General features: G+C 42.5%; 12 protein-coding genes across 17 annotated transcripts; 9 read left to right on the forward strand and 3 right to left on the reverse strand.

Annotated features, from left to right (window-relative positions):
• Positions 1-4384: 4384 nt before the first annotated feature.
• Positions 4385-5690, reverse strand: LOC308111626 (uncharacterized protein; the record flags this gene model as incomplete). The annotated part of the gene is made up of 2 exons (XM_080466588.1): positions 4385-4649; positions 5554-5690. The coding sequence occupies 2 exons, from the start codon at positions 5688-5690 to the stop codon at positions 4385-4387; spliced, it is 402 nt and encodes a 133-aa protein (XP_080322714.1).
• A 1463-nt stretch (positions 5691-7153) lies between these two features.
• On the forward strand, positions 7154-12332 carry hnf1a (HNF1 homeobox a). 2 transcript variants are annotated; one of them, XM_080468320.1, is made up of 11 exons: positions 7161-7361; positions 7440-7675; positions 8700-8899; positions 9007-9187; positions 9657-9859; positions 10109-10239; positions 10334-10475; positions 10556-10744; positions 10821-10936; positions 11276-11360; positions 11745-12332. In XM_080468320.1, the coding sequence occupies exons 2-11, from the start codon at positions 7500-7502 to the stop codon at positions 11873-11875; spliced, it is 1554 nt and encodes a 517-aa protein (XP_080324446.1). In that variant the 5' UTR covers positions 7161-7361; positions 7440-7499; the 3' UTR covers positions 11876-12332. The 2 variants fall into 2 exon arrangements, with proteins under 2 accessions (XP_080324445.1, XP_080324446.1); XM_080468319.1 differs by having other exon boundaries at positions 7154-7675; positions 11745-12331.
• On the reverse strand, positions 12084-14143 carry cUnh12orf43 (chromosome Un C12orf43 homolog). Its single transcript, XM_080468321.1, has 6 exons — positions 14002-14143; positions 13864-13894; positions 13038-13136; positions 12885-12961; positions 12726-12813; positions 12084-12652 (listed from the first exon to the last, which is right to left on the reverse strand). Exons 1-6 carry the CDS (start codon positions 14129-14131, stop codon positions 12325-12327), a joined length of 753 nt encoding a protein of 250 aa, XP_080324447.1. The 5' UTR covers positions 14132-14143; the 3' UTR covers positions 12084-12324.
• Positions 14144-15773: 1630 nt separating this feature from the next.
• Positions 15774-24559, reverse strand: unc119b (unc-119 lipid binding chaperone B). Its single transcript, XM_080467677.1, has 5 exons — positions 24240-24559; positions 22056-22169; positions 18255-18363; positions 18008-18180; positions 15774-17912 (listed from the first exon to the last, which is right to left on the reverse strand). The coding sequence occupies exons 1-5, from the start codon at positions 24469-24471 to the stop codon at positions 17800-17802; spliced, it is 741 nt and encodes a 246-aa protein (XP_080323803.1). The 5' UTR covers positions 24472-24559; the 3' UTR covers positions 15774-17799.
• Positions 24560-24869: 310 nt separating this feature from the next.
• On the forward strand, positions 24870-27681 carry pop5 (POP5 homolog, ribonuclease P/MRP subunit). Its single transcript, XM_080468264.1, has 5 exons — positions 24870-25003; positions 25079-25221; positions 25980-26129; positions 26234-26317; positions 26468-27681. Exons 1-5 carry the CDS (start codon positions 24984-24986, stop codon positions 26572-26574), a joined length of 504 nt encoding a protein of 167 aa, XP_080324390.1. The 5' UTR covers positions 24870-24983; the 3' UTR covers positions 26575-27681.
• A 619-nt stretch (positions 27682-28300) lies between these two features.
• On the forward strand, positions 28301-36590 carry rnf10 (ring finger protein 10). Its single transcript, XM_080467530.1, has 17 exons — positions 28301-28886; positions 30130-30314; positions 30418-30623; positions 30711-30801; positions 30899-31083; positions 31217-31353; positions 31534-31688; positions 31971-32096; positions 32202-32499; positions 32649-32782; positions 32952-33069; positions 33174-33275; positions 33379-33513; positions 33592-33677; positions 33768-33825; positions 34623-34787; positions 34870-36590. Exons 1-17 carry the CDS (start codon positions 28721-28723, stop codon positions 34941-34943), a joined length of 2421 nt encoding a protein of 806 aa, XP_080323656.1. The 5' UTR covers positions 28301-28720; the 3' UTR covers positions 34944-36590.
• A 779-nt stretch (positions 36591-37369) lies between these two features.
• On the forward strand, positions 37370-70655 carry LOC308112101 (uncharacterized protein). 4 transcript variants are annotated; one of them, XM_080467329.1, is made up of 13 exons: positions 37370-37599; positions 39862-39955; positions 42111-43444; positions 43554-43638; positions 44775-47759; positions 51446-51571; positions 65089-65201; positions 66223-66388; positions 66546-66702; positions 67543-67676; positions 67790-67935; positions 68822-68920; positions 69020-70655. In XM_080467329.1, exons 3-12 carry the CDS (start codon positions 42126-42128, stop codon positions 68895-68897), a joined length of 5307 nt encoding a protein of 1768 aa, XP_080323455.1. In that variant the 5' UTR covers positions 37370-37599; positions 39862-39955; positions 42111-42125; the 3' UTR covers positions 68898-68920; positions 69020-70655. The 4 variants fall into 4 exon arrangements, with proteins under 4 accessions (XP_080323455.1, XP_080323458.1, XP_080323457.1 ...); XM_080467332.1 differs by having other exon boundaries at positions 67546-67676; XM_080467331.1 differs by having other exon boundaries at positions 68822-68925; positions 69020-69245.
• A 969-nt stretch (positions 70656-71624) lies between these two features.
• Positions 71625-73024, forward strand: LOC308111780 (beta-crystallin B3-like; the record flags this gene model as incomplete). The annotated part of the gene is made up of 5 exons (XM_080466804.1): positions 71625-71759; positions 71906-72024; positions 72160-72292; positions 72524-72666; positions 72751-73024. 5 exons carry the CDS (start codon positions 71625-71627, stop codon positions 73022-73024), a joined length of 804 nt encoding a protein of 267 aa, XP_080322930.1.
• Positions 73025-77435: 4411 nt separating this feature from the next.
• On the forward strand, positions 77436-79500 carry crybb2 (crystallin, beta B2). The gene is made up of 5 exons (XM_080466803.1): positions 77436-77513; positions 77701-77819; positions 77996-78128; positions 78232-78374; positions 79157-79500. The coding sequence occupies exons 1-5, from the start codon at positions 77451-77453 to the stop codon at positions 79323-79325; spliced, it is 627 nt and encodes a 208-aa protein (XP_080322929.1). The 5' UTR covers positions 77436-77450; the 3' UTR covers positions 79326-79500.
• A 144-nt stretch (positions 79501-79644) lies between these two features.
• Positions 79645-82676, forward strand: ctu1 (cytosolic thiouridylase subunit 1 homolog (S. pombe)). Of its 2 annotated transcripts, none has more exons than XM_080466637.1 (3): positions 79645-79820; positions 80689-81192; positions 81597-82676. In XM_080466637.1, the coding sequence occupies exons 2-3, from the start codon at positions 80697-80699 to the stop codon at positions 82130-82132; spliced, it is 1032 nt and encodes a 343-aa protein (XP_080322763.1). In that variant the 5' UTR covers positions 79645-79820; positions 80689-80696; the 3' UTR covers positions 82133-82676. The 2 variants fall into 2 exon arrangements, with proteins under 2 accessions (XP_080322763.1, XP_080322764.1); XM_080466638.1 differs by lacking the exon at positions 79645-79820 and adding an exon at positions 80167-80489.
• An 830-nt stretch (positions 82677-83506) lies between these two features.
• On the forward strand, positions 83507-104103 carry pxnb (paxillin b). Its single transcript, XM_080468103.1, has 11 exons — positions 83507-83662; positions 95166-95374; positions 95575-95660; positions 95779-95918; positions 96424-96607; positions 97151-97262; positions 100374-100535; positions 100641-100814; positions 100888-100969; positions 101110-101258; positions 102021-104103. Exons 1-11 carry the CDS (start codon positions 83650-83652, stop codon positions 102285-102287), a joined length of 1578 nt encoding a protein of 525 aa, XP_080324229.1. The 5' UTR covers positions 83507-83649; the 3' UTR covers positions 102288-104103.
• A 763-nt stretch (positions 104104-104866) lies between these two features.
• rnf181 (ring finger protein 181) lies at positions 104867-107849 on the forward strand. The gene is made up of 6 exons (XM_080467941.1): positions 104867-105072; positions 105485-105612; positions 105925-106061; positions 106470-106585; positions 106669-106743; positions 107039-107849. Exons 2-6 carry the CDS (start codon positions 105527-105529, stop codon positions 107096-107098), a joined length of 474 nt encoding a protein of 157 aa, XP_080324067.1. The 5' UTR covers positions 104867-105072; positions 105485-105526; the 3' UTR covers positions 107099-107849.
• Positions 107850-140544: the final 32695 nt, after the last annotated feature.

Here is a 140544-nt window from a genome sequence, read left to right on the forward strand (position 1 = left end):
CTCGACATTCGTATAGACTGATGAAATAAATCGGATGCTATCAGGGGAGAGTCTCAACTATTAAACTACCAATATGGAGTATGAAGCTATGTTTTTGAACCAACGACACTCCTGTGAAGGTGTTGAAAAGCTGTTTAATACAACCCCTTTAAAGCTTTACAACAGGGCCTTCCACTTGCGTACGAGACCGTGTTTAAACGACAACGTTTTTAGTGAAAATGCATAATTTTTGCAGAAAATGCAAACTCCACGCAGAAAGGCCCTGCATGGTGGCTGCCTGAAGCGATTTCAATCATTACAGAGCTCCACTGTCTCAAGAACATTGATCGTCCCACGAACACCGTGGATTGTATCATAGATGGGAGATGACAGACGACAGACACAGCTTCACTGCCCAGCAGCAGGTCGATGTCACTGTCGACTCGTTAGCACTGTAAGTGTCGTGGTTGAATGCTGTAAGGCGAGCGCGCTGACCACTGCGCCGCGATGCTGCTCCGAGAGAAAGGCCGAGGCAGGGAGCCTGGTCCAGGGCTGTTGGCGCAGTTGGTAAATTCAAATTTTTTTGGAGCAACAGAATATCAGCAAGTCAGTACAGGATCCTTTACAGGCTGCGACGTACTCCTCAATCCTTCAGTCCTTTTCATTCTGGGGCCTCTCCTCTTTGTACAAAGTCCAGGAAGGAGGTGAGTTCTTATGTACATTAAAAATAGTTGTTTTTCCTGAAGCTGTCTGGTGAGGGGTTTTTATTTTTGTTGGAGATTTTCAAGGTTCTGTCATGAGAGTCTTACGTTCAAGACTAGAAGTGCATGAGAAGCTGTGTGATAAGTCGTGGGCATTTCTTCCTGAATCATCTCTCAAGTCACGTAGCAGACCTCAAACGCAGAGGGTGCTTTGATATAAAGTGGAATCCCTGCAATCGTGCAAGTTTTTTATTTTTTTTTCTGCCTAAACAATGCATGTTGCCATGAAACAGATATATTCTGAGATCCTTTCATTCCCTCTTCTACCTCTTATATATCCAAGGACTTTGGTCATTTTGTTATGTCTTCATGTCTGTTATAAAAGTTCATGTTATAAATGTTGTTTAAAAACATGCACAATAACATATATGTAATTACAACTTGGACAAGGACTAGGGATGAAATAAAATAAAATGAAATAAAATAAAATAAAATGAGATGAGATGAGATGAGATGAGATGAGATGAGATGAGATGAGATGAGATGAGATGAGATAAGATAAAATAACAAAATAAAATAAAATAAAATAAAATAAAATAAAATAAAACAAAACAAAACAAAATAAAATAAAATAAAATAAAATAAAATAAAATAAAATAAAATAAAATAAAATAAAATAAAATAAAATAAAATAACATAATCATGTGGTACAATGGACAAATCAAAGTCCAGACCTTCATCCAATTGAAATTATCTGCTATTATCTGATTGCGCTTGAGCTATTTTGCAAAGAAGAGTGTGCAACAATATCTGATGTGCAGAGACTTACCCCAAAACGCTTGCATCTGTGATGGCAGGTAAAGGTGGCGCTACAAAGTATTGACTCAGAGGGGCATGAATACTTTTGCACCCCAGACTTTTCAGTTTTTTATTTGGAAAAGAAAACTTTGTAAACCATGTATAATTTTCCTTCTATTACACAGTTATGTTACATGGTGGGCTGGTCTGTCACGTCAAATTCCAATAAAATACATTTACATTTGTGGTTGTAATGTGACGAAATGAGGAAACGTTCAAGAGGCATGAATACTTTTGCAAGCCACTGTACTGACTTGTGCATTTTTTTTCAATTGCTATATTGAGTCATAACTTTTTTCACTAATACAAACATACTAAGGTTGTGTATTACTTAACATTGACCCGGTTCATGAACTTTTCTATGACGTGTCTCTGTGTTCCATTCACTACTGAAAACATTCTTATGGTAAATATTGTATTGCTATTTATATCATGCAACTACAATGTAACTACAATAACTACATAATGCCAAGTACCTGCCTCTGCAACTTTATCATGGTGTAACTTCTCTACATTTGTAATTCATTTAGTTTATTTTTAAACCACGGCTTCCTTTTTTTCACAAACACTTGCTAAGTGATGCTGCCGCCGCCATGTTTCACAGAGTGGATGGTATGTTCAGAGTGAAGGGCAGTGCTTGTTTTCTACCACGTCTAGTGTTTTGCATTCAGTTTAGGTTCAGTCAGTTCAGGTGGACAGTCGTGTCTTGTTAAGTTTATGTGCCATACTCTTTATCTATATCTAAATAGATATCCAGTTCATAAATGTTGTCTCATGAACATCTATATGAATTTGAAAACCCTTGTTAACTTCAGATAACATGCCTAATAAGAGTCGCTGTGTGTCTGCATGCTCATTTGCAGTGCAGGCAAAAATGTGTTTATCTTAATACATCTTCCATATCGCCAAGTAGCTTATGAAAAGGGGTCTAGTGGGAGGATTGTGTACTGTGCGCTCATTCACTGCTGCGGTTTAAGTATTTATTTAGTACCAAAGCCAGCTCTGGCTAATCTTCTCAACACTGACTCAACATGTGACCTGGTAACTAACGTTAAGGCCAATCAAAGCCTGAGCCATTCAAACAAAGGCAATTATAGCTCTGACTTGCAGAGAGTGCAAAATGGATGCTGTCCTACCTGAGGCTCAGAGTTTAGAGCGAAGTTTGGAGTTAGCTTTTTTTTGGAGGGGGGGGGGTTATTACACTGGAAGTTTCTGTGAACAAGTGAATCACACAAGCCCGTGTTGTCCTCGCCATGCTCCCATAAGTTACAGGAACACTACCAGCCACAGATTTTGGTTTGTGATTGTCTCCTCATTGGGGGCTGCAGCCGGCGTCTTGCCTGCACACGGGCCTACTCTGTGCCCTGCAGATGAGCAGATGAAGCTCTGGGAGTGGGACAGGGGCTATTTGGACAGGAATTAAGGGGTGTGTTAAATTTCTGCATGCATGATCAATGGGGTTGAATGATGAGGCTGGGATGGGGGGTTGAGCGGGAGCACACAAGGCTGAGCAGAGAGGGCGAGAGAGGGAGAGAGAGAACACAGACAGACGCAGCGAGCAATGGTTCACTAATTAGAGATGGACGGCGTGGATTGTATCTCATTACCAATCAACATAGCTTTGAGTTCTCTGGAGAGGGAAAATGCGAGCTCTAATGTGTGCTGCATGTGTTCCTTTTTGATAAACCCAGCTTGTGTGGTGGAGCATTAGTCACAGCGGTATCTGAGCTGTTGGAAATCCACACACACTGCCCTCTGTCCGTTTTGGTGAGGAGTTTCTCCTGAATAGTACAATGGGACTTAATTACAGGTCAGTGGCATGTCTCAGGGAGATAGAGGGAGCTCTGTTACCCTTCCAAATACAGTATAATGCCATCTTCCCAAGGGTGGGGTGGGGTAACAAGTGCTCGGCACAAAAAGGTGCTGATAGCCTGAACCTGAGAATGGTATAAGGTGATCCAGGCAAAGAAAGTGAGCGTTTTACACTGGAGCAAAGATAAAAGACTACATTAACTCTCAAAGGTTTTCCCCCCATTTAGCTTGCCTTCTTCCCGTTCCAGTTTTACTTCCAACTTATCATTATTGCCAAGAATGTCAAGATGAAAGAAAAAAAACACATTTTCACATAAAAGTTAAACTTTTATGTGAAAATGTGTTACCTCTGATTTATACTCCAATAGATTACTAAAGTTGGCAAGTGGCTTAAACTTTTCCAGAACTACACTCACCGGCCACTTTATTAGGTACACCTTGCTAGTACCGGGTTGGACCCCCTTTTGCCTTCGGAACTGCCTTAATCCTTCGTGGCATAGATTCAACAAGGTACTGGAAACATTCCTCACAGAGTTTGGTCCATATTGACATGATAAAGTCACGCAACTGCTGCAGATTTGTCGGCTGCACTACCATGATGCTAATCTCCCGTTCCACCACATCCCAAAGGTTCTCTATTGGATTGAGATCTGGTGACTGTGGAGGCCATTTGAGTACAGTGAACTCATTGTCATGTTGAAGAAACCAGTCTGAGGTGATTGACGCTTTATGACATGGCACGTTATCCTGCTGGAAGTAGCCATCAGAAGACTGGTACACTGTGGTCATAAAGGGATGGACATGGTCAGCAGCAATACTCAGGTAGGCTGTGGCGTTGACACGATGCTCAATTGGTACTAAGGGGCCCAAAGTGTGCCAAGAAAATCTCCCCCACACCATGACACCACCACCAGCCTGAACCGTTGATACAAGGCAGGATGGATCCATGCTTTCATGTTGTTGACGCCAAATTCTGACCCGACCATCCGAATGTCGCAGCAGAAATCGAGACTCATCAGACCAGGCAACGTTTTTCAATCTTCTATTGTCCGATTTTGGTGAGCCTGTGGGGATTGTGGCCTCAGCTTCTTGTTCTTAGCTGACAGGAGTGGCACCCGGTGTGGTCTTCTGCTGCTGCAGCCCCTCCGCCTCAAGGTTGGACGTGTTGTACGTTCAGAGATGCTCTTCTGCATACCTCGGTTGTAACTAGTGGTTATTTGAGTTACTGTTGCTGTTCTATCAGCTTGAACCAGTCTGGCCATTCTCCTCTGACCTCTGGCATCAACAAGGCATTTGCTGCTTAGAGAAATGACATACATGAACATATAGATGAAGCAGATTGGAATGAAGCTTGTTTGCAAGCTCAAAAAGAAACAATTAATACACGACGAAAGTTACTTCAATACAAGTGGCTGACAAGGACATATATAACACCTGAAATACTTCATCACATATCCAGCAATAATCCAGACACATGCACCAAATGTCGTGATCACAAAGGGACACTAATACATTGTATGTGGGAGTGTAAAGATATATTACAATTTTGGAAGGATGTGCTTAAATGCTTATCAGAAATTTTTGAAGTGAAGATCCCCCTTTCTGCCAAACTTTGTATATTGGGCATATACCCAGAAAACTTTTCAAGAACAAGGAAGCAAAAGAAACTACTGGATTTTGGGCTGCTACACGCCAGGAGAGCTATAGCATTAAACTGGAAGAGGATGGAGGCTCCTTCAACACAACAATGGATCAAAGAACTCTCAGAATGCATTGGACTAGAAAGACTAACTTATATTGCAAAAGGAAAACAAAGAGACTTTGAGAGGTTATGGGAACCTTACATGACCATCATAACTAATTAGTTTGTTTTTTTTTTGATTTTTGTTGTTGTTGTTTTTGTTGATGTTTCTTGTTCTTCCTCATTAATATTTCTGTATCCAAACCATTATGTTGTACTGTACAACGGTCTATTTAAAATTGTTTATATATTTTCGTGTGCAAACTTCACCAAGTGTGTGTGTGTGGATGTATGAATGTGCGTCTCGTGTTGTTTTGTTCATGTCCTCTGGTACAGGTTGATGTAACCAGATTGTTGATTGCATTGTATTATTAAAAATCAATAAACATATTTAAAAAAAACAAAACAAGGCGTTTGCGCCCACAGAACTGCCGCTCACTGGATATTTTCTCCATTTCGGACCATTCTCTGTAAACCCTAGAGATGGTTGTGCATGAAATTCCCAGTAGATCAGCAGTTTCTGAAATACTCAGACCAGCCTGTCTGGCACCAACAACCAAGCCACGTTCAAAGTCACTTAAATCACCTTTCTTCCCCATTCTGATGCTCGGTTTGAACTGCGGCAGATCGTCTTGACCACGTCTACATGCCTAAATCCATTGAGTTGCTGCCATGTGATTGGCTGATTAGAAATTTGCGTTAACAAGCAGTTGGACAGGTGTACCTAATAAAGTGGCCACTGAGTGTATATAATAAGTATTATTAGAGATATTTGTAATGATGTATTTGAAGTATTTTATTTGTTATATGAAAAAAACATGGTTTTGTCACATAAGTGTCACATAAAGAAAATCTAATAAATTGTAGCTTAGAAAAACGTATATAGTCCAAAAACATGCATTTCAAGTGAGTCGAGGATAACCTGAAGTTCTGAAGGTGAGTGTGTGTAACATTCTGCCTCTCCCTGTGTTTGCTCTGTTCAGGAGGTATTTGCCTTTTATGCCAACATTTTTGACATAAAAACATATTTTGTTTAGTTAAATCTTCAAGTTTAAAAGCCTGTTTCTACTCTTCACCAAATATTGCTCCAAATTAAATCAGATAAGTTTATTCTATTCCCAAAAGGCACAACACAAGAAGATTTAAATTATATTTGTGGAAAGATATGTTTTCATTTTGTCTCACAACTGCTTGAAATTGGACCTTGCTTACAGATTTATAAACAAATGAACACAGCAATTTGGCTTTATGGGAAATTATCAGAAATACTTGGAGACAAATGAGACACATAAAAAAATCCCATCATTAACAAGCATTAATAATTTAATCAAAGGGGTTTTGCAAATAATACATTTGTATGCATATTTGATTTAGGCTTTAATGTGACCTGAACATCTGACTTTTATGCATTTTAATGTTTACATCTGACCTCTGTGTAAGTTTTTCATTTATCGCTGTAAGTATTTAAACATATTCCAACTTATATTCTCTCACAAGTACTAATACACAGGAAAGAAACTCTACACGAAGTAACGGGACACGTGCTGGACATAAGAAAAACTAAGGGCTCATTGCAGCCTTGCACAGACTGCTTCTCAGATGTGTATTAACGTCATGACAGCGTCCTCTAGTGGTTTACAAGAGATATGAAGCCATGTCTCCTCTCTGTGATCTCCTGTCCTCCAGAAAATTCTGTTTATGTATGACAAGCAAGTCTGAACATTTTTTTTTAACCTATGCACATCAACGTTATAGTCTGTGTTCGGAGAAAATAAATATTTTTCTTCTGTGACCCATAGTTCTGCATCTTTATAAAATACCTGCAGGCATAAGTCTCACTTCTACTCCACTTCTGTATCTCATGCCCTGTATTTCTTTGTCTTCTCTGTTCTTGGCTTGCATAACTCAGCTGAAAATGTAACATCTCCCTACTTGCAGGTTTTAAACTGCACTTTGGTCCTAGCTGAGGACCGAGGGAGTGGGGACAAAGTGCACAGGGCGCATGTAAGGAGGAGGAGGAGGAGGGGGGTGAAAAGGGAGGAAGGTTAGAAAAAAGAAAATTGACCTTTGAAAGCAAAACAGCAGGTGGAGAGCTAAAGCCTGGCAGCTCGGACCACTGGGAGGAAACTGAAGACAGGAAAATGAAAGTATACTTTCTCTGAGGCCGATGAGGACTATGTAACAATGAGGCCTGACGCTGGCTGCCTGCCTGTCATTTGAAGTGAGGTCGTGCACATGAGAGCAGTGTTTGTTTTCAAGGCAGCGGTGAGGTAAGGCTTGGACTAATGGAGGGAGAGGAGAGACACGGGGCGCCCAAAGTGAGATCCAGCCATCTGACCGCCCTTCAGGAGCAGCTGATCTGGGCCCTTCTGGAGTCGGGACTGTCCCGGGATGTCCTGGTCCAAGCCATGGGGGAACTGGAGCGAAACCAGGCAGGGGGTGGCACGGAAAAGGGGGAGAGGGGGGATGGAGAGAGCTCCGAGGAGGGAGAAATGGACTTCCATCCACCCATATTACGAGAGCTGGAGAAGCTTTCCCCAGAGGACGCGTCCAAACTGAGGGTTGAAGTAGACAGGTTACTGCAGTGAGTACATCCACACACTCCTCTGAAGAGTCCGAGCCGATTCCAAATAATCTTCTTCTTTTTTTAAATAACTGCAGCAGCTTGTCTGTCCTATTCACTTGATCAAGTAAACAACAATCTTACCACTGTCTGTAATTGTCTTTCGTCTCGTTTGACACGTCTGTATAAAACCAAGCACCACGGAGCTGACCAACAGTTTACCTGCCAACAACATTACTCCTCTTTTCACCTTAAGGCTCGTTTCCCCGCTCGTTACCAAATCCTGCCTCCTTCACATGCTTCTCTGTCTCTCTCTCTGCAATCTGGCTCCTGAGGCGAATATAAAGAGGGTTCCTCCTTTGCTAGTTACTAATTACCCACCCCCATCATTATTCCCAGGCCATTTCTTAATAAATAAGCTACATGTATAGGTGAAGATTAATAGGAGGGCTGGTCATGTGAGGTTTTGTTTGCACAACTCCCAACAGATACTTCCTCAAATTTGAGCTTTGGGTTTGTGATCCACGTTTTGGAAGCGACTTATTGACATTCAATTCTTTAAAATAAATAAATAAATCTATGAGATTAACAAACAGGTCAAAAGTTTGTTGAATTATCTTACTGAAGTATTTGTGAGGTGAATGTTGGAGTTTTCAAAGGACTGTTTTTTTTTTATTTTTTCCATTTAGTTTTTTTCTGTAGTTTTGTGTATTGTCACAGCTTTTGAACAGGAGTTAGAAAGCGTTAAATTAGGCTTCATAAACCTTTCACACGGTTTTTTTTTTTTCTTTTTTCCCCTCCAGTGATCCGAAAGGGCTGGACTTTGCCCCTTGTGTGCTCTCCCTTATCTCTCTCTGTCAATAAGCCTCTCTTTACTTGCCCCAACTAATGTCTACCGTTGTGACTGTCTGTTGAGCCGTTCTCTAGAAACTTGTAACAGTTATATAAAACTGTGGGAAAGACATTAGAGATATGCTTCAGTCCAGTAAACAAGAATGTGAGCAGGGAAAGTGCACGGAGTTAAGTTCGTGTTTGATCCAAACAGGGAGGACCCGTGGCATGTTGCAAAAATGGTGAAAAGCTACATGCAGCAGCATAACCTACCTCAGAGGGAGGTGGTGGAGTCCACAGGGCTCAACCAGTCGCATCTCTCTCAGCACCTCAACAAGGGCACGCCCATGAAAAACCAAAAGAGAGCCGCCCTGTACACCTGGTACGTCAAGAAGCAGTGCGAGATCAGCCAGCGTGAGTAAAATCAGCTCAAATTTCTCATCAGACGTCACTTCTGCCTGACACTGAACGACAGAAATAAATAAGAGAAAAAAAAAAAGCACATTACCTTTTTCTTCCAGAATTCACAAATGCAAAACATGGCCTGGCGACTGCAGAAGACCAAGGAGAGGACACGAGGAAAGGACGGAGGAACAGGTTCAAATGGGGTCCGGCCTCCCTGCAGATCCTCTTCCACGCCTACGACCGACAGAAGAATCCCAGCAAGGAGGAAAGAGAGGGGCTGGTAGAGGAGTGCAACAGGTGAGGCTTCATGCTCAGGCTCAAGTGAGCAGTGGTTCGTAGCCCCCCTCACAGGGAGAGACACATGGTTGGGCTTGGGGGTATTTCTCTGGGGAGTTCGCATGTTCTTCCTATGTGTACTCAAGAGTTTTCTAGAATACTCCTGTTTCTAATTTTGGATTGTCAGTTTTGATCCACAACTAGTTTAAACTCCACAAGTACACGGTGTCGGATATCACATTCTACTCACTAACAACAAATCCTCACGACTAAAGTACCAACATTCTTCAACAGTCCACGGTCCATAGTGACAATTGAGCGATAGAGTATATATAATTCTGTTCTGAGAACTGAGAAACTGCTCCATCATAAATGCAAAGGTGCACACAGTTTCTGTAAAATCCTCTGGTAAAATAAGATGAATCATCTGCGTGTACAACACACATGTACAACATGCATAAGCGTGTCTCTTTGTTGTTGTTTGTTTCAGGGCAGAGTGTATCCAGAGGGGAGTGTCTCCCTCCCAGCTCGCAGGCCTGGGGTCCAACCTGGTGACTGAGGTGCGGGTATACAACTGGTTCGCCAACCGCCGTAAAGAGGAGGCGTTCCGTCACAAGCTGGCCCTTGACACACCTTTCAGCAACCCATCGGTCTCCACCTCTAACCCCACCCTCACAACCAGTCCTGAGCACGGTAAGGATCTAACCAAGTCCAGACAGGCTTAGAAGGAGACACTGAGGTAACCACTGCAGCGCTGAGTCAAATTTAGTCCCATCGCTTTGAGGTGAGACATACACTGATCGACCATATCATTATGACCAGCTGGTCCCGGCACTGGTGCTCGTATTCCCCATCTAGTTCATGTTGTCACTTACATTAATCTAATTATTCTCATGGTCTGCCATGCTACTGCTCAGAAACTTCATTTGTGTTCCTTTCCAGGAGGGAAATACAGCCAGCACATTGTGTGTGATGCAGTGAGAGGCAGCGCAGGGGAGCGAGTGGGGCGTCTTGTGGTCAGTCCCATCCAGCTGGAGCCCAGCCACACGCTGCTCGAGAGCCACACCAAACAGGTGAGTGTGTGTGCCAACTGTCCCTTTTTATTGTACCGAGTCGACTCCCAGCATGCATCGCTGCCATCACAAACATGCGGTCCTCTGGCCTCAGGTGTCCAGTGGTGGTCCGCTACCCCCCGTGAGCACCCTGACCTCCCTACACAGCCTGTCGGCCTCCCCTGCTTCCTCGCAGAGCCTCATTATGACGTCAGTACCCGGAGTGATGAGTCTGGGGGAGTCCCCTCTCTTCATTGGTGAATATCACCCACTCGCCAACACATTCCAAATTAATAGAGGAATTATAACAACAGTGATTGTGCTCGTTGTTTTTCAGGTTTGGCCTCCACGCAGCCTCAGACCGTCCCTGTCATCAACAACATGGGGGGTGGCTTCACAACCCTCCAGCCGATCTCGTTCCAGCAGCAGCTCCACGGCGCTCCGCAGCAGCACATACCGTCACAGATTCAGAGTCACATGGCTGCCAGTCCCTTCATGGCCACCATGGCACAGCTGCCGTGTCACAGTAAGGCTGCGGTCACATTGTATGTGTCTGACATGTTGGATTGAGTAGACATTCATTCATACATCCTTCGTTCCAGTGTACAACAAATCAGATTCTCCGCAGTACCACTCGTCCAGTTTGCTGTCTCAGGCCATGGTCATCGCTGAGAGCAGCAGCTTGGGGACTCTGACGAGCCTGGCTGCCGTCAGACAGGTAATCTTCTGACGGGTTCATTGGTCTGTTGGAACAATAGTTCAAAACTTTTTTTTTCTTCTTTTTCTTTGAGTGCTTCCAAGATTATCTTGAAGAAAGACTGTGGACCCCCTCTTCCCTTTGACCTGTGATTTGACAAAAGGCACAACAAAGCCAAACACTAGCAGACGTACTATCTTTAGAATAGAATCAATGTAGTTTCCAAGGCCTCCTGCAGATTCTGGAAAGCGTCTGATCATGGTTCAATGTCCTAATCTAATTATGACCTCAAAACACCGCAGGTTTGGGAACTAGTGCGTCACATATCAATAAGTTTACACTAATTTTTCTTTTGTGTAGATTCTGAGTGCAGATCCTGAGGACCAGACAGACCAGCCTTTACAGGAGGAGTCCCTACACCTGCAGCCCCAAACACCAGTCCCAGGTACGACGCTGGAATGCAGGTTTACCATGCGATACCCTGATCTGGAGGTTATTCTATTCGGCAGACCTCCAATATGTGTTGCCAAGTTTACACACTTGTTGTTTGAACCATTTTAATGAAAATATTATCCAGTAAGTATATAACGCAGTAAGATAGTACTCTGGTTTCATCCCACCGTTCTAAAAATGTCTTTAAGGCTAAGTGATGACTTTAGATTGTGGCATTCACACAAAGTGGTATAAGAGATGGATGAATAGTAGTCAGACATTTTAAAATTAGTTTCTCAGCATCCACAGTGCAAAGATACACCTGCTGCTGCAGGATAGAAGACACCTCCACAGCTTTCATTCAGACTGATCAGTTCAATGTTTCCCCCTCCAACAGCTTCTTCTGAAAGCCTGGAGTTGTATCCCACCTCTCAGTCAACAGAAAGCCACCAGTCTCACCTCCTCTCACCTTCGCCTACAGACATCAGCTCTTACATGCCAACACAGTTGGTCTCTACGGCTCAGTAGGGTGATATAGGATCGCCTTGCCTTGGGGATGTGTGATCAGGTTGGAACGCGGCCTCCGCCGTCACCTTCCGGGAAACCCTGGAGTTACGAGGCCACAGGGATGAGTCAGCGTTGAGGTTTTCAAAGACAAACTAAATACAAGTATGTTTGAGAAGACCGACCTGGGAGAAGATTCACTCGTGACACACCAGAGAATCAACTGAAAAATCAACACCAAAATGTATTTTTATTCAAATGTTTTGTAATAATTGTTAAAGTCTGTCAGCAGTGTCTTACCTGCATTCTTTGTGTCTCACTTTTTTTTCCCCCCACATATTTTTACTTTTACCAAAGTAAAGACCATTTCAAGTTTAGTGACCAGGACAAGTGTAAAAGTGTCTTTAATGAGCCATGTCACTACATTCTCTCAGTATCAAAGAAAAACGTCACATAATGTTGCTTATAAAAGTTCAATCCAAAGTTTCTTGCTCTGTGTTTTTTTCTCGTTTCTTCTTCCGCTTCACTTTGACTCGGTCCCGTTCGGAGCTCCCGTTGCTTTGAGTCGTCTGAGCTTCGGCCACAGAGTTCACCTGACCGCTCTCCACCCGATCCCGTTTCTTCTTTTTCGTCACAGTGTGGTTCTCGTTTTCCTCCACTGCCGCCGCCTTCTTCTTCAATCTTTCTGAGCTGAGTGTCTCGGGAGGTGTGAGCGTAGAATGCGGCGCTGATGAGGGTAAAAGATCTCGGATGGACACTGCCGCCTCCTTCAGCCTCGCTTCCATTTCGTCGTCACTCTCACTGCAACGAGTCGTGTTACATGCATTTTCTTTTTTGTTTCAAATAGCCTGAATAATGAATGAAACCTGAAAACCTTGAGCTTGGGGCAGGTCGTCGTCTCGCTGGGGCCGGAGCCTCTTCAACGGTCTGTCCCGGGACGGAGGTGGAAAACAGACGAAACCCTAAAAAGAAGAAATGTTCATCAAGCTTCACCCATTGAAGCAGAATATACTGAAAGAAACTGAAGATATACCTTCATCGTCACCATCATCATCACATTTCTTTGCTTCTACACGGGATGCGGTTTTAGGCTGCAGCTCTGAAATACAACTGCCAATACAAAAATATCTATTAAAATCATGCTGAGTTAAGGAACGTCATATTTTCTTCCCATACTACAACTTACGTGTCAAGAAAATGTCCCAACTTTTTCGCCACGTGTGTTTGAAATCCTTTAGTGACCTGAAGCTCGTTGCCATCGTGATCATGGTCAGCAACGACGACACTGTAGTGTAGGAGAACATTATTATAGAAAAAGCAGGGTTGTTTTTTTTTTTTAAAGACTTCTTGGCTTTGGTATGCTACCGCTGGTTTGACGCCCCTACTAAAACTCATACTGTGAATATCTTCAGGACTGCAGGCTGCACAACGACAACACATTCTGAGCTGAAAGTTTATTACACTCCACTACATTGAACTTATAAATTATTCACATCGTTTCCTCAGACCAATCCACCAAAACCGGGTCAATTTTCAAATAAAGTCTGTTTGGCAGAGAATAGATTTGGTGATTCTTTTTAATGGATGCAACCTACAACACCCACTCAACTCTGCTGCTCATCCCACTCATGCATGTTCCTTACAAACAAGCCACTTTTCAAAAGTGAAATAAACAAAGACATACGACCTTTATTTTTGTAGTACATATCAACCCTAGATGTAGGCTAAACTAGGCGGTGCAGCAGTCCAGAGTTATTTTGTGTCGTTAAATTCAGCAATGAATGGGATTAGTTAAATGCAGAGAAGGGGACTAATACAATATGCTAATTTTCTTTAATCTGCATGAATAAAACTTCAGACTCCGTTGACATTTTGCTCAATTGACTAGTTGATATTTTCACTGACTTACTGTAAGTGTTGACATCAAACTAACCTTCCATGCTCTTGCAGGATCTACAAACTCTTCTACACAACTGCACTTCGAATGGTGGACATTTCGATTGTAAACTCACCGTTTTGACTCTTTGACGTCACTCTGGACATCTGAAACACAGTCAGTCAAACAGTCATCAAACTGAACTTTCAGGAGATGAGACGCTGTCAGTTTTCCCCTCCTGCCTCACAAGTTCAGACGTGTTACAAGCGGTCACCTTTCTTTACTTTAGCCTCCCAAACTGCCTCCTGACATCTTTTCAGCACCTCGTCGTCACTGCTGGAGTCCGAGGAAGCAGCAGGAGCAGCAGCAGCGGCGGCCATCCTCTTACCGGAGGCCGCCATCATGAAGCACGTGCCTGTAGTGTTTTCCAGCTCAGCATTCTGGGTAATGTAGTCTTTTAACTCTCTGACCAAAAACAAACCTTTTCTGAGCTTTTAGATTTGTTAGTCACTTCACATAATATCAATAAATCACCTGTTTAACTCAAATAAACACAAATACATCTACTTGAAAATGAAAAAAATAACAACATTTAGCTATCAAGGAAATACGTTTCCATCAAAAAAGGAATATCTTGAAGACATATAAATGGTGAAAAAAAACACCTAAAATATGTTTAAGAATTTGATAAAGTCTATTTGGCTGCTTTCTTTTACAAATTTCTTCACAATATTTTACAGAGCTGTTTGAACGTCGGCTGTCCTTCTTGGCACAACCAGGATTCGAACCTAGGTCTCCAACACTCGAGGTCAAGTATTGACCAATTTGTTATGTAGAAAATGATAATTTTTGTTTTGGAATTTTGGAATTGACATGTATCATGTAGGGTAAAAAAACCCGACTAAATAATAATTAGGTGCATTATGAAGTGATGACCCGTGCATGGTGTACTCTGTCTTTTGACTAGTATTAACTGGGATGAAATCTACAGTATAATTAAATTGATAAATGGAGGAAGCAGCAGACACTACATGCTGCTTTTTAAGATTTTAAGCAGATTTTAAGTGGAGCAACACGAGCAGATAACACAGCTCCCCAGACCATCAGTGACCTTGGAAACTTCCCACTGGACCTCAGCTGTGTCGCTCCACTCTTCCTCCAGACGTCGGCACCTTCATTTCCCAATGAAATGGAAAATGTACTCTCATCTAAAAGGAGGACTTTGGACCACTGAGCAACAACCTGGTCCTTTCTCTCCTGAGCCCAGGTAACAGGCCTGTGTTGCCATCTCTGGTTCAGTGGTGGCTTCACACCAGGAATGCCACAGATGTAGCCCATGTCCTGGATTTCTCTGTGTGCCGGCTCGTGAAGCATTAACTCCAGTTGCAATCCACTCCTTTTCAATCCCCCCAAAATTCTTAATAAAAATACTTTTTTCCAACTGCATTTTTCCTCCCACGTAACTTTTTATCAATAAGTTTGGAAACAGATTTCTAAACAACCAGCTTCCCTTATTTATTGGTGGACTTCTGGTCAACAGTGAGTCGTCTTCCTTGTGATTGAATTTTTTTTTTTTTTATATCCCGATTGAGAGACCATTTAAAGACCAGGGGACGATCCTCCATACAGCTTTGCCGGTGTTTTGAGTGCATTAGCTGATTAGATGAGGCTCCAACATTGGACATTTCACAGTATTGTAATTTCCTGAGATTCTGGATTTGCGGTTTTCATTAACTGTAAGAAATGATCAAGATTTCAAGAATAAATTACTAAAATACATCACGCTGTATAGAATGAATTTATATAACAAGTTTCCCTTTTTTTTTTTAATTGAATCACTGAAGTAAATCTACTTTTCAAACAAAGGAGTCAAATTCATTGAGATTCATTTACACTAAATCGGCTATAACCACTCCAACCATTGCATTGTGAATTAAAAAGAGTTTCGCTGTCATTACCCTCACTGATTCTGTTATCATCCAATCTGTGATGCAAGGAAGAAAAAAATATGCTTGATAACCCACAAAAAAATGAGGACATGATTTTCAGTTTATCTTTTGTACTCAGTTTTATTTACAACAAATCTAATGAAAGTGTCAATTCTACAATCTGCTGATAGAAAAAGTAGAGTCCATACGGCCGGTTACAGAATGAATCAGTGAATGTTTTCATCAGGCACACGGTCTTTTTGTACAGTTGTACTAAATGTACCAACTTCAAGGCATTCACACAAAATACCAATGACTTACGACGCACGGCAAAACAAGACGCGGTCCTCCCAACTACAACGCCACAAGTGCAGCAAGTGAGCAGGACAAGAGAGACGTCCACAGAGCCCATTTAACAAATAAAATCAAGTTCTACACGGCCGATTGCCAGTTGAAATCCCAACCTGTCAGGTGATTAATAAGCTACATGATGCATTGACTGACCTCTTTTCTCATTGTAAACTGGGTTTGAGTAACTATTGTTCCTGAAGATCACAGAGATATGTAGAAGGTGTTTGGTCTTTCCTTCCGCAGTTTGTCTCATAAGGTGGAAGAAACAAAAGCCTTTTCTTTTCTTACATTAAATCAACCCCTTGATTGAAGGCACACGTGTCGATGTCACAGTGTACAGCACGAGGAAGCTCAGATAGTTCGGTGAGAAGTGACCGTTCCCCGTTTAAACATGAACGGCCTTGGAACAATGCTTAGCGTTCAGGATGTTTTCAGGATCAGTTCCTGTCTCACAGTAAAACTCGGATTTTTGTTTTTCTCTGTACAATATGAAAATCTAATTTATGAAGCAAATAATAATACGTCAACTGACATTATTTACACTGGAAAAGGCATTGCACGCAGGAACAGGTTGATCTTTTTTTCCTCAATGACTTGAAACAGGAGTGTAAAAACCACAAAAACTGCATTCAACCTGCAGGGTGTACCTTAGCTAAGGTGGACTTGTTCCGGGGCTGCGGTACATTTTAAAATAACCAAAACAAAACAAACAATGCACGTACATTTTTGGTATCCAAGTGACATCGCTGTGTGCCGTCGTGTTTTGTGCTACTCTCAACGTTAAACTGAGAACCTGAGTGCAAAGCAGCAGAGGCCAGACCGTAAGCAATTTAACTGGTGTGCCAGACTTTCAGCTGTACTCAGCTCCTACAGAACGGAACTCACAGTGTTCTAGTGACAAAGAAACCAAGAAATCAGACCTCGAGGAATTAAAAAAAAGAAAAAAGAAAAAAGAAGAAGACCAAACACGGCAGGAGAGTGCAGAAGGCAAGTTCCCCGTCTGTTCGTGTCAGAGTTTGAGAGAGAAACAGATGTCAGAGCCAACTACTGAAAGGTTTTTGTGGTAAAACTGTAACAGAGCTAGATGAACATGACAGTCATGAACAGAGTACATGCCGTTCTTAAGAGATAATCCACTGACAGACAGATTGGTGAACTCACTAATATACCACGGAAGAGGGATCTCAAGCTTTAAATATCTGACAAACAACTGTTATCAAGGGAAGAATGGGACACCAAACAATATTAACTTGTGCTACATAATCATCTATCACTAACAATACTGTAAGACACCTAGGTAATGCTTTCCTTTCCAGACTGGAAAGTTGTCAGCTGTCAGGGAGCTCAAATATACAACAAACTGATGACGTCTATGGACTCAAGGAAACTGAAAATACAACAGACACGATCTAGAGGCATCAAACTGAGACGCCTGTGTCCCTATCCAGCAGAGACGGCAAGAAACCTAAGGCAAAAGTGTTGGAGCAGAAACATGACACAAATACAACCAACTGAAATAAACAGAGACACGTTACACGAAAATCCCACAGAGTCCCAGAACCTGAGCTCTATGAGGTACAATATTGATGGATCCAGGTTATCATGAGAAGGCAGATGTGGTCTATTGTTTTTTTTTTTTGTTTTTTTAAAGTAAGGTCATGTTCATATTAACATTAAAAAAAAAAAAAAGAGAGGAGAAAATACTTGGATCCCCTAAAAATAAGATTTAGGAGGGGTCTAATCCAGGAAACTTCACCCCTGGGAGGTATTGCACACACTTTTCCCTTCAGATACTACAGGCCTCCGTTGTAGGCATAGTCTGCCTTGTTGTGCATGATGAGTTTGTTGTCCACAAAGTAGAAACTGTCTGATCTGGTCTCGTAAGGGTGGTCCACCATTTTGCGAACTAGAAGAGGAGAAGGATGAACAAAAAAAAAGAACATTAATGTGGATAGCAACGCGAATCAGAGGCCTAGGAATGTGGAACGGACTGAGACTCACTGAGGTCGTCTGGAAGCTGTGGAAACTCGTAGATGTGTTCGCATGTGTTGCGGCTGTTGGGAATGCAAAAGCCGAAGTCGAAGTCAAAGTTCTTGAGAAGCCGCCCTTGGAAGTAATGTCTCTCGATCATGCGGAAGCTGTTGATGGGCCGGTCTCCGACTGTGAACTCCACGCTGCAGGAAACAGATCTCAGATGAGTGAAGCCCGACGGACAACTAAGGACAAGTTAGAGAACTCCTTCACTCACGTTGCACCAACAGTGCGCAGTTTTAGAAAAGCGGGTGTGAACTGGTATCGAACAAAACGCCCTGCGCTGGAGTCTGCGTCTCCGCCTTCCTCTTCGTTTTCCATGGGAGCTGAAACAGACGGTGTAAGAGACTGATGAGTAGCACAAATGAATGGAGCAGCCAGTAACCATGTTTATATTGATGATGCCATCGATTACTTTTTCTTATGAAGCGTCAATTAACTCGTATGTTTTCAAAACATCCCTGACCAGTGTTTTCTAAGAACGTGATGCAGCCGAGATGAATTAGACAATTTAAGTGAATGTATTAGAGAAAGCCGTCATTCTATAATACGTTTTGGTAAACTTTACCAGGGTAATAGACTTAAAGAGTATTTGGTGTTTAACTGAAGTCGTGCAGCTAAAGCCACTGACACACACACACACACACACACACACACACACACACACACACACACACACACACACACACACACACACACACACACACACACACACACACACACACACACACACACACACACACACACACACACACACACACACACACACACACACACACACACACACACACACACACACACACACACACACTAATGGAATTTGTACTACAGAGAAACTGCAAAGAAAGTCAAAGTATCAGTGAGTGGAGTTTCCTTCATCATCAAAAGGTGTTGAGAAACTGAAACTCTGACAGGAAGAGGTCTGGAAGACTCAAAGCCACAACACAATCAGACATTTCAGAGAATTAACAGCTCGTGTGACAGGCAGGACAACAGCTTCTTGGCTGAATAGTGGTCGAAGTCAACAAGAGGCAGTTTCAACTGTGAAGAGAGGGAGCTGCAGGTTTGATGGGACGAGAGACAAAGAGGCTCCCATTGGACGACTGAAGACTGGATAAAGAGGTTATGAGTCTTGTACAGGGAGAGAAGCCATATTGAACCAGCTACCAATGCATTCTGCAGCACCATGTAATACACTCTGATATGAGCCTCGCTGGTCAGGGCTTCATCCTACAGCAACATAACGACCCATATGTAGAACATGATTTCATTTTTTAAACTGTAGTTGCTATTAAAAACTCATTAGAATGTGTAACAATTGAAATCTGTAAGGAAATGGGCCAATAAGTTATATATATATATATACACACACACTCACTGGCCACTTTATTAGGTACACCTGTCCAACTGCTCGTTAACGCAAATTTCTAATCAGCCAATCACATGGCAGCAACTCAATGGATTTAGGCATGTAGACATGGTCAAGACGATCTGCTGCAGTTCAAACCGAGCATCAGAATGGGGAAGAAAGGTGATTTAAGTGACTTTGAACGTGGCTTGGTTGTTGGTGCCAGGCGGGCTGGTCTGAGTTTTTCAGAAACTGCTGATCTACTGGGAATTTCACACACAACCATCTCTAGGGTTTACAGAGAATGGTCCGAAAAAGAGAAAATATCCAGTGAGCGGCAGTTCTGTGGGCGCAAACGCCTTGTTGATGCCAGAGGTCAGAGGAGAATGGCCAGACTGGTTGGAGCTGATAGAAAGGCAACAGTAATTTAAATAACCACTCGTTACAACCGAGGTGTGCAGAAGAGCATCTCTGAACGCACAACACGTTGAACCTTGAGGCGGAGGGGCTCCAGCAGCAGAAGACCACACCGGGTGCCACTCCTGTCAGCTAAGAACAGGAAGCTGAGGCCACAATTTGCACAGTAGCCGGTGAGAGTAGAGCACCAAGCATTTAAGGACTGGGTGGAAGAAACGTTTTCAAAAGACAATGAAAAGGTTTTCTTCATCGGTGGCCCTGACAACATGGATATGTTGAATCCAAATGAGCACAAAGCCAATTTATCAATACTATGTTCAGTATGGGCTTCTATCTGAAGATTACCAGACCCAGCAGCATAACATCTTCACCAATGACACTGAAAACAAAACAGTGATGGACTATTGATCAACGACATCAGCGATCACTTAACCAGTGTTTACAGTCTACGACAGTAACTACAGAAAACAAATCACCTGGAAGCAAAACAGACTGACAGCCGAGTGAGGACAGAGGAAACTATTAAAGCATTAAAAACCAACTTGATGGCACTAAGCTGGGAAACGGTTTACAAAGATATAGACAATGCATATATTACTTTACTAGTAATATTCACAGCATTATATGATTAAAAAACTGTCCAATTAAAGAATATAGCAGAAAACAAAAACCTAAGGATCGACCATAGATGACAAAAGGATTAGGGAATGTGTGTAAAAAGAAGAGTGTAGAGAATTCATCAAACAAAGAACTAAGGAAGCAAAAGATAAATATAAAAAATACAAGAATAAGTTACAATTATTAGGGTATGTAGAAAGGAATATTATAGTAAAATATCAAATAATAAAAAAATATGAAAGGAATATTTGACATAATAAATAGTTTGATCATTAATTATTCTAGACAATAAAGTTATCCTCAATACTTTATGGATAATTAAAGAAAAAAGAACAAGATGGAAGAAGTTAACAGTTTTAACAACTTCTTTGTAAATATTTGACCTAAACTAAAAGCGGAAATCCCTGAAAAGAGGAATGATCATGTTATAGAAGGAATCCAGCTCAATGATCCTCAAAATTATCTGACTTCCACCGTAGAAAGAAAGAAAAAAGTGGCCACTCTGAGGAGTCAAAAGTTTAGAATGCATTTTGGTTTATAGATTGATTTCTTTTTTTTTTAAACGCAAATTGTTGCTTTGTTCTGTACCTTCATTTCAGAGAGCAATGAGACATTAAACTGAATAATTGTCAATACAAATAAATACCTGGAAAAATGGGTGTGTTGTAAAACTTTTTCCTTGTAATGTATCATCAAGAACTCTAAAGGTTTAGAAGCAAATATTCACATTAAGAAAAAAAAGAAAATGAAATCAAAGATTTGTTGCAAATAACTCAAAACATTTGTCTGGCAGTAGGACGCCTTGACTTATTTGTTTTCTGTTACACTGCAAAGCCTCGTGACATTTGACTCTGTATCTGTACAGTAAAAACACTGAGAAGAAAGAGGTCAAGTTGTCGATCTGGTTGGCAGTTGTGACGAATGTGTGTCAGAGAGCCAGTTGGAGCTTGAAGTGGTGAAGAAGAGACGCACACTGAAAGTACATATGCATCACAATGGGAGGGGGAGGGGCATGAAACGTTCAAGGAAACATGTATTGGCAGAAATGATCATCATGGAAGAAGAATGCCCTGGAGTGCAGGATGAATCATCAGACACTTGACACTATTATACAGATGGTGGGAAAGTAGGTCGGAAGTCTCAACGTTTATTTCTTTTCCCTTACAGATATTTGGCGCAGATCAGAGACTAAAAGAAAAAAAAAAATCATTCAAAGAGACTATTACCAAAAAAGTTATTTCCATATTAATAAATATAGGAGTAACACTTACATCATTTAAAAATATGAATATATATGTTACAGGACGGGGTTCTACTGAAAAGAACAGCAATAAGAGACAAGGCAAGCACTGAGGCTTCATGCCGTTGATATAAATATTTATGAAGATAAAAGTAACCCAGATGGACCGCATGACAATAGAGTGAGAGCGACATAGAGCTTCCCCCTGGGAAAAGGCTGTCATTCTCCTGCTGAGCAACACTGTAGTTTATTGACTGCACAATCCCTAAAGGCTGTAACATCACTGGGTCTGTACGCACGACTCTTTAAGAAGGTCTTCTCGTTCTGCATCTGATTTGAATCAGTTCAGCATTTTAGACATACCAAGCTTGGAAAAAGCTTCCTTTCACACTTACCGCTGCTGGGAGGCTTGGCAATCTCGAACAGCACCGTCCCCGTCTCCAGATCTCGGATTTTAAAACGTGTGAAGTCAATGTTGTAAATGTTGTCCTCGGGTCTACAAAGATAGTCTACCAAAAAAAAAATAAAAAATAAAATTAGTTTGTAAAGCTTGTAAAGTGGTTTGGGTTATATAGTCTATGTAGCTTCTGCACTGCATCTAATGTGAATCCCATTGACAGGTCAGCATTATGGATCCCTCAGTTAGGCCCTCAAGTCACATCAACTCATCCTGGGTCAGGAGGATATGCAGCATAAAACATGGACCAAATCGAACATGGGGACTGAATGAACTACTGTGGTGACTCCAGAATGGACCAGGCGAAACATACAGTCTCTTTGTAAAGTTGTAAGTTAATGCTTAGTTTCCTTTTGTAATTACACACATTTAAATTTATTATTTTGACCAATTAAAGTTTGAATTCCCCTCAGGATCAGTAAAATATCTACATCCATTTATCTGATCCTATAGATGAGCCCTCTCAAAGTTGGATGTCATTTGCAAACTGAGACGCATCTCTCTGGTCCGTGACATTCTCCAGTCACAAAATACTTTTAATCACAGAGGTATAGAGAACTGAGACTGTAGTTGATGACTAACTAGGGCTTCAGCATTTGCTTACTGGTTCCTGTGCCTTTCTGCAGTGGTGAGTAACGCTATAGCACAGGCTCCCAGCTTTTCAACAAAGTGTCGTGAGAGAGAAGGGAAGTAATGCCATTGTTGTCAAGGTCGGGGAAAAGCCCAAAACAATGGGAGCTGCGACTGCGGTAGACTGGTTCTCCAATGACAAACCACGGGACCTGACACCGGGGGTTGAAGCAGAAGGATTACTTGTGAGGTGGAGGGTGATGAGAAGTCTCGGAGACGACGTGGTGAGGGAGCAGATCGTTTTAATTTAAAGAGCTAATTAAATGACTGTGTGTCATTTAATGGCGCCACCCTGTGATAAAACCACAAAGAAATACAGCAAAACAGCGACTATTAAAATAACGGCAAACCTAAGGTGCAGTAACCGAACTGATGCTTTATCTTCTCATTTTCAGCAAAAGCTCCGCTATTTTTCCATGTATTGGTTTAATATGACAAGATGCACTGCCTCGAATAGAAAAGCAGGAGTTTGGGGTGTGCAGAGTCAACCTCGCTCCAACTATTACCTCAGCTGCTGGGTGGAGGACAAAACAAGGCCACAAAGTTTAGTCCCAACACCAACATTTATCAACAAGAAAGAAACATGTCAGTGAATGTATCACTGAACACATAAACAACAACACCGTTAAATAATGTGCTTGAAGTAAATGCAACCCAGTCTTTTTAAGTTTATAGTCTTTGTTTATTGGCTATTTCTCTAGGTGGATACTGCGTGTTTGCAAAGTTGGACGAGATAAGCCTCAGTCCCAACTGCTTTGTTTGTTGGAGGCTGTTGGGGCAGCTGTTGCTCAGAAGGTGGAGTGGCTGTCTTTCAAGCAGAAGGTTGCAGGTTTGATTCCCCATCTCTCTTTGTCCACATGTTGAAGTGTCTTTCAGCAAGACACCGAATACCCAAACTGCTCCAAATGGATGGATTGTGTGCCTTACATCCCTCTGGGATTAACACAGTATTTCTATTCTTTCTTTTTTTTTAAAAAAACGGGTAGAATAAATTATCTTGCTTGTTAAATTTAAACATTTTGTGGGGCTTTGTCAACACAAGTATGCTACTGATATACATTTGAATGTCACCAATGTGATTTAAGACAATTATTCTCTATTTAAAACAAACACAAGGAACAAGAACACAGCTCAGTTTTAGGGATTTCAGCTTAACCCTTTAAGGAAAACAGACCACTCGAGTTTTGAATAACAAAGTGGGTTTTGCTGTGTAAATAAAAGCATTAATGGAGCTTCTAGTTAAAAAACCACCAACCTGTGTGCTCAAGTCCCACTTACGCCCCTGAATATATTCTAACTGAGAATATTACACCCGTGACATTATTTATTTGACTAATATGAAATACTGGAGTGTAGATTTCCAGTGAGGTCGGCTGGTCTGAAAAGCCCCTCACATCACATTAGCCACAATTAGCACATAGTTAATGCTCGTTCAGGTCTGCGACCTTACAGTTTACTAGAGAAATTAATACGCGCTCGCATCGCATCGTACCTTCCGTGACAGCTCGGAGCCCCAGGACGTGGTCAGGGGAGATATCTGGTCCCAGAGCCCGGAGCTCATCCTCTGTGACCACAGGCCACTTCTCCGTCTGGCTGCGCCTCGACTTCAGCTTCTTCAGCATTCCTCCGGCACTCTTTCGCTCCCTGTGGCTCGTCTCGAAGCCGGCTTCCGCCTCCGTTTGGACCTTGGTAACACCCGTCTGTTTGTTTCGGGGGTTGTTCATAACGAACACCGGGGAAACAATGAGAAAGAGTTGCTGCGATGTTTGGTGCTTTTTTTTTTTTTTAATTTGGCAGCGACTTGATAAACTGGAGGGTTTTTCTTTTTTTCTTTTTTTTTCAAGATGGCGTGAAACGTATACGCGAGACGGAAAAGCGATGCAATGATTGGCTGAGAGCAAAGAGGGTTGTCATAGTTACCGAAGGGGTGTGTATGGTTTGCTGTCTGGGTCCTCCCGTTTCTTAGTCAACGGAGTTCATTGTGTTCCCTGCTATGCAAATGAGCGAGGTCTATTTCACAAATTTGCCATACATATATATAATCCGGTATTTGTTTCATATGTGAAGTACAAATTCCTTGCAGTCACTTTTATTCGACGTTTCGTAAATATTCCGGTTATGTTCGCGCTTTCCCGAAAGTCGCGGCGCTGTTGTCGTCCAGCGCGCGGCGCTGAGTGCGACCGTGTGTTCGTTTTGTTGACGGAAGTCCTCGCGGAAGAAGAAGAGCGTGGTAACGATGGTGCGGGTGAAATCGAGGTACGGGCAACGTGGATATCGTTTTTCCAACTTTTCCTCGTGGTTGGTTACTCACGCTCCTCATTCTGTCGGCAGGTATTTGCTGTGCGAGGTGAACGTGTCGGACAGGAGCCACCTGCTGCAGCTGGATGATCGATCCGTGGCCGCAGCGGTGAAGGACGCGGTGGCTCGCACACACGGAGACTACGGAGCAGCGCTGTGCAGCGTCCGCTTCTGTGGTGACTTTTACTGGGGGGATGAAATCATTTAACTCAGGAGAAGAGTCGAGATAGAGATAGCTCACCGCACGTGGAAAAAAAACAACCATTTAAAGTAATATTCAGTAGATATTCACAAATGTCTTAAGTATAATGTATAATAATAATAAGCCTATACCATTACTGCTGCATCTGAGTGGAATTTGTTCTATCGTTTCTCACTTTCTATCCTCTAACCCAGCAGAGTCTCCTCCTTTGAGTCTGGTTCTGTAAAGGTTTCTTCCTGTTAAAAGGGAGTTTTTCCTTTCCACCACCACCTTTACTTAAGAATGTGGAATTGTTGGGTTTTTATCTGTAAAAGTGCCTTGAAAAGGCTCTTGTATTTGATGATTGAAATTAAATATTAATACGTACAATGCTGAACAGTGAAGAATGGAAAGGACTGGATTGACAGAAAAAAACACTATTTACAAAGAGGAGTTTTAGCGTCTCATTGCCACAGGAAGGAAGAATTTCCTGTGAGCACTGTAGTGCACTTTAAAGGTAATCCATTACTAATGATGCTCCTGCTGTTGGCCAGCATAATATATATCCTCTACTTATAATACTTGAAATTTCCTCCAAACCCATTCTTACAGTCAAAATCAACTGACAGACCTGTAGCATTGTGATATTCAGGATTCTACAACACTTTTCGGAGGTCATAAAGTTAAAAACAAATTGCCCTCTTTCTGATGTTTTGACTTACTGCTTTGCGTTCTTTTTTTTTTCTTCTTCAGTGAAATACCTGAATGCTCATACTGGAATAGTATTTCTACGTTTCCCCAAGAGATGTTACAAACTTCTCTGGTCTGCATTGCCATTCATAACCAGTATTGACACTCGTGGTCAGAAAATCCCATGTTTCCTGAATTGTTTGCATGTGGGAGGTAAGAAAACATCAACTGGCAGTTTATAATGTTTACAATGACATATATTTTCGAAAATTGCAATTAGCAGATTGGGCCTCATTGAAAGCATTTGTTTGTTTCAGGAACAATTAGAACATGTCAGAAGTTTCTTATCAGATACAATACCCAGCAACTCCATCGGATGCTTCCCAAATGTAAAAATGAAGGTAAGATTTTATTCAATTTATTTTAAGTAATATCGTATTGCTTAAGTAGTTTTTTTGTTGTTTATAATATTTGCATATCAAGATATTTTTGACAGTGTTGAATGTGACTCTTATTGTGTTTCACTTAATTTTTAATTTTGTCAATTGCAGAAGAAAAACAACAGGTACGGAGATCAATTCTGAGCTGCTCCCAAGCATGGGGAAACAAAGAAGAGCCTGAGGATGAACTTCAAAGTGGGGAAGATGAGGAAGAGTGACCTCACAACATGGGAGCCCTTATCTTCAAGCTCTGATTGGATTGTGTTTATTCCCTGTATGGGACTGATACAGGAGAAATACAGTGCAGCTCTTGGTGCAAAGAGGTGTGGTGGTCAGTGTGGATAGTCTACCTTATTTTAGTTATCATTACCATAGTGGTCCCATGACTATGCAGTTACATTGCACAGTCAGATAACAAGGCAGTGTCCTGATTCTCATGAGTGATTTTTTTGTTTGTTGAATGTTTTAATATATATTTTTGTATTTATACTATGAAATATTCTTCTCTTTTTATTTGGTATACAAATTAAAGCTTTGTTGTAAAATTGTAAGTGTTTTATTAAATGAGTACATATCTACATTAATTTGCAGGCGATCTAAAGTCAGTACGAGAGAGCAAGATCCATTAACTTATGTTTTTATGATTTTCGAGGTACAAAATAATGATCGTAAAGAACAGAGTTTGGGGTGGGGTCACGTGGTTTCTCGGGACTCCCTGTCACACCCGTGATTCTTACCCATGGACATTGTTAACCTGCAAAACCAGGTGAATTCATTTTGGCTACTTTTACTGGAATTTAAAAAAAATTAATTACTTTTTTTTGGTCGTTATGTAATCTTGTCGAGTACTAACTGTTGTATTCACAGTTTATTTGCCTTTTAGTAGCAGTTGAACTTAGTCCTGCATGATAAATACATTTCTATACAAGTAATTTCCCTTTAATTTATACGCAATGGGCTCTGCAGATATTCTGTACAACTAAATCAGTAATGGGATTAAATGTATTCAAAAGTGACTAATCTGGAGGAGACTGCCTGCTCCAGACGCCTGAGAAGGACCACTGCCATCCCCAAAAATCCCTCCCACCCAACTCATCACTTGCTTGCCTTCTCTGTAACGTTACAGGTCTGTGAAGTCCCACACATCCAGATTATAAATTTTTATCCTTGGGCCATCAGATCATATAACAGTTGAGCTGGAAATTCTTAGTGTTTTAATATTTCCATCACATGCACTCCTGTTTCAATGTTACCTTATAATTTGTCTAATGTGTACAATTTGTCTACTTATTACCCTTCAGCAACAAAAGTTGGCCAAGAAGCGTATGTTCTCGTCTGCGTGCATTTATTTATTGGTTTGTATGTATGTATGTATGTATTTTACTAGCTTTTGCAAAAACTGCTGACCTGAATTGCATGACATTTTCAGGGAAGATTTGTCATCATCCAAGGACCAATCCATTTTGGGACGTTTACAGTTAACTGTTTCTGAATAAATCCCCAAAACTGAGAAAACCTTTTTCCCCATACAAAGCGGAGGAGAGAGGAGATCTCATGGAGATCAGCGCCAGTTGCCATGGAGACGCTCCCTGCCAAGTGTTTCACACAGTGATGGAGCTACCTGACCGACCTAGATCACATCAATATAAACTAACATGCTTGTGATTCTAACTCGGTTTCGCAAACAAATATTGACGCACAAAGGGAGCAGCTTGTGGAATTAAAGTAATTCTATTGTAATACTTTGGGCAGTTTTTGTGAAGAATATTTGAGTATTCTTAACAACGGAACTTCTACTTGTAATTGAGTACAGTTTCAACAGTGTAGTAGGAACTGTACTTTATCTCCACCTCCATGCAACTGTAATCTGCAGGCTGCAGCCTGCTCCGTTTCCCTGGTAACACTACATTTCCCATGATCCTCAGCGGCAACTCCGTACAAAACAAACGGGCCAGCGGTACAAGAAACATCCGGGTCTGTCAGGTTCCTGTCTGGCGACCCGTCGCCATTAGAGCAAGATCGTCGTAACCGCTCGGAAAAATTGGCAAAAATACTACGATTGACTTGTTTTCCAGCTTTTGGAAAACATTAAACGCCTTTTTAAGGGCATATAGTTTTCCTTAACAAGAAAAAAAGAGCCAAAACTCGGGGGGTCTTGGCCCCGCGTGGCGAGCTTTCGTCCTCTCTCCCACTAGCCTCCATAACTTGAGACGCCGAAATCGTGTCTCTTTTTTTTCTTCGTTTTGTTTTGTGGTCAAGATGTCGCCGTGATGGGGTCTCCGCGTTTGACAGAAATGAATCTGGGCCTTCGCCGCCTGACCCGCACTCATTGCAGCCCACTTTCCCCCGTTGTTTTTGCCTTTGATGCGAGAGAGCTCGGCGGCTCTCTGCCCGGATCTCGGCCTCGACACCGCTCACTGCACGGAGAAAACAAACATGGAGAAAAACCCCAACAGCAGCGCCAGCACCAAGGTTCCTCCCCGTTCCAGCTCCACAGGCCCGGCACCGGGCGAGTCTAAACCCAAAACAGGTGAACGTAACGACACGCCTGCCTCATTCCGGGTGGTTTAACGTGGGTGTTGTGCTGTCGCAGCTGCGGTCGGCCTGCCGGGGCCTCGCGGGGCTGCAGGGGACTGTTATCTGCTCAGGCTGACGTCGCTGTCAAAACATTTGACCCCCGAACGGTCCCTGAACTGCAGCTTATATTGGAACGCTGCAGCGTGTTGGTGCTGCGATCTGCCTGGTAGTTCTACACCTCAGCTGGTGCAAAATAGCACATTGACTATTAAATGACGACACAAAAATACACTTGGAAGGGTGATTGTTTTCAGTTGTTTGTAGCTTAGAATAGTATTTACATTTGTTAAGCCAAAAAGAATAACCCTAACCCTATTATCTTTAGCTGATGCTCTTTTCTGGGATTGATTTATAAGCTAAAAATAATTAAGAATTGGGCTGGAAATCCACAAAATGTTATGTGTGATAAATGTACGATCTTTGGAACTTTCAGTTTGATTTTATGGAAAAATAAATATATATATTTTAAACTTTGCATGGATGAATGGTTTACTTACCTATAAATTGGAAAACAGTATTTTGTCATGTTAAAATTCTAAAAAAGGCATCATGTATCAAATTTGCAAGTTCTTGCTGGAAAAACCTCAGTTAAACAGATCAATCACATTTCAAATCAAAAAATAAAGAATTATGATTCTATATTCCATAAATCACCATTATTGTGAATTTTAAAGATAACTTGCCAAATGATTTAAAACGGTAAATAAAAAGGCCAAGTTACATCAATTAGATCCAGTTTCATCCAAATTCAAAACACAAGTAAATACTGTGTTTCAGAAATGGTTTCAAGGGAATAGAGATGAGGATTGTTTAATCATTTGAGAGATGCACGGTCCTGATAGCAAAGACCTAGTCATTCTCAGTTTCTAGTCCTGGTCTGGGAAATACTTGCAGTTGACCTGCTTCCATGATCAGAGTTTGTATTTTGTCTCATGTTCATGTGCCTTTAAATGAATTACTTTCTTGAGTTGACTTGTGATTGGGCAGCAGTGTTTTGATTAGTGAATGAATGAATACTGCAATGCTTGTTCTTACCAATATTAATGACGATAGATTTAGTCATACTTTAATACACACACAAAACCAGGTTGTTTGGATGGCCTTCGTTTGTTGTTTTTTTTTTATGCGTAAGAAATGAATAAATCACATTATTTCTGTATTCTGCCGACTAATCTATGTGGTTATTGTAATTGCAGATAGTAAAAACAATGGGGGCTCCAAACGCTACAGCCGGAAGCGTGAGCCCGCCTTTCCTAAAGCCGATAGTTTCCCAGGCCCTCGCCGCACCAATTCACAGAAAAGCAAGAATTTTGACAAGAGACCCCCCCAGAGAAGTGGAGGACGACAGTATGGGGTTGCAGGCGGAGGACGACGCGAGGAGGTCGGTATTCTTGGTGGAGGAAATCCTGTTTAGTGCCTTTTCTTCTGTGGAGCGCTGTGGGAGTGTTCTGTCTCAATGTCTTCATTTCGTCGTCACGCTTCAGGTAGCAGAGACGCGCCGGGCCGAGTTTAGCCCGGCTCAATTTGCTGGACCGAAAAAAATTAGCCTGAACCACCTGCTGAATTTCACTTTCGAACCTCGCGGAGGTAATGGTGGCGTCGGCGATGGCGGCCACGCCTGTTGGGGCCGCCGGAACAAATGGGGCCACAAGCATAAGCCCTTCAACAAGGAGCTTTTTCTGCAGGCCAAGTACGCAACTTTTGCCACTCTAAATATATATTTCTAAAATAAATTAGATGAACATATAAAGAAATTTTGTCTTTCCTGTGTTTCCAGTTGTCAGTTCGTGGTGACTGACGACCAGGACTACAAGGCTCACTTCACTGATCCAGACACTCTGGTCAACTGGGACTCGGTGCAGCAAGTGGTAAGGATGTGCCATACTTTGATAGGAATACCTTGCGCAAACACATACTTTTGTATCTCGAACAGTCAAGTGCATATTATTTGCTGCATGGCTACAGCGCATCTACAGCCATGAGGTGCCATCTTGTCCCATCTGCCTGGAGCCTCCCCTGGCAGCACGAATCACTCGGTGCGGACATATCTTCTGCTGGCCATGCATGCTGCACTACCTGTCTCTTGGTGATAAGAGCTGGTCCAAGTGCCCCATCTGCACTGAGGCCGTGCATCCCGCTGACGTGAAGAGGTAAATTAGAAAGGAATGAAATACCGGGCGGAGTGAGAGGAGTTGCGGTGTCAAAATGAAGTCCTGAAAGCTCTGTATGCTTGAAACGAAATCACTTGCGTTGATTGTGGTCTGGTCACCCCTGTTGTTGTAGTGTGGTTGCTATGGAAACCAGGCAGTATGTGGTTGGTGATGAGATCACCATGCGCCTGATGCGGAGGGAAAAAGGAGCTCTGGTGGCCATGCCGAGCTCTCAGTGGGTGAAGGTGGAGGAGCCTGTTCGCTTTGGAGGTGAGACACAAAAACATGATATGATTTACTGCATCAAACCTTATTTATAATAATTAAAAAAATAAAATAAAAAATTCTTTGCATGCTCATATAGACCAATATAAACTATAACACTCCACAGAGGAGTTAAACTGCCTTACTCCACCATAAAACCACATTTTCTCTTCACCCGTTTTGCAGACGCTTGCTTGAGTCCGTACTCCAAGCTGCTGCTGATCTCACCAGCGCAGGTCCTGAGTCAGGTGGCAGAGGAGAAGGCGGCGCTTCAAGCCCAGCTTAGCTACGGAGACGATGCCGAAGGCTGCTTCATTCAGAGCGCGCTTTGCCATTTGCAGGTAAAACTATGTGCCTCTGAACATTTAGGCTTACGCGACTATAGTACAGAGGTATCAAACACATTGTAGTTCAGGGGCCACATGCTGAAAAAATAACAAGCTGTAAGGCTCAACTATAGACATTGTCCTTAGATTTAGTCTGAAGAAGAGTGAGTGCATTCTGAAAAAGTCTGCGTCTTTTTACAAAACTGAACAAGTCAACATTTTAAAAGAAAACTACAAAGTATGGCACCAAGCTGCAGACTGAAGATGAAACTGTTTCTAAACGTGTTTGTTGTTTAGGAGCAAGAAGAATTGTTGCTGAAGCAGCAGAAGAGCAATGCAGACTTCCTCGACCTGTCCTTTCTTACTTTGAAAGAACCTTCTTCTCCTGTGGAGGAAGTGGTGACTAACATCAGCAGTGCCAAGGTGAGCCTACAAATTAATATAATTAATATTGTAACTTGGATTAAATTTATAGTTTCAACTTTTTTCCATTATTCCTTCTTTGCCACCGTCTTCTCTCTTCCTTAGCCCGTGCTGCAGTACGCCTCTGCTTTTGATGATGAGGTGGAGGAGCCCACTGAGGAGGTGGAGGAGCCCACTGAGGAGGTGGAGGAGCCCACCGAGCAGGTGGAGGAGCCGACCGAGGAGGCAGCTGCTGATCTGCCAGGGTTTCCTGAAGCTATTCTGGAGAGTGTGCTGGAGGAGCCTCCCGAGGCGGTGATGGACGCAGCTCCAGAGCTCAACGAGGAGAGCCAGGCAAGGCAGGCCGAGTCCGGCCGCCCCTCAGCCAGTGTGGTGCACGGGCCCTACTACTATTTCTACCAAGGTGAGCCACTCTCTGACCTATCGGGGAAAACCAGTTCGCTTTAAAAAGGTGCTTCTCAAAGGATGCCTGGTTTTCTTCACTGTGGTTGGTTGGCATTTCTTTCAATTCCTCGTATGCTTTACCTTTTTCTTTTTCTTCCTTTCCTCCAGCGGATGACTGCCAGCAGATGTTCCTTCATCCCATCAACGTGCGCTGCCTGTTGCGTGAATACGGCAGCCTGGAGGCCAGTCCCGATTCCATCACGGCCACGGTGGTGGAGATCGTGGGACACACCGTCACTGAGGTCGGTCAATAAGGAAGCACAACATGCCGACGTCACATGTTGAATACCGTTTTGTAGGGTTAACCCAAATCAGTGGGTTTTTATCCGGACAAAACCAACCACATTCCAATATTTCTATCCAGCCGAGGCTCTTCAGTCGGTATCAACGTGCTTCTTCTTGTCCCTGCAGGAGATCCGTCGCCGACATCGCTATCTGGCCCATTTGCCGCTCACATGCGAGTTCAGCATCTGTGAGTTGGTGCTTCAGCCGCCCATCCTGTCCAAAGAAACTCTGGACACATTCGCAGGTCAGAACGCTCACAACTCTCTTTCTAAGATAAACATTTCAAGTTTCTGAGCTTTTTTTCCCCCCAAGAGATGTTTCAGGGGAATTGTTCCTGATGTCTTTCAGATGACTTGGAGAAAAGAAAGCGCCTGAGGCAGAAGAAGGCCAGAGACGAGAAACGCAGGGAGAAGCGAATTGAAATAGAGGAGAACAGGAAGCAGGGGAAATGTAAGTGCAGCCAATGTAATAACATTGCGTAAATAATGAATCTTCCAGAAAACATTGAGTTCTAACTTTCATCTCTTTCCCACACTATGTTTGGCTCCTTCAGATCCTGAGGTCCACATCGGACTGGAGAACCTTCAGCATTTCCCAGCGTTTGGCTCTCCACCTCACAACAGCAGTCCCCCGATCCAGCCTGACTTTACTTTCGCCCCTCCTTCACCCCTCAGCAGCAGCCCCTCTGGTACGAGCAGCTCTTGTGTGTAACTTCCACTGCTCAGGCCTGAGGAATGATCAATCCTTTCTTCTTCTGTGGTCTCAGACGGGGCAGGTTTCCCATGTCTGAATGTGCCCTCACCGGTCGTGGGCAGCGTTGAGGATGATTCCCACTGCATGTCTTTTGCACAGGTATGCAGGATAAGAGTACTCTGAGGATAATGCATCTCATCACATCACTTCTTTTTGTTTTAATCAGAACATGTGTTTTAACCTTGGTAGATGCTGAAAGGTGGGATGGCCCGAGTTGACGCTGGTCCCAGGATCACTCCAAAGAAAGGTCGGCACCATGGCTCTTCTGTGCTTCTACACTCATCTGGTTACTTTGAGTGGGAAGTTTTTGAAACGCATCGCTCCGTCTTCTAAACAGGGGGAAAAAACGTAAAATGCTGCGGTCCTGATCAAAACATTTGAATATGAACTGAAACAAACAGAAATTTTAAAAAGGATGGTAAACGGGGCTCTAAGCACCAGGGCTGCCACGAGTTCCCACAAGATACTTCAAAATATTAAACGTTGAGTTTGCAAAACAAAACTCTGGACTCAAAGCAAGGCAAATGTATTTCTAGAGCACCATTCAAACATGGGGCAATTCAGTGCTTTACTAAGAAATACAGAAAAACTTTACAAAGAAAGATATTAATGAAATAAATACATTAAAACAAATAAAGAAGTCTACTCAGACTTTTGTCCACAGGAATGTTCAGTGAAATGATGCCAGGCAGCTGATGTCCGTCAGAGGAAACGTTCCAAGTAAAAGTAGTTTGTTTTCTTATGATTATTACGTAGTTTTAACTTGTGATCACTAAATTTAAAGAGTTGATCAAGTCTCAGAGGAAGACGTGGCAGAAGCGCCAGTCGTGTCTGAACTCCAGCATGTTCCAGTAATTTACAATAAAGACGACGTTTAAATTTAGTTTGGGGATTTATTCGTTGCCTTGATTGTTCATGTGATTGAGCAGCATCACTGAAGCTTAGTCTGTCCTTCGGCATTCCCCGTGCGACCAGTTTGTGTTGCGGCTCAGGAGTGTCGCAGCTCGGAGCCCCCTTGAACTCACCGCTCTCGTCCCCGTCCAGATAAGCTGCTCGCTCCCCCGACGGCCGACAGCGACGGCGAGAGCGACGGCTCAGACCGAGTCCCTGTGCCCAGCTTTCAGAACTCCTTCAGCCAGGCCTTCGAGAAGGCTCTTCTGCAGCTGGACAACGGCGTGGCTGCTCCTCCGCAACCGGTGGTGGAAGCAGGTCTGCAAAGTGAAGACGAGCACGGTTCGTTGGGTTTGTGGGACGGGATGGCTCACGCAACCTCTCACTTTTTCTCTTTCAGACGAAAAAGGAGGGAAGAAGAAGAAGAAAAAGCAGAAGCTTCTGTTCAGCACATCCATGGTTCACACAAAGTAGACAACACTGAAGTCTATGTCACCATATTGTTTTTGGGATCTTCCCCACAGCTTTTGTTTCGTCTCCTCCACGCAGATCGTTCTTGAAGCTCTAAGCGATAGGAATAGTTTTGCGTATGTAGCTTAAGTTCATGCTGCTTTTCCACCTTGTCCCGCTGGCCTGAGCCACCGTCTGGGCGTCTTCCCACCAATTTGATTTACCATCTTTTGTTCATCAACTAGGTCAAAGCTTTGCATCGTCCTCCTGTCACTATGCACGACTGAAAGGATAACAAGTAGTTCAGCTGCCAAGCAAAGTTAGAAATGGAACAAGCTGCTGCCTCCATTATTTCTCTATGCTTCAGAGTGTTCGCTGAATTGGATCCAAAGCTTTTAATTGAACACCCACGAGTAATTTGGACAAGATTCCCTAATGGTGCTTTACACTCGATAAGCAGTCAGCCAGCTGCAGGTACTTCGCACCTTTTGAATCTTTCCAGGATACTCGGCAGCAGCACGTTATCGATCTGGAACTTTACCTTAAATAAGGAAACAAAGCACCTTTTCAGTGTTTATTAGATGTGGTAATTTTGGATTCATACCCAGTAGATAGAGTTTTTGGGGACTGCAAAAAGCTAGTGTTTCAATGCCAACTTTGATGCATTATATTCTGGTATAATAGAAGTGAAAACTCAGTATTGTAAAAAAAATAATAAATGAGAGAGACAGATTAGTTCTGTGGGTTCAGCAGGACTGAGGTATATATTTTTTTCTGGTTAAACTATAAATATGCACCTTTTTAATCAGTTTCCCCCCGTTTCATCTTCTGTTGTAGGATGTTTACTGACATTAACCCCACTAGTCCGCCCCCCCCCCCAAACCCCACTCACTGCATTATTTCAGTGTTGAAAATGTGTGAAGTTAAGCGGAGTGCTGACATTTAACCAATGCTTCTGAAGAGTTTTGAGATTTGCTTTGAGAGTTTCTTCATTCATCTTTATTTTGAGCAAGTTTATAGACTAGTACGCATAACTAGTCTGTTGTAATGAATAAACAACCATGCACAATCATGACGTGGCTCCTTTTAGTATGTTTTATTGTCTCTGGGCAAATCCAACATTTAACCTGAAACTGATAGCTGCAGTGTGTACTTCTAACCACAAGTGGGCAGTGTTACCGTATTAAGTCTTAATTAACTTTCCTTATTAATTTTGATTAAATTATGTGGAAAAAACTTGAATTGTATAAATTTTTTAGGTCCGCAACCAACAAGGCAGAGAGACAGGTGTCAAATTACATGCCTTGTTAAGTTCAAAGGTGCTAAAAGAGGGGTTTTCTGTGAGGTTCCCCCAAAAGAAACAAGTTAAAATGGTTTTAAACAGCAATGACTGGCTAATTACATTATAAATAATAAAAAAGCCACAATCAAATACCAAATTTCGTTTTAAATTTCTAAGTTTACAAATTGAAATACATAGATATGACAATTACACTTATTAAATAGCACTTATGAGCTTTGTTAAAGGGGAATGTTTGATCTTTTGAAATATCCTAATTTAAATATGTATTTGCAACTCCCATGACATATAGGGGAACATTATTCAAAATCAAGTAACAAAAGGATGGACATACTGTCGTTTATCTGTAATAAAACTGTTGATTTCTTTTAAAACGCTTGTTGATTCATTGTCTTTGCGCCATTAAAACAAAAGCAGCAGGCTTAACGGCCAGTGATGTGGAGGTGGAGATGGACTACAGGTCTCAAGAGAGGAGGATCTGGTTCAAACTGAGGTTCATCCTGGATAATCTTTCTCATCTCCTCTGTGATGTCCTGTCAACAGCAGGCGCACATTCAACAGCACACTCAGACCACCAAAGTGCACAAGATCCTTCCTGTGGATCTCAGACTTCACAGCTCCTCTTTGTTTGCTTTGTTTTTGTTAACTCTATTCTCAGTCATTGTTAAGCCTTGTACATATTGCTGTAAAAGAATTTCCCTCTGGGAATAATAATGTATTTACTATTTTATACTGGCCTATCATATCCTATCCTATCCTATTCTAAACACAAAGACAAACATGCCATTAAAGAAATAGAATATAAAGACAAATGTTACTTCATCCCATTATTAAAGTGAAACAGTCAAACATTCATATACTTTCGATTTATTACACATAAACTCAATTATATAAAACTGTTGCTTTTAATTGTGGGTAAATACAATATTTAACAAGTGTAGAAGATTTCGCTTTTTGGGGCATTTATTGTGAATCAAATGTAAAAAGTTAGACGTATTAGTTTATATATTGTGAGAATAGCTGCCCAATTAGTACATTCTAATTCTGGTCTTTTTTTTTTTTTTTTTCTCTTGTAAATTGCGGGCAGTCTTACCACTTCCTGTGCCCACCGCTCCGCGCTTTATTTTGAAAGCGCCGCTGCTGGCTGTGCGGACACTTCCGGTGAGGCGGCTGGTTGAGCGCTGTCTAGTCGAGCTTGTCAACAACACCGCAACCTGAGACGAGTTAACCAGCTAACTTAGCTCCTCCGCGAGCCTCCAAATAAACCCCCAGTCACAGCCAGTGGAAGAGCCGCTTCGGTCGGCCGGACACACCGCGTCTGCGGCGCCTCTCGACACGAAGGGAAGGAGGAAAAAACAAACAAAGTGACTTTCCACTCCGGTAAGTTGTCTCCAGTTGAGAAGAGCCGCAGGTTCAGTTCGTGTTTCCATTTTGTGACTCCAGCCTCTTGAGTCGGGAGCTTGGCGGTTGCTAGCCGGCCAGCCGTTGATGCCCACCAGCCGTCGCTCGTGTTTTGCAGCCTGTGGGAATCAATGGGCCGTTTCAGGCTGTGTGTTGGGCTCGGTCTCCACGGTTCCACTGTGTTTAATAAAAGGCAGGGGAACTCTTCCATCTCCCTGTGCTGCTGGAGCTGAGCGGACAGGAAGCACAGACGTCACACTTGTTGCAATCTCAGATCTGGAAATGTAAATTAACTTTGGATTTGTTGGTAAATGTGTGGCACTTTGTGTTTAATTCACACTGACAATCCCATATAAACCTGCCGGATAAGTCTTGTTAACACAGTTCGATATAAGCTTCACGTAAGTCTGCGTATGCTTTTATTGGATAAAAAAAAAACTAGAGTTTGCACTTTTAGTTGTTACTCACTTTCAAAGCATATTTACGCTCTTTTAAATGACTTGATAACCTAAAATCGGTACCCTCAACCTGCCGGATTGTGGCCTCGCTAATACTGATTAATATCACAGACAAGCAGCTAAACTCTATAAAGGCTTACTGGATGACAGCTGTAACATGTTGTGTCTACATATGTTTGTGAACCCTTTAGCTTTTATTATTTCAATTTACGACATAGCTCTAATAGTATCCTAAACTATAAATTGACAAGAACATGATAAGTATCAACGATCAAACGCCACAAAGGATCTATTGGATGCCAGCAGGTAGCTCAGGTTGTGATTGTAGATGTGCCACTGTTAAACTACATCGCTTCACGTTGCAGCTTTATTTACTTCTGTTTGTAGATTGATTACATTATACATAGAATAGTAGATATCATGGCACTCTGAGGTGGATTGGATGACAGCAAGCAACTAAAGTGTAGTAAGACGTTATTCCATTACAATAGATTGATATTTCTTTGTATTTATATTTATTTTGGGCGTTTTGATGGCAAGATAATTCCAAAAATAGCTCAAACCTACCCTTTTTAATCGTAGTATATTCATAGACAGGGTCCACTCTGCAATTAATCTTTTTTGATGCCAATTGTGTGTTGTGTGTCATGCGAATAGCAATTAAAACTTTGGTGATCTCATTTGAGAAGGTTTACACTTCTTCTTTTGACTGGCGGAAGATCAGATAACATGAAGTTGTCCATTGTATAATAAAACTGGCTGAGCCAGGTTACTGACTCAATATTGCTCTGCTAGTAACAGTTTGTTACAAAACATAACAAACGTGCTGCCGGCTCACCCTTGGCCCTACGCTTCCCGCATGCACTTCCTGGTGGGCAGAAGTATGTCTCCTTCATTTCATGCGTCCTTTTAAAAACGTGTGCCAGACGTATTGGACGTGCAACGCGTGCGTCTACCAGGAGGTACGCATCACTGACTCCTTCACTGTAGTTTGGGGTTGTAGTAATGAGTTATGCGCAAGATGCTGGCTTGTATGTCTGAGGCTATATAAGGCAGACACTTTTCCTAATCCCCCGCTGTGCTGCTCGACCCACCATCACCGCGAATGTTTAGCATTCCATCTTGGCAAAAGTGTTTCCTGTCAACGTCTACAGTTCAGGTTTATAGACTTTTCAGTCTCTCTCGGGCAAAGCACAAACACTCGCTTCACTATTTTGCCTATTTATTTATGTTTTTTCTTCAAATCTTCACTGTGAATTGAACCCATTGAATCAGATGCTGTGGAGTTGGGATTGATGTATTTTAGAGGCACTGTAAAAGGGGTTTACATGTCAAGACGTGTCACTAAATGGGGTAAATAAAACAACAACCTGTCAACCCACAGGGCTTGTAGTGTTTATTCATCCAGCTTGAATTTACATACATACTGCAGGGTGAGTCGTGTGTGGACGACAGCAGGTCAGTATCGATCGAGAGCGCAATGCAAATTTATGAGCAGGGACATGTGATAGAGTTAATGGCTTTTCCTCTGTTTTCTGTCGCATTTCATGCCTGAACTCTTGCCACCGGCTCAACCGGGTGGGTGTGACTGTGTTTACCAAAGTCTGTGTCTGTCTCAACATGATTATCCGTTTGCTGCCGTGCGGAGGCGTGACACACACACACACACTTGGACGGCCCTGTTGTGGCTCTGCTGAGATTTCTCTGCCGTGGCCTCAAGCACGCTGCAGTTGACAAGTGCAGAGCTTTTGTGCGTTGTTGACACACGGTGTGTTCCTCTCAGGTGCTTTCACCTCCTTCCTCCTGTGTGATATGACATCGCGGCTTGGCAACGACAGAAGCACAAGCTCCACCGCAGACGGTTGACATCTGGTCAGGTAAGACACGCCACCGCTTCTTGCAGCCGTTCGATTCCGCGTCAAGAATTTTTTTCTGGCTAAGTAACTCGGTACAGCAACATGTGGGAAGCATTATCATCTGTGAGAAGGGAGTGCCTTAAAGAGAGAAACACAGGAGTGCCGGAGCTGCTTTGTAGATTATTTACCACAACAGAAACAGCAGACAAGAGCAATTGTTGTCATTACTGTGTTTTTAAGAATCAAGCAAGTTGATCCCCAGCTGACTCATAATTGTCAGTGTCCATCCTCCGGAGTGACGAGACATTTAAAAATAGACGTAGGAGTGTTCACTGGAGGTGAGGCTGGACCTTTTAGTGGCAGAGTTTCTCGTGGAATCCCCCATTCACTGTCTTGCACTGTGTTACCGCATGAGAAAGAAAACAATGACATTGTGTAGTTGTATGGCCTCCTCCTTGTCTCACTCTACATCTTGAAAGAATGCAGTCGTGTTCACAAACACACAGCAGTTCAATCTCATCATGCGCCTTTTACAAAGTCATTTGATAGGTATATTCGATTACTCTTCCTCAATAAAATGTGAGTCAAGTCAGTAATGATACTGATGTTGACAAAGTAAAGTAGTACATTATCTCAACACATCTTTTCAGTGAACATTTACTTGAAGAGTTGTAAAAATGTAGATCATTTGCACACCTGGTGCTTGAACGGCAGTCCTGCGCCACGTCAGACATTTTCTTATGTCATTGCACAACAAGCCGAGGTGTTATTAATAACAAGTGGCTTCTGCTCTGCCTCAACTGTAGTTTTACCAGTTCTTGGTTGCATGATCTTACAGTGTGCTCCACTTCTTTTCCTGCACTGAGTGACTGATGAGGGTTCTCCAATATGGGGGCAGACAGAACAAATGATATAAAAAGATGCGCTAATCATGTGAAATGTTGATTCAGCTACAAGAATATATATGCTTTTGTTTTTTTTTACACGCTGAAAACACGACTTCAAAAAGCAGTCGGTAATCAATTATCAACCAATTGTACTATCTTCTGTTAAGATGTCAAGTGTAAATATTTGAATGGGAATAATAAAAGCGGTGATTCATCAAGTGATCCAATTACCAGAGATCACTTTTTTTATTTTTTTTAAATACTAAAGCGTACATGTATGTTGCCATGTCATCCCACTTCAATTCTCAAATATATTGTTGGTTAAAACAACAATATAGATTTTTATGAGGAATCTCTTCCATAAATATAGTCTCTTAAAGCTTCCTGAAGTGAATCTTTATCACAATGCATGTATTATGTATAATGTTGTTAACAGGTCAAATACTAGATTGTGCGAACTTATTCCATGATACAACATGCAACATGATACCAACATGATACCAGGAATAAACTGCTTCTAAAAGGGAAATGGAGAAAACTAAAATGAACCAGTGTTAGTATATGTCACAGAGGTCCAAACTTATGGAATGAGCTGGAAAGCAACTTAAAACAGTCAGCCACATTATCCATATTTAAAAGAAAACTTAAGAATCAATGACTGGAGAGTTTACATGCGGCTTAGTACTCTCAGGGTTACAAGGTTTTCTCTCTACATGGGTCAATTCAAAGTATATGATATTACTGTTACATGCACGTACATGTAGTTATTTATTGTCTTTTCTTTTTGAGTTTAGGACCGTGTGTGTGTGTGTGTGTGTGTGTGTGTGTGTGTGTGTGTGTGTGTGTGTGTGTGTGTGTGTGTGTGTGTGTGTGTGTGTGTGTGTGTGTGTGTGTGTGTGTGTGTGTGTGTGTGTGTGTGTGTGTGTGTGTGTGTGTGTGTGTGTGTGTGTGTGTGTGTGTGTGTGTGTGTGTGTGTGTGTGTGTGTGTGTGTGTGTGTGTGTGTGTGTGTGTGTGTGTGTGTGTGTGTGTACAAATTAGTCCTCATTCATCACAACTTACTAATGATGTCGGAGGGACCGAGTTGTGGTTGAGCCATTCTTGGTTAAATGTACAGCACAAGATGCACTGGGTGGTGGTGTGTTGGACCCCTACATGATAAACTCCAAGTTTTTTTGGGTGTCAATTTTTTCATAATTTTGCAAAATTCATGCACAAATCAAAATCATTGTTGTATATGTGAAATTGTGGAAAATAAATAAATGAAATCTGTCTTTGTATTTGAAAATAGGTGCTGGTGAACAGGATGGCCGCTCAGGTGGAAGTTCAGCCCGGGGAGGTTGGGAGGGCCGTGGCAGGAGGACGACTTCACCTTAACCCCCTGACTGACTCCAGCAATTCGAACCTCATTGAGATTCCAGCGATAAATCAGGCTCAAATCATCGCATCGGAACCGAACAAGCCTGTCCCAGCCCCGAAACCACGGCTTTCTGCCAAACCTTTTGCTGTGGAGAGAAATGCAACTATTAAACCCATACTTGCCCCTAAGCCCCACACCAAACCCCGTCCAGAGTCCACCCGCCTTCCTGGACACAAGCCGGAGCCGCCAAGCAATCCCAATCCACTGCAGCCAGTCGCTTCTGGAAAACCCATACCGGTTTCATCCAATCCTAATCGTCCTGCTTCTACATCCTTTAAAACATCCAATAGGTTCAGCACTGGACAAACAACTAAGCCAATAGCTCAGCCGTTTAAGCCAGCCCCTCCTTTTGACCCTGGGGTCACCAATAAGCCCAGTCCCCCTGTCCTGGCAGAGATTCAGAAACCTTCTATGTCCAGCTATGCCAAAAATCTGCAAGCTGCAGAATGGTCTGGAACCACTCAGAGGGAAGAAGAGAAGGGCCAGGGTGCACAGAGTAAAGGTGGGACCTCCATCGCCAGAGCTAAATCCTTGGGGTTTCTTCTTGATGTTGGGCTGGAGGTAGAAAAAAAAGCTCAACCTGAAGCGCCTGTGCAGCTGCGAGCCCACTCCAGAGGTTCCAGGGCCAGGCCAGTGTCAGCCATTTTTCCTGACAGTCCCTCTAAGACTGAAACACCAGCTCCGGCTCCTCGCTGGGCAGGGAGGCGACCCCTTTCAGCTGATCTCACGTCTAAGTTTGAGTCCGTCGGTCTTTCATTGCACCGTAAAAGTCTGAAGGCGGACGCTCAGGAGAACACTACAGAGGAGAAGTCACCGCCGCTGAAGAGAGAGCAAGATAACATCACACCACAAAGGAGCAATGCTGCAGGTAATCCTCTGCTCACAGACCAAAGCATCCACAAAGCAGAGGAAATGACTGTGAAGGAGACAGAAGATGATGATGATGATGATGATGACGATGATAATAAGCGTGGGGTGAGCATCAAGTCACGCATCGGTCTTCTCCTTGATACGTCGTCCACTCCTGGACCAACCGGTCAGGGGTCAGATGTTCCCTCACCTGGACAGCCGTCTCCTGAGGCAGAGTCTACATTGGGTGTTAAAAAGCTCATCAAGCAGCTGACGGAGGATACGACACCAACTCAGAGCCCTGTTGTGAAGCAAACCCTGAAACCCCGCCCGTTGCCCCCTGACCTAACGAAACGGTAAGATTCTCTCTTGATGTCCCTTCGGCTTGCTTTTGTCGTTTTTGTCTTTGTCCATGAGTTCTATTGTCATGCATGGCTTTTGTCTTGTGTGGCGTCTGTTTGTCAGGTTTTCATCCGAGAGGTCACCAGACCTCGCTTCCCTCAGTGAGGCTGCAGATCGCCATGAGATCATCAAAGATCCTCAGAGGAGGGTAAGAGCATGGCGGAGCTTTGTACGCGCTGCTTTCCCGTGAGCTCAGCATAGGTTTAACAGGCAAATGAGGGTAACAATGTGAAACTATGCTGCAGCCTTGGGCTTGGAATGCTTTTACCTGTGAAGAGAGCTGTGTTCAAGTTTATTTATTTCTATCTCATGCCAACATAAAATTTAGAGTGCTTGGCAGAAATCAAAAAGACAAAATAGAATGTACATATGATGTAACATTAACATAAACTTAACAGTTACTAGTATGAGCTCAGTCGGGTTTAAGCTTGGCCAGTTACTCAAAATAATGTGTACACAAAAAATAATGAACACGCTTGAAAGACAGCTTTCATTACCTGTAGCGCAAAGTCTGCCTGTGTTCAGAGAAAAAGTCCCCGGAGAAAATGGGACGTTGCAGCAAAAAGGACTGCTGCCGTAGACAAACAAAGCTGTGAAACCCAAGACGGCCAGAACATTAATAATCCCCAGAGGCTGCCAGTTATGAAACACACAGAGATCACTGGGAAAAAGGTCAATGCATAGAGGCTTTGATTACCACCTCTGTACCACACCCACTGTCACGAGGCCGCCTGAGAGCAAGAGGGATATCGTTGACGTGCTTTATATGAAGTCTTTACTATTGGTACACATAAAGTCAGTGAACCTAACAAACAGTGTACAAACATTCTATGCCTGTAAAAAAACTATTGGATCATTCATGCTGAATACTTCACATTTTAAAGTTTACAAGGCCTACAAATGTCAAGCATCTAGCATGAGTGGTTCGGGAGTAAAAATTGCAATTATTGAACATTGATTTTCATTCTCTGTATCTTATAAGTCATTCTTAAAGCATTCGTATATGAGAAATAATGATACCAGCTTACAGCTTCGAACACAAGTTTCTTTTGGGGCATATTTACGTGACTTACTGCAATGATATTTCAATGGCCTAGAGTTTAGAGTTGTATTTCAGAGCTAATATTTCTCAAATGTAATTCCTCATGAATGAAAGATGGAGAGAAAATATTATTACAAAGACACAGTTGTAAAAGTTGTTCATTTTTAAAGAATTTCCCTCTGAGATTGATAAAGTATTTTTTATTCCAGTCATATCCTAAATATGTGTCTTTATTTTCTCAGGCTGAGGAGTCGGTCTTCACTCCGATTGACCAGAAGACATTTCTGGATTCAAAAGATTCACAAGAGCAGCTGAGAAAGGCCTCCACTACTGAAGGACCCGGGGCCGGTCCTGGCGCTGCAGTACAGACCGTTCGGGCGTCCCTGTTCGAAAATGTTGTGGAGAGGCACACTGTGTTCATGATGGACGATGTGGATTCTCACAGCAGCCCGTCATCTAAAAGAAGAGATTTGGAGGATGATGGAAGTCTGTTCATTGCCACTTACAAAGAACCCGTCTCCCCGTCAAGTCCTCGGCAGGTGCGACATGCCTTCGACACAGTACAGGCAATCGAGAAGAACAGGGCGGTGAGTGAGATCGTCCCGTCGGCTCAGTGGGAGGATAAAGCCCTGACACTCCGCTCCAAACGCTCAGACGGGAGCAGATCGGTGGCAGAGGGGACTCATCCTGCACAAGGACAATCTGCTTTATTAATGACCGCGGAACCACAGCCACGATATCTAAGAGTGGGAGCTTTATCCAAGTGGGACAATTTAAACCAGGACCAAAATACAGGTTTGGAGAAGGGGATGCTAGAGGAATCTCAAAGGGAAGGGCAAGAGAGACTACTGGAGCAGGACAGTGTAGCTGCAGCCCCAAAACGTTTAAAAATGCTGCCGACCGAAGAACAGTCCAAACCCAGGGCAACTTACTTTGCTTTGACCGGACAAGTACAGGAGCCGTTTTTTCTTGGGGAAGCGGGAACAAGCATTGGAGACATCGATGATCATTCAACAAGGTCCGCTCTCGGTGGCTTGCAAGGGAAGAATCTGCCGATGAGGAGGACTCCATCTTTAGAGGAGGCATACGGGAAAACCTATCACGCTCAAGAAAAAGTGGAGGAGTTGATGACGAAGAGCCATTTGTCATCCAGAGACCTTATAGAGCTTGAGAAGCAAAGACTGAAAGAGAAAAAGGAGAGAGAGGCAGCTGAGAAAATTAGACAAATAGCATTAGAACAAGAAATGCTACGGATAAGGGAGTTGGAGAAGGGGAAACAAAGGGAGGTGGATCTTCGATCAGTGTTAGATGACCAGAGGAAAGGGGAAATGTTGGAGGCCCAAAAGAAAAGAGGACTACAAAAGGAGACTGAAAGACACATGGCTAAATTGAAAGAGCTTGAAAAGGAAAAACAACGATCGATAGAAATGGAGAAACAAGCACAACGAGAATTTGCCCAATGGAAAGAGTTAGACATGCAAAGAGAAGCCGAAAGGCAAAGGCAGAAAGTGTATGAAAAGCAGAAGCGGGAATCGGAGGAGAAACAACGTGGCCTGGAAATGCAAAAACAAATTGAACTTGAAAAACAGAGACTACGAGAAGCAGAGGAGAAGAAAATAAAAGAACTTGAAAGAGAGAGGCAGCGGCAACTGGAGAGGGAAAAACGACGCGAAGCAGAGAGGATGCAGGAAAGGGAGAGACAGCGTGAAAGGGAGAGGCAAAAACAAAGGGAGGAAGAGAGGCAGAGGGAGTTGGACAAGGAGAGACGGCTACTCGAGATCCAAAAGGAGAAACAGAAAATGGAGGAAATGGAGAGACTCAAGGAGCAGGAGATACAACAGCTCTTAGAATTTGAGAAGCAGAAGCAGAAGGAAAAGGAGCGTCAGCAGGTCATTGAGCTTGAGAAACAAAGAATGAGGGAGAAAAAGGAGAGAGAACACGCGGAGAAAATGAAACAGATGGCGTTGGAACAGGAAATGTTAAGAATAAGAGAGCTTGATAAAGAGAGGGAACGACAAAAGGAGATGGAGCGGGAGCATCAGAAAGAGATTGAGAGGGAGAAGCAGAGGCTGGAGCAGGAGAGACAACAACTTGTGGAGTTGCAAAAACAGAAACAGAGAGAAAAAGAGAGGCAGCAGCTCATGGAGCTTGAGAAACAGAGACTGAGGGAGAAAAGAGAGCAAGAGGAGGGAGAGAAAATTAAACAAATGGCTTTAGAGCAGGAAATGGTAAGAATAAGAGAATTTGACAAGGAGCGGGAACGACAGAAAGAGATGGAGCGGGAAAAGCAGAGAGTGCTGGAGCAACAGAGGCAAAGAGATTTAGAAAGAGAGAGGCAGAGACGACTCGACATGGAGAGGCAGGAGATTGAAAACCAGAGGCTGAGACAACGAGAACAGGAGAAAGAGAAAAGGAGGATAGAGGATTTGGAGAAAATCAAAGAGATCGAGAGGCAACAGCTTTTGGAGTTTGACAAACGAAGAATGAGGGAGAAGATGGAGAAGGACAATGCCGAGAAAATGAGACAGATAGCCAAACAACAGGAAGCAGAGAGGCAGCGATTGAAGGAGAAGCAGAGGAAAGAAGAACAGGAAAGATGGAGACCGGAATCGGCACCGATGAGGCCTAAAGTTCTCGATCTGGACTCTGTGCTCAGAAACGAGCCGTCGGTGAAGGCGACCGCCCAACGCAGTGACCCGGCGAATCGCTGGAAGGAGCCTTACAAACCTGCCATCCTCGACATCGACTCCTTCACTTCTCAAGCTCAGCACTCGCCTGCTAAAGACTTATTTCCTATGTCTGGGATTCAGGGACTGGAGTCTGACTTTGGAGCCAGGTTACAGTATACACCTGAGAGAGACGCGAGCTGGAAGGTGCCACCACAGACCTCTGGAAGTTTCTCAAGCCCCGTATGGACAACGGGGCCTCAGGACCCATGGGACCTGCGGCCCGTTGAGATGTCCGTGGATAACCCCGTGGTTGATCAGAGGAAACATGCCAACAAACAGGGCATCAGGCAGGACGAGCAGTCAAGGAATCCACAGAGGAGCTGGCTGGATGAACCATTTAACTTGGCCCCGTTTTCTGGGACAGAGGCCAGAACCGCTAACACTCCATTTGGACTTACCAATAGCTCTGCCACAGAGCTGAACTGGTTGCCCAGAGAGCTGCAGCCTCAGGAGAGCAGGGGAGCTGTCCACAACCAGAGGAGTTCACAGGGATCCCAGGTGAGTGAGTCCAATCAGGGGAATAACGTATAGAAATGAGCGGTTCCATCTGAAAAGTCTATTCTTTATACATGAACATTCAGTCCAACATTCTATTTAACACAAACAATGGCCAGTTGTCCAACTTTTTCCCAGATTCTTTGGAAGTGTTCTCTATTTTGAACATCTGTGGGAAAAAAAAGTTTTGCAACAGACAAAACCACGTCATTACAGTGATCTCTGGTCCACACTTAAGTGGCTGTCCTAAATGTCTTCCAACAGTCAGCTGCAGGTCATGGCAGTGCTTCTCAATCAAGTTTCCCTACTCCAAATCATTTGAGCCAAACAAATGAGCCTTTGGTCGAGCTCTGCCAAGGCCAGATAACGCTGCCTCATGTGCAAGAAGCGAGCCAACATCCTGCAGAGCAGTGGACACTCAAGGATCAAGTAATGCTAGGTTATGGTGGAGGGCTTTTATCAAATGAAACGTTTCAGCCAAGCAATCGTTTACGACTAAAATCATACAGTATGTACTGATACAACCGCCTTAAAGGAGACATATCATGCTTTTAAATCCTTCCTTTTTACATATAAATCATACAGTTGTGGTCTATACAACGCGAAACTGCAATGCTTGGGTCTGAATTCCTCATTATTATAGCTCCACAGGCCCCTTTTCAACCCCTTTTCTGATGCGCTTCTGAGAGCAACTCGTTTTGGGGCGGTCTCTTCAAATGCAAATGAGACACTTCATACCCCGCCTCCTCTCCAGGTTGCAGAGGTCACACTCGGTTCAACGTCACCCTGTTCGGCCATCTTTGTAGTTTGATAGAACAGATACAATTATCTAGCGGCGCAGAAACTTTATATTCACACATTATTTACAAAATGTCAACAACGGAAGATTTGTCCATCCAGCCATACATGTTGGAGCCAGAGTCGGACCCGGCGGAGCGAGATGAAAATGACGATGATGCACCTACAGAACAACGTCTTCATATGGATGTAACGCAATGGTGTGTTACTATATTTACACTAACTTCTCCATCCATGCCCACTACTACAATACTGCCTGTATTACAACGACTATTTAACACAGAAGTTACATTATAATCTAAAACGAGCACACAGCGCTAACATATGAAGACGGTGCAACTGCTAATGCTAACAAAACAATGACAGGGACGTCTTATCATCACACTTTTTAGCGTTATATACAGCTTACCGAAGTGCTCTGTTCGTCGTCTCCATAGATAGAAGGAACTGACCGCTCAATCAGACCAAGTCTTTCGGCAAATCCTTCTTTATACTGGCGGAGGTTGCTGAAGCAGTCGTCCTTAAAGTGATTCGCGCACACAAAAATGACCTTACCCACAGATGTGGGTACATTTCTGTGAAAAATAAAACTCAACCAGGCACTTCGAAAAGGTTCTGATGCTGGGAGACGGTGTAACGAAGCTTGTGGGTTACTACATCCAACAACCGAACATTTCCACTTATCCTCTCGTAACTTCGGTTGGACTACAAAATCGCAGCGAGAAACAAAAATGGCGGATTGCTCGAAATGTCGATGTCCTAATTTGGCAGTTCCGCTGAGAATACTGTGACGTCATTGTTCAAAAAACGTAATAGAGAATAGAAAAATCGAAACCGATCGCAAAATATGACCAAAACAGAATATAAAGATATCAACGGAGCACCTGAAGAGACTACTTTGAACTTTTCTGTACTTCTAAACACTCTAAATATACAACAAAATGCATTTAAGGGCTAAAAAAGTGGATTTAGCATGATATGTCCCCTTTAATTTAAGTTATCATACTTTTAAAATGGTTTGTAATAAAATATAGGGTTTCTACGCACATATGGAAATATGTTCTTGGATTCCAAAATGGAAGTTTCCCTTATGGTCTGTAGTCTCCCTCCTCAATAAAAATTTAAATATTCTCATGAACTGCTTGTAGGTTGTAAACATCAAGGCTTATGTTAGAGAAATGAATTTAATTTAGCCACATAATTATTTTGTTCTGGCTTTTTATTGAAATTAGTTAAAAGGAGTGTATCCACTGGGCAGTAATACAGTATCCTGCGGTATCTAAAAATGGCAACGACATCAGTTTCATTACCTTCATTAGAAAATATATAAAATCTCCTACATATAAGCTTTAATGCATAATTAGTGTTTGTCCAGCACTTGAGTATGTTTGGTTGACTTTTCAATTTAATATAATTAAAACTATTAGTAGGCTAATATATTTACTTAACTGTTTGGGGAGATGACAAGTATTTGGTTGTGACGTTGTCACGTGACCGGTCGGAAGCGAAAAGGAACCGAGCCGGTTCGTCTCAAAAAAGAAGCCAGATGCTCAATACTACCTGTCTGGATGGAAATACGTTTCCAAAACGGCCATTCCAGATTTATTTGATAAAGTTAGAAAAGAGGTTCACATATCAGTTGTGAGAGAATCACTGACAGCTGCACTTGGTCATCGGTTCACATGAAACCATACATCTCGGTGGCCGTCCACACCATAACACCTGAAGGGACACTTTAATCTAAATCACTACAGACCACTTATTTCCCTGAGAGTCTTGCTGCTGTGCTCAGAGACTCGATTCAGGACTGAAGATTAAACTTTTACAAATACAGTTCAGGACCAAACTGGCAGAAAACTGAGCTTCAGCATACCAGAATCTGATGATGATGATGTCATCATCAAGGTTGTGAAAAAGCCCAATAACATTCATTGCAATCAGGTGTGCTGCAACTGGGAGCGAGCTAAACCCTGCAGGACACCGGCCCTCCAGGACCCAGCTTGGACACCCCTGCTCAAACATGGCACTATAACAGGGTGGAGCCTCATGCTTCCATGACTGCTGGATTTGGCGACGTAGGGAATGTCTGGCTCAATTTAGTTTGCATTAATGCAGCATTGCTCTAACACGCAGTTTAAGACCCTTCTCCATAAGGTTTTTACTGAGCATCGCATATATGTGACTATTTTTGTGTGTTGTGGATAGCTGCTCTTCTCTAAAGGCATCTGACTAAATGTCTAAGCAGCAATGAGTCTCTCTTTGGAGCCATGGTCTACTGGTCCCTGTTCTACTGCTGTAACTTTCTCACATCATTCGGGCCGCACCAGCTTATAGTTTAGACCTGCTTTCACACGGACGTAGCCGTAACGCAGTTGGACAAAAAACTAAAATAAATGTGGCCATTGTTAAAGCACCCGTATAGCCACTAATTAATCTAACTCGCATGTTTTTGTACTGTAACAGGAAGAAAACCTGTGTATGTGCACCCAAGCCCAACACAGAGAGGGACCCCCAGTCTATACTTGAACAGGGGATATTTTATGAGCTACACCTTTACCACTGTGTAGTTCTTATATCATACATTAAGTGGTGACATGTACTACTTCAAACTCCTGATATGTTGTCCAGCATCTATTGTGAACAAAATTGTATTCCTTATTTATACATTATTCGCACAATGTTCCAACTTTTTTGGATTTGGGTTGAAGCCCTTTAGCCAGATTGGACTCAAGAGAAATAAAACCGCATAATGACGTGTTCAAAAGTCAGAACATCTTTATGTATTGTCGCGCTGAATCTGTGAAAATATTGCACTAATTCAATGTACCCGTCCTTTAAAACCAGCTTGGTACATATAGATTAAATCAGGTTTGTTCTTGTTTTTTTTTAAGGAGTTGAACAGGATGCGTTCTCGTAGTGTGTCACGGCGATCGGCTCCTGCTGCCAGCTCTCTAGAGGGAAACCTTTCCAGGGTGAGGAGTCGCAGCGCCCACCGAGAGCAGGACCGCCACAGCTGGGTGAGACAGGCTCAGCAGCAGCACAACTGAGTGTGTGTGTGTGTGTGTGTGGCTGTAAGTCAATAAGATTTAATACCAGCGCTCAGGTCGCTGCGTAAGTTAAAAGACTGGCTACGAGCCCTTTGTCACAAATCACTGTTTCCATTTCGACTGTTTTTCACAAAGCTCTGCTCGAGTCTGCGAGCCAGTGTGTGCAGTCGACTGTGAGCGACGCTGCGTGTTTGTGTCTCATGCTTTGAGGACGGACTGCGGTGGAATGCAGTTTGTTGACTGAAGTTACACGCTGCTGGACTCAACGAAGTGCTGGTGACTAATGTTGAAGGCACGGTGCTCCTCTGACCCACCTCCACCCACCCAACGCCACAATGGAGGGAAGTGGTGGCCAGGCACCTTCTCAAGCCTGTAATTCAGGATCGGAGTTGACAGATGGTTAATAAGTACAAGTTCTCACAGCTCGTACATCAGAATCATGTCAGCAAGGTTCAGGGAAACCTGGGAAGTGAAGTGACCGATTGTAATCATGGTTGTGATATTTGTGACTTTATGCTGTTTGGCTACTTTTGAAAACTTTTAGCATCTTGTTTTCTCCTATAATGTAGAAAATGATTTTACATGTTCTCTGTGGTGTATTTTTGCAGCTGTGCACTTTTCGTACTCAAGCCTATCTTGTGAGTCATGCTTGGTTATCAGCTTTGTAGGGCTGGGTTGGATTTTGCTCTTTGTGTCTTGGACTGTAATTGTAGGCTCAGGTTGAAGGTCTGCGTCGTGAACCCACAAGTCCAGTGTTTCTGTGATTCAGAGCTCGGATTAGGGGACCATGAGCCCTAGGTCACTACCACCATCTAGTGGCTGCGCTTTAGTTTGTGAGTGTCACTCTTCCTGGTGTCTGACTGCTTCTTTGTTGTCATTTACAGTTGTGTTTGGAGAAGAAACCTGCTGATCGTGCACGGTTTCAAACGGTGGAACAAATAAATAACAGGGAGAAATCCACTTTTCTGAAGGCAAAAAAAAGTCAATGAGTGAGAGATTCTGTTCTGTTTTCCAAGAAGCATGATAGTGAGGATGGTGTATAACGTATTGAGTTTTAGGCTGTACGCTGTATAAATGTACAACACATCTGTCAAACCTGTTTGTGATTGGGTACTATAATGCGAAGCTCAATTACACTTATTATTTATGATTACACTTGTGTTTTCTGAGGAAATTTTATGGAAATCACAAATGATCGACAACCTATGGTTATGAGAAGTATACATGTTATAATACATGACATCCAACGGGCGACCCAGTAGAGATTCATTTTGGATTGTCACAGGAAAGCGGTGAGAAAACCCCACGTGCAGGAAGTAGAGTCCATACAGAAAGCTGCAGACTTGAGCCCATGACGTTCTTCCTCTGAGACATGCAATATCGCTGCTTTTGGAGTTTTGAAGATAAAGAAATCCAACTAAAGAAGATAGAAAAACATTTGCCGCAGTTTGTGTGATATGCAGTAAGCATGTAAACCAGGGGTCTCAAAGTCGCGGCCCGCGGGTCATTTGCAGCCCGCGAGACGATATTTTGTGGCCCGCACATTGCTATGAAAGCATAACGTTATTGCGGCCCGCGACTGTAGTGGACCTCCAACACACGGCGTGAGTGTAAATACTCAGTTTGACTTCATGTCATCTCTTGCCATTAAGTGCACGAAATTATAAAGTTTGCTGGCTGTAATCACAAGACATGCCTTATTATTTGTAAGCAAAGACAATTAAATGGCCGGCCGCTTTGCAATAACAGCAGGGTTTTGTGTGGGGTGTCGTCCTGCCATGGTGCTCCTGATGATCGACGAGTGTCAAAATAAAAGCTTCTGCTATTCTTGTATCACATGTGAGAATCTCTACATGCGTGTTATTCTCTGTATTGATTAACAATTTAAGGACCAATAGAGAGTGGTGTGATTTACTGCATTACGTAGTTGTACCATTTCCCATTATGTTATGATCACAAAAGTCCATTTCCACAAATAGTTGGACTTATTGATTGGATTTATTGAATTGTGGCGCTCCACAGCTCGAGGGACCATAGAGTTGCGGGTTGAAGACCCCTGTTCTTCATGTCCTGAGGGTCTCAACTGCTTCCTCTCTCAAGCCAAATGTGGGTCAGATATGTGAGAATAAGCGCTGCCTCGTCTCTGGCAGCAAGGAGGAGGCAAGAGAAACCATGTTCTGAAGAGCTGCTCATGATCTCGATTCAATGTTCCATTCATGCTCAGGACACTTCATATTCAGAAGAAATCATTAAAAACTGTGAATAATGAAGTTTGAGGATTTTTTGTACAACTTTTCATGTGGAATCCCTGATGCGGCCCAGCCTCACCCAGACTCTGCCTCCAGTGGCCCCCGGGTCAGTTGAGTTTGAGACCCCCGATGTAAACAATATATTATTTTTATTTTTTATGGCATCGTCCCATACGTTTTTTCCTCATGTCCTTGAGGTTGACTGATTAATCTAAGGTTTCTTTGGTTGAATGGGTGGAAAACATGTAAAAACAAAATGTACACCACAGTCCTGTGAAAACCTCTAAAATCAAGGATTTTCTGCTGCAATATCACAGAAATGGCTGCAATATCTTGACTTTGAGTATATTAGTTTTTTATGTTTTATTTCAGATTTTATACTTTTTATTTATTAATTGCAAAGTATTATAAAAAAAATCCCCAATAAATGGGAAAGTTATTAATAATCATCTTCATTTTATTTTGGAAATCATGTGATTTATGTATCTGGCTAAGACTTTAGCTCTGGCAGTTTCATAAATTACAAGTATTTAAAGCTCAACTATTTTGAATGATATCAGCCGAGGGAATAGTTGTCACTGCAGCAGATTTGAATTAATAGCCATGTGGTGATCTCACCACTGCTGAGTGTGATGGTCTCAGTCGGCTATACGAGGCAGAGCAGAGATGGGCACCGGGATGAGAGCTGTGTGGTACATGTGGTCATGTTGTCTTACCTCCTTCCGCCTCTGGGTAAGTGACAGCATAACCCTCATTATACGTCTTTGCCTCTCGGATGTACGTTTCTTCTTATATAATGCTGTATGTACAGCCTGTAATTATCCTACACTGTGGACTCTCTGCACTTTTGTCTCGACCCCGTTTGCTCCGCTCGGTGTGGCTCGCTGCTGGTTGGGTTTCTGGCTCGGGACTGCGCACAGATTGATGAGGTCAGAGGAGGGAGGTGATGAAGAGCTGACTCACTTCCCAGGCGATGATGCTTGGTGTTGGGAGGAGAAATATTACGGAAAGACGGCAGCCGTGACATATTTCTTCCAGGCATTTATAGCTCTAAAATGTCTTTCTCATTCTGTTGTTCTATTGAGATCAGGGACGAGTACCACACAAAAAGCATCATAAGCTTCTTCACAGAAAGTTTGAGCACAAATGTCTCTGGAAAGAAAATATATTTTTTCTTGTACAAGATTAATTTTCAAAAAACCATTGCAATTATAGCCTGGTTGCCTTTTAGTGACCATAATATATATATATATAATATAATATCCATCATGTGAACGTGAGTGCTGAGCAGATGTGCCAGTTATCATGTCATTTTTATACTGTATTCATCTTTGTCAACATTATAATGTAATCCTTGGGAAAACATGTAATTTTGTCCCAATTCCCAGAAATAACCAATTTGGTTTACTAATCTTAACAACTATAAAACCAGACGTACTATTATATTGGCTGGTTGGTCAGTTTATACCGGCATTTTTAATAGCAGGGGTTGAATATTTTGTGTGATGTACATTAAGATATTCCATTTATATTAAGTCGGAATCATAATACTGTCACATTAGGATCCCTCACAACAGTGGATTGGTATCACGTTTTAATTCGGTAATTGTTGTGAAACATAACGTCACTATGACATAAACAAAAACACATTATACTGCGATGTCAAAAGAAATGTTTTATATCGATAATTTTTTTATGTTTTTGTCACATTTATGATTGTACGTGTACGGCAGCAGTGAAATGTTAAACTGAACTGCTGCAGCAGTTATGCAGGTCGAATAAAAACGGAGTATTATCCTATAAACTGATACACAAGGAGTGGCAGTTGAAAATAAACTCAGTGAAACTAAATTAAAGGAATCTTCACTTAACCTTTATGCATGACAAAGTTGAAAATCATCAAATGTAATAATACAACTTTTATAGAATATTTTTTACGTGTATTGTACAAGTAAAACGTTCAGGTATACAGGGGACTGCAGTAATAGTAATGACACCATGGCTGATAAAGGAGCTGAAACGTTGATGAACCTTCATTGTCAAACTTTGTATTCTGTTCAAGAAAGCTCAGATTATGACTGTTTATTTAGTCCTTATTTAACCAGGAGAACCACATTGAGATTAATAATCTCTTTTACAAGTGTGTCCTGGAGAGCTGGGGGGGGCCGAGGGTCTTGCTCAGGGACCCTCGGTGCATGTTTTTTGGACTGTGTGGGAAACCGGAGCACCCGGAGGAAACTTTTGTTCAAAAAGAACCTCATATAGTATTAAATAGAAGAACGTGTCACAACATAATATGAAAGTGTTCTCGTCATAATATAAGACTGAAAGGGTTGTAAATGTCAAATATTCAAAATATATAATTGTTCAGCCAGCTCTTATAGTTTTATTTCTTTGTCCTATCAATAAAACTTGACAAAAAGAATGTCTGAACATATTGACATCGAGTTAAAATCTATTTTCCCTTAATCATCTTTCATTTTATGTTTATATTGCTCATGTCTGGGACGATCTCCTGCAGCGAGAGGAGCTGGAAAAACCACATACTGTTGTAGGATGTGATGGATAATTTACTTTACATTGAGGTTGTCACCTCAAACTGCAAGACGGTCAGATTTTTTAAATTATTTGTGGAGAAAAGACAACTGCTCATATAATTTTTTGTCATTGTCGTATAAATACAGTACATTACATTTGGAAATTATAAGGCGCCTGAGAGTTACAGGCTGCACATCCCTCTTCTTAAAAAAGCACTTTTCGAGGCGGCCATTCTGAGAGTGAGGACAAAAGAGTGTGGTCAGTCTTGAATACTGCTGGAAACTGAGACCTCAGGTGTTAATCAGATTACCTGCAGGGGGCATGTTCGGACAGAGATCGCTCCATTATGAGTCCCTTTGTCCCACTTTAGCTCAGCTTAACTTTGAGGTGTGTCTCCACAGTCACCTGTGATAGCTTTTTTTTTTTTTTTTCTAACTTCTCCTGGTGGAAACCTGTTTTTTGAACCAACCCCATGTGTCAGGAAGTGTTTGAGTCTCCACTGTTTGCATGAGTCTTAGGCAGAGTGAGATTTAAACAAACATTCACCTGCCTGTTGTGATTCGATGTCCTGACACACTAAAATCTGACTTCATTGGCAGAGCCACACCTGTCTTCTCACAGATCTGTCTCATGCATGTCAAATCCACCTATTTATAGTTTTCTCCTAAACATGATCATGCACTCAGGCTTATTTCTGTCTGACGAGATCACACTCTAATCATCCTCACTTTCTCCTCAGCGTTCTTTTTCTATTTGTAAAGTGCCAATAGTTCTTGCTTTACATTTGTGTCCATTGTTTTGCTATTCTGGCCGTGTCACTTTACCATTTTTCCTGCAACTGAATGAGGCCGGAGCGACAGAGCACCGCAGAACATATATCACCCTCCCCTCTCGCTCTCTTTCTCTCTCTCTCTCTCGCTCTCTCTCTCTCCACCCGCTCTGAATCAGGGACCTCCTCTCTCTCTCTCTCTCTCTCTCTCTCTCTCTCTCTCTCTCTCTCTCTCTCTCTCTCTCTCTCTCTCTGTGAGTACACTCCACACTCCCTCTCTCCACCCAGTTTCTCCTTGACGGTGAGTCCTGGAGCGCTGACTACGGACAGCAGCAGTGCTGACGCATTTTCTCCTACCTGCCTGTACCTGCAGGAAGAAGGCAAGAAGAGGGAATTTTCCTCTTCTCCTTTGGACCTGACTTCTCTATCACACCACCCTCTCCTGTTTCCGGTTTTTGGCACTGTGCTGGCTTGCCCTCTAGTTTTTCTCTTGGAATACAAACGACTAAAGCAGCTTTCTTTTTGCCACCAGCTGTCCTGCACGATTTTTGTTATTCTTTTTTTTTTTTTTTTTTTTTACCAAAAGATATCACAGCGCTGCCTGCTGTGGGAATATGAGCCCCAAGTGGTTGAACATGATTTGTCAACTTTCGATCTGAGCCTTGTTTTTTGGGAGAAATGGATCTACGTCAGCCGTGAATCGTAGCTTCTGCTGTAATTGAGTTTCCAACCAGGACAGAGCGGCTCGAACCTGGAGGATCGGTGGTAGTATCACAGCATTGCTTAGTAATAACGTGTGTAATGAATTTAGTCAAGAAAAGGTTTTACTGAGTATCTAGATTCATTAGTACTGTTAATTATTTATTCCAATAACTTGATTAGTACTTAACTGCAGATAAGCATGTCTAACAAACTTGTTGTGAGACAGCACAGCAGAATTTCAATGTCTTAGACTGTGTCATATTATAATAGGCACTGGCCTTATATAACCTTTACATGCCCAGCCGGATGGTGTGCCAGGCGTATCATAGCTAGCATATCTGGTGGGCATCAAAATAGACGTTAGAAAGCTCCACAATTTACTTTATGCCGACAGCCCGGAGCCTTGACAGTGATGAGTTGAAACAAGAGTCCTGACGGCTCCAGTGGGACTGACTGCAGAAAGGCCATTCAGAAGGGAAACCAGGGAGAGTCTTGTTCCTGTGTAACAGCCCCCGAGTGACCGGCTGACTGATCAGCCTGGCGTTATCTGTGCTGCAGTGCTGTGAGCAGCAGATCCCACCGGCATCACCACATCAAACGAGCTGAGCTGTGTTGTTGTTCTCGCTGTCACCTTCCTCACTGCTGCAGTATTGACCCTGCAAAATACGTCAGTGAGCTCCTCGGACACTTTCCCTGGACTGCATCCTCCTTGGCACAACTGGACTCTAATGACTCCCTGCTGCTGTCACAACAGAAGTCGCGGCTCAGCTCACAGGCTCCATTCAGACGCAGCAAGTCCTGCCAGTAGCGAGTGGTGATGGAGTATCTGGGAGACAAGCTGTCAGTGGCTCACTCCCAGGTGTCGGGATGGGTGGGAAACGTGCGGCGCTCCTTCCATGGCGCGCTCGGCCTCTTATCAACGGGCAGGGGTGACGGCGGCACCGGGGACTTCAAGAGGACCAACTCTCTGCGCTCGCTCGCGTCCCGCAGTCGGGAGTCCATTCGCAGGTTCTCGTTGCGCAGCCAGCAGCGTCTGTCCTTACGTAGGCGCACGGCCCCCAACACCCCCATTGCTGTAAGTACAGCGTTGAGGCGCTCCTGTACCAATCTAATTTGTATATATTTAATTCAGAAATCCATCTATTTTGGCAGTAATGATGCTCAGTTATACATTTTACATGTGTGGACGTTAAATAAAGCCCAAGTGGAATTCAAGCTATTGTGCAGCAATGTCCAAGTCACTGTGTTAACAGCTGCTCCTGCATCAACTATTTGGTCGCCGGCCAAACATGTCAAGAACTCATCCATCTGCTGCGTTACACATTCTCCTGCACTTTCTCATCTATCTGTTTTTGTGCTTTCATCACATTGCAAACTTAGATTATGTTCTTAGAACAACGTTAACCTCGTCACTGTTTGGAAGTCACACTGGCTCTTAAGCGCTTTCTTCTGTCTTTTTTTTTTTTTTTTTTTATATATAATGCAATTAAACATGATTGACAGAAGCAGGAAAGGTGAAATTAGTGTTAGCGATTGTGTTTGTATGCTTAAACTCTTACTCGCCTCACAATCATCGCCCGTGATTCTGCCCTGCTTTGTTTGAAGAACAGATTTAGAAATCTTTGCAGTGACGTTTCTTCAAGCTAACGCCTGTTTGCTTAACTCTGAGCTCACCTCATGAGTCACACCCCCGAATGATAACTTGTGTTTTGGCGACATCCGTGTGGCCGTCTTCTAGTTTCAGGCCTCAGAAGCTCTGGTTGTGGTCGCTGAGAGCAGCGCACCCTCCCACGACTAAGTGCATGAACGACAGTGAGAGGGCAGTAATGACTGAACCTGATTGACACTAAGTGGATGGAGAGGAAGCAGTGTCAGGGGAAACTAGGAGTCTTGGTTATTCTGCATGTAAAGCTGGTGTGCATTTGGTGGTGCTCTTCTTTTAGCCGTGTTCGACTCATCAAAGCATAGTTTGAGAATAATGAGGCATGTATGATGGAGATAAAAGGTGGTAAATGGTGCCTACAGTTAGAACTGAAGGAATTTTCCCCAGTTTGATCTTGGCATGCTGCAAAACAAAATATGGCCAACAAAATGTTGGATTGTCTCTATTATTGATCCTTGGTGTTAATCCTGGTTGGGCTGCAAAAGCTGGAAAGATTCTTTAATAGTTTGTAGTATAAAGACAAAAATATCCAAAGACCAGTAGCATTTGTTTGACATGATATGATTTAGCAGATTAGATTTCACAGCATACAATCTGCCAAGACAAATCCTATTGTTAATATTATTTTCCCTGTGTGAACCAGGGAATTGTATTTTCATACTAACTTAACTATTTAATAGATCTTTTCAATTTTTGGAGGATAAATTTAATAGAAAGTAATACAGCCAATGTGCATCCTTTCTTCCACTTCTCGCTTTATTCCTGCAGCAGACGGCAAAAGTTTATATTTCAAATGGTAAATGGGACTCACCTTTAAAGGGTTCCATACACACATTCACCCAATAATTCCTGACAAATATGGTGCTTGAACTTCATTGGGATAAATCCTTTGACATATGAATGGGTTGAGATGGGCGATTGAACTACCAACCTTGTTATTGTAGGATAAACTGCTCTAACAACTGAGCCACAGCAGTTCCAAACCATTGGGGAATCTCCCCTTCTTATAGCAGCTCTTTCATTTTTGTATCTTTCTCTGTATTTCTATGATAGTAGTTGAATATGTACTCCATCGTTCCACTGTAGCCATACTTGTGTAAAAGATGGACTTTGACATTTGATTCAGTCATAAAAACAAATGAATTTGCAAAATGTTAGGTATAAATCTGTGGGCTGTCCAAGTTCTCTCACATGTATTTTACTCCATGTCAAATGTGTAAATATGAAGTGAAAACTCTTTACATGAACCAGTTTATTTATTAGTTAAGCTTGTTTTAAAAGCCATAATTGTTTTTGTCCTCCTTCCAGGGATTTAAAACTGTTCTGAGGTAAATTAGGTTTGCAGCCAGATATTCAGTTCAACATTATGTCTATTATCATTTTGCAACACAACAAGATGCAGGTGGAATAGAATTGGTTACATATTGGCTTTTCTAAAGCAACACAAGAATAAAAACAGACAAACATTCAGCCTTCCAAGTCTTATTAGAGCTTCAGCTTTAATATACTTGGACAATCGCTAAGATTAGCAGCCTGCAGCAGCACTTCCACCATGTTAGAGACACAACGTCGGTCACTGTTGACATGTTAACTCTCAATAACAGGCGTGAAAAACCAGAAAAACAAACCTCAGAATGAAAGTAATCCTTTAAGTCAGGTTCAACGCATTCTGAGCAGAAATCCTAAGCCAAGTCAGGTTTTCACATTCTTGCCCTCTGTTCTTAGCAGACGCTTTGTACTGCACTGGGCCGTCGCCTAATTGCAGCATTTATGTAATGAAGTAATAACGGGCGCTGTTCGGCCCACTTCGCAGGGCTCGTCTTAATCCAAGCCTTCTGACATGTGGCTGGAATACCCCTTTGTTGACATGAGATGAGTGCTTGTGGGAGCAGTTGTTGTGGATATCTAAAGGATGTGGATATTGATTACCGCGGTGGGCATGAGTGCACAGTTTCCCACTCCACCCAAGCTAAATGAAGGAGATGAGACGAGTAGAGAATTTAAGTGGTGACGCACTGGGAATCTGATTCTGTGACTCAGTGAATTTTAATGGTTGTCAACAAACACATGGTAACCAAGCGTCAGACTCTGTCGATTCCTGATAGAATACATCGGATTCGTACTTCTTGAACTCAGATATTTTTTGTTTTGAGGATGTTTATGGTTTGCACTTTCACATTTATACACAGCCTGCATTCTGATAGTGATCTAGAGATGAACACGTTTCTCAACTGTGGTTTAAACTTTAACCTCAGATGAAAACATCACATGCAATATTCTTATTATACTTTCAGTAACTGCTCACTTTGTTTGCTGTGAGACCATCTGTTAGATCTTTTTACAGCAGTTCCCTTCCCTCACTTTCCCTCGCACTGTCGAGGACCGAGCGGCCACAATCAGCGTTATCTAGCAGAAGTTTCCAAGGTTTCCTCCAGCGCCTTCCTCCACAGATTGTCAGTCAGGCGTAGTTTAGTGATCTGCGCGTTCTCCTCCTTCAACCTTCCATTCATCCGCTCTTTGTTCCGCTGTTTCCCTCTGACACGCCCTTCCTCTCGGGGTGGGGGGGGGGGGGGGGGGGGGGGGGGGCTATTGGTAATGTTATTAAAGGAAAAACCTTCTACTTGACAGCTATAAATCTTTGCTTCTGGACCTGTTGGGTCGGCACGCTTCCTTCATCAACTATGTTTTCCTGCTTTCCCCTCATGCCTGCAGTTACACCTGTGAGAGAGAAATCAGGAAGGGATTTGCTTTAAACATTTTTTGTTCTGCACATTCTTTTGGGGGGTATATTTTCTTGTCAGTCTGTCAGCAAAGTGCGACAGAAAAGTACATAACAGCACTGCAGCACTAGGTTTAATATGACAGCTGGTAAAATCCCATATTTCACTCCACCGCAGTATAAATAAGGCTTTAACGCTGCCTCCGAGCAGAGTGCTTTCAGTATGTCTATCTATTCAGTAGTGGGGCCACTCCGACATGTTCAAGCAAAGATCTTCCTCTGTGCTGCTGAGCCGAGGGTGTGTTTCGGTTGAATAACACACTTACTCCACACACACGGACAGGAATTTTTATCACCAGAATTTTACGAGGTCTAACTCGAAGCGTCTGCCAGCAATGATTACAGTATACGCTAACATGCAGGAGAGCGGTGGATTACATAACGTCAACAACTATATACAAGCTGAACTTTAATGCCACATGTATACAGTCACTATATATGTTTACAAGAGTGCGTTTTTATTTTGTTCAAAATCTTCACAATTAACTCACAGTGACACGGCAGAATAAGGGAAAACGGTCAGGACATTGTCCTGCATAGACATTTAGTGCTTTTGGTGACAAGAAAGCAGCAAACTCCACGTCTTGGCTTTTATTACACCATTTGAAGGAAGGAAATAAATGTATGCTTATTTTAGATTTTGTCTTATGTATAATGCCATTAATGGACTGACAAATATGCAAGTTGGGTCTTTATTTCTTTTTCTTTTTATATGTATCTGTTCTGCACAAGGTTGTACTCTGTATGACATTGTCTTGAAACACCAGCTCTAGTTCCTTCTGAAATCTCTTTCCCATTAGAAGCATCAGAAAATGGTGTTATTGTTTGAGCTTGGGCAGCAGCAAGTAATCACTGAAGCTGCGGTATGAAAACGGATATAACTGACTAGTTTGACCAGTCCAACAATCCTTTTTTTTTTTTTTTCTTTCTTTCTTTTTTGCAGCCTAAACGTCTGTGCGTCAAATTAGAATTAAAAAAAAAAAAAAAAAAACAGCTTCTCATCATATTGATGATGTTGCATTAACGTGAACTAATCTCTGGGTTTTGACTGATCCACTGCTTGGTCCCTGCAGTAGAATATCCCTACTCGACACCATGTGGCATTTCAAAGCTGGGCTTCTGGTTTTTTCCATGGTATAAGTATAAAACGTAAATCGTCTTTAAACAGCGCGTGCAGTCATCACTGGCTCGCTCAGAGCTCAGTCGTCTGTATATTTGAAGCTAAGTGGCGTGACCCTGTCGCGTCCACTTGAGAAGTATGAGCGCTGTAAATCCTTGAGAAGAGGATGAGTTCAAGTTGAAGTGCTCTTTTTCAGAAGCAGAGAGTCATTGAATGCCATTCTCACTGCTCTGTTTTCTCTGTTCCTGCCAGGAAAGGCTCCACTGATGAATGACATCCTGTGGAGCTGCTCTTTTGTTTGTTTTTTTACCACTTACTTTTATTTTTTTTTAACGCGCTCTTAATCAAAACTTCTCACAACTGTTCTCTGAATCTGGTGTTATTGTCTTGTCTTGCACTTGCTTTGCCGTGCTACTGTACCTCTGCTCTCACGCACACAAAGAGAACAGGGAGCGCATTCATGGAGCACTCCGGGTGAACGGTCCGACCGGCAGTCGGCGCTCCCATAAACATCACGACCGAGCTGCTCTCACAGTCGAGGAACCTGGGCAATTAGAGCGCCAGGTGTATCACATTTCTCTGTCCACCCCTCGGGCAACATCTGACGACAGAAAGATTTTCTTTTGTTTTGGGTTTTTTTTTTTCTTCTTCGTCTATATAGGCCAGGTTTATCAGTTCATGTGCCGGCGTGCGGTTTTGAGACAGTATGTCCTCTGTACCAGCCTCATTAAAAGAGCCACGGTTCAGTAGGCAGCGAATGCACGCTCAATCGTTCCACCACCCATCTCCATCTTTGTCCCCACTCTGGTCCTGTGTCCATTAACTCATCCTTCCACCTTTTTATGATCCATCTCCCCGCCGCTGGTCGCTCAGGCTTGACGTCCTGCAGCTCTCTCGGCAGTGTCGCAGGTTCTGCTGCAGCGCTGGCGACATCGATTAACCAGCTGAGGTGTTTTATGATCATTATAACGTCGCGTTTCAAGATTACGTTGCTGTTGAACTTTGCTTAGCAAGAAGAAATGTGAGCAGAGCTGGCAACTTGTTCACAAAGATGTTACACGAAACTCATTCAGCCTTTTTCCTCCACATGTCGGTAGTTTTACGTCCTCAGGATCTTTTGAATCAAACTATCCTTACTAAACTGTCCTTCTAATGGGAAGCTGTGGACAACAACATGTGAGCGAACAGCCCAATAATTCACCCAATCATTGGCTGCAGTGACCTCTGAAGGGGGCAGCTGAAAGATGAAGACATGTTTTTAAGTTTTCTTACTCTGGCCACACAGAGACACACACGTTAAGTGATTTGTTGACCAGTGTGAATGTGTGTGATTGTCCAGGGTGGACACTAACCTTTTGTCCCGTGTTGGCTGGGATCCTGACCTGGACAAAGTGTGTATAAAAGATGGATATATGGACAGATTTAAGTCACTTTACTTATTATTGCGCAAGAGAACAAATTGATAAATTATATTCTGAAGGAAAATACAGAAATGTACGGAAAAGCTTTAGTGTGCATTCAAATCATAAAGTTAAAGGTATCCATTATAAAGACATGGTTAGGATTTAAAATCTTGATGGATCTTGTATTTCATAGCTCAGATCCAGTTTTCTTCTCATTGATTAAGCTGCTCTCCTTCTTCTTCTCTCTCTCCGTCTTTCTTCCAGGTGCCACAGACACAAGGAGGTGAGGAGGAGGAGGGGAAAGACTCTGGAACACCAGTCCGTGACACCGACAGTCAGTATGGGACCTGGGAGACTGGCCTGCGCACCGACGACAGGTAAACCATCATTGTACTAAATTACATTCCCAGTATTCACTAAGGGCCACAGGGAAAATGCCCGAAGTCCCAGAATAGCTATTAATATTTCTGCCAATTTTTCTGTGTTTAATTTCTAATCAGTGAACTGAAACTGAAATTAAGTGTTGATTAAACGGCATCATAGCATTTTTTTTTTTTATGTTTGAAGGCAGTAAGAGTTACCAAGTTTTGTTTGAATTAATGTTTTGTTTAATTTAGTGTATTTTTGATGCAGAAGTTTGTTGATAAATGGCCTGAAAAAGTCAAACAAATGTATTTATAAAGTGTATTTCTTACAACGGGACTGTTCAAAGTGCTTTATTGGGTAATACAAATGAAGTGATGGTAAAATATTAACAACTGTTATTTGTATATGTGCCATGTAATGCAAATATTTAATTTTAAATATAAAAAAAATCTTTAAAGATCTGAATCAAAGTAATTTAATCAAAAATTGGGAAGGTTATCCAGTTTAAACAAACAAAGTTTTAGTGGAGCCAGAAATAAAAGCAATCAAATTATAAGTTTGAATAAATCAGTATACGCTGAATGTCCTGAAAATGGTTTATAAAATAACGACAGCTGTAGTTTTGCATTCAGGTCTGTTTAATGTTGATCGTTGTGAAAGACAGGAAACCCCAGTGATGTCGCTGCATGCTGTACTCAGACTGATCCAGTACTGACCTCATGTGTTCAGAACAGAATATCACAAATCTCATGATGATAAAAAAAAATGGAGTTACTCAATTCGGATGTATTAAAGGAAGTTAAGTCTCGGTTTTCTCCACGTACGTACGGTAATTATCGTTCTCATCCTGGTCATGGTGACGATGGAAGTTTGAATTGTTGTGGTGCGTCATCTAAATCACAGGTCCTCACAGTCTGGACAGGAACCACCGACAAAAGAAAGACGGTGACTCATTATGTTCAGTTAGAAATGTTGCCAACACTCGTTCACCGAACACTTTTTCTTCTTCTTCTCCTCCTTCCTCCTCCTCAGCCTCACGCCGGCCACTCCCAGCTCGGAGAGCAATCTCAGCCCTTCTCCCAAGAAGCCCGCCACGCCGCTCACGCCGGGCGCCGCCGCCTCGCAGTCTGAAGCCGACGCCCCCGACGGCATTCCCCACTCGTCCTCGTCTGAGAGTCAGCCTCTGGCGTTCCCCGATGTGAGTGAGCGGCGGCTCTAACGTTGCATTGACTCAAACTGACCGATGTTTCGACGTCCATCAACATGTGACACCGTGACTGTGCGATGCAGCTGCACGACCTCTCAACTGCTGAGTTGCGCTTCAAGAAGTGGTTTGTTTTGTTTTTGTGTGTCAGACTCCGACCGCTCTGTTGGACACCAGCGTTCTTCGCTGCAGAGCTCAGCTGGGAAAGAAGCGAGCCCCGCGGACCCGACCGACCAGGGCCGCCCGTCAGACTGCGGCGCTCGCCGAGGAGGAGACCACCGAGGACTGGCTCTACAGAGACTCCACAGGTTTGTGTATTCCATGGGACACCGGTTCATCAAACCACTGGAGGACTGGTGACACCAGAGAGGATAGCAAACTATGAAATAGAAATGTGTTGTTGGTGTTTGTCCTGCTGAGCTCTGAGGGAGAAAATCACACAGGTCACATCCAGTTATGTTAAAGCATGTAGAATAGAGCTTTAACCAGAGCGGCACCTATTTCACCTGAGGCTGTCTGCAATGGAATAAAAGAATATATTATTCTTTTGGATTGTAGTATTGAGCTTTACTAACATTACCAACATACCTTTTTCCAGAGCATTACATACAATGACAGTAGAACAGTGGTAGTCTGTGGACGATGATTGTTTTTGTCAAGAAACCTTTGTAGTCTTGAAATGGCACCTTTAGCCCGTTCACCTGAATACACCCTGAAGATTTCCTTCAGTACTCGTTCTTCTCGTTCTATTGGATGTTCTTTATTGCATTTATCGTAATTATCCATAATTTGTCTAACATATATCCTTTCATCCATTCACCAGGGTTGTGAAATGTCCTTCTCTACTCTATTGTCTGTAATACTGCTGGAATGTTGCATAAAGTTCTTTCTGATCTAACTTCATTTAGCCCTCGAGGTTCCCTGTCCCGGTTGTTCTAGTTATGAACTCTTGATAAACTGCAGAGGATGACATTTGAGACCCCTCTCTTACGTCATCAGGCTTATTTGTGTAGTCTTCCTCCCTTCTGTGGGAATGCAAATCATAATGCTGCGCAGGCCTTTTTTTTACACTCAGTGGACCGTCCCTACGTCAGCTTTAGGTAAATCACTGAAGAAGCACTTGTTAAAGCGTCTTCTCTCCGCCTCAGAAGCAAAGCCCGAGAGGAAAGAGGACGACTCGGATTCAGAGGAGCCGGCCAGAGGAGCTGAAGCCAGCCCCGCTGTCGCCTCGCAGCCTCAGAGGGTCGCCCTGTTCCCCGGGATGGACCCTTCAGCTTTGAAAGTGAGCCACCCGGGTCGCATCCGCCACACCACCATCTCCTGGAGGCTCATGTGCAGCAGAGATTACTTCTTTTCCTGGCGTCGTGTTCTTATCTTCCTTCTCTGTGTCGTCAGGCTCAGCTGAAGAAGAGAGGCGACTCTGACAATCAAGTTGATGGAGCTGCTGCAGCCGCTCCCTCCCAGCTGTCTCGCTCCCCAAAGTCCCCATTCCTGCCCCGTGCAGCGCGTGTGCTGCCCCCTGCTGGTGGAAAAGAAAACGGGTAAGCAACATGTTTTTATCTCCTCTCAAGGTTCTTTCACAATCTGCTTCACTATAACTAGTGCTCATTGAAGTGTTTGACAATCTCGATCCAATTTAGTTTGAACGTATTTTAGGAATTATTTTCTACTATTAAGACTCTAATTAATCAGATCTCTGTGCAGAAATCAGTTTGAAAGTGTAAAACTGACAAATTGTGCACACGTCACTATTTTAACTAATAAATGATGTACTTTTTATTGGATTTTCATAAAAGCTGGCAATGTCTGTTTTTGATGCATAATAACTTTATTTATATAGGACATTCATATCATGTTTGCAATAATTTATTTGATCACCTTTTATTTTAAAAACCCATCACTGTATTTATTACTGGAAAGATCTATGAAGGCTTTTCTTTAAATCGGAGGCAGCTCGTGATTGGACTTACGACATAATGAAAACAAAAAACTGCATGTACTTGATAGATTTGATTATTATTTTTGGCCAAATTTTATATTCACAATGCAAATGCACAGACAGCAAACCTTGGTTTATAGTGTTTAAAAAGAGAGCAGCACATCCTTAATACTTATGGCTGCTTTCTATTCATACACACTGGAATATTAGTTTTCTTCAATAAAAAAAACTGTAAAAAAAAACCAAGTGTTTTAGAATATCATAAATACATAACCTTTGAAAAAAACAAACAATAAAAACATGGAAGTAGAATATAAAGCAGGTCTAAATATCAGGTATAATGTAGTTATTATCAGCTAAACAGGGTCTGAAAACGTGTGGACTCCCCGTACTCGTTGCATTGGATGCACGTGTGAAAGCAGACATATTTACTCAGATTACAAGATACGGTCACTTTCTTCCTGACGGCGCGTTTCTTCCCGTTGCAGTGAGGAGGACTCGCCCCAGTGGCTCAAAGAGCTGAAGTCAAAGAAGCGCTTGAGTCAGTATGAAAGTGAGAGCTAAAAAAAAAAAAAAAAAAAAATGAGGTGAGGTGAGACAATTTTGTTGAAGTTTTAGAGCATTTAAAATCTTTTTTTTTTTTTTTGTCCAGTGTCTGACTCCTGTTGTGCTCCTCTCCCCTGAAGGTTGCCTTAACAGATGAATCTGTGAAACAGAAGCCTTAACGTTTGACCCAGAGAGGTTGAGAGGAGAGGATGGACCTACAGCTGCTGATGAATTTATTATTACTTTTTCTTTTCTTTCCTTTTTGTTCTCTTCCCATCTGGGTCGATAAATGTGCATGGTGCCTTTTTATATAAAGAGTTTCTGTCTTATGGAGAATAAATGAATAAATAAATCAAGCACGGAGACAACAAAATGAAAAAAAAAAAAATGAAAATCCCCCATCGGGCTGCTCCGCTTCCTCCACATCATGCTTGAAACCTGCACAAGCTCCTGCAGCAGGAGGGACTTCACATGAACACTTTAAGAGGGACCAGGAGGACAGCGGAGGTCGTTTCCTGTCGGGGCTGCGTTTCAGGAAACGGTTGACTTGTGGGGACCGCCGCCGGAGGACAATCCGGCAGACTCTCCACGGGACTTGTTTGTATGTAGTTTTCCCTCACTCCACTAATATGTGTACAAATTGGCCGCATTACGTGTTATCTGTGGAGGCTGCCGCCGCCGCCGCCGCCGCTGCCGGGAGGCTTGCAAACATTGCCATAGGATAACATTTCAGACACTAATGACTTTTGAACGTAGAGAACAAATCGCCACTGACGGGATTGTCGGTGAATCATGTTAGTAAACTGTAATCAGGAGACGTTATATTTGTATTATTGTTGATTTAACAATGACAGAGCTAGTTTGGAAGAGAGAAAAAGAAAAGACGCATCACTACAATAGAGACTGATCTCTGAGACGCTCCACAACCTTCACGATGTCACAGTTACTGCGTACTGTACCTCTTTATGTTTGTTCTTTGTGGAAGAGGGACGGGGGAGGGGGGGGCTCTCCGGACAAGTGACTTTTGCATCCGTCAATCACGCACACTCCTGATCAGCACAAATACACTCAAGTCTTTTTTATGAAAAACACTAATCAACCTGTCTTCCCTCCTGTAATGGACTGTGGCGGCGAGTATCCAGTGTACCTTCACACAAACACACTCCACAACCTTTTTTTTCCAGCGACTGTGCAATTCTCCCTCTTCTTGGTGTCCTTTTCTTCGTGCTGCACAATCGTCACCTGTCCCATCAAGCTTCGTTCCTGCTGCCGGGCTTCCTGTGTCACGTTTTCTCTTTCTTTCCTCCGGCCTCCCTCATGAATTCACTAAACGGTTAAAATGACTCCGCCTTTCGCGTTGGTCCAAATAAATGTGAATATTTGCACCTGCTTCCCGCCTCCACTGCGTCTTCCGCCACGTCCACCCACCGCGTCTGCGCTTCTACAAAGCACTTTGTCACTTGTTGCACTACAGCACTGACCTCTGCCCCCTCTCCGAGGCCGCGTCTCGCTCCCCGTGTTGTCGGCCTGCTCATGCAATGCAAAGTGAATGTGTCGGATCCAGGATTAGGAGTGATTGTCTCTGCTTTCTTTTGTACATTGACCTTTTACTTTTGTCAGAAAATTTGAGGGTTTATTTTTTATGTCTGACTTTGTTCTTTTTTTTTTTCTTTTTTTTTTTTTAATTTGAAAGTAAAGATGTATATTGCACTGTGTTGTCCTGGCCAGTGTCCTAAAGTGAATAAATTCTTAATAAAAAAAAATCGACTTGACTTCAAATGTTGGCTCTTGTGTTTCTTTTAAACTGCCGTTGTCGTTTATCAAATCACTAACTGCAAGTATTGTTGAGCTCATCATGGTGTTTAGAATGATATAATTGATGAAACGATAATTTGTCGTTTTATATTCATGGGAAGCTGAAGTGTCAAAGTAGAGGGTCATCTGCATGCTGGACCCTTTTGATGGGTAAGGGACTGTATTTGGCAATTTATTAACCGAAAGTTAAAGAAAATACTAGAATATATTGAAAAATGTTATCCTGGTTATGGAGACGTGTTTTAGTTTCTTTGTAGCATAGTGTATGTATACACACTGTGTGTGTGTGTGTGTGTGTGTGTGTGTGTGTGTGTGTGTGTGTGTGTGTGTGTGTGTGTGTGTGTGTGTGTGTGTGTGTGTGTGTGTGTGTTTGTGCTGAGCGGGGCTGTTTGCTGAATCCTCTTGGCTCCCTCTCCCCGTGCCCGCACACAGTGCTCGCTGGCAGCCGGGCGGACGGGCAGCGCAGCGTGTGCCAACACAGCTGCCTATTGAGAGGCAGCGTTATGGACACAATGTGAGCGACAGACTTGCTGTATCAACAGCTCCTCCTTTTCTGCTGTTGTGGCCAGAAATAAACCATAAATACCCCCCCTGTCCCTGCCCTCTAATGGCTCAACCCCACCAAACACCAAGTGGCATCGAAAAAGAGGGACACTACCACTTCCTAGCAGGCAAACCCAGGTAACAGAGACGCACCAGGAACCACAGCAGTGGAGTTTGGTTCATTTCACAGGAGTTGGCTTGAAAGCGATGCTTCAGTCCTTAGGTTTGGACTAGTTTTGTTTCCACTGCATACAGCAGGATGTAAGGGAAACTGGTTGCTACGTCAGGTCCAAATGAATAATATCTTATTCGTCAAGGTTGAGTTCTAAACGGCAGTTGTGACACTGAGCTTCTCCCCACCCTGTGCTTTATCTCTGTGCATGATGGATGGTGCTTTGTCTGTGTGTGTGCTGCTGCCAAACAGTGGAGGAGCAGTGGATCAGGAGGATGTCGGAGCAGCAGAGCGCCCCGGAGCAGCTGGCTGCTGGGAAGAGCCAGGGTGGAGCTGGAGCCACGTATAAGGTGCTGCAACAGGTCCTCTGTGTGGGGCGCTACGTCCCTGTCTCACCGGGGGGACAGGCTGCTCTGAAAGTTCTCCAATCCAAGTGGGAGCTGAAATGAAGTCCTGCTTGCTCATGAAGCGCTGATCTCTTATTTCTGCCGTCCAGGTGGTGCTGTTTGAGTTCGAAAACTTCCAGGGCTGCAAGGCAGAGTTTTCTGCCGAGTGTAAAGATGTGACAGAGAAGAGTCTGGAGAAGGTCGGCTCTGTGATCGTGGAGTCAGGACCGTGAGTAATCCGTCTGTCAGGGGCTGGTCATCTGGTCTTCCACTCCAGCAGAGTGTAGATGCTGCGGGCCGGACACCATGTGGGCCCCGGTGGGTTAACAAAAACCTTCTCGTCCCTCCTGTGTTCCCCTCTCAGCTGGGTGGGTTACGATCGTCACGGCTTCACGGGGGAGCAGTTCATTCTGGAGAAAGGCGAGTATCCTCGCTGGGACACCTGGACCAACAGTCAGAACAGCTACTCTCTCCTCTCCCTACGGCCACTCAAAGTGGTGGGTGACCGTCACAATACAGCAGGGTTCATTTGTTCACCTGTCCAGCTTTTGCTTTACATCCACGACCTGCGTTCAGAGCATGAAGAGGCATCCGTGTGTGTGTGTGTGTGTGTGTGTGTGTGTGTGTGTGTGTGTGTGTGTGTGTGTGTGTGTGTGTGTGTGTGTGTGTGTGTGTGTGTGTGTGTGTGTGTGTGTGTGTGTGTGTGTGTGTGTGTTTCTCCCCAACAGGACAGTGCTGATCACAAGCTACAACTCTATGAGAACCCCGGGTTCGCTGGCAGGAAGATGGAGATTGTTGACGACGACGTGCCCAGTTTGTGGGGTCATGGTTTTCAGGATCGTGTAGCAAGCGTCAAGGCCCTCAACGGAACGTAAGACCCTCCTCTTCCTCCCCGTTCGGCCCCGCCGCCGGACTCACACTTATCACGGCATGTCGTTTTTTAATCTTCCTCCAGATGGGTCGGCTACATGTACCCAGGCTACAGGGGTCGCCAGTTCATCTTCGAGCAGGGAGACTTCAAGCACTGGAACGACTGGGAGGCGCCTCTGCCCCTCATCCAGTCTGTCCGACGCGTGCGAGACATGCAGTGGCACAAGAGGGGCTGTTTCACTGCTCCCGATCCGGCTCCAGCTCCAGGCCCCGGCCCCGGCCCCGGCCCCGGGCCCGGTCCGGAACCCGACCCCACCCCGGCACCTCCTGCCCCTCCTGCCTCAGCTGGAGCCAGCTGAGCAGGACTCCCACCTGCCTCTCCCACCCAGCCTTCCCCACCCAGCCCCACCCACAGCCTCCTCCACGCTGCAGACAGTGCCTGCCCTCTGCCTGACATCCAACTATGGCGACTTGTGCCCAGTGAGGAGTGCCATGCATGTTTCAGAGGCAAATAAAAGTTGTTTGACCCGGAGTGTGTTGGTGATGTTATCCTTGTAGGTCAAGGTGGAGGCGGATCCATCTGAGGTATTAAAGACGAGAAAGAAACACGATCAGAGGCGTGAAACTGGCATCCGTTTGGACATTAGACATTTTTCCCTTTGAGATCAAATATAGATGAGATGAATTATTATCAAGTCATGTGTGTGACTTTGAATGCTTGTGTTTCAAACAGCTTTAAAAGCTCATCCAGCATTGGGATCACATGATTTATTCAGCAATATGTGAATGTGCATCTGCTTAACAGCAGTGGAAGTGGTGTCATGCTGTATGTCTGCTAGCTATTAAAAGAGAAAGCACTGCATTCCCTCCTCCTTAGTCATCATTGTGCATCTGATTATTATTGATCCTCGTGATGAGTGGACGTCTGGTAATGTTTAGAAATGAATGAGCTGTATCAGCCGTGTTCAAAATTAGAAGAATATATATCTTGACAGCTATAAATACTCTGATTATTAGATTACAGTGTTGGCATTGATTTGATGGCACAGCAGCTTCCATCTGAAGTCATGATCATGCCAAGCACGCAAAAATAACATGCAGATGGTTATTTAATAAATGTTAATGATTAATTAGTCAAAATTAAATCTTCACTTCATATTGTTGTTAAAAAGGGACATTTCCTCTCTAATGTTTAGGATCATGTAAAGCCTGATTCAGTGAAATATAGACAACCGAGTGGCAGAGCAGTGCAAGTGAACAGCTGCTGAGATGAACTGGTGCACAGCTGTATCACAGCGTGTGCCATGTTCTATCCATTCTCAGATGTTCTGAGCATTCTGGGTAACCACACCACTGTCAGCCACTTCTCTTGCATGCAACTCCATGATTTCACCACAATGTGAATATAAAAGGAGCTCTATGTCCATATTTTAATTGTATAACAGGACATATTTACCATAATCTAGACATAAAATCTGTCAATTTGGCCAAAGTGTTTTGAGTTGTCAGTCGACCGGTTGCTTTGGTGTAAAGCGCTCAGTCGGATGTATTCCCCCTAATGAGCATCATAATGTGAAGGTAAATGATCACCAAACCTTTTTGTTAGATGAAGTAGGATTGAAGCATTTGGTTATCCATCATACAGCCTTGCAGACACATTCACTGGAAAAATAAAAGAAAGGTGCTGAAAATAGTCATTTAGTAGGACATATTTAAGCTGTGCTTCAGTTGAGCAGCTAACAAATTGGGTTTTTTTAAACAAAGGAAATTAAGGGTAAATGAGTGTGATATAAAATGTGTTTATTTGTAATGCTTTGTGTTTTAATTTAATTTAATTTGATTTAATTTAATTTAATTTAATTTAATTTAATTTAATTTAATTTAATTTAATTTAATTTAATTTAATTTTGCTTTATTTTGTTTTATTTTATTTTATTTTTAAACACAAATCAAACCATGTTTCTAGTGTTTTAACAAAATCAACAAATCATTGCCATACAGGCAAATCTGTCGGCAATTATAATAATATTTATGAAAGAAGCCAAACCAACTTAAAATCCTGACTGAATTCAGATTACTGATCCTTTCTGATTTACATCAAATCCACCATAACATCATGACAAAATTCCTGCTCATCATGGCTCGGCTGTTGGATCAGACCACACATCGCTCTTCTCTCCTCCCATGACCCTGTGAGAACTTCCCTGGTTTTCCTTCCATGGAATCTTCTGATGAGGAGTTTACTTTCAGCCTAACATGTCACACCCACCATTACAATTTAATGTGAATTCTATATTTATTCACATTTATTCTGCGGTTGTTGTTGTTTTTTATCTGATTTTATTTTCATTGTGGGTTTTCTTTTGGTGCTGTAATTTTGTTTAGTTCATTTAAAACTTGAGAAAACAAACAGTTACATCCCTTAGTTCCTCTTAACACACTGATCCTTGGTGCTCTGATCTTTGCTGGCCTTCACTGACAGGTCAGTCTGCAGACTCCGTTCAGGCTCCCGGCTCCTTCATGATTGATGACACGCTGAATTATTGATATTCATGGGGATTTCTTAAACTATTGAGACCAGTTATGGCGTCGACATTATGCAACACTTGTGCATAATTATGCATCTATGCTGTGTGTGCATGCACCGAGGAGAAAGTGGTGACGGTTCATTGTGCTTTTTAAAGAAACCTCTGTGATGTTTGAATGAATAATCGACGAAGGGTCTGTTCAATAATTGAAGAGGTTCCAAGTTTAATGCCAAGAAAGTTCAGAAATGGCATTGATCGATGGCCTGCAGCTCACTGTTGCTCACATCTCCTAAATAGAAGTAGAAAATGGCTTTTTAACTTTATGATAATCATTTTTAATTGAACCTACAAGAGAATGGATGGATTTACACTAAAATGCATGATTACAAGAAATTATTTTCTATTTATGCGCCAATAAGGGTCATGAGCTGTAAATCATTACATCTACTTATGAAAGAGTTATGAATAGTTACAGTCAAATTGTCTGGTGATATTACAAATATAAACATTTCATATTTCATGGAGACATAACGAAAAGACTCAACTGAACCCCTTTGTAATGGAGAACACTATTTGTACAAGGTGCATCAAAAACCTTATATAAGTAACCTGCCATTGTAGAAATACATCATAACTCAGTATGTACATAAGCAGCACGTGGCCTGTTGCACCTCAAACCTAAAATTCTAATTCTATACTATATTTTTCCCCACAATGCATTTTCCACTTTTTTATATTCAAACAAAATGCAGATTATATCTTCCCGTCACATTTATTAAAAAGATATATTAGAAGAGCTGCTGTACTTGGTCACTTTATGTGCACCTAATGACAAGAACAATGAAAATGTTAAAACAACAAACAAAATGCTCTCACACGGTCATGAGACCATAAAACCACAAGTTAGAGTTAGAATAACAGCTGATTTTTCTTTTCCACCTCAGCCCACAACTCTCTATTAACTAGTTCAGAACAGGACTAATGGTCCCTGTTAGAAGATGTAATATGCATTAATGTGTTTTCATTGTTCGAGTAGATAAAGATAAAGTGTTTTAAAGTAAAGCAGTTGAGTCCAGTAGTCCCCATAGGGATCATAACGTACATATTCTATAGTTAATATGATGATATAATGACACATCTAAACCAAAGTTACCCCAGAAATTAGATAGTTTAAAGAGTCGCAGGCCAGAAATCTATTTCTGAGGTGATGTGATTTGTATTTAGGAAATCTGCACATTTCTGTCAGATGAATGTAGCCCGCTGCAGAATTACCAGTAACACGTTAAAAACAATTGAAGTGAAGCAGGTTCAGTAACAGAGTCTGTATGCGTTCCCCTCGGCTGTAAAACTTCACATCAAACTAAACAATCTGGACTTTTCTCAACCGCCAAGAGATGCAATGGCACATTGCTTTAACCTCTGAAATGATAAACTATAATAAAACTATACAAAGCTGTTTTTTTTATCTCGGCAAACTGCTACGGAAACTGTGTTTCCATAGTGGACAATAAAAACGATTTTCTAGAAAATAAAAATCAATGTGCACTTGTGGGAAATGTCCAGCGGTATTTCAGCTGTTATTCAAATTGTTTTCAGTCTCACTGTAAAAGCCATCTCCTACTGTCCTTCCCTCTCGCTCTCCCTTTCATTGTAGGTGTGGGACTCTTGGCACTGTTTGTGCTGAATCATGTGGATATCACACAATGACTGGCTGGACAAAACTGACAACTAATGAAATAACTTTGTGGGGGTGTGATTGGGGGGGGGTACCCTGGTCGCCCCTCATGATGGCCTATGGCAGGCCGATCCGACGGCCCAGTTGGACACTGTGGGTACTGTTGGCAGAGTTTCCACCCCTGGGCGTCCCATATATATTGAGCTCATCGTGCCATCACCAACACACTGGCACAGGCAGGTACTGGTAAGAGGGTCATGTCTGTTAGGCTCAATCTTTTTTTTTATTTTTTTTTAAAGTAACTTTATTTAATAGTGTGTGTCTTCTTTTTCTCTGTTTTTTTTTTAACATTTATATATATATATATATATATATATTTTTTTTTTTTTGATTTGTGAAACTAATAGTAAACAAACATTATTACATTTGAAGCTGCTTGTGTTTTACAAACTGAGATATTTTATGTTTCTTTGTAAAGATAAACTTTTTTTTTGTTAGAAGCAATGGAATTCTAATTCTGTTGTGTATTTATTTTGTTTGTTCTCTTGTTTGTCCAGTTTCATCTTTGCCGATCTGTTCATTATGGCCACAGACCACCAGAACCCTGCAACCAAGCAGCAGCAGCCAGGCACCAGTGCATTCAAGGTGAGACTGAAGACAACAAACAAACTAAACAAACCAATAGAAAAACAGTTCAAATACACTTAAAAACCACAACAACAACAACAAAAAAAAGCATGTGTGCCTTATCCGTTTCTATCATTCCGCCTTCTTGGAGTTGTAACTCGTTGCTCAGCAGCACTGACACACTCTCCTCTTTTCTCGTCTCCAGCTGATTATCTATGAACAGGAAAACTTCCAGGGACGCTGCCATGAGCTGACTGGTCCCTGTAACAACCTCCAGGAAGCAGGCGTGGAGAAAGTGGGCTCCATACTGGTGCTGTGTGGACCGTGAGTGACAGACAGAAAACTAGAACACAGGCAGAGGGAGAAACAAATGAACGAATGGTGGGATGATGACAGAGAGAACATAAAAACAAATCAACATGTGGAATAGAGCTCAGTGGCTTGCACCAACAACAACCCTGCGTCTCTGTGATTTCTGCCCCCCCCCCCCCCCCCCCCAGATGGGTGGGATACGAGCAGGCCAGCTGCAAGGGGGAGCAGTATGTGTTTGAGAAGGGGGAGTATCCTCGCTGGGATTCCTGGACCAACAGCAGGCGGAGTGACACCATTGTCGCATTCCGCCCCATTAAAGTGGTGAGAACAACGCACAACTTTTTTTTTTTTGCTTTGTTTAGTGACAAATCCATTCCTTGCCGTCAGCTGTTTGACCCCGCGTTGCTTTGTTGGTTTCCTTCAGGACAGCCAGGAGCACAAGATTGTCCTTTACGAAAACCCCGGCTTCGCTGGGAAGAAGATAGAAATCATTGACGACGACGTCCCCAGTTTTCATGCACATGGGTACCAGGAGAAGGTCTCCTCTGTCCGGGTGCAGAGCGGCACGTGAGTCCAACCTCCCAACAGACACGGATCACAAAACATCACAACAGACACGGATCACAAAACATCACAACAGATCTAAATTCTAAACAATAAACAACATCCTGAACTTTTTTCTATCGTCACCACACAACGGTTTAGCGTCTTTAAAACGTTATTTGAGTTTATTTAGATTGTTAACCTATTTGTATTAGATTTGCATTAGACAGTGTAAAAATCACAGCTGGTTCACAAAATTCATTCAGAAACTGTAGTTTTGACTGGTGCTTACCGAAGACCCCACAATAACCTAATTATATCAATAAAATAACAAATAGAACAAACATACATCTTCTGACCTTTTTCAACCAGCTTCAGTTTTGTACTTGTAATTTAACTTTACAACAATTAGTTTGTTTTATCGTTCGTTTGGGGTATTTGGATATTTGTCTAACCACATTAACAAAAACTCAAAAAATACTCCACTGTGACTCAGTACAGTACATTACTGTTACTCACGCCAGACAATAATATCACATAACCAAGATAAACACAAAAGAAAAAAATGTGGTTCATTATGGAAATTGTAATCAATTGAATATTTGTTTATAAATAACACAAATGAGAATAACACATTAAAAGAAGCTAAAACTCTTTGAATTTGTAGAAATACTATTAATGATGATTGATTTTAAAGTTTTTTGCTTGTTTGGGTTGTCAGTGTACACCATTACAATAGCTGCTGCAGTTCTTTTCTGTTATCCATTGTAACACCCCCCCTGTTTTTGTTCTCCCCGGTGCACCAGCTGGGTGGGCTACCAGTATCCAGGCTACAGAGGATACCAGTACCTGTTTGAAAAGGGGGAGTACAAGGACAACTCCGAGTTCGGAGCCCAGATTCCTCAGATCCAGTCGGTCCGGCGCATCAAAGACATGCAGTGGCATCAGAGGGGTGCTTTTCACCCCGTCAATTAAGTTTGTGACTCTTTTCCTGACATTAATCCTGACCTCAGTGGCCTTTCTGCTTTTCAGCAGTACCCACCCTTCTCCCAACTCCATTTGTCCTTCCTTGACACCTGACAACATTTTGATGTCTATTGCAGCTGTTGCAGTAGTATTATTTGAAGCAAATTAATAAATCCTCAAAGCTTACATTTGGACTACTCGTGTGATTTATTTTTCCCTCCTGTTTATTGCTGCACCATAAAAAAAAAGTCACCACCCCGTGCTTGTGAAGTTGTAGTTGCACTGACGAACCTCCACCAGCAGGTAGCGCTGTATATTTTTTACAGCCACTTTAGAAAACACCAACGAAGAAGCAGCTGTCCGCACATGAGTAAACAACACGTAGCTCGGAGCGAACTCACAATTTGACTCTTTAAATGAAGAATTTCATATTTTAAACGGATTTTTATCGTTCACAATATCTCGATACAGCTTTCTGGAAACTCTCCACTTCGAAAAACTGCGGTATGAAAACGTAATTTAATGTGAATGCGGTTATCTTAGCTTGACATGCTAATGTAGCTGTAGTTTTGTAATGAGGAGGTTTTAGTCGTGACTTTTTGGGTTTGTTATTAATATTGTTTTGAATCTGTTGGTCATAAACACATCTTTTAGCACGTGTTCACTACAATTTCTGTGGCTTTTTTAAAGTTACTTACCTGTCGTAAGCTTTACCGCTGCTCACTTCCTTTCTTTAGTAGTTCTTGTCAATGGAAATGGGCCAAATTGAAAATGTGAGCAAATCTCTCTTAGAAAAGTGTTTTAAAAGCTTGTTTTAGGTCTTTGATAGAGCCACCAAGACGTCAAGAACAATGATGACATGATTATAAATGATGGATTTATAGTTGGAATAAGTTATCCTATAAACAAGTTAACAAGTTTCAAGATAGTTTAATGTGCAGATCAACAAGGAGCGTGGTATGGATGTACATGGTTCATGTCCATTAACAACGAACATGCATTATGGTCAGAGAAAAGATGTACACGAGCACCATGTCAGGATGCATGACACTCTTAGAATATTACCAGTCAAAAATACTGCAGAACTATCAAATACATCGTAGTAGCCAGCTCACTGTAGTAGTAAACAGCAGGAACTGATGGAGCCACCATGTTTAAGGGTGATTACATAATGTAAGGTTGGGCTTGTATGCTTGCTTAATATGTAATATGTTAGAAAAAAAAAGGTATTTTAATATTTTTCTTTGACGCAAGGTTGTAGTCTATTGTTTTATTTCTTATCAATATATATTTAGGTGTTTCTTTATTGAAATCGTAGTTTATCATCAATGTGGTCAATCATAAAATTAAATTTTTTATTCCACTCTTCCAGCACTCAGGATGCCTGTTCAGTGCAGCAGTTGTAATGAGAAGCGTGCAGTGCTCAAACGTCCAAAAACGGGCCACTCGCTGTGTAAGGAGTGTTTCTTCTGGGCCTTCGAGGAGGAAGTGCACCAGACCATCAAGGCAGCAGAGCTGTTCAAACCAGGGGAGGCTGTAGGAATCGCCGCCTCGGGAGGAAAAGATTCCACTGTGCTCGCACACGTCATGAAGGTCCTCAACGAGCGATACGACTATGGCCTTGAACTTATGCTCATCTCGGTGGATGAGGGAATCACAGGTTACCGAGACGACTCGCTGGAGACGGTGAAGAGGAATCAGCAGCAGTACGAGCTGCCGCTCAAGATTGTTTCATATGAGGAGCTGTATGGGTGGACTATGGACGCTATAGTGAAGCAGGTGGGACTGAAAAATAACTGCACTTTCTGTGGAGTGTTCAGGCGGCAGGCTCTGGATAGAGGAGCCGTCATGCTGAAAGTGGACAAGATATGCACAGGTAGGTTCAAACCATGATTGTGAGGGGAACCTCGATCGGGAGACTCCATATTTTAGCTGTTCCTCATACATGATCCTTTTTGGGTCTATCATTTAGCTCAACACAAACATGAATAGATCCACATACATATTGTTGTTAATAGAAATAACTAGGCTGGATCATCTGATTGCTAAAGGCTCTATATGGGCTTATGAAGATCTTGTCACTCATTTCTATGTCTACACTTAATCCTGGAGACTCATAAGATGTTATCAGTATGTCAGGGAGTGAAGGAACACAGTGACCTGTGACATTTAAAATATAGTTGTACATCTGAACATAAAGAGAGATCAGAGTGAAATGAATTGAAATAAAAGAGCGCTGGCATTGATGTTTTAATCCCTGGATGTGTATTTGTTGGACAGGTCACAACGCTGACGACGTGGCTGAAACTGTTTTGATGAATGTCTTGCGAGGCGACATAGCTCGACTGCGCCGCTGCACTGCGATCTCCACAACTAGCGAGGGCGAGGGGGTCGTTCCACGCTGCAAGCCCCTCAAGTACGCCTACGAGAAGGAGATTGTCATGTATGCCTACTTTAAGAAGTTGGACTACTTCTCCACGGAATGCATCTACTCCCCTAACGCGTATCGCGGCCATGCAAGGACCTTCCTAAAAGACCTGGAGAGCATCAGATCCAGCTCCATAATAGACATCATCCACTCCGGGGAGAACCTGTCCGTGCGGGACGGCGTGAAGATGCCTGTTCAGGGAACCTGCGGCCGCTGCGGATACATCTCCAGCCAGTCACTCTGCAAGTCCTGTGTGCTGCTGGAGGGGCTGAACCGGGGCCTGCCGAAGCTGGGCATCGGCAAACATCACCGCCTGCACGATAAACTCCTGGCACAGCAGCCCCTCACCGAGAAGGAGGAGAGGAAGCTCAAATCAGCAGACTTTTGATGTTTTTCACCATTTGTTGTCTTGCGCTTAAATTGTAGGGCACATAATGACATTTTAAACAGACTATTTTTTTTATGCATTATTATGAAGAAAGACATGGCTAAATAATCAAACCTCGTGTTTTTGTCGTTGGACTAGATGACTTGGATAATCACTCATATTTCCAATGTCATTAAGAAGAATGGCTGCTTGGTTTGTTTAAATGTGGTACCAATAAATAACATCTGAATTGGAGATGTGTCCACCTATTTATATTGTGATTGGGTTTCTGAATAATCTGCTTCCGCTTCATGCTTCTTTTTGTTTAAAGAAACGTATAGATTTTGTACACACTTTAAGATGTCTGGCCATTGTATTGATATACTAAGCATCTGTAGTACTGAGCAAATATCAGATGATTGTCCTTTTCGCTTGTACTGTATTTTAGTTCTTTGTGTTTTAAGTTTACAATCCCCACCCCACCCTTTGGGAGAATATTTCCATTCACAATCACAGTACAAGGTATTTTATAAGTTATGATTTAATAAATGCATCATACATCTGCATCTTTCTGCTATTCTTTTGCTTCTGGTGTGACATTGAACCTTCCAAAGATCTCCCAAGAAATGTTCATGACACCCTCAGCACCCTTTCCATGAATTTGTGTGTCACTCCTTCATATGTGGGATAATTGTAAGTGTGCGTAAAGAAACACGACAGTCTGCTGCACAAGTGAATCAACAGGATCCAATACAGAAGTAAAAGACAACTGAGTCAGGGGTCATCAGACTAACAGAAAATAACGAAAGTGTATCACAATGACTGCAAAGAATCCTGATTTTAACTAAAAGATAAAAACAGACAGAAATACAGATATACAATGAAACTACAAAGAATCACAAATAATGCTGGCTAAGGGATACAAAAAAACATACTTTTAAACTATTTAAAAAACAAACTGACCACATGGAGACAATGTGCCAAACATTACTTCAAACAAAACCTACAGATTTAACAAAATATACTGCTTGATTTCAGTTTTAAAGGATCTAATGATGAACCATCAAGAAGAGAAATAAGCATGATTATTAAAGTAAAAGTGATATCAAAGTAAACAGTTTGAGGACATTACAAAGCCCGTAAAAGATGCACAAAGTGAAAACAAAAATAGACAAAAACTTTACCTAAATATACCAAGTGACAAATACACAAATCTACTTAAAGATGACATAAATCAGACAAAACACAAAAAACCCCAACATGAACATCAGATTATTGTGGCAGTCCAGTCACCATTATTGTTAACGTGTAGTTCCCACTTTGGGCCGCCAGGTGTCACTCATCACCGAGGGGCAGCCCCTGGTGCGCGCTCTCGTAAAGTACACATGCACACATTGGAGCGCGTTCACGAGGGCAAATCCTCACCAACTTCCAGTGCAGCGGTGGTGAAGTTTGAAGAGGAAAAGTCAGACTTCGTAAACACGCCAGAAAGTCTCCGAAAACCCAAAAGCGACGCAGTCCACAACCGGCCAGCTGCTATGGACGATCTAGGTGAGTATTAGTGGTCAGTTTGGGAGAGTTTAGTGTTTTTATGCCCTTCATTGAGGAGCGGGTCGCGGGGTGGAGGAGGTGGAGGAGGAGGAGGACTGGGTTCACGTTACGTCGAGATTTAACGTTTAAAGCCTGTTTCTGCTTCACCGTGAAGTTACTCGGCGTTCTCCGGAAGGGAAAACGGGTTAATATCAGCCGAGTATTGCAGCCGAACGGGCTCGAATCGGACGCTTTTCAGTCCCACCACTTTGAGCATCGTTGTAGCAGCGCGAGACTCTGCTAGCTGTTCCAACGCCTCCACACGTTAAAGCCTCGAGCTGCGTCTCAACCCAACCGACACTGTCATATAATAATAATAAATATCATCACAACTAGCGTCCAGCTTCAACCCAGGAGTGAGCCACAGGGAGGAGATGTTTGTCTGACACTGTGACACCAGCGTTGCCTCCTCCTCTAGTTGCCCCCGGGCTCCTCATTCCTGCTTTGAAGTGGAGGAGTCGACAACAGGCCTCCTCCTCCTCCTCCTCCTCCTCCTCCTCCTTCAGACTCCTGCTGGACTCAGACCTGCCTGCTGGAAAACACTTTCTCTTTTCAACAACACTTTGACCAATTTTCAAATAGGCTGCCCTTTAAAACCCAATTCCTTTATATCTCACGTGTTAACACCTCAGATGATGTGATTTTAAACATTGTCCCAACCTTTCTGGATCTGGGGAGACAAAGACTAAACTAGGGAGAGGTTGAAATGGTTGAAACAAGAAAATGTTGAACTTAGTTTTTATTAGACATGTGCGTTTCGAGTTGTATTGGAACCCTTGCCCCACGATATATGATTAAACCTATTCGTATAAAATCTTGTATTGGATCTGAAAAGTAAGTTGATTGATCCAAAATCGGTGTGTTTGCTCATCCGTCCATCCTGGACAGGTCTCTAGTCCTTCACAGGACAAACAGAGAGAGAAAGTCTTCCACACATTCACACCTATGGGTAATTTAGAGTCTCCATTTAACCTCACGTGAGAGGAAACCTGCACAAATGGAGGGAACAAGCAAACTCCACACAGAAAGACCAGATCAGTAAATGAACTCTGCCACCAAGAACAGGGACAGGTTGTGCATATCTGGGATAAACAAAACAGAAAAGGAACACCACATTTGTCACTTTTCATACTAAACTGGAACTTTTTACCATGGAAAAGTCTAATATTGTGTGGTAAGACTTAGTACGCTTGCTGGTGACACGGTGGAAGAGAGATCACCACAGTGGCCTTCTGGTAAATACAAATGTTTTCATCCCTGTAGACTTAGTGACAAGTGTCTTTTTTTTGTGTTTTTTTAATCTTAATGGTGCTGACAGCATTTGTAGTTTGATGTAGTTTCATCAAAAGTATGGTTGAAGGGGTTGAGCCTGTTCTGGGTGACATCAGGTGAAAGTTGGGACACACTCGGAGACAAATTACTAGTCCATTGTATGGTTACCACTGACTGACGATCCCTGCAGGCCCATTAGAGGACAATTACAAGTTACCAACATGCTTGGATTTAGAGAGAAAAGTGCGGCATTGTCATGAGCACCACAAAGGATAAATATACAAATATATGCCTTTCTAATATTTTTATTTTTGCCTCTAACCCTGTACCTGTAATTTATGCGACTTTTACCACACGATGACCTAATTTGTGGTTGAGAGGGGTTTCAACTGTTGCTGGTGTAATTTTGTTTCAATTGTTTACTGCTTATGGTAATCCGTACTGATTTGGTTTTATTTTTTTATTCCTTTCTAAAAGAAATATTGAGAACAACACAGTATTGCGTTATAGACTTCTACCAATGTTTGAGTTTGTGAATATGGAACACTTCGGACGAGCCTTTCTGATTGTTGGTCTGTCTGTTTGGTAACGCCTCCTGTTGCTGCAAAAGTTGATGTTGGTTGTCAGTTGGGGGAAATAACAATGAATTGCATTAAATGTAATTGGAAAAACTCAACATGTTGTTTAATCTGTTTCATGTATAAGTGTAGCACCGGTATTTGGCGTCCCTTTAGGAAGTATTGCCATTTATTTAAGTTTGTAATTTACAGTTTATTACTGCTTGAGGTTCTGACTGCTTAAAGCTTTAAATTGCAAAATGATTTCTTAAAGAAGTGTATGGAGCAGGAAGTGGGTTTATTGTGAGATTTAAATTTGACTTGAGGGAATAATGGATTTATATTATTCTATTATTTATTAATAGTTATGGTATATAAATGGTCAATGGCAAAGAAGACGTAGGATTAGAAAAGTGTATTATTCTTCTTGTTCATTTTCTGTTGTCTTCCTGCTTTAGTTTGTCTGTTCATGTTAAATCAAACATTTTATTTGTTTTTGTTGTATTTTTGCTCATAAAAAGTACACCTCATGTCTCTGAAACCCTGAAGGAAAACCTCAGCTCGTCTTTTTTTTTTAAATTCTATGACAAATCACTTGGTAAAAATAATTTCTAGTTCAAAAAGACGCCTTTTATTTTCATGTTTTCATCAGTTAATCAATCAATCATTGACTCATCCTTTTACCTCCAGCATATAAGCCTTTTATCCGCTCTACATACAATACAATGTGATGACAGCCAATAACCTACAGCTCACTCACTGTGTCTACAGCCTTTATTGACTTCGTCTATTTTTTGTACGTCACTAATCATTGTCCCTTGACCTTTGACCCCGGGCTTCTAATTCTGTTGTTATAGCGTTCAGCAGCTGGCCGGTCGGCTATATTTACTCGTACTAAATCAAAACAAATCGCTTGTTTTGCGTGCCAGGTTATCGGTCTGAGAGTGTAAAGGATTTGTGAGTTGTTGAAGTGGAGAGATGGTGGCCTGCGTTCTGTGCTCGGCGATACCTCGGGGCTGCATTAGATGCTGTTGCTGCCGTGGGACTCTGAAAGGATTGATTGTTGTTGGAGGGGGAGCCCGCGGCCTACTGAAGCAGCCTTAACGGCAGGCCGAGGGAGGCAGGGCTGCAGAGGAATTTCTAACATCACTGTGTGTCAGGGTCCAAGGCCAAATACTCTGTGGGTCATGACTCGCCTCCTGCCACTTCTCCCAGTCCTGCTCCTCCTGCCACCAGAGGGAGGGCTGCCGGTTTCAGACCAGGACCCTCCAGTAATTGCAGACACTTGGTTTTTGTTTAAATTTTCTTTGGGGCCTGGTGGCAGCATAATCACAGAGCTGTTAAGTTAAATGGCTTTTAACCGCCCAGCTGTAGCAAACCAAACACTTTCAAACATTTTGTACGTCGGCCCCCTCCCATGTTCCCCCTCAGTGTGCAAAAACAAGCCATAGTAAATATTTGTAAATACTTCAGGAATGTGGTTTACTGTACTTCCAGTAAACCCTCCGTTAACAAGCCCCTGTAGGTCCTGGTATTGAGGCGCACTGATTACTGGCAGGCCTCCGTGGAGCCGAGTAGAAACCTGACGACTCACCTTTCTTTTGTGTGCCTGTGCACATTGACCTGTCTACATTGCTTACCCGCTCCACAAAGGGAAACCCCTCCACAGAGTGGGGCCGTGCTGCCAGTCGAGTCCACTGAGACCGACTTTTCCAGAAGAGCTCCAAACCAGGTGGCAGCCGGCCTCAGCTTCACTTTCATCACTGATGTGGCTGAGAGGACAAATGTTCCTCCTGAAGCCACCACATGTGGCACAACGTGTCTGTTTGTGAAGCTTCATCTCGCTGCGAATTCCTCAGGCTCTTATGAGATTCAGGTGCACTGACCTCACTCTCTTCACTGTGGACACACTCTTCTGTGTTTGCACTGGACACACTGTGTTTACACTGGCATTACACTACCGTTCCATAACTAACATGCGAATCATCCTTAAGAACTATCTCTTAGCTTGTTATTAAGCTTTTTTTATTCTAATTTACAAGCTGTGTGAATTTAAAGGTTACTGACCAGACAAAGTGAGGAACTGCCACATGTTTCATATTAGATCTTTGAAACTTTTAGAGACCGAGAGGTAACTTGAGTGCATTTGAAACAGCACTCTGTCTCACTGAGAAGTCTTTTTTTATGTTTGACACAGTTTTTCTTTTTCTTTTTTTTGACAGATAACAAACATGGCTGACTGTTAGCTACTGTCTCAGCCTTTCACACAATATAAACTTCTAAATTCTCTCATTTCTGCAGATGTCTTTTTTTATTGTGGTCACCAGGATAGTAAAGTGATTAAAAGACCCAGGTTCACTTTCAGGCGGGGTTCGCTCCATGTGTGGTTGGCATGTTCTTCCTGTGCTCACATTTTCTGGCTATGACAGCTTCTTTTAACAGCCTAGAGGTTTACTTCTTCAATTAATTGGTGACTCCACATTGCTTGTTGGGCTATCGTGGCTAAAGTCAGTAAATATAAATAGATGATAATCCTGGGCTTTAGCTCAATGCCTTGGAAAAACTCATAATGGCGTCATATAATTTCAACCAGTGACACGAGGCTTTCTGTAATAAATACCTCCACATGCACGCAGAGAACTAAACATTCAAGCTTCTTTAAACGGTCTTTCTTCATCGTATAGCCCCACTCAGTGTCTGCCGTGTGAAAGAAATGTCTCCACATCGGATCCAGCTGATGGTACAGTAAATGTGTGCTTCTTTGGAGAAGCACAGTTAGATCTTAGATTGAGAAGCACAAACAGCACCTGGCGTCCCTCATTGTCACTGTCCAACTTGTGGCGCATGCACAACTATTTACTACGACCTTTGTCCACATGTGCAGTAGCAGCGTTTCAGACATGTTACATTTTCCCTGTGAAAACGGAGACGGAGCATTTTTAAAAAGTACTGTGGAGCCATTTTCCGAAAGTTGTTGTGTAAACAACATTTGCCCAAAACACAATGAAAGTTTGCAGTTTTCACTTAAGTGTTGTTGTGTAAATATGGTCTTCATCAACAAGGTAACTAGTCAGACTTGCTCACTTAACGCCGCGACAACTAGACCAGCTTGAATCTCTTTATCCGTCAGCTGAGCACATAAACATCAATCTGGGAATGGATTAAAGGGGAAAAAAAATCGAACCAGTACGCAGTTGCCTACCTATAAACACTGACTGTTCCTCTGATCATCTGAGAAAAAGCACAGGAGGCAGCAGGTGCTGTTTATTGTTCAAACCCGGGCAGGCTTTAAAACAGCGGGAGCCACTCGGCTTCGTTCTGCAGACGTACTGAGGCCTGAGAGGCTAAAACAGCAACACCCTCTGAAGCATGCCTTTCGCAAACACTTAGCAGCCTCATAAGATTGACTGTATTAGTATCAGTTGCTCAGCGTCCAGAGGAAGGCCTCGCTCTCGGTGCAGTAGTACGACTTGGCTGAGACGTAGGCAGCGTGGTCCTGAATGTTTACAGCGGTTGCACAGCATACCAAAAAATCTTAGAAAGTCTTCAGTGGTTTCTATGACCCAGTGTGGAGTTAGTGTTACCAAACTAGCTATCATCACCCCATGAGAGCCGAGGGGTTAGTGCATACCACCCCTAAACCAGCGAGCCGGCCGTCTTGGCCAGAAGGAAGCTCCTGACTGTAAATCAGTCTTGTTCCCGAGTTCCACACCCATCCTGTTCGGGGTCTGGGGAAGAGTGAGCCGCATGGCTGACCTCATCGCTTAGGCAACACGGCCTGCCCCACATCCTCAGGAAACAGAGGAGGAAAACAATGAGCAGACTCGGTGCTGGAGGCCACTGACTCTGCTCAAACGCTGGTCGGAGGGAGAGATTTCAGTGTGCGATCCTGCTGCTGGAACAGCGTTTCCCTCTGTTAAACGCTCTTGCACCATAGTGTTGTTCCACTGCGCACCCTTCCTCTTCCTCTCTGCCATGCCGCTGCCAAGGCCTTGTAACATCGCTCGGATAACCACCCTGTTTGTTTTCCTAATAGGCTGGGTAATGTAGTATGAATCTGAGATTTTACAGTGTTACCCAAGCTGAGGACACCTCAGGGCACATCCAGAGACTGTCAGTGTGTCTCCAGGCAGGGTAACTTAATGCCTGCAGGGCAGGTATTTTCACTCCAGTTCACTAAATACAAATACAGCTGTCACAATGATTGAGTTACACATTTGTCTAATCACGTTTTGTTGTGTGTGTGCTGGTGATCTGTACTGTCTATCTTTTAAAACACCCACAAAATGTTCATTAATTACACAGATATTCAGGTACTGTGATTGTACATGTAAGATATTCATTTTATAATAAGGGAGCAGATTGAGAAAGTAGTGAGATATAAGATGTTGGAGTTAGATAGTTTTGTCTTTGTTCAAGGAAAAAACGTCAAGATCTTGAGTGTTTCAATAAAACAATCATTAATTTGCAGATAGATCAAAAATAATTGATAGAACCCATTCCTTATTGGCATTAAAATTGATTGTATATTTATGTACTTTTCTATATATCTGATTTCTTATAGTATTGTACTTTACTATAGTTCAGTAACCATAGATCTGGTTAACTGTTCAAGGCTGTAAGGATTTATTTGAACTTTTATATGAGTGAGAAAACAACATGTTGGTCATGATAGATTTTGTTGTGATATAATTTTACCCATTGAAATCAAATTGTGCCGTTCGTGGACCTGAACTGAAATGAGTGTGACACCTCTGTTCTGTATGATGGTTCTCCATCTGGTGTACAACTGGATGTCCTCAGTCTCTGATTAAAGTGCAAGAGAGACAAAACAGTCTTTCTCTGGCGGCCATTACTGCACAAAAGGCTCCTCACTGACATACAGTTTTCATACATGCACGGCTGTGAATGTGTCCTCAGTGACTGGGTGTTACATCAGTCTTTAAACTTTCCCTTGTCATCTGATTTACTGGTCTGTGGGGAAGTACTTTTATTTTGGTCCAGCAATGGCTGAAGGGGAGTGTCATCTTTTGGTTATGGGGCTGCTTGGCCGTGTATTTTTAGGTAGTAATCACCCCTTAGATGCTTCTGTCTTACTGATAGTGTGCTGCTTCATTCATCCTTTGTATGTTTAGGTTTATGTCTCCTACTGTGGAAGCAGGTGTTCAGGTGACATTTATTTGAATATCTTTCTCTTGGTTTATAATTTGATCTGTCTGATGTTGGCTCATTTTCGCTCTTTTGCCGTTTCCACACAGCCTTCCCTTTCTGTTTCACTGGCATCTCACCCTCCACCCCCTCTCGGTGGCCTCTGCCTGTCTTGTTTGATATAAATATCGTGTTGGGTTGGCCTGATGGGGTTGGGTTTCGGTGTGGAGCTGCGGCCAGTTCTGCTTCTTTGCTCCTCGGCTATAAACAGGTGAGCTGACTCTGGTGGCCCATCACTGTTGCCCACATGTTAATAGAAAAAGATTAGACAGCCCCGGGTTCCTCTGCCCGGCATGGTACTCTACGCTCTGTGAGAAATGGACAGTAAAAACATTGACATCTCCCTTATCCTGGAATTCAAAGCATGCCGTAGTTAGTGGAATGGCTCCTGCAATTGTCAACACATTATTTTCATATTGTGAATTGACAGATGGTGTTTTGTTCTCAAAGCACATTCTTCACAGGCTCACTACATCATATCCTGTGGTATCGTAGGAATGTACTGCTGGGGTAGATTTTCATTGTGAAGCATCGTTTTTAACCACGGTTGGGACACGTGGGACAAATGAGGTTCCACTGAATTAGCGAAAGTGAGCCACCTTTCCCGTGTCGCCGCCCGGTAGCTGGCGTTCTGCAGAGTGGACAGAGGAATGTGTGGAATTCCCCATGGACCTTCGTTCCCATCTGATAAACACTGCAGGACCGTGGCAGGGCCTTTGGTGGGTGGATAGGGCTGTGCAGACAAGACTGTACATGCACCCACTGCCACAAGAATGTGTACACTATCCACATGACTTCAGTTGTTTGTTGAAAATAGTAAAGATTAGATGGCCTCACAGTTGAATCACCTCACAGAGCTACTGTCACTGTGACTTAGTTGGTATTTTGATTGAGAACTAACTGATTCATCTTGAACTATTAGTCTCAGTCATAACCTTTTCACATGACAGTTTTCTTCCTCCAAACATTACACAATGGCCTATTGAGTCACGGTGCTGTTGGAGTAGAATTGGACCTTGTCCATTGTGGTTCCTGCCCCCTGTCTGGAATGGAAAAGATTAGCCCATTTCTTGGCTTACAGTGCATGTTTTCATTCTTAATGCTCCCATCTCTTTGTGGACCAAAGTTGTGTTATTGTGGTTTGTTGTCCATCTTCATGCCAGACCCAATGCTGCCCTCCACAGGGAAATGTGGGATGCAGAAAAACCAAAACATTCTTCAGTAGCATCTTCATTCTTTTATGATTCATACAGTAGAAAGGTGCTGAAATAGTAACCAACTATTCTGAATTCTTACAGATCATAAACCTCGGTGTATTTTTGTCTTCATTATATTTATCGCCCACTTTTTTTTAATGTTAAACCTGAAGGTATGCTCCTAAATGCACCTACATCAAGGTTGGTTAAACACATGGGTGTTTACATCAAACTGATGAGCAACAAAAGAAATCACAAAATGCTCTTTTTGTTTTACACTGTGACGCCACCAGGAGTTGTTTTGTATCCTGCTATCAACCAAATAACAAATTCATATGTAGTCTTTAATTTTTGGCCACATGAACCAAACAAATAAAGCAAATCATTTCACTAACTCCCTTTGAAATAAATGAGCTTATTTCTTTTTTGTTCACCACTCCAAAAAAAAATAGTATTGGTTTGCTGCGCAACAACTGAAAGTACATGAATATAGAGTTTGTCAGTTCGCTGATCATGTTTTCTGTGATTTATGTTTATCATTGAGATATTGAGAGGATGCTGTTTGAGAAAAAGCCACGATAAAGAGAATTATGTGTAGAGTTAAACCGTTCAGCGTTTTATCGAAAGCCTCTTCTTCAGCTGAATTCATTTGTCATGTCAGCAAATTAAAATCAAATAACCTTTAGGGCAAAACTCAAATGTGTAAAAGTAAGAGTTCTTTAAAAAGAGTAAATCTTCTGTGGATTATGGGTCCCAACAGCTTTTAACAAAAACATCAGCAAGTCTGACGTTGACCCAATATTAGAAGTTGTTGTGAGGCGAAGCATGTTGCTTTATTGATGAGTTTTTATTGAAACATAGCCCCAGGAGCTTTAAAACGAACTGTGGCTGTTTTCCTCTCATGAATTGAGCACAATCATAATTCACCGGCCCTCAATGTTTAATTCGGGCACTTCTTCCACTGTAACGGAGGCCCCCTGCTGAGGTCTATTGTGGAGTTCATTAGCCTGAGCCGAACTGGCAGATGTGTTGCATCAGCAGGCAGGGACGCTGTTAGAAAAGGAGTCAAAAACTTGGCTGTCTACGAGCATTTTGGAAACCCTTTCTGGTCCGACAGCTGTGCTCTCCCTCAATGCTACCAAGAACTTTCTAGGAATACATTACCATAATTAGTAAGTCTTGAGGTTATCTTTTTTTTGTTTGTTATTTTAAAGCCGGTACTGTTCTGAACGAGAGAGGCTTTAATCTGTGCCTCCTTTTACACGTCTCACCTTTGTCCCAAAGTCAGTGGCGGTATTTTTTTCTATCTGGAGGCTTTGTTTTATGAGTGACAAAGTCAACTTCAGTAGGACCTTGTTTAGCATGTCAGCACCAGGTGCAGATTATTTTGAGCTGGTCGTGATATTTCAGCACATTTGCACAGACATGGGTTCCTCTGTGAGCTTACAGCTTTAAATAGGTTTGTGCTCCCATGTGGTTTATGTCAAACTTCATGGCTTGAAACTTTTGGCTTCTGGACAAATCCCCATTTGGATTGAGGACCACGCTGAAGTGTCGAGGCTGAATTCAGTGAAAGTCCAGGTGTGAAGACGTCAGAGAGACGACCGTTTCTTTAACCCTTGACTCTAGTAATAGTTGGCATGAGTTGAATACTTGCACTTTATCACACAAGTAGTTATTCTTTTATTTTAATTAACATGACAGTCTGACATCTGCACAGTTGTAACTCTGTCGGCCATATTTACCTCAATATGTAGGTACGATGGTGTGTAGTGATTAATGAGGTAGATTTTTTAATGGATTGTTAATAAGATGAAGGGACACTGAAAGGACTTGGAAACCACTCCCACAGTAAACCGGCAGCACGTTATCATCACTGCTTGTTGCTCAGACTGTCTTTGACTTTGCTGCTGTCTGCTTCACACACACACACATACACACACACACACACACACACATACACATCTTATTTCACTGTGGAGGATATTACAGATACATCCAGGGGAAAATGTGAGTATAGATGTTGGATTTTCTAAGAATTTGAACAATCTTATGTATACATTTGTAATGGTGGGTCTGGTTTACTATAACTGCCCTTCTTTTCTGTCAACAATAGTGTCACAGGTTTGTTGTGAGAGATCTGTTTTAACACCACTTGTGGTATATTTCATATTTTTACATTTACATTTTCATCCTATTTTCTTCTGTATGAGTTCATTTTTAGGTTCTTGTCAAACTGTATCTGTTGATGTAGCATTAATATTTGTCGAATTGTTTGACAACAGCTGAAGCATTTTCTTTTTCCAAGGATGATGGAATACATTTATAGAATAACTCTCACAAAAGACAGGAAAGTATAGTTTTTACCAATCTGAACAGTTTGTTTCACACAGATCATACTCCAGTGGCAGAAGTCTGCTGAAATACATTGTCCTCTTTAGATGTTTGAATAGTTTCCCTCCCTGCGAGTTTATCAATATAAATGTGTGTTAATTGTTCGAAGCCGACTCTTTAACGGGCCAGAGTCTCTGTAGTGTTACAGTACACAGCCAGTGATATTCTATTCTAGACGGACTGACGAAGGATGGATTGTGTGACGTAAGAGTTTATTTTGTTCCTGCGTTCCTCAGCGGGGTAACGCTGGACCCCTTCAACCCTGGACAGGATTCAGAAACACTTTTCTGTCTGTCTGCCTCTTTCTGTTATCGGTCTTGCTCCTGTTAAGTTCACACACACATTCTCAGAAAACCGCGGCTAATCATAGACACAGACTGACTGAACAGACTGCAGGTGTGTATTTTTAGTGTGGACAGATGGAAAAAGTAAACTATGTTTGGGATTTGAGAGGGATATTTTGTGGTTGTAGGTGTGAATTGATACGCCCTGCTATCCTGGTCACATGGCCTTTATCTTACATGATCTGCACTGAGGAGAAAGCTTTTTCTGTAGACATGTTGGAATGAGAGTGTTGGAACTCTCAGCCATTGTCCGTTTGCAGCCAAGAGTCTCATCGGAGCACCCAACAACCCCATTAAAGAATTCACTGCTCTGCAGCCCGGCCGTATTTGTAAGTTGAAACATCTTACAAAAACAGTTTAGGAATCCGGCTGTGATATTTTTGTCAGGCAAATGAGACAAATGAGACTACTGGATTTTTAAAGAGTTAAAAAAATAAATCAATGTAAGATTTTCACATCATAAATGTACGCTATCGTGCGTTTCATCTTTCAGACGCACTGCTGGCAGACCTGGAATCCACTACGTCCCACATCTCTAAACGACCGGTGTTCCTGCCTGATGAAACCCCGTACTCCATCCCAACTGGAGGACACTCCTACCAAGATGTGTCGGTCCCTCCTCCGGTCCCTCCGCCACCCTCAGCTGAAGCTCTGAACGGGTCACTGGCAGACCAGCGGGACTCCCACCACTCCTCGCAGCAGGTAGCTTTCCTTTACAGTCCGGTCGCATGGTGTGACGCTTCATCTGTGGTCTGATTCAACTTAAAACGTCAAATACACTCGATGTAACAAGTTTGAAAAGGTTTTGCTCTATGCAGGCAGGCTTTACTCTTCGTCAGTCACACCTGTCCAATGAGTGATTTTTTTCGATAATGAAGGTTAATTGAAATGATGCTGTTCAGTCACTAGGTTCAGCCCAGAAGAGCTCATGGTCGAGGGACAGTAGCAGCTCTCCACTGTCTCACATTGAAGAGGACCACGTTTACAGGTATCCTTTGCATACTTGAACTCTTTTGTCTATAAAGTTGACATCATCATCATCAAGTGGCGTTTTCGTTGATGCTCTGATGCTATTGGGAGTTTCTCCTTCTCTGTCTCTTCCTCAGTTTTCCAAACAAACAGAAGACCTCCGACTCGTCAACAGCTGCCATGACCTCTGTGCTGGGCAGCAACCTCTCTGAGCTCGACAGGCTTCTGCTGGAGCTCAACGCAGTGCAACAGAGCTCCCCATCGTTCCCCACAACAGGTACAGACTAGGGCCGGCATGAAAATTACACACGCGTACAAATTGCATCGTAGATTATACTGCTGGTAAAAGTGCAAAAAGAAACCTTTCAACCGCCACAGTCTTGTTTGCATGTGCGACTCCAACGGACGAATCGAGCCGTCGTCTGGTTTTACTACGAGTACCGCCGACTCTCCTGCTATCAAGGCCGGCAATCAATACAAGCTGGTGTTGAACTGTGTTTTGTTGAGTTGTTACTGGCTGGACAGCCTGTTAACTAGTGTGTAATGATGCGGCTCAGTTTTTACTACTGAGTTTTTATTTAATTTTATAGATACAGATACAAAAAAGGAAAAATTTAAGTAGATTTACCAGCTCCTTGTGTTACCTTGTGTTCAAGTGGCACTGGATCATTTACACCATTATATTTGTATTATTTAATACTACAGTGATAACTGTTGCCAGTATATAACATAGTAGAGACAAAGCCTCCTGCTGTTCCATCCTTGATGATTTTCGTCCCCAGAGGAGGCAGCTCCACCGCTACCGTCCTGCAGCATCACCCACTATGAGAACGGCAGTGGTCCAGACATCCTGGTCAGCCCCCCACCTCATGAGAAACCCAAGAGGAATGGCACAAAGCTGGAAGAGGCCCGGCCGACGGTGGAGAGTCTGCTGGATGAGCTGGAAGGCTCAGTGCCGTCACCCAGGTGAAACGATTTATTAGGATCTGAGCGTTCTGGTTTTGTTTCGGAGGAAAAGTCGGTGCGGCACGTCAGCCACTGTTGAGGCGCCACTTGGCAAGTGGCTGCAGAACCTTTTGCCTGCATCTTTATAGGTTCTCCTAGAAAGTAACAGATATTTCAAATTCTGATTTTTACCTTTAAAGGTCAGAGTTAGTGGTTTGTGGCATCGTTTGATGGATTTACTGATTTTGCCTTAAAAACTAGAACACTATGATATAGATTAGCAAGAGCTGCTGAATAAACAATCTTCTCCAGTATTAAATATTGATTGAGTTAAATATATTTTATTTGTTGAACATTGAGAGCTAACGCAGCACCTGCTGTAATTTATTACTGCTCAGTTGTAAATGTTTCGTCGACTCATAGTGGAACTCGGAACTTTCCCACCAACTCACATCAACTGCTTAATCCAGCTTTGAGTCCTGGCGAGCTGAAGCTGAACGTGGGCCAAGACGGGTTCAATGTTTGCATGTAAACACTAATTAACTTTTTCATTTTATTTTCCAGCCCGTCCTCTCACCACAGTGATTTGGACTCATCTCAACAACAAGCCCGAATGTCGGCTTCCTGCGCCACGAGAGAGCTTGATGAGCTGATGGCCTCTTTGTCTGACTTTAAGGTACAACGTGGAGCGGAAAGACTCCACTCAGCCAACCAAACACAAACTTTTCTGCCCTCTTCCTTTTACCTCAACTTTGCTTCTCTGTTCTCCAGCCCAGCTCTTTGGGCTCCCTGCTGGAGCCAGCAGGAGCGTCTTCAAGCTCTCACCATCCTGCAATCTCTTCCTCCGTTACCCCAGCGGCTTCTCCTTCCCTCACTCTTTCCCACCCGTCTGCCTGTGCCTCCCCTCTCTTCTCTTTACCCGCTGGTCTTGAGCTGCACATAGATGAGGATGGAAGAGATGATGGTGTGTCGAAGCCCCATCTGAGTCGTTTGCCTCCCCTCAGTCCCACGTCGTCCCTCTCTGCAGCCAGCGACCTGGACCTGGACTCGGTCATAGACGTGTCTGCAACCATGCTGTCCAACCAGACCAAGTCTCTGCTCGTCCTCTCCCAGATGAGAAATAGCCCAACATCCTCTAATACCACCACCACCCCCTCCCTTACCTCAGTCAACACTGTCCTCGACAACAAGTTCTCCAAGTCACCCAGTCCGTCTGTGGAAAGAGTTTCACCTTCCACCGCTGTTGGTAAATTCCCCTGTGCTCCCGAGACTTTAGGCTCTACTTGTTTTCATGATGTCAGTGTCAACTGCTCTGCTCCACCTCCTTTAAGAAACTTTAGCCCTCCTCTTTCAACTCCGTCCCCTTTTCCTGCTGCTGCCTCCATATCACCACTTTCAGGTTACGCCTCCTCTAAAACGTCCTCACCCTCTCCACTCTGTCCACTGGTCGTCCCGCCTCCGCTGGCCTTCACCACCATCAGCAGGCAGCTGTTAGATGCAGGGCCCACAGCACAGAGCGACGGCCCCCTCACTGTCCAGCGGCCCCCTGCGGTGGAGCCCTCCCTGGACGAGGCGCTGGACAAGTTGCTGGCAATGAGTTTTGCACAGAATCACAGCGCGAGTGTGGAGGACCCGCAGCTGAAGATGGAGGCGCATTGTCTCGGCAGAGGGATGCCGGAGGTGCAGGAGGAGCTCATCCTGCCCATGGACAGGGGCAGCATTCAACCCGACACCTTCACCAGCACCACCAACACCATCACTGACGGCTCGGTGGACGGAGGCACAGATGGGAACGGAGATCTGGACTGGGCTGACGAGGAGCTGTCCATGTCCCTACATGACGGACTGGACGGCACCATGACGCCGTACACTGAGAGGCCGTACACCGACGGCAGCATGACCCCGCTGACCGAGGCCAGCTGGATGGACGAGTCCATGACCCCGTCCTCATGCCCCGGGACCCCCGATGTTGCCCTGGACCTGCCCCTCCTCCAGACACCCACCATAGACAGAGTCTCTGCATCCGGACATGTAATCATCTCGACGACACTGGATGCTTTTGTTTCTGTTCCACTTTATTTATTTATTTACTTTTTTATGACTGATGCTTATATTCTCCCGAGCCTCTGCCTTGAATGAAGCATTCTACTGCCAAATAGAGTTAACAAGATATTTCTGGATTAAATGGTTAATTGAGCAAACACACAAAACAATGTGTGTTCATCTTTGTAGGCCGAGTGGACAAGTCCACTGAGACCCATTGATAAGTTTCATATTGTTGTGCTTCAAATGGGCCGAACACAGGAAGTGATGAGCAGTGGAATCACTGTCTGTTTGCACTATAAATTCTGGATACTCTTGACTTCTTTATATATTTTATAAGTATAGGTAGATTTAAAGACCACAATTATAAGAACGCAATTCCCTCAGCGCTCAACATGGTCCAGGTCTTTAGTTCAAAATTAGGAATTGACTATAAACAAACTGGATTTCATGTTTTGAGACGCTCCGGTCAGTTTGTTCTGTTTAATCTGAAGAAATATTAGAACTAAATAGAACAACAGAACAGAAATAACACGGTCAGGCAGAGGCTGGAGGAGGAGAAACAAGCTAATGGAGGTTTTTTGGTTGTTTTTTTTTTAGCTTTGATATACTTACAACTAACTGTTAAACACAAACGTTTTTAAACCTGAATGTGATAAAGTGAGCTCACGTCAAAGCATGCAAGAAGTACATGAAGTGTGATTCCACTGACCTGCATCCTGGCATGTTTGTGCGAGTCGCTTGCTACCTGCTCGAGCTGCTTATGTTTCAAGCTGGATATCAGAGGAGGTGCTCACTATGTTTTCCATAGATAAAGTCAGTGATTAGACGCACAAAGGAGATTCCTAATGTTCACCCTATGTACCGAGACGGTCATCTGCGTAGGAAGATGGGACCCATGATCGTAAACAAGAGCACTTCTCAGGACCGGCTCATAGAGGAGCTTCAGGGTAAACTGGGGATCGGCCGCTCAGAGCGCCGTCGTAAACAGTCCGATGACTGGCTGACGGAAGGCGTCATCGTCATGTCCAAACCGCAGCGATTCCGAGCCGACGGGGCCGGCAGCGAAGTCGACAAGGTTGGCGGCTGTGTGCTCCGTAGTTTGACCACATTTCCTGTTTCCACTCGACACACCTTCTCTCGTTTTCTGCACATTTTCCTCTGTTTCCTCGCTTTCTCTGTTCTTCTCTCCCCTTCAGATCATAATTCACCCCGAGTCGCCTGTCCCTGTGAGGAAGGTGCTCCCGCCTCTGTCGCCCCCCATCCCCCGCCGCCCGCCTGTTCTAGAAGAACCTAAGCGATCGATCCCCGTCCAGAACCCCCCCGTCCCCACACCCCCGCCTCTTCCTCCCCCGCCTTCTCCTCCTCCACAGCCCATCCACATTCAGGAAGCCGCTACCCCTGCACACCGGCTCATAACTAAAAGCTCACCACCACCCGCCCTGAGTCAGCACCCCCCCACTCCACTACCAGAACCCCCACCTCCTCTTCCTAAAAGCCCGGCCCACCCTCCGCCAGTGGAGCCCGTTTCGCCCAAAGTCCTGGTGTCGGTAGGCTGTCAGACAGAGTACGACCCAGTCTTCCCTCCGATGCAGGCACGAGTCCCCACTTCTCTTATCCCCCATTCTGTCACACGGCTCACCAGTAATCACGTCACCTCACATTGAAGTATCACGCACAATTTGTCGCATCGCTTCGGTAGCATGAGAGACTAAAGAACAGCTTTGGGATTGAACCTTTTCAGATTATGGCGCAGGGGAAAGGTGGCGTCCCGGGTGGGAACCCGACGCAGGTCAACAAGCTGGACAACATGCTGGGCAGCCTGCAGTCCGACCTCAACAAGCTGGGCGTGCAGACGGTAGCTAAAGGAGTGTGCGGCGCGTGCTGCAAGCCAATCGTTGGACAGGTGAGATACTTTTAAAACGCTGCAGCTCTGGTGTGGGAATATTTAAGGAATATAACCGCGTTTAGAGTTTTCAGTGTCGACCTGACATTTATTTTGACCTTTCAGGTTGTGACGGCGATGGGTCGCACTTGGCACCCCGAACACTTTGTGTGTACACACTGTCAGGAGGAGATCGGCTCCAGGAACTTCTTCGAGCGTGACGGGCAGCCATACTGTGAGAAAGATTACCACAGCCTCTTCTCTCCGCGATGCTACTACTGCAACGGGCCCATACTGGATGTGAGTCGCTGTCGGTTTGGAGCTTCTATTGTGGGTCAACTGGTCAGTAAAACTCGCTCTCATGTGCTTTCAGAAAGTTGTGACGGCGCTGGATAGGACATGGCACCCAGAACATTTCTTCTGCGCTCAGTGTGGATCATTTTTTGGCCCCGAAGGTGAAGTGACGCTTTATTTACACTGAAGTAGGATTGTTGCCTTCTCTTTACTCGAGACATTGAGCTTTGTGAACTCCAGTAGCGGCTCGGTTGGTTTGTTGATCTCATAAAGTCAAAACCTCACCCTGTCTCTTTTGTAGGTTTCCATGAAAAAGATGGGAAGGCCTACTGCAGGAAGGATTACTTTGACATGTTTGCTCCGAAATGTGGCGGCTGTGCCAGAGCCATCCTGGAAAACTACATCTCAGCACTGAACTCTCTGTGGCACCCCGAGTGTTTTGTTTGCAGGGTTTGTATCCAGACTTTTCTATTCTACCATTTTCTGTTTTGATATTTCAACACTGTGGAAATAAATATGTGCTACACGTTGGGTTGACTGAAAACCTACAGTTCAGACTATAAAATTACAAAATTCTAAAAAACGAATGTGAATAAAAAATCAATTGACACACGTGCAGCCCTGCCACGGGACAAACAGCCACAATGAAAACTGTCTGATTCTGCTGCTTGATCCTAATAGTTAAACTGTAAAATGCAACTCAGTTGTTGCAGATTCCTTTTTGCCAAAAAAACGTTGAGATGGGAGTTCTGTGACGATACGTTTGCGATGTCGATGCGTCATTCACACATTGTTGATGAATCATCGGCTCTTTACTGACTAATGCAGACGTTCCTGGTGAAATACTTCAGGAGAGATTTTATAAGCAGATCGAGCTGTTGGCAGCAGAAAAGCAGAGAACTATTGGGAACAGCACCTTTTTAACTGGCGATCAAACCAACGTCTAAAATCTATATTGTGTTTCAGAACAAATCTTTTTTTCATGATTGTTTCTTTTTATATATTTTAGTTTGTAATCCATCGTGTGTATATCTGATCATTGCATAGAAGGTGTGTGTGAGACTGTACCAGATCAAGTGAAGCCTGTTGGAGGCTGCTCAGGTGTTAAAAATCCACATTAGAAATAAATCCATAGACCATTTAATTTAAATGGATGCTTTGAATTGAATTGGAATTAAAGACACCGGCCCCTTCCTCTGCGTGTGTCTGCAGGAGTGTTTCACCCCGTTCGTGAACGGGAGCTTCTTCGAGCACGATGGCCAGCCCTACTGTGAAGTGCACTACCACGAGCGCCGCGGCTCGCTGTGCTCCGGCTGCCAGAAGCCCATCACGGGCCGCTGCATCACCGCCATGTCCAAGAAGTTCCACCCGGAGCACTTTGTGTGCGCCTTTTGCCTGAAACAGCTGAACAAAGGCACCTTTAAAGAACAGAACGACAAACCCTACTGCCACGGCTGCTTCATCAAGCTGTTCAGCTAGGCGCTGCCGCCCGCGCCGCGCTCCGGTCGGAGCTGAGAGGAAGTGGCTGAAGCAGGTTTAGCACAGGTAGAGTGAGAACACAGTCGGTTTGTATCGGAGGACGTTGGAAGCGTGTGTGGGTTTAGGTATGTGCATGTGACTTGAGCAGCTCACTGCCTCCACCAAACTAAAGGTTTTTCAAAAATGTGGTTTAAAAAAAAAAAAAAAAAGTTTTTTGTCTGGACTGACACCAATTCTTTCTGAAGATTTTCTGAATTTTGTACATTCAATGAGTAAACGTGACACTGATGTCGTCCGTTTTTAAAGGTTATGCAAAGTTTGCTTGTTTTTGTTTTTTCAAAACCCAAAATGATGCTGCTGGAAAACCAACTGGAGATGACCTCACTCCCAGTCTGATTCTCAGTGGCTCCAAGCAGTCCATCGTTCATGTAACCCTCCAATCAGCCACTTTTGATCATTTTCAGAGGCAGTAAATTCTTACTAAAATTCATAAATGATTATGTATGTTTGAAGATGCTCACTGGTTGAGTTTGTCCTTTTTGAAACCATAAAAAACAACAAATCTAAAGAAGTATAACAGGGAGCAGGTGACCTGTTGTTTTTAGCTTTTCACTAAAGTGTTTTTACAACCGAGGGCAAATTGAGTTTTGATACTTTATTATCTGTTGCATGAAGTTGGATCCATGGTGGATTAAGTCTGACTGGATAAGTTGGTTGGCGTTCGTTATTCTGTGTGAAGCCGTAGTGATTTTCAGAGTCACTCAGTCATCGCCTGGATGTAAAGACTGTGAGGGTGGCCACTGGTACCGAGCAGATTGAATCAATCCTACTGTCAGATCAGCTTCCTAACCTGCTTCAAACCAAAAGCAAAGCGCGTCTGCGTGGATATTTAACAGCAGAAACCAAGTGCAGCATGCGGCCGTGCGCCGGCCGTCGTGCGAACATTGTTTTTGTGCTGCAAAATCATTCCTTGTCTTTCCACTGAAGAAAAGAGAAAACGATCTGAACGTTGTCTCATTCAGTGAAGTGGAGTCACTCAAAGACTTTGGGAGTAAATTGTGTATCTCGTACACAGCCATGACTGTTCCTGGTCAAATCCACAGATTTTCTTCTTGTAAATATCCAATGCAGCTACGTTATAAGCAAAAGCGCTGACATGCTTGGCATGTACACGTGTTAATTAACCACTCGTCTGGAGGAGGGAGGAGAGCGGCTGCTGGAAAGGCACAGGAAAGACACTCTCTGCTGTCATTACTGTATCGAGAAGCTGGTGAATGTTTGTTGTTGTGAAAGACGTGCATCGCTCAAACAGTACACAAAATCTGTGTGACTTTCTAGTAACTATGCAGCTGTGGACTAATGACTTTGTAATACAGCCCCAGAGTGTATTTGTTAACAGGTTGCCTTAACCTTCCTATGAGTCTCGTGTCTAATAACACTGGAGAAGTCGGCAGGAAACTGACGTCAAGTCAGCCGTCGGGTCTGTTTTCAGGTTATTAGTCTTTGAGTCTACTGAAAAATAACAATACGAGCCTGGTGGTCTGCGAGGTGAGCAGCAGATATAGTCAGCCTTTCGTCTTTTCAGGGAATTCTAGAGCCTTAAATCTTCACTTACTCTATTTAAGATAGCATTTAACAGTTGTTTCCTCAAATCAGTTTATTAGTTATTTAACCAAAGCCATACCTTCTCTGATTTGTTCTTGTCTGTTCACTTTTTTTTTTGTTTTGTTTCATTTTCACTCTGAATGTCAATTATATGAATTGTGAAATTCCTCTATTCTAGTCTGATTACAAATAAATTCTGTTTTGGTATCACTCTGTTCTCAAACGGCTTTATTTGTGCATCACTCTTAAACTGACGCTGCCAGAAAACATTTAGAATGGTAATCTAGATGTACTGGTGATATCATTTGAGGTTTAAAGTCTTTATTTTTGTAACTGGCACTTTTTTTTTGGTAATCTACGAAATAAATCGCTAGAAAGCCCCTAAATATGTGAGAGAACCACAGACTCAACACAACTGTTGGATCCCGAAAAGAAAATGGCTGTAAAACAATCACACAGAAAAAACCCACTGATCAACAAACCAAAGTACCAAAAAACACTCAAAGTCAAAAAGGAGTTCAAATTACACCAACTAGTAAGCATTTCTTTTTTTAAGAACTGCAAGAAGACATAGAGGAAAGGAAAAGGTGACTACAGTAAAGTCTAACGTGACCACAAATAAAAATTTGTTTCAGTAATAAAAGATTCACTACGATTACAAAGACTTCAACAGAGACACAAGATCATCACAATGAGTAGTGACCTGAACACAATGACACTAAAATGTTCAAAACAAGGCGAAAAGCTAATGACCACCCACTTCATATGCCGAATAAAGACGTAATGTTACAGAAAATGACAAAAGAAAGTGCCAGAAAATGACCAGTTTTCCCTGGAACAGGACTGAAAAACAGAAACCACTTCACAGCCAAGTTCCTTTCGTTTCCTGTAGTTTAGCAGTACTCACTTCTCACCGGCAGGCGGCAGAAGAGAATTGTTTAGAAGAAGAACGAAGAAGACTCGCTCTTCTCTGGGATAGGACAAAGTATCTCACGTGACCTGCTGTGTCATACCCGGAAGAATGACATGTTTATTGCTTAGCGTCAGATTTTTCGAGTAGATTAAGTATTCTGGATTACAATTAATAAAATAACTCGTCCGGGTCGAGTTTCGTGTGTTGTGTTGAGTTTACTAAACTGAAACGGAAAACTTGATTCGAGTGGTAATTCCGTTAAACGCGGTAAGTAAACAACATTTGCTGGCAGTTTTCTGGGTTCAGTGTTTGAAGGTTCTTCACATATTTACTTGATTGGACGATTCACGAGTTTAAATCGTTTTTGGTTCGTTTCTGATGAGCTTGTGATGGAATAAGCGGAACCAGCAGCTTGTATGTTTATTATTATGCTGATTATTAAGTTGAACTGACTGAGGATCCAGACACCTTCACAATCAAACGTGTTTATAATGTTGTTGGTGTATTAATTCACTTCTGATTGTGCTTTTAGCCGTTATCTATTCATTCATCTCCTTTAACTGTATTTCACCGTGCAACTGATTTACCAATGACAGATTCCACATGGATCATTTTCGTCAACAGCCACGAAAATCTGTCTGAGAAAACTGTGAACATTAAACAATCAAAATCCTCGCAGATTTTTTGATGCAAAGAAGAGACCAGTACTGGCTGGACCACTATGGCATCCTACTTTGATGAACACGACTGTGAACCCACAAACCCAGAGGAACAGTACAGGCAGAATGCTCTGCTGGAACTGGCCAGGTGAGAAACTCACTGGTACAATAGCCATTGAGATAAACAGTAATACTACATATATGATCTCTTTCATGCATACTATAACTTACATAATATTTATAAAACATACGTAACATTCAGAGGCGTCCAAAAGTGATCACCTCTCCAGAAGCACAGAATAACTACGTTGATAAATGTACTGAGTCAACTTCTGATATACACTTAATGACAAAACTTTAAAGAAAAAAAAAAAAGGATTCATATAATTTGTAACTTTAGTTTTATTTTATTAATTGTAAGCAACAATTACAGAAAGAATGATGGCGGATCTGTGTGCAGGTCACTGATGCAGGGTTTGGACCTGATGGACTCGGCAGGCTTCGACCTGTCGGACTGGGACCAGCGGCTTCCGCCTCCGGCTGCTAAAACGGCGGTTCAGACCCTCACCGTGGTCGTCATCTCTCCCGAACAAGCAGGTGACGGCAGAGAGCGTCTTCGTTTGATCCTACAATCAGCCGGGACGCTCCGAGTGGCACGAGGACCCGGTTCAACCCACAATATGAAGCAAAGCGCCTCCTTTGAAGGATTTGTTTAGGTCGGACAAGATGGAGAGAGAAAAACGACGTTTCCCTCCTGGCTTCATGTGTCTGTCTTAAAAACAGACAAAGGAATTTGTGAATTCGAGAGGTTTTGCTCAGTTTCACTTGAAATGTTGAAATTATACTTGAAGATGTTAGAAAAAACAAAACATTGAGACGCTTTAGTTTGTCGGTGAAAATGTCTGCGTCTGCAAGTATTTGGCTTCACTGTAGAACTTGTAGCCGTCTCCAGGAATAACCTGATTTTAAACAATTTCCTCTTTGTTGTTGTTGTTGTTGTTGCAGACAAAGGTGTGAAGTGTCCGGTGTGTTTGCTGGAGTTTGAGGAACAGGAGACGGTTCGAGAAATGCCCTGCAAACACCTTTTCCACGCAGGATGTATCCTGCCCTGGCTGGGAAAGGTAACGCTCACCGATGTGCCACCCTGAATGTTGTTTTCATTAAAAAAATAAAAACAAAAGACTGTTGTGTCTTTGAATCGTAGACAAACTCCTGTCCGCTCTGTCGACTTGAACTCCCGACTGACAACCCGGAGTACGAGGAGTTTAAAAAAGACAAGGCGAGTGTGAGAATCGGCCGCCGTCCACCTGTTTGTTTCTATTTACCTGCAACAAACATTTTCAGTCTCGTATGTAAGAAGCATCGTTCTAACAAACAGTCTTCCTGCTGCAAATGTCCGGGTTTTTTTTGCAAAGTTTATTCAAACGTGTCAATTTGTTTTTAAATGTTAAAGTTAATGCAGCGCTCACTAGTTTACAAGAGGCCGTTCACTCCCTTCTCTGGTTTGAGCTGTTCCTCCTCTCTTCCTGGTGTTCGGAGCTGAGTGAGGTTGTTTCTTTTCTGCCGACCTGCAGGAGAGGAGAAAACAGCGGGAGCACCGGCTGGAGGGTTTACACGGAGCCATGTACACATGACAGCACGGCGCCGCGCCGCGCTCCAGCCCGCCAGGAGAACATGAAGGCTGCGTTCACACCACTTCAGACTGTCGTCACGTCCTGTAACGGGGAAAACATTCAGCCTTCATGTCAGCTCATCGGCGTGCACGAAAAGTGAGGGAGAAGATTTTCAAAAATAATGGTGTGAATGCAGCTGGAGCCTCCGGGTTGCTGAACATTTCGACACCAAATAGGAAAAAAAGAAAAAGATTTATAAACAATGTCCACAGCTGCACTTCTTCCAGTTCAGTCTTTTCATTCCTTTTGTTGTTATTTTTTTTTTTTTTTTTTATAGAAAAGAATGATACGCTGTGAATGCACAATGACTTGTTCAGCTGTATTTATCCTTTTCCCTGCTACATAAATACTGAATTTAAACTGGTACATTTGGTTTGTGTTGATGTCTTCTAATCCACTCATCCTGCCCCCTCCCAGTGAAACCTGCAGTTGGAGGCATTAGTTTTGAAAGAGTTGGAAAGTATAATATGTGTGCAAGTGGCGTAAACATTTCTATTGCAAAGGCTTGAAGCCTTTCTTTGATTTACATAGTTTGTTAAAATTTAATTAAAGTGGCATATATGATTTTCTTTTGTCTGGAACACATGACATGCCATCCTCCACACACCACACCAAACAGTTTCTCTGTGAGATTATTAGTTTATCTACAATAATATTGATTTAGTTTTAAAGGTTTAAGTTACTATAAACGTTTGGGAGTCCGCCTAACATCAATAAACAAAAAGAGCAAAATAAAACACTAAAGTCTTGCCTCCTTTCTAACAACCATGAGCAAAGAGTTAACATGAGAACAACCACGCATGCTCTGTGTGCCGGTGAGAACGAGAGGCTGCCAGCGGGGAATCCAAAATGGCCGACAATATGGCTGCTTCCTTGAGATCGCCGCCATATTGTTCCGCCATTTTGTTCCGAATCACCACCACAGCGCCACTCTCGGTGGGAGGCGGTAGTACATGAAATATGGCCGCTTCCTGCAATAGATGCCACTGCTCTGGCTCGTACTGTCCACTTGAGAGAGACAGAATGATGTGGTGTCTCATGCCCTCATAAATTCACAATTTAGAGTTTGAGCACCACAGGATTAATGGCTCAGTGTTTTCTCTGGTTGGTAAAGCTAAACTGAACTGTGTAATGAAGCAGCATAAGTTGTGTGTTGTCAAGTTTACACTGTAATGTTTGTAGTTCATGTAACCTTGCCAATACCCAACATTAAAAGAGGTAAGTTTTGTGTAGAATATCATGAGAGCATTTGTGAGATTAGATCCCTCTCCTCAAACCTTCTCCTCTCTCTGATCTTTGAGCGGCTTAATTAAACCTTTAGTCCTTTTCAGGAAATCGTTTGTAATTTTAATGCATTTTCACAGTTCTTTCTCTATGCTCCGTTTTTGTATTCCAGATAAATGCTGAGTTCATGTGAGTTACAGCAGTTCCCTTGGAGACAAAGTTCTTGGCACAGTTGGACAAGCGCTCCACCAAAATGCTGGCGGTCATCAGGACCAAGGGAGGACGTGTGAAACGGCGGGCCACCAGGACCGTGCAAGTTTTAGATGAGGTATCTATGCACAAGTTGGCTATCAGTGGGATCCACAGTTGAATAGTGCGTTGGGGGGTATGGGTCTGTCTGTTTGTCTGGTAAATAAATTGTAACTGTTCTTACTCAGACTGTGGAGATCACCATCAGAAGGGAATGCATCTTCAAATCTCTGATCTACCTGGGTGAACCTGTTGAACATCTTATCAAAGAATACCAGGTAGGGACATCTCCCCCACGCTAACAGACAACACACACACACACACACACACACACACACACACACACACACACACACACACACACACACACACACACTGATTTTGTATTTGAGATGCAACGTAGCACTGTATAAATTTTCCTCGTAATAAACATTTTTATTATGTGTGTATTTTGGATTGTATGCCCAAATTGCTGTAATAACAACGTCAAGTGGGGAAAAGTAATTTTTGATGAGTCCTTGACTTTTGTAATAGCACCATCACCAGCCTGAACTGAGAACTCTTGTGTCTGCCATTAATCCAGTAAAGTGACCAGTGTTTCAGAAAGTGAGGAGACAGACTGACCATATATCAAAATGTGCAGCTTCTTCTGGACTTTATTGTTTTTACTAATCTATTTCATACTATTTATACTTTTTGAAATGTTCAACTTTTTCTGAATTTGAAATGAGTGAAAACAGTCTCCAGGCTTTCAAACCCCCGTCACTATGATGGAGCCACAGACCAAAGCCATGTTGTCTTGCTGTGTGCTATTTAATCTGTCACTAATCAACCCTCTTACTACGGTGGTCTGAAAGTGCAAAACACTACAATCTTCAGAAAACACTACCATATCCAAAAAACACTCCCAAAAGAGAAAACACTATCAAATTGAGAAAGCACAATCAAAAAACAATGGAAACATCAGGTACCATATCCAATAAACAGTAGCAGTCTGTGAACCAGTCAATGGCATTTCTCCATTGCACTTCATTTTATTGTCCACTAGATGTCCTCGCAGAGCACTGTGCGTCATTGAAGCCTCAAATAATGAACCATGCTTAAAATGTCACGATTTCCAATCAAAATAAAGACTTTTTACTGCTTCAAATGTTGAAATGTGTTACTTTTTTGTGTTAAACTTAGCATTGCGGAAACAACTATGATTTTTCACTTTATTCATCATAATGCTGAAGTAAAACAAACAACCATGCATTTGTACCTGTTTTGTCCAAGTTAGGCAGATTTCAGGCTGCACAGATCCAGTCTATCTCAAACAATCATCAAATACAAGAATGATTATGTTTTGTTATGTGAAAGTAAATCCAAACGGACATTGAGTCCATGAGGGCGGAGTCCAGCCTGGTGGGCGGAGGTGGTGGCCGAGTTCACGAGGGCGGCGGCCCAGACCAGGCGGGCGGCTGAGAAGACGACGGCCCAGACCGGGCGGAAGGTGGTGCAGATTGGGCGGAAGGTGGTGCAGATCGGGCGGAAGGCGGCGGAGACAGCAGCCGAGGTGTGGCGAGGAGGAGCAGTCTCTGAACCAGTCAGCAGCACGTTTTCATTGCACTTCATTTTATTGACCACTAGATGTCCTTGTAGAGCACTGTGTGTCATTGAAGCTTCAAATAATAAACCATGCTTAAAATGAACTATCAAAGCTTCAATAAAGCCTCGACCAGCCGTCAGTACCTGCAGGCCACAGAGAGGACAAAATATCTTGTTTCCAACTATGGAAGACAGTCTCTTATCCGCGGAATGTGGACCATGCTTCAGTGGGCAGGAATGACTTCCTGTTACAGAGACACACTTTGCTTCTGTCCAATCAGCGATGTGTGTGTCATCGGCAGTGTGTCCAATCAGTGACGACCCTGCCGTCAGCACCTTTCCGTTGTGTTTTTTTGGATTTGCCAGTGTTTTCTGAAGTGTGTAGTGTTTTACACTTCCAGGCCACCGTACCTCACTCAGTAACTTCATACATTTGAGGTACTTTTGAAACTTCTTTAACAATGTCTCTCTATTCAATACATTTGAATTTGTTCATATAATGAAGACTTGCGGATTTACTTGTAGCCCTTTTCTTAACGTTTCTCTGCTTTGTTTATATTGTCATACATCTTTTCCACTAATCTCAACAAATCCAGGCATTTTTAAGTCAGTCCACCCTGTTAACAAGTTCTACTTTAAATGTATTTTATTCAGCTATTTCTTCACCCATATTAGCATTACTTAAGCATTTCTCTTAAAGCTGTCAGGTTCCAGTTTAATTTTTCTAAATCTTCAACTGTAAAGACTTAGTCATGCAGGAGCTTCTAAACTTCTTCTGCCTTCTTAACATTTCAACTACTCTTAGCTCTTTAAAAGCCAATCCTCTCTCAGCTCACAAGGTATACGTCTCAGCTGGAGCATCAGCTTTTTCAGCATGGCTACAGTGGATTTAGAATTGCTCCGGCAATGGGGTTCAGCATTCACATGCATTTTCTTGAGGAACTGCGTCTTTCTGATTGTCCACATTTGTTGCTTTTTTGTGTGTGCAGGAAAGTGAGGCTGACAAACTGGAGCAGGCAACCAAGTCAATCTTTGTCACTGGAGAAGATGAACCTTTCCATCCATCTAAAGACATTAAGATGGTCAGAGATGGAACTCAGGTCCTGAACGAGGTGCCCTCCATTGCAATAGCTGTTGCCATGGTTTTTGGGCTCGTATACGCGCTCAATATCCAACGAAATCTGCAGTACACCCTTGGATTTGTGCAAAAGGTCCTGATGGAGCTTGGAGCTTCATAGGCTGTGGGCCCAGCTTTACAGTCCTGAGGAGGCAGGATCTCCTCATTATGTTTTCCTATTGGTGAGAAAGTTTGAGTGTTTTTACAACCAAGACTTTGTACCCTTTTTATATGAGGTTGGTGTTCAACGTTTGCACTTGCGTGACTGCATTTCCACTACAGTATTGACAAAAGTATTCGCCAAAGTTTTCAAAGGCACGGGTATGCGGCGTACTGAAAACCTGGAGAGCGATTGCATTTGCACTTTTGTGTCGATAGTGATTTTAGTACAGCAGAAGTTGAGATTTTTCACACTCGAGAGAGCTCCAGAGGTTACCTCACACGTTTGCAGGTTATGGAATTGATAAAATTCATACCAGTCATCTGATAAGCATTTTGATTTTAATGAATAATCCCTCTTTGACTGTTTGAAATGGTACCTTTTCTGATTTTGTTTTGGGGGAATTTTCTGCTATTCAGGTAAAACAAAATGTACCCATATACATGCAGTATGTTGACTTGAAAATGCAGTTGTTTCTTGGTTACTCTCAGTATTTAAAAAATAAACCCTGTGTTATGGTTGAGAAGGACTGTTCATCTTTGTACCTTTTGAAAAATGTTGGTTGAACAATAAATAATGTGTTAAAAACGACTTTGTTCCGAGTATAAATCAACATGGAATAAAAGCATTTGCAAAATAAAATGTTATATACATTATATTATGACAACTTTCAGTTTTTATTTGATACAACATAAAAAGGTACTTTGTGCCGATATACAAAGGTGTTTTACATCAAGTTAAAATAATCAACTATATAGAAGTGGATTATTTACATTACGAAATTAGGCCAATTTATTTATTTTAAAACAACTTAAAACAATTGGTTTGTTTCATCCTTCAGAAAATTGGTTTCCATGAAATTGAATATTTTAAACAAAATTTATTGTTTCAATGCTAAAATATCAGGTGTGACAGATTACAGTAAAAACTACACTTAGTTATTTTTATTCTTTTTCATGTCTCTAATTGGCTGGCACCAGAGTTACCTTCTGCTTCACCTCATGTTTACATGTGTTGAAATGACAATAAAGCCCCTTGAACCTTGAACATCAATTTTTTTTAAGTGAAGCCAATGGTGTTTATTTTTTCAGTGTACTGCAACTAATAAAGAGCAGTTTACTGTAGGTGTTTTCATAGACCTCAGTAAGGCCTTTGACACCATAGATCACACACTACTTTGAAACAAAATGCAGAGGTCTGGTGTCAGAGGTCTGGCTCATGATAGGCTGAGAAGTTATCTTGGTGTCAGAGAACATTCTGTCTCAGACCTCAACACTGCAGCCGTGATGTATAAAGCAAATAATCACATGCTGCCTCAACGCATCATAGTAATAACAAAAACTCAATAATAATAATAGTATTGTAATAATAGTAATAATAGTAAATAAATACTAATAGGAAATATAAGTGTAATTATTTTTCAAGAAGAAACAGGAAGCAAAGATTTTAATTAATGTTTTCTGATGTCTTATGTTTGTGTCATACAAGATGTAAAAAGCTTAGAATGAGAAATAGTCCACTATTATAAGCTTTGTGTACTATAGCTGTGATCTGGTTGTCACTGGTGGTGCAGTGGACCCAAAAGCAGACTGACAAGTTCCATAAAAAGCAGAGTTTATTGGCAAAATTGTCCAGGGGTTAAAAATCCAAAAGAGAACAGGGATACAAACAAAAGAACAAAAAAGGATTTAGGATAACAGTGGAGTGTTGGGAATGAGAAGATGCAAGGTGACACAGACAAGCGAGAGGAGCAGACACAGGTGAAACTCCTAACACAGATTGGAGCACACAGAGGGAGAAGACAATAGGATCAATGGAGAGGTGAGGTTTGACACACAGCGGCAGACGCAGGACACGTTTACATGTGTTTACAAAAACAGATATTTCCCCCGCCCCAAAAGAAATCTACATTGACACCGATCTGCATTTTCACCTGGTTTAGAGCTATGATGAGCATGCCAAACCTGTAGGGGGCAGTGTAACCAGAAGCATGAATCCATGATCACCAATCAGAATCCAGGAAAAAAACACGAAATCACTAATTGTGGCATAAATCTCCCTTTTCCCCCCTTTTAGATGCAAACGGAGACACAGAGTTTTTCTAAATCTCCAATGTGGCCGGTTTTCAGAAATCATCCACTGTGGTGACTCGTAGCTGTTGTTTATGTGTTTTGTAAATACCAGGGTACGTGTAAACGTGGCCGCAGACCCAGAGACCTGACACTGGTGGGCTCAGGTCATTTATTCTCTTGTATTGTGACGATTGCTGACAAGCTCTGGCCTGGCAACGCAGCCACCTGACCAGCGCTCTCATGCCCGCTACACACTGGGCCATTTGAACAAACTTAAAAGTTGTCAGCCAGCGACACGACACCACATGACTCTAATAAACGCTGGGCACCACATGAAGTTTGCTGTGTGCAGATTTGGCAACGAGAACAAACGGCGAATCGCAGCCTGGGATGTTTGTTCATTGCCTTTGCTGTTCCATCCAAAAGGTGATATGAGAGAGTAACACCTTATTAACTAACACGTTACCGGCATAACTGATTATTAACCTCATTATTACAGATGGAACGAGCCATCCTTCAAAACCCCAGTCACGAGGATTTGTTTGATGACGTCACAAAGCGCGCTCTGAAGACTCCGCCCCCTCTGCTCCGCGGCACTCAGAGTTTCCGAGTGAGAGAGACAATCAGACGTGTCAGTTTCCAGCAGATCGTTTTGGTCAGGAGAAGGCGTCTTCATTCTCTGCTTCGGAGTTCAACGTCAGTGAAGAACATAGAGCTATACATCTAGTTTCATAGAAGTGTGTGGTGCAGATCGGTTGCTGTGTGGCTAGCTCTGCAATCACAAGAAGCTATCACATCAGGAGGAAGATCTTTTGCGGTTTTTCTTCACTGATCAACTTTGTGGAATCTTGATCACTGAAGATTCTAGGAATCCGATATTGTGTGCCAGGCTTTAGCGGACACTCCAAAGAATCCAGCAGGTAACATCTATGTTTGACTTCATGCAAAGCCTCCCTGATCAGCAGCTTTTAAAACATCCCGTGGAACTTTATAACCACAAAGTAAATCCAATCATCCTTTTTTCATTGTTAGAATTAAGCAGAAATTCACTCTGTTACACGTTTTGATATTAGAATGCTATCAGCTTTTTTTTTCTTGCAGTCTTTTTATTATCTCTTAAACTTTTTTTTGTTTGTTTTTTTTGATGCAACTTTTCTACAATTTCTTTTGCATGTAAAAAGATGGGGAATTTTATAGATTTATTTATCTTTAGCCTGTGCCTCTTTAAAACCTTCATAAATTTGAACAATTCAACCTCTTAAACATTCAGCTATTCAATAAAAACAACTCAAAACAATTAAAACTTTTTCAAATATTTAAACGGCGGTGAAGGCGCAGACCAAGCGGGCTTCAGCGTAGACGGTGGCCCAGACCTGGCAGGCGACGGCTACAAGGTGGGTGTAGGTGGTGCAGACCGGGCGAAAGGTGGTGCAGACAGCAGCCGAGGTGTGGCGAGGAGGAGCGGGTTTGAGGCCCACAGCTTGATCCATCCCCTCCCCCGGGGACCCTGTGGCAGCGGGGCTGCCCCTGTTACCAGTCTCCGGAGCAGGGCTGCCTCCCAAGCCCCCCCCCCCCCTGACTTGGTTTGGGAACGTTTTGGTGCAACTTCAATAAAAGCATTGGACATTGAGCGATCTGACTCTGTGTCTCTGTGGGGGAACCCGGCGGTGGCATGCTCTACTGCCACACTGATTTATTTAATAACATCTTCGTGAATGTTGGGATTTATGGTTGGTTATTAGCATTTAATTACTGTAAGTAATAGATTACTGAAAGTAATAAATCACTGGAAGTAATTTTTGAAAAATTTTCATTATTAATGGGAGTAAACGGTCATTTACTCATTAACAACTCCTAAAGTAATCGAGTACTTACCGTTTACTCCCATTAATAATGTAAATTTCATAAATTATTTTTGATCATTTATTAGTGAAAAATTATGAATTTGAATAAATTTGTTATTTATGTTTTAATATAAAATTGGGGCAACACCAGATAAACTGGAAATAGCTAATACCAAAATATCTGTCTCGTTTGTAAAAGGTTTATTTAAGTTTAAGTCAGTTTAAGTTAATATTTCTGCGTAAAATATAACAATCTTAAATAAAAGGGAAGGTGTGAGATCCGAGCACAGACTGTTACAAACCAGTGAATTGTCAACAATAAATACACAACAATCACGAATCAAGAAGTGTTCGATTCAGCTAACAGGTGTTTATTAACAAAATGTATTAATTCACGGAGATCTAATCTATTAAACAGCGAACACTATGTACAAAGAGTGTGTGTGTGTGTGTGTGTGTGTGTGTGTGTGTGTGTGTGTGTGTGTGTGTGTGTGTGTGTGTGTGTGTGTGTGTCTTTCTATGGTTGTGAGGACCAAGTCCTGGCGGAACACCAACGTTGTGAGGACATTTCACATTGTGAGGACATTTTACCTGGTCCTCACAAAAAACATGCTTAAATAGACTTCTATTGCCCTAATAAATGTTCTGTGTAAGTTTCAGAAAAAGTCCTCTCAGAGGTAGAAAACTTTAAAATGTGTGTGAGGGGTAGTGCTCTACAGTGCCTCCAGTTGATCACACTCTGCTACTGCGGCTAAATAGCTGAACAGCCAGTCCAATTTTCTGATTGGCTCAGGCAGGGGACTTTTGCGATTGGCTGTTTCAGTCATGTGACAAGCACATGCACTGAATCAGTCACAATATGAGGCTGGGAGGAGATTTAAGAGAAGCAGCAAGCACACAAAAAAAAGATGGTTGGATGAATAAATAAATAAATGTGTGAAAAATATTTTTTAATGAAACTGTACTGATTCAATAAAAAATAAACAAAAAGAAATTAGTATTCAAGTACTTAATTATGTTTCCATTATTATAACTACATATGCTGAAGTCCTCGACAGTGATGGAGTGAAGAGTAGATCACATCATGAATGTTCAGCAGACGACTAATTTCCAGCAGCTGTGTGATGTTATTAGGTTGATAGAGACCAAAACATTAAAGGAACATTAGAAAAACTGGCCAAGGTACATCTGATTGTGATCAGGGGTATGTAGTGCCATATTATCTTATAATGGTACATTATGTATAAACGCAATACATTTCCACACCATTATGGAACAACTCTGCATTTTGTAATAATCTGTTCTATTTTTTAAGAAAACTCTATAATACATACACTTTAAAAAGATTCAATGATTTTATGAATTATGTAACAAATCATTTAAATGAATGCCTTAAATATAAAAAATATAATACCATCAGAAATATATTAAGCATTTGGTCATGTGAGGAGTTAAAACTTATTTTGAGTACTGAACTCCAACCAGACTCAGTTTCTGGTTGTGGCCCATATAGGCTGCAGGTACTTCACAAAGAAACTCTATAGATCAGGGGTGTCAAATATACGGCCCAGTAATTAACAATGTAAAGCTGCTCGAGCAGTTGAGTCTGCAAGGCCAGGCATGCTTGTTCTGAATTACGTATATTTACTGTGCTTTGACTTGTGTTTCAAAACAGATTTTGAAACCATTCTTCGGGATTTTGAATTTATGTTTCAACAATGCATCGCGATGCTGACATGAATGATTCTGCATCGATGCAACGATGCAGTGACAAAAGATAATCGATTATAACATACATGTATTACATGGCGTCACGTCAGCAGCGTTGCCTGCAGGTATGCACTCACAGAAGATTATAAGTGATGTCCCGATTTGAAAATTCACAATTATCATTGAACATGACAAATGCAAGACAGATAAATTATATTCACACAAAATATGAAGAGGAGAAACATAGTTGTAACAACACCAGCAACTGCTGGAGCTGAAGTTGCTGGTGTTACAACACCAGCAGCGAGCCCGATGTCGCTCCGTAGTTTAATTGCTCAGCATGTAACTCCGAACTGTACTACATGCTTAAGTTTCAGGTTCACGCGCCAGAGATGCTACATGCTACATTTAAAGAGTTGATGGGGTGATGGGTGTAATGACCGTGAAAGTCCACCAGGTGGAGGCAGACGTCGGAGGGTCAATGTGAGTGGGTGTAATGACCTCGAACGTCCACCAGGTGGTGGATGAGTTGGGATCCTCCTCAGAGCTGTCCAGGGCGGGGCTCAAACCCGTGCATGGTGATGACGTTTCAAATTATGATTGGTTGTGATGGCGTTTCGTATTTTTACTGGCTGCAAGTTTCTCCCGTCACAGAATGAAGCTAACATTAGCTTTCACAGTTTCGTAGGAGAAACTTCTTACATGCTCTCACAGGCTAACCAAGCGTACATGACAGTGGAGCTGAAGGTGGTTTGAAGCCTCCTGTCCTGATCAGTCTTCACAGAGTGGATCTCTCTCTTATCTATCTGTCTGTCCTCTCCTCTGTCCTCTCCCCCCACCCGGCCAGCAGGAAGCCTCCACCTCTGAGTCTGCTTTCTGCAGGTCTCTTCCTGTTAGAGGGAGTTCTTCCTTTCCACAGTCGCTCACGCTTACTCAAGTGAATTTGTTGGGTTTTCTCTATTAAAGTGCCCTGTGCTTGTATATAAAATAAAGAACAATGACATGATTTATGATGGTTTCATTCTTTTAAAGTTGTCATAGGTATTTGTTGAAGGTTTGTCATGGACATTTACTCCTTTCTTGCTGAAGAAACTACAGTTATTCTCCATTCTTGTTGTTTGTCTTGCTTAACGCAGCAACACATTGTCACTGGAAGAATAAAGTAGGCAGATCAGTTTGGTAGCTGACCTCTGACCTCTGACCCTGCGCTTCACTGTGGTTACAGCTGCAGCAGAGTTAGACAAATTAGTCAATCATGTACGCAGCAAGTGTCTGCAGAATAAACTTCTGTTACATGGCTCACCAACAATTTGGGATATAAAATGACACGGGTGCAGTGATGTGAAATGTAAATGTAATGCAGAATTTAGAATAGAGCAGAGTGGAGTTAGATGAGACACTTTTCTTATTTTGTCCTGAAGGTAAGGAAACATTACAAATAGAATAAAAGCATATACCATTATTTCAGGATGTATGAATTAATTCTGCCTCATTTCATTGTCAATAATTCCTTTCCAGTAATACATTATTACCTCAAATAGCAATGTTTTAATTTCTTTTCAGAAAGGTGAGTTGGAAATTTTGAACACTACTCACACTCGGTGGCAGAAATGAAACCAACTGCATTGTGAAGCACTGAAAGCGTTAAGCATTAAAACAAGCAAGGTGGACCTGAATGTACAAAATAACATAGAAATATTCTGTTGTATTTGAGTACACAAGTTTGATGGATGGATGATTTACGATGATCTTCCACCATCAATACATCCACATTCATTTTTTCCGAGGTTTTCCTATTTCAGTAAATATTATGCCAGAGTCATGACAGACTTCCAAAATGAATGGCTCATTAAATCAATACATTTTTTAATGATAGCGCTGAACTACGCTAATTGTATAGGTAATGCAGTCAATGCATGCACTGACTTCTTCTACCCTGTGGGAGATAATTGATAGATGGTGTATGTCTACAACAGATCCTTTTGTGATGAAACACTTTCTTTGTGTAACTAGATTAATCCTTTAATTATTGATGTGTGTTTTGTATATGAGGAGATATATTGCATATTGCCAGTTTAACTAAAGCATCTGGACACAAACAAATTGGCACCATGAAAGTGGACATGTTGGAAAGTGGACAATGTTAATCAGAGCAAATACATCTGAATTTGGGAGAAGGGCAAAAATAAAAACAACATATGAGATGATCTGTCGCAAAAAAAAAGACAAACGGTATCAACACATTGAGATTACAACACTTATTACTTATCTTGTAATAAAGCCACAAAATAAAAGTGGTGGGGAGCCAGCTGAGAAAGGCTCAGCTAATTTGCACTTTTATTTCAAATGCACTAAAAACAGGTGCAATAATAATTCCATCTGTTTTTCAGCAAACAAACTTTTTTTTTTTTTTTTTTTTATATCTTTTTATTAGGTTTTTCGACAGACAGACAGTAGGCATCACAACAGCAAAAAAAGAACGTTTACAGTTGGTGCAGAACTAGTTCACAGGAATTGAGGTAGAAAGGGTACATAGATATGAGCAGAATGTGGCAGCCTGACATAATGTCTATAAAATAAGGTAAAGTGTCTGTAGTTTAATCCCCCTAAGCCCCAGCCCTCCACCCCCCTCCCCACCCATTATTAGCCACCAGAACACAGCACGTCCCACATTCGCACGGACGCACACACATAAAAAAAATAAATAAAATGAAATAAAATAAAAAATTTAAATAAAATGAAAAAATAAAAATAAAATAAATTAAGAGATAATAATTAAATAATAATAGTAAAAGAACACAAATAAAAGGAGAGAAAGACAGAAGAAATAATAACAATAATAGTAGTGGTAAACAGAGCGGAGAGAGACACCTCAAGGGGTTACATCACTAACTTCAGGGGTTAGGTCAATATTTTTCACATGACTCAGCAGGGGATTCCAGATCTCCCGAAAGGTTCCGAGAGATCCCTTCAAAGAATATCGCAGTTTCTCCAGACGGACACAGGCTAGGACCTCCTGGATCCATCTGTTGTGTGATGGAGGGGCGGCTTGCTTCCACTTAAGAAGAATGGCACGTCTGGCCAGGAGAGTGGTAAAGGCTACAAGGCGTTTTGCTGCAGAGGACAAGCCATGACCCTGTGACAGGCCAAAAAGTGCAGTCAGTGGGTCCGGGGGGACAGGGGTAGTGAGAATTTGGCTGAGGGTTTCAAATATGTCAGACCAGAACTTGGTGAGCCGGGGACAGGTCCAAAACATGTGTACGTGATTGGCTGGGGATTGGTTGCATCTATTGCATGCACCGCTTTTACCTGGGAATATCTTAGCCAGCTTCTCATTGGTGTAGTGTGCTTTGTGAAGGACCTTACATTGTAATAAGCCATGTCTGGCACAGATAGACGAAGAGTGTGTTAGTTGGAGAATCTTGTTCCACTGCTCAGCTAAAATGGAAATACCCAGGTCGTTCTCCCAGGACTCTTTAAGAGAGATTACAGGTGAAGGGTTCAGCGAGTTAATTCTGCCTGAGATGACCGAGATGATTCGCTTGTGGTTTGGTAAAAGTAGAAGAAACTGGTCGATTTCAGATTCGGGGGGTCGATTGGGGAAATGGGGGAACAACCCCTGTACGAAATGTCTGATTTGGAAATAACGAAAAAGGTGGCTGTTGGGTAAGCTAAATTTAGAGGCGAGTGAAGAGAAGGAAAGGAAGATCCCATCTTCATACAAATCGTCGAGGGTTACAAGGCCTTTAGTTGACCAAACACGGTAAACAGAGTCTGTAAGAGATGGGGGAAATGAAGAGTTATTCAAAATAGGTATATGCAATGAGGCTCTGTGTAGGCCATAGTGCTTACGAAATTGGAGCCAAATCTTAATGGTGTGTAAGGCCACTGGATTGTCAGCAGTGTTAGAGGTCGGGGTGGGTAATTGTGAGCAGACCACTGAGGCGGGAGAGCACCTGAATGAAGAAGCTTCCATTTGGGCCCATGCTGGGGAATCAGGAGCGGAGTGACAGCTTAACCAAATTGGCAGTTTCATAATATTGCAGGCCCAATAAAATGTACGAAAATTTGGCAGGGCAAAGCCTCCTTCTAATTTAGCTAACTGAAGCGTTGATCTCTTAATACGAGCAGGCCCGCCACCCCAAACAAAGGCACCAAGTATTTTATCCAGTTTAGTAAAGAAGGCTTTGTTAATTAGGACAGGAACATGTTGAAAGAGATACAGAAATTTTGGCAACACTACCATTTTAATTAGATTGATGCGACCAGCGACTGACAAAGGGAGTGAAGCCCACCGGGAGATATCTAGTTTGCACCTTTCTAGTTGTGGTTGGAAATTCTTAATAAAAAGGCTTTTAAGGGAAGTGGAAATAAATATCCCTAAGTATTTAAAGCCGTCCACGGCTATTTTAAAGGGGAAGGCTGTTAGTGAGAGGGCTCTGGCTGAAGCATTCACAGGGAGTAGTTCACTCTTTTGTAGATTAAGTTTATAGCCAGATAGCCGGCCAAAACTGTTCAAAATGTCAAGTATTGCGCGAAGGGAAGAGAGAGGGTTGGAGACATATAAAAGGAGGTCGTCTGCGTACAGTGACACTTTATGTGTCAAGCCATGTCTGATAACCCCTTCAAATTTGTCATTGCCACGAAGCCAAATGGCTAAAGGCTCTATGGCTAAGTTAAATAACAGGGGAGAGAGGGGGCACCCTTGGCGTGTCCCTCGTTGAAGCAGGAGAGGTTGAGATAGGGTGTTGTTGGTTCGAACAGATGCACAAGGGGAAGTGTAGAGAAGCTGGATCCAGGAAATAAAGTTTGGATGGAAACCAAATTTGTCCAAAATATAAAACAGATAATTCCACTCCACCCTATCGAAGGCTTTCTCCGCATCTAGTGATACAATTATCTCTGGAGAGTGTGATGGGGTTGCATACAAAACGTTGAAGAGCCGCCTGGTGTTAGAGTAAGAGTGTCTGCCCTGAATGAAGCCTGTCTGATCTTCTGAAATGATAGATGACATCACCCGCTGGAGACGAGTAGCTAAAACTTTGGAAAGAATTTTAAGGTCGACATTCAACAAAGAAATTGGTCTGTAGCTGCTGCAGCAAATTGGGTCCTTATCCTTTTTAAGCAGTAGTGATATTGAAGCCTGTGAAAAGGTGTCGGGCAGTTTACCTGTGAGAAAAGAATTGTTATAAACTCTGGTTAGTATTGGGACCAGCAGGGAAGGAAAGGCCTTATAGAATTCAGTCCCAAAGCCATCTGGGCCTGGTGACTTTCCGCTCTGCATCGATTGGATGGCAGTTTGAATCTCCAAGGGGGAGATGGCACGACCCATCTCCTCCGCCACTGAGTCGTTGATTCTAGGGTAATTAAGCAATGAGAGAGGGCTAGAAGACAGATCAGAACTGCATTCAGAAGTATAGAGCTTGGAATAATATTCATGGAAAGCCAAGTTAATATCAATCGGGTCAGACACCACACTCCCTGAGGACGCTGTGATTTTAGTTATCAGCCTAGAGGCCTCCACAGCTCTAGCCTGATGGGCCAAAAGTTTCCCTGCCCTGTCACCATGTTCAAAAAAGAGTTGTTTTGTTTGCCTTAGCTGTTTTTCTGCTCTATGTGAGGTCAATATATCATATTCTGCCTGCAATAGAACCCGTTTATTGTACGTGTCTGGGGTGGGGGAAGATGCGTAGAGCGTATCGATATTCCCTAACTCGACCTCAATTGCCTGTATTCTTGCCCTCTCGCCCCTTCTCAACTGAGAGATATACGAAATAGTCTGGCCTCGGATTACAGCCTTAAGGGCCTCCCAGAGCGTTGCATCAGAGACATCAGTTGTGTCGTTGAGTTCAAGGTAAAAGTTGATTTGCTCACTAATGAAATGTTTAAATTCTTTATCAGCCAAATTTTGGGAGGGAAATTTCCAAGGCCCCGGGGAGAGTCTGGGAGTGGGAAAATTAATGTCTAAAGAGGTAGGAGCATGGTCAGACACCGCTATAGGATGATATTCAGAGGCACTGGTCTGGTGCAAAAGGTTATTATCAATTAGAAAAAAGTCTATCCTCGAGAAGGTGTGATGGACGTGTGAGAAAAAGGAGTACATTTTAACATCAGGATTTCTAAATCTCCAGGGGTCTGAGAGACCAAGCTGTGTCGCGTGAAATTGTAGCATGCTGGCTGCTTTAGAGAGTGAAGAGTTACCAGGGTGGGATTTGTCTAATTTGACATTCTGAACCAGATTGAAGTCGCCTCCAATCAATAGATGGTGGTTGTCTAAATTAGGAATTTTAGAAAAAAAAGTAGGAAAGAATTTATCATCATCCCATGTTGGCATGTAAATACAAGCCAGAATAACTGGGAGGTTCTGCAGCGTGCCTGTCGCAATAACATAGCGTCCATTGGTGTCAGAGATAGTTGAAGAATGATTAAACATGACATTTTTAGAGATAATGATAGCCGCCCCCCTCGACCTATCTGAAAACCTTGAATGAAATATGTGACTCATCCATGACCTTTTTGCCCGGGATACCTCTGATGATCTGAGGTGGGTTTCCTGTAGAAAAATAATGTCTCCTTTAAGTTCTTTTATACGTGTCAATACCTTATTTATTTTGGTGGGCCTGTTCATGCCTTTTGTGTTCCAGGAGATCAAGCGAAGACCGTTACCTGGCTGAGTCATGGAGATAGACATCTAAAAGTAAAGATCATAGTGATGAGGTGCTTTCTGGTGCCTCGTTTCTGTAAAGAAAAGGAAAAAGAAAAAACGGAAAGAGGAAGAAAAGAAAGAGAAAAAAAAAAAAAAAAAAACACACAACACAACACACACATTTCTGATTAAGGCCAAACCAACACCTGAATCTCAATACAAACCGTATCTGAGCAACGTAGCTCAGGACTTCCAGGCATCAGACGAGTCTAAGATCTCGCTTGCCCGATTATGGATGAAAACAAGATAAACAACGCCCCTTTAAATTAAATAATAACAGTATGCAGGACGGTAACAACTGAAAAACTGTGACAAACCAAAAAACCCCCCCCCCCCCCACCAAATCACGATTAAAGACTAGTATTCAGTTTTAAACATTAACAGCCATCATAACGCAGGTAAAAGGAGAGAAAAATAAGAGGGAAAAAAAATATAAAATAACGGATTGTCATTTAACTGGTTAACATAAATAAATACAATATATGAAAAAACAACAAAATGAGTTGGACAAAAGGCCAACGTGCACAGTATTTAAGGCTGTAAACAGGGGTTGTAAAGCCCCTCAGTGCAAATAATCTCCAATGTAAAATAGGCAAAACAGAAATCTGAGAAAAATAAAAATTAAATAAAATAAATATGTATAAGTGTGTAAACTTTAATCACACGTTGCTGGAAAAGAACGTGCTGCAGCGTTACCTTAGTGAAAAGGGTTGCCAGTTTCATCAGCGCATTATCCGCATCAGGCCCGTTGCAGGTGTAGCAGCCGAACAGTTACATTCAGTAAATAAGGCACAGCAAACACTTCTTAAGAGGTAGTACGTGAATAAATATGGTAAAGTCAATTATTATCAGGTCGAAAGGAAGAAATGAATTGTTTAGCCTCCTCGACTGAGGAGAGTCTCTTCTTACCACCCTCCGTGGTCGTGATGGTTAGCCGAGCAGGGAAAAGCAGAGCTGGTTTCAGGCCGAGTTTATAAAGTTCCGAAAGCACCTCGCGGTACTTGTTGCGTTGTTCCATTATCTCCGGGGCGTAATCCTCGTAGATGGCAATCGGTGATCCCTGGTACTGGAGTTTGCCTCTCCTGGTCCGCGCCTCCCGTATGATTTTGTCCTTCTGTTGGAAGCGGTGCAGCCGCACAATGACAGCCCTCGGCCTTTCTCCTGGCTTCGGCTTAGCAGTTAGCGCTCTGTGCGCACGGTCCAGCTCGGGTGGTGTAGGAAAGATGTCAGGTCCCAGGACTTCAGCAAGCAGTTCAGCAAAGAATGTAGACGGCCGGGGCCCCTCAATGGATTCCGGCAGACCGACAATACGGACATTGTTGCGGCGGCTGCGTGACTCCAGGTCAGTGACTTTAGCTTGTAGCTTAGCATTGCTATCCCGTAGCGTGCTAAACTGGTGTTCGAGGGCTTCGAGTCGCTCGTCATGCAAGGTAGAATTTGACTCCAACATGTTTGTTTTCTGGGTTTGTTCCGAGACCGCAGCTTCAACGCGACTGAGCTTAGACTCAAAAGTTACGAATGTCGCCCTTATTTCGGTGAGAATGTCTGCTTTGTGCTCTTCAAGAAGGGAGGCTATCGAGGCCATGCTAACGTCGGCTGCACTGGATTCGGGGGGGTCTGGTTTCGTAGTTGTGTCCTTCTTACCCTGTCTACTCGCCTTTGAAGCCATATTTGCGCTCAGCTCTGAAGCAACGTTACCGTCCACCTATGTTACACTTTTAGTAAAGGTAGGGGATGTTTTAAAGGTTCAATGAGGAAAGTCACGGGAGCGAGATCTGCAACGCGTCTACTCCATTCCACTCGCTCACCGGAAGACAGCAAACAAACTTATACTATCCTATCTATCGACTATTTACTTTCTTTGATTCATAAAATACATTTTTCACAATGGGATAAAAATCTGAAAGAAAATGTTCATTTACATAAAACTCTGTGAAAAGAGGTCGCAAACTCCAGTACTACACATTGAGTGTGGCTAAGAAAAACACGCTTATTTGACCTTGTGTTGCAAAATAACAGTAGTTTCCCTCCTCACCGCCATAAGGACTACTCTCCAACACAACCGCGTGGACGAGCTCTGCACAGATGGCAGTCCACTAAATTTTGGATTTGCAAAGACAGAGACCTACCCTGTAGTATTTAATACAAGATGCTCTCTTAATGAAATTGTTCAGCCGGTTAAAGCGGTGAATAGCCTCACTGTAAAAAAAGAAAAGTGCTAACAGGACTATACATCTTAAAACTCTGTATTTGCTTGTTTTAGAACATTAAATAAGAGTCAGTCGGCTGTGACTTTTTTTTCCAGTTTTCCTCATCAGTTAAAAAGGTGTTGATGTCCAAATGTTTTCGAGCACATACTGAAAGTTGTGAATTTTGTACAAAAAAAAAAAAGCCCCGTCAGTATTGGGTTATTTGTATTTAATTGATGAAAAACGTTTGACATATTTTGAACATTTTCAAGATGTTATTGAAATCTTTTTACCTTCTACACCACTTCATTCAAGTCAGACTGGCGGGATACTGGGTGACTGGATTTATTCAATCTTTCAGAATTTTACCTTAAAAGCCATGAAAACCTTAAATACAATCTCTAAGCTCATTGAAATATTTCACTAGAATGAATGTTTTGGACACGGTTTTCAAAGACAAAGGGAAGCATGACTGTAAAACGTCCACACCCCCTCAGATCCTAACCGTTTCATAAACTTGAAGGCAGTGCTGGAGTGGGACTCATTTTTAACCCCTGGAGTTTCATATCTCCGACCGGCTCACTTTAGATCACGACCTATTAAAATCATTTACTTCTAATCTTAAAAATGTGAAGTTCATAGCGCTATTCTATAAAGCAGGCCGTGACTTAAAGTGCTCTGCCTGTATCGCATTAGACAGCAGGTCAATGAGTTCCAGCTGGACGTCACTAGGTGCATCATCCACATTGCATAATATTTTCATATTCATGCTTCAAATATTAAAAAAATATATATATATTCAATCGATTTGTACTCATCTTTATATTTAAAGCTGTCAAGCATGACAGCTCACGGAGCAGCTATGATAAACTTTAAGAGTACTGAGGTGTAACAGTATCTACATAGTGGAAAGGTGGGCCGTCATCAAGAGACGAAGAATTCACCTTTTCAAGGTAGACGCGAGTCACCATGATAACCACTCGGAGTGGGTGAAGCAGAGCAACCAGCTGTTCCTGCAGCTTCAATATTGTGGAAGGTTTGAATCTCATTTTATAGATAGATAGATAGATAGACAGATAGATATACATATATATATATATATATATATACACACATCTATCTATCTATCTATCTATCTATCTATCTATCTATCTATCTATCTATCTATCTATCTATCTATCTATCTATCTATCTATCTATCTATCTATCTATCTATCTATCTATCTATCTATCTATCTATCTATATATATACATATATACATACATATACATAGATAGATAGATAGATAGATAGATAGATATAAACAACCCCAAGATGATCCTTTCAGACTTGTTATTCTTTATTACAACCACAAGCTGTACACATTGAGACGTGGACAACTCTGCACTCACTCGTCTTCTACATCAGAGAGGGGAGGCGGGCGTCGACCTGTGCACAGATCTGTGGAGGACAAGAGAGTCACTGTCAAGTGGAACTTACTGAACAACAATGTACAGGACGTTACATGGAGGCATTTTATTAAATGAAGGGCTAAACAATCACACTTAATGATGAGCGTGCGATGGCTTGTGGCACATGTTCCAGTCATTCACAAGACAACCTGTCTCTGAACCAATGAGCTCACTATGTCTGGCAGGTCACACACTTAGCGTGTCGACACTGTATGTGTGCTTGGCCAGATAAAGAAAGCTTTGGACGTTAACAGCAGGATTTTGAATTGTACAAGCTATTTGACTGGGAGACATTTAACAAAGAAGTGGAAGACAATAAGTTAAATGTTTCCAAATGAGGGGGATTTAAATAACTAGGGGTGTAACTGTCATAAAAGCCCTGTGAAACACCACGTATAACTTTGAAGGGTTCCGATCAGTGATGTTTGAATTTGGCTTTTTTGTAAGGTTAAAAAAATAAACATATATATTTAAGCATTGCTTTTTCTTCCATTATCCTACTGATGCTGTTGTATCTAGTGTGTCCTTTCTCCTTCTACTTGTCTTACACACACAATAAAAATGTTCTATCTGACACTGAATGCCTTTGATTGCTTTGATGTGTGTTAGATGAAGAAGATTCTTAACCTGAATGATCTGTATAGCAATACAACAATGGACACATTTTTCAAACAGCCAGTAATTTACTGGTTGACTGCAGACCTCTGGAGGAGCTGAACTCTCATGCTGGATGTGAAGGTTGAAGACATAACGGGTCGGGCAAGATCGGGCTACAGCAGTCTTTCCTGTCAAAACGTCTTTGGCTATAGCCGTTAAACAACAAAGTTGGTTATTGGCTGACACACACACACACACACACACACACACACACACACACACACACACACACACACACACACACACACACACACACACACACACACACACACACACACACACACACACAGTTTGTTTTCTTCTTCTACAGATCTGTTGCTAAGCAACATCTTGAATAGTGTTGCCGTGGCGACACGGGGGGGGGGGGGGGGCATCTGAAAAAACAAAAAGGACATTCAGTTTTGCAGGAAAAACTAGATAAAAACAAAAGTGATCGAACATTCAATCCAAAATCAATCTCTCCCGGTTGAAGAATACGTATATATGTATATACGTATATATATTTTTAATTTTTTGTTCGTGCAGAAGGAATTCCGTGAGCCGGGTTGCAGCCAAATTGTTTAATCACTGTCGTCTGACTCGTGGAGCCAGATAAGGAAGGTGGTGAGGGACTTAAGGGCCTTGTCTTTGCCCTGCTGCTCATTGGGGTCTTTGCTGTTCTCCCACAGGAAGAACGCCTCCTCGGTGAGGACCTCGTGGTCATATAGACACTGAAAGAACATCCGCAGCAGATCTGAAATGCGAAGAGAGACACCTCCGAGGTTACATATTGCAGAGACGGTTTAATCATAATGCAACAAGTCGATGTATGGAAATATCAAAACACAGCTTGAATTCAGCTGCTGTGAGTTTGTGTTGTAACTCATCTGGAATATATGATATATAATGAGCTGCTGTTCCCATGTTGAGCAAATCACACTAAAGATCACTTTACCATGACTCAGTCCATCACTGACACAAACATTTAAAAAGATATAGACAAATCAAAGAAACTTCAAAGTACGCCATGTATGATTTAAAAAAATCTTTAGAAATATTGTCTAATAAGTGAGTCTAATATCTGTCTTTAGTAAAATAGCTTAAATTACATTCATTTGGTTTCGTTAATTACAGGGAAAAAACAACCCATTTTATTGGAACGTTCCTCAGTGCACCCGAGAAAGTTAATTTCAGTTCAGAGCAAACCGTCTAAAGACAGCAGCAACAGATGTGAATATAAAATGGATGAAAATGTGTTGTTTGGCCCAGCGACTGGAAAATGTCGGTTTGAATAACTGCTGAAATCTACGCTTCAATCCCACGAAGTAATTCACATCTTTGAAATCACCTCAAAGCCTAACATGCAGCCGCGAGCAACACTGGCCAAGCTGAGAGTAACTTTATTCCCAGTCTAATACTGAGGCCCCGTTTAGACGACATCAGTTTGAGGTGAAAATTCATCGTTTTTGGGTTTTCGTCTCAGAAAATCTTCACCTTTACATGACAACATTTTGAAAACGATGTCTGTTTACACAGAAACGGCAGAAATACTGAAAAGTGTTCCACTTACTGGCACGCGGGTTCAGCTCTACCACGAGGGCCTGCAGGGCGTAGAGCGCCTGCAGCTCCTTCTGCTCATCCGCTAGGTAGTGCCACAGCAGTCCGGCTCTTTGTTTTAGCACTGCTCTGTCCAGCTTGTACGGCTTCTTGCCTGCCAGGGAAGAGTTTGCACTCTGAGATCAGTATGAGTGAATTTCTCATAATCAAAATCATATTGGTGGGGAGGTGACTCACAGATGATGGTGGCCCGGCAGACGCAAGTCATCAAGACTCTGATGAACTCGTTTGAGGTCTTCTGCTCGACGAGGTTGGTCTACACGCAAACACACACACACACACACACACACACACACACACACACACACACACACACACACACACACACACACACACATGAGCAGAGTAGGAAAACAGGAGTACGAATGACTGTTGATTTTCAGATATGACAGGCCATCAGTTAATTAGTTATCTGTTACGTTTTTTTTGTTTTGTTTTGCTTGCGTTGCTCTGTTATTTTTGTTGTTTCTTTGTGTTATTTTATTTTTTGTTTTATTGTGTGCATGTCCGAAATAAACCGAAATGTTTCTAATTCAGCATTTAGTTCTTTAGAACTCATCATTCAGTTATGTTATCAGTGGCTCTGGCTCTTCAGAGGTGGACAGAATTTATGCATCGGTCAGGAGCTGTTTTATAAATCTGATTTCGAAAAAGTCTGATCAACTCAAACAGATCAAAATAACATGTGTGAACCAACTATTGACTTTTGTAACTTAATCAAGTTTAGAGACTCCATTGAACAGCACGTGAGGGAGCATGACAAGCCAACGAATCCAAAACAAACACTGTCTACTCACAAAGTAGTTGACGTCATCGTCCTCGGGGAGGGGCACTTCTGCCTTTTCATGGCTCTGTTTGACAAGACAAAAGGGATGACTGAAGGGACACGGTGTCTGTACATCATGAACAGGTTCAATTCTTATTGGAACATCCGATTATCATTTCTAAAAGCAGCGCTCAGCTTTGATTTGCAGAGTAAATTGAGGATATGTAAAATTAAACAAAGAATGCAGTAGTAAGGATTAAGTCAACATATTACTAAGTATATTGAAAAGGGTGGGTGTTACATTGCTTTTCAAGGAAATCTAGTTTTTCAAAACACAAAACACAATTATCAGAAAAATATGGATTGTCAATGGATATATGTGAAATTTTGCTGATGATTTCAGTCTTTTATCTTCATCACAAAAAATAATTCAAGCCACCTGTGTGTCAGTGGTGGGCAACTCATGTTTTTAACAGTCCACATGAAAAGTTAGCACTACTATTGAGGACCGAGACATTCGTTGACATGAGTTGTCAGTAAGAATTACTTCTTGATACAAAGCAGGGTTTTTGGTTGTTTTTTTTAAAATACAATTTTGAGGTACTGTTGCTCTGTGTCACTTTTTCTCACAGGAATTCTTTCGCTCATTACATATTTAAATAATTACATTTTTTTTCATGTGGCAGCTTTCTTCCACTGTGAAACACCTATTTTGCGACATAAAAATTGCTAGTTCTGCTGGCTGTAACATCTTGAGTCTGATGTCTGATGTATGTGGTGTTTGCACCTTATCTGGAAGTGCAGGGTGAGTGGACAGCTGGGGAGAGTCTGGCTGGATGCTGTCTCCATCCAGCTTGTCATCTAGGTCCTCTAGGGACAGGTCCACCTCCTCTGGGGCCGGAGGAGAGACGACAGGGTGCTGAGGCTGCGGGGCTGGGGCAGGCTCAGGCTCTGTTTGGACCACCACCTGCTCCAAGGTCAGGAAACAATGTTGGAAATGTAAGTTAACACAAATATCATCTGAGGAACCAAATATTGAGTCTGATGTCTGATGTATGTGGTGTTTGCACCTTATCTGGGAGTACAGGGTGAGTGGACAGCTGGGGAGAGTCTGGCTAGATGCTGTCTCCATCCAGCTTGTCATCTCGGTCCACCTCCTCTGGGGCCGGAGGAGAGACGACAGGGCGCTGAGGCTCCGGGGCTTGGGCGGGCTCAGGCTCTGTTGGTACCACCACCTGCTCCAAGGTCAGGAAACAATGTTGGAAATGTAAGTTAACACAAATATCATCTGAGGAACCAAATATTGAATCTTCACTGTGATGCCAATACTGATACTTCACCCTCTCAAAACAAAAGAGAAAAATGTTCACAATAGTCCTTATCTGGTTAAATAGTTCTTCTTAACTTGAGCTTTTTCACTGTGGGTACACAGGTATGCTTCAGGTCTTATAAAGTGTGTGGGCTGTATTTGAACCATTCTCGCTATGAGGCATGAATGCTAATCAAGACAACCGTTTACTACGGTTTTGGTGTGCTTGCGCAGGAGCAATGTTTCAGAAAAGTTGTGTTTTCCTCTGTTTCACTCCGAGCAGAAATGTTGTGTAAACGGGCACTCAAAATGCTCTAAAGGTTTTCTGTTTTCACCTGAAAACAGTGCTGTATTAATGGACCTTGATCTCTAGAACTCTGCAAAGGGGATCCGGGTCCCTACAATCCTCAAAAAAAAACTGCTTTGGAAGATATATAATCTATATGAGCTTTCTTTCCTCATAGATGAGTCGACAGTTGAAGAAACTACTGTATTGCAATGAAAGATCAAAGAATACCTCAAACATTTCAACATCTTTGTCTGTAAAACCATCAAGATCTTTCTATTTATCTGACAATGCTTGTTTGCCAAGCTGGAATTCCATGCTGTTATAGTCCAGAATCAGAGTTAAAAAACAAATGTCGAAACATTTCTTTTAAATCTTTCCCGTTTGGTTCATCAGATCTGATTTCGTCGCTCTCGGAGCGCCATGTTTTGTGGTGAAGGCTGCGGACTCTACCGTTTTGTGCTCCTGGTTGATGAGGATGCACTCGGGGTTGCCGCTTGCTGTTGCGGTGCGGGGTCCGTGATTACGGGTGCCGCCTGCACCGGGGGGCTGAACTCCGGCCCTGTGGAGTAGTAAGCCCCTGCTGTTGATCGAAACAGAGAGAAGAAAGTAAAACACCGCAGTACTTTTTTGCTTTCTGGTAGTTCTGTAAACATATTCTAGATATCCCTCAAAACACACCAAATGTTTTCAGTTTTCACGTGAAAACGTGTAAACGGGACCTATATTACTTTCAAATAGTTTCTCTAAACTGATCGGAACTGCATGAGGCCTCACTGTAATAGACACAACGCAAGAGTTTAATGGTAGCATGCTAGGAAACAATAAAAATTGTATTGAAATTCCTCTTGCTCAAAGACGCTAATAACTGATCAGTGTAATGATATATAATCTCACACTGAATTCCTCACACTTTGGTAATCAAAGCACTACTTGGAAGCAAACTATTCAGGGTGTACACTTGCCCCTGGAGGGGATTCCACAAGTCAAACCAGGCTGCATAGAAGATGGGAGTATTAGAAAATAACAGATAAAGTCCACTTCAATTTCAGATCAGTTGACAGTAGTGGGTAACACTGTGTAGCTATCATACTATCATATGTTTTCTTTGTTGTTAAAACAACACTGACTTGACTGGTGGTTGTTAGCAGACCACTGGGCAATTACTTCCTCCTGTGCTGGCGTCAAAGCACCTCACTCTGTGTTTGTGTGTGTGTGTGTGCGTGCGTGTTTCTCCCTGGGTGTGAGTGGCGCATATGAGGCCCCAGGGAGAGCCTCTTATCGTAACTACCATACTCAGCGGGGCTGGTATGGTCGAATCCCGGGGTTGCTGCTGGAGCATGGTATTGCTCCGGTGTTGCCACATAGGTGGGTGGCAAGCAGTACTGAGGACGCAAAGGAGGGGGACAGATGGCATTAGATATGAGCAACACACTTATATATACGTATATGTCTATATAGAACTATAGAACTGTTTACGATGGCCGTGGTGCAGTAGCAGCCTTTCAGAAAATTTCGTGTTCCCCATTTCCATGGAGAGGAAGCGTTTTCAAAAACATATTCAAATAATGTAATTTGTGTAAGCTTGAAAAAGCAAAATCACCCCCAAAACTCTTACCTCTTCCAGGAAGAAATAGGCAGGTCCCTCTGCTGTGCCTTCAAAGGGCACCATCCTCATTTCAAATGGAGGGCCTTCCTGGTAGATGTCGGTGGAATTCACCGGCCAGGCGCTGTAGCTGGGAGCGACATCCCATGGCCCGCTGCTGGGAAGCAGGAGGACCTGGTTGTAGTACGGCTGCGAGGAAGGACGTCAAAGAGAGAAAATACGAGAGGGTTAAAAAGGACAAAACAAAATGGAAACAAGGAAATTATCAGTTACCTTTCAATTAGCAGCATTTCAGAAAATGTTGGTTTCCCATTTTCCATGGAGATGGAGCATTTGCAAAAAGTTTCCATGGAGATGGAGTTGGACGCTTTGAAAAAGCTCCAATGAGCTAATTATTATGACACTATTGTACCCGTCTGGCCCACTCCAGGTGAAATCGGACTGTATGTGGCGACTGAACTTAAACGTATTTGACACCCCTGGTTCAACTCGAAGCCTTCTGAATTAAAATCCTTGCAAAAAGAATCTCAGTGCTGTTTTGTGGTCATATAGACCAGTCGGAAGTAGTGGTACGAAGAGCAACAGAGGTTTCACTATTGTTAACTTCAGCTGGCCCATATTCAAATAATGTAATTTGTGTAAGCTTGAAGAAGCAAAATCACCCCCAGAACTCTTATTACCTCTACCGGGATGAAGTAGGCGAGTCCCTCTGCGGGATAGGGGCCGTAGCTGGGTGGGACACCCCATGGCCCGCTGCTGGGAAGCAGGTGGGCCTGGTTGTCGTACGGCTGCGAGGAAGGAAGTCAAAGAGAGAAAATACAATAATGCTGCTTCATTCACAGCCTCATCATTAACATTCTCCTGCTGGCCTGGGAGCTAACAGCCATAGCCGGCAAAATGACACCAAGCCAACAAAGCACAAAGCTAACAAATATTAACACACAGACGTATGAACTCCTCAAGAGATGTCCACGGTTTGGAGATTCTTTCATATTAGTGAGAATGACAAAGAAGGCAGACCGCAAAATAAGATCTCCCAAAATATCAATAGAACGGGTGAAACACCGGCAACTTCATCACCTATGACATTTGGACCAGCAGAGTGAGCCCAATGCTGCTCATTTAAAAAAAATTTTTTTTTAACAATGGGTTTTTATAAATTTGCCTAAAACAATCAGTTCCAACAAAACATATTAATAACCACGTAAGCCAGGAATTAACAATACAGAAACAAAACAAATAGACAAAAACTAAATATAAATAAAATAAAATCAATTGTCACACTCAATAGCCTTAAACCGTTCCATAATTTTTTAGAAAGTCAATTGAAGGTTCCCACACATTTTCAAATTCTTTTGCTTTACCACTAATCCGAGACATAATGTCATCTCTCTTAGCCATGACTCTGTAGAAGATATTTCAGTCTCCTTCCAAGATAGAGCCGCCATCCTCCAGACCTGCAGGAGGCCAAGGTTGATCAAAGTCTTATGCCTGGTATTAAGATAGGAGTTATCTGAGTATATACCCAAAATACAAAGTTTTGCATACCTAGGATTTCACTCAAAGTGCGCACAATAATTTTCCAAAAAGTTAACAATTTAGGGCATTCTCATACACAAGTGCCTTTCTCTGTCAAAACCGATGTCGCTCATGAGTTTAACTGCTCAGCAGGCAACTCTGAGCCGTGCTACATACTAAATGAGGTGAGAGAGGGTTTTTTTCTGAATAATTTACTAGAATGATTTAAATTTGCATGCTGATTAGCTGTAATCCTCAATTAGAAGGTTTAGATATGAAACAAAGATCTGCATAATATCAAGTATCTAAAGCATTGAGAAACAGTGACTGTGACACGTGGACTAATCTGCCAGGGCTGTTGTGCTGAGCTCATTTGTGGATGCTGTGGGGTAGCAAACATAGTTCGACGTGGTTGCTCGGGGGGCAAACAAGGCCAAAAAGGGATGACAAGCATTGACAACCGTCGAAAAAAAAGGAATACAGGACCTGTGGACTTCAAAAAATATCAAGAGCAAGGGCCTTCCCTTTTTCTCTTTATTCTTTGAAAGACCACAGAGGTACTGATATCCACACAAAAGCAAAATGGCCGTCTCGAACACAGTTTCTGAGTCAATCACGTGAGAATACCTTCCCAAAATGTGAAAGCACCAGAAACGAAACGTGTAGTGACAATTCAATTCAATTTTATTTGTAAAGCGCTAAATCACATCAACAAACATCTCAAAGCGCTCTTACAATGATAGAGTACAACAGAACCCAACTAAACCCTTCCAAAGCAGCAGATGTACAAGCAACAGTGGCCAGGAAAAACTCCCTCGCATGGAGAGAAGTTCATAAGAACTCCCTCTTCAGGAAGAAACCGTGGGGCGGACCCTAGACTCTGGAAGGGCGGCCATCCGCCTTGACCGGTTGGGGGGAGAAGTACATGGGATAGGACAGGGAGGGAGAGGAATAGAAGAGGGAGAGAGAGAGTGGCAGACAGGCCAGATAAGTACAAATACTAAGAAAAGTCTATGATGAGCGTTGGTCTGATGATGAACCAATCTCAGTCTGGAGTTTAAGGGCCGTGCCGTTGCGGTGGGGTCCCGGTGCTGTGGTGGGGTCGGGTAGTATGACCGTCGTAACTCCACTCTGGGAGTCTTGGGTCTGATCCCCTGGATCCTGCTCCCCTCCTGTCAGGGAGAAAAAAAGACGGCGGCAGTATCTGGTGGCTACAGTAATGTTGTTACACAGAGAAAAAGAAAGAAAGACAAGAAACAGAAGCTCCAAATGTAGAGTTACTCCCTTTAACGGGAGAGAGAAAATCCCCTCAGCAGTCTAGGCCTATAGCAGCTCAACTTAGTGCTCCTATTTTATTCCTAATGATAAGCTTTATCAAAGAGGAAGGTTTTTAGTCTACTCTTAAATAAACAAATGGTGTCGGCCCTTCGAACCGAGGCTGGTAGTTGATTCCAGAGTAAAGGAGCCATATGACTGAAACTCCTGCCTCCTGTTTTACTTTTATGGACTTTAGGGATTACCAACAGTCCAGCATCCTCAGAGCGAAGGGCTCGTGGAGGGTGATACACTTCTAGAAGTTTCTCGATATAGGACGGAGCCTTCAGATGAAGAGTTTTATATGTGATCAGAAGGATCTTGAATTCTATTCTAGATTTAATTGGAAGCCAGTGTAAGGATGCTAAGACTGGGGAGATGTGCTCTCTTCTTCCAGTTCTGGTTAGTAAACGTGCAGCAGCGTTCTGCACTAGCTGTAAGATCCTAACAGAGGAGTTTGGACAGCCTGACATTAGGGAGTTACAATATACTAATCTTGAAGTCACAAAGGCATGAATAATTTTTTCTGCATCTTTGAAGGACAAGAAGTTTCTAATTTTTGCAATATTCCTTAGATGGAAGAAGGCTGTCCTGGAGACATGTATAACATGGGAAATAAAGGACAGATCCTGATCAAAAATAACACCCAGGTTCCTAATATCACTATTAGAGGTTAAGGTAATATTATCTAAGGTAATCAGACTATCTGAAAAGTTATCCCTGAGCTTTTTAGGACCTACGATTAGAACCTCAGTCTTGGATGTGTTGAGCATTAAGAAGTTGATAGACATCCAGGACTTAACGTCCCTGAGGAAGGACTCTAATTTAACAAGTTGGTCGGCTTGATTGGCTTTAATTGATAAATATAGCTGAGTATCAGCTGCATAACAATGAAAGTTAATGTTGTGTTTCCTAATAATATTTCCGAGTGGTAACATATAGAGATTAAACAATATCAGTCCGAGGACGGAGCCTTGTGGTACTCCACACAGGACCCGTTCATGCATTGAAGATTTGTTATTTACATGAACAAATTGAAACCGGTCAGATAAATATGATTTAAACCAGTTTAAGGCTAAGTTTTTAATGCCGACGGCATCTTCTAATCTCCTTAAAAGTATATTATGATCGACAGTATCAAATGCGGCACTAAGGTCCAGAAGAACTAAAACAGATAGAAGACCTCTATCTAAGGCCATTAGAAGGTCATTAGTAACTTTTAGCAGTGCAGTCTCTGTACTGTGGTTCATTCTGAAGCCGGACTGAAAGTCCTCTAACAGATTATTCTCGTGCAGGTAATCCTGGAGTTGTTTAGCGACTACTTTCTCCAGAACCTTTGACAGGAAAGGAAGGTTGGAGATCGGCCTGTAGTTTGAGAGAAGGCTTGTGTCTAAGTTTGGCTTCTTAATGAGAGGTTTAATAACTGCTAGTTTAAAGGATTGTAGCACATAGCCTATTATTAGAGACTGGTTAATAATTGAGTATAGAATTATTGATTAGTGGCAGTGCCTCTTTCAGAATTCTAGTAGGAATTGGGGCCAACAGGCTAGTAGTTGGTTTAGCAGAAGAAATAAGGGAATTTAGTTCGACTAGTTGTATTTGCTGAAAGCATTCCAGATGACAAGAAATGAGCATACCAAGAGTTACCCTCTTATCACCTTGCTTTGATCTCTTTGCTTTGACGTTACTTTGATGTTGCATTGCTCTTCTTGCTTTGATGTTGATTTGATGATGTTGAGTGGTTTTATGCCTCTGAATGTCCCGAAGCAGCAGTGATCTGTCTGGTATAACTTCAGGAGAGTTTATGGAGAGTCTGGTGGTGCTTCATCTGATTTTATGAAATGTCATTTTTTTGCCCACTTAATGCTGTAAAGACATGTGATGGGTGACAGAGACATTTAGTCTGTTTCTCATATCTCAAGCAGGTGAAACAATAAACTGACTGAGTCTTTTCCAAGACTGAAGATAAATATTGTGGCCACATGAATGAGAAGGAATGTTCAGATATAATGTAGAGATAAGTGACTGTTTTCATTATATTTCCAAATACATACACAATATTATAATATTGGACATAGCGACAAAGGTAGAATTCTTATGAAAAACTTTATCTATCTATCTATCTCTCTATCTCTCTATCTCTCTATCTCTCTATCTATCTATCTATCTATCTATCTATCTATCTATCTATCTATCTATCTATCTATCTAGCCCGTAATGTAGTTTGTTTTTATGGAGTTGCCGTAGATAATATTGTGTGTGATGTCTTTGACAGGAGCAGGCACGAACTCCGCCCTGGACCGATCTGGTAGCCTGAGCGCATGCGCAAGCCCCGCCCCGGACAGATCTGGTAGCCCGGACAAATCTGGTACCTACACCGGGCTACCAGATCTGTCCGGGGCGGGCCTTGCGCATACGCTTGAGCTACCAGAGCTGTCCTGGGCAGGGCTTGAACGGTGATGACGTTTCCCATTATGATTGGCTATGATGACGTTTCGCATTTTTACTGGCTGCAAGTTTCTCCAAGAGATGCCAGTGGGGAAAACCAAGATGGCGGTGTTGCGGGCGCCGCCATATTTATTTCTCGGTCGCCGCCATCTTGAAATAGTGCTATGCGGAAGCATGGACGGAAATGACGTAAAATGACGCACCGGAAGTGACGTATATAGAAGCCGACCCACAGGAAGTGACGAAATGGACTGAACGTGAAGGAAAATACGTACACGAAAGCCGACCCACAGGAAGTGACGTGACGGACCAAACATGCAGGAAGTTACGTAGATGACACGCAAATGCCGGAAGTGACGTGGCGGGACCCACTCGACGTAAATTAAATCGGCGCACATTTATTTTTTCGTCTTTAGATTCTTCACACGTGTACTCGAAGCTCAACAAAGTAAAGGATTGTCTTCTGTTAAGGTAAACAATTGCTTTCTTGTTTATTTAGAAAATATCAGCCTGCACTAATAAGAATGAAATGGTAGTTGTAGTTATATCAGTATTAATGAGAGTAGGAATAGTTTTATAGTTTTGTTAGGAGCAATGCACGTAAGATCAGCTCGAATGTTTATGTTGCTCTTTCTATCTTTGTCCCATGTGTTGGTTTATTAAAAACGTGTGATTTATTACCACAAGAAAACTTGCTAAAGTAAATGTGGGTTGAAAAGCTGTTTGTTAAAATGAAAAGAAATGGCAAAAGGACCTTCTCACTCCTTCAACCGCATCACTCAGGCTGCCAGCATGGAGCCAGACTCTGCTCAGCCTTGTTGGGATTTTAGTTTGAACTAACAACATGTAACACACATGAACCATCACTCATCCACCTACATATCTACTGATAAAAAGATCACACCTAATCCATCTGATTCCTCAGCCTCTGCTTCGTGAAATGATGTTAGAGTATTGCTTTGTCTCCAGCCATTGGTTCAGTGTGTGTGTGTGTGTGTGTGTGTGTGTGTGTGTGTGTGTGTGTGTGTGTGTGTGTGTGTGTGTGTGTGTGTGTGTGTGTGTGTGTGTTGACATTCTGGAATGGGTGGAGTGCACAGTTTGCAGAGGCTGGCTTCATGTCCATTGTGCTGGAAAATCCACAAATTTTCCCAATGCATCATTCAGCTGTGGATGCAACACCCAAAAAGAGAGTCCAGGTACTCCAATAGTTGGTTCAGTAGTTCAATAGATGCATGTGGTATGGCAAAAATGAATGAAACACCTGGCTGACATATTTAACTGCACTCCTTTGTGTTGAATAGAACATTTGTTTGATGATCACTTGTGAAAGCAAAATGTCAGCTGATTCATCAGTGTGCTGATTCCTTTTGTTAAATGACAGGAACAAATAAACTCCAGTAGTTTTGACTTTAATCAAAGTGTAAATGTCACAGTTGGTGCTGCTTTTTATCTCATATTAACTAATTTTATTTTTCTGCAGGATCACTGAGGTGTTGAAGGGGGGGTGATCCTGACTGTATTCTCCAGAGAGCAGATCAAGGTGAATGAAACAAACTGTGCTGTTAGTGGTTCTATTCCCGCATGCTGCTATATGTTC

The sequence above is a fragment of the Lipophrys pholis genome, assembly GCF_963383615.2.
Source record: "Lipophrys pholis genome assembly, chromosome: 7".
In the NCBI taxonomy this organism is placed as follows: domain Eukaryota; kingdom Metazoa; phylum Chordata; class Actinopteri; order Blenniiformes; family Blenniidae; genus Lipophrys; species Lipophrys pholis.

What these genes read in the sequence shown, in the direction of transcription:
- LOC308112101 (XM_080467329.1), top strand. Translation starts at nt 42,126, where the DNA reads ATGGCCGCTCAGGTGGAAGTTCAGCCCGGGGAGGTTGGGAGGGCCGTG. An exon ending in CCCCCTGACCTAACGAAACG is followed by an intron (nt 43,445 to 43,553) that starts GTAAGATTCTCT and finishes TCTGTTTGTCAG; the next exon opens with GTTTTCATCCGAGAGGTCAC. An exon ending in AGCAGGACCGCCACAGCTGG is followed by an intron (nt 51,572 to 65,088) that starts GTGAGACAGGCT and finishes TCTTTCTTCCAG; the next exon opens with GTGCCACAGACACAAGGAGG.
- hnf1a (XM_080468319.1), top strand. Translation starts at nt 7,377, where the DNA reads ATGGAGGGAGAGGAGAGACACGGGGCGCCCAAAGTGAGATCCAGCCAT. An exon ending in CTGGTAGAGGAGTGCAACAG is followed by an intron (nt 9,188 to 9,656) that starts GTGAGGCTTCAT and finishes TGTTTGTTTCAG; the next exon opens with GGCAGAGTGTATCCAGAGGG. An exon ending in CACAACCAGTCCTGAGCACG is followed by an intron (nt 9,860 to 10,108) that starts GTAAGGATCTAA and finishes GTTCCTTTCCAG; the next exon opens with GAGGGAAATACAGCCAGCAC.
- ctu1 (XM_080466637.1), top strand. Translation starts at nt 80,697, where the DNA reads ATGCCTGTTCAGTGCAGCAGTTGTAATGAGAAGCGTGCAGTGCTCAAA. An exon ending in AGTGGACAAGATATGCACAG is followed by an intron (nt 81,193 to 81,596) that starts GTAGGTTCAAAC and finishes TTTGTTGGACAG; the next exon opens with GTCACAACGCTGACGACGTG.
- cUnh12orf43 (XM_080468321.1), bottom strand. Translation starts at nt 14,131, where the DNA reads ATGATGGCGGCCTCCGGTAAGAGGATGGCCGCCGCTGCTGCTGCTCCT. An exon ending in GACGTCAAAGAGTCAAAACG is followed by an intron (nt 13,137 to 13,863) that starts GTGAGTTTACAA and finishes CCTACACTACAG; the next exon opens with TGTCGTCGTTGCTGACCATG. An exon ending in CGACCTGCCCCAAGCTCAAG is followed by an intron (nt 12,653 to 12,725) that starts GTTTTCAGGTTT and finishes GACTCGTTGCAG; the next exon opens with TGAGAGTGACGACGAAATGG.
- pxnb (XM_080468103.1), top strand. An exon ending in CCCATCGTTCCCCACAACAG is followed by an intron (nt 95,919 to 96,423) that starts GTACAGACTAGG and finishes TTTCGTCCCCAG; the next exon opens with AGGAGGCAGCTCCACCGCTA. An exon ending in GGCTCAGTGCCGTCACCCAG is followed by an intron (nt 96,608 to 97,150) that starts GTGAAACGATTT and finishes TTTATTTTCCAG; the next exon opens with CCCGTCCTCTCACCACAGTG.
- crybb2 (XM_080466803.1), top strand. Translation starts at nt 77,451, where the DNA reads ATGGCCACAGACCACCAGAACCCTGCAACCAAGCAGCAGCAGCCAGGC. An exon ending in CAGGCACCAGTGCATTCAAG is followed by an intron (nt 77,514 to 77,700) that starts GTGAGACTGAAG and finishes TCTCGTCTCCAG; the next exon opens with CTGATTATCTATGAACAGGA. An exon ending in ATACTGGTGCTGTGTGGACC is followed by an intron (nt 77,820 to 77,995) that starts GTGAGTGACAGA and finishes CCCCCCCCCCAG; the next exon opens with ATGGGTGGGATACGAGCAGG.
- unc119b (XM_080467677.1), bottom strand. Translation starts at nt 24,471, where the DNA reads ATGAACAACCCCCGAAACAAACAGACGGGTGTTACCAAGGTCCAAACG. An exon ending in GCTCCGAGCTGTCACGGAAG is followed by an intron (nt 22,170 to 24,239) that starts GTACGATGCGAT and finishes TTTTTTTGGTAG; the next exon opens with ACTATCTTTGTAGACCCGAG. An exon ending in ACAGCTTCCAGACGACCTCA is followed by an intron (nt 17,913 to 18,007) that starts GTGAGTCTCAGT and finishes CTCCTCTTCTAG; the next exon opens with TTCGCAAAATGGTGGACCAC.
- pop5 (XM_080468264.1), top strand. Translation starts at nt 24,984, where the DNA reads ATGGTGCGGGTGAAATCGAG. An exon ending in ATGGTGCGGGTGAAATCGAG is followed by an intron (nt 25,004 to 25,078) that starts GTACGGGCAACG and finishes TTCTGTCGGCAG; the next exon opens with GTATTTGCTGTGCGAGGTGA. An exon ending in GAATTGTTTGCATGTGGGAG is followed by an intron (nt 26,130 to 26,233) that starts GTAAGAAAACAT and finishes TGTTTGTTTCAG; the next exon opens with GAACAATTAGAACATGTCAG.
- rnf181 (XM_080467941.1), top strand. Translation starts at nt 105,527, where the DNA reads ATGGCATCCTACTTTGATGAACACGACTGTGAACCCACAAACCCAGAG. An exon ending in CATCTCTCCCGAACAAGCAG is followed by an intron (nt 106,062 to 106,469) that starts GTGACGGCAGAG and finishes TTGTTGTTGCAG; the next exon opens with ACAAAGGTGTGAAGTGTCCG. An exon ending in AGGAGTTTAAAAAAGACAAG is followed by an intron (nt 106,744 to 107,038) that starts GCGAGTGTGAGA and finishes GCCGACCTGCAG; the next exon opens with GAGAGGAGAAAACAGCGGGA.
- rnf10 (XM_080467530.1), top strand. Translation starts at nt 28,721, where the DNA reads ATGCGAGAGAGCTCGGCGGCTCTCTGCCCGGATCTCGGCCTCGACACC. An exon ending in GCGCGCTTTGCCATTTGCAG is followed by an intron (nt 31,689 to 31,970) that starts GTAAAACTATGT and finishes TTTGTTGTTTAG; the next exon opens with GAGCAAGAAGAATTGTTGCT. An exon ending in AACTCTGGACACATTCGCAG is followed by an intron (nt 33,070 to 33,173) that starts GTCAGAACGCTC and finishes GATGTCTTTCAG; the next exon opens with ATGACTTGGAGAAAAGAAAG.